General features: G+C 40.4%; 3 protein-coding genes across 11 annotated transcripts; all 3 read right to left on the reverse strand.

The window, feature by feature from the left end:
• Window positions 1-1,563: 1,563 nt before the first annotated feature.
• On the reverse strand, window positions 1,564-86,064 carry itpr1b (inositol 1,4,5-trisphosphate receptor, type 1b). Of its 9 annotated transcripts, none has more exons than XM_026168865.1 (64): window positions 85,874-86,064; window positions 84,726-84,839; window positions 78,591-78,661; window positions 71,082-71,197; window positions 70,871-70,957; window positions 70,237-70,395; window positions 67,954-68,052; window positions 67,755-67,838; window positions 67,341-67,487; window positions 67,069-67,173; window positions 66,807-66,851; window positions 66,663-66,692; window positions 66,014-66,168; window positions 63,854-63,953; window positions 63,616-63,776; window positions 63,329-63,470; window positions 63,083-63,241; window positions 62,822-62,994; window positions 61,727-61,846; window positions 61,453-61,644; window positions 61,118-61,369; window positions 60,881-61,022; window positions 60,634-60,787; window positions 60,236-60,429; window positions 60,018-60,156; window positions 59,865-59,919; window positions 59,589-59,754; window positions 59,295-59,462; window positions 59,147-59,209; window positions 58,918-59,055; window positions 58,662-58,787; window positions 58,352-58,552; window positions 58,007-58,258; window positions 57,732-57,857; window positions 57,453-57,581; window positions 57,262-57,279; window positions 56,743-56,769; window positions 56,289-56,409; window positions 56,019-56,203; window positions 54,215-54,363; window positions 53,452-53,563; window positions 51,651-51,686; window positions 45,963-45,998; window positions 44,999-45,046; window positions 44,102-44,231; window positions 35,985-36,169; window positions 29,997-30,180; window positions 29,391-29,653; window positions 28,089-28,289; window positions 26,535-26,645; window positions 26,079-26,174; window positions 25,874-26,008; window positions 25,400-25,507; window positions 24,293-24,485; window positions 20,786-20,908; window positions 14,086-14,261; window positions 13,637-13,801; window positions 13,344-13,533; window positions 12,947-13,039; window positions 11,994-12,142; window positions 10,844-11,009; window positions 8,979-9,139; window positions 4,501-4,662; window positions 1,564-3,138 (listed from the first exon to the last, which is right to left on the reverse strand). In XM_026168865.1, exons 2-64 carry the CDS (start codon window positions 84,815-84,817, stop codon window positions 3,052-3,054), a joined length of 8,352 nt encoding a protein of 2,783 aa, XP_026024650.1. In that variant the 5' UTR covers window positions 84,818-84,839; window positions 85,874-86,064; the 3' UTR covers window positions 1,564-3,051. The 9 variants fall into 9 exon arrangements, with proteins under 9 accessions (XP_026024650.1, XP_026024647.1, XP_026024648.1 ...); XM_026168862.1 differs by having other exon boundaries at window positions 24,254-24,485; XM_026168863.1 differs by lacking the exon at window positions 57,262-57,279 and having other exon boundaries at window positions 24,254-24,485.
• A 7,708-nt stretch (window positions 86,065-93,772) lies between these two features.
• setmar (SET domain and mariner transposase fusion gene) lies at window positions 93,773-99,185 on the reverse strand. Its single transcript, XM_026168873.1, has 2 exons — window positions 99,026-99,185; window positions 93,773-96,823 (listed from the first exon to the last, which is right to left on the reverse strand). Exons 1-2 carry the CDS (start codon window positions 99,182-99,184, stop codon window positions 96,032-96,034), a joined length of 951 nt encoding a protein of 316 aa, XP_026024658.1. The 5' UTR covers window position 99,185; the 3' UTR covers window positions 93,773-96,031.
• A 12,988-nt stretch (window positions 99,186-112,173) lies between these two features.
• On the reverse strand, window positions 112,174-126,735 carry lrrn1 (leucine rich repeat neuronal 1). The gene is made up of 2 exons (XM_026168874.1): window positions 126,260-126,735; window positions 112,174-115,316 (listed from the first exon to the last, which is right to left on the reverse strand). Exon 2 carries the CDS (start codon window positions 115,167-115,169, stop codon window positions 113,016-113,018), a length of 2,154 nt encoding a protein of 717 aa, XP_026024659.1. The 5' UTR covers window positions 115,170-115,316; window positions 126,260-126,735; the 3' UTR covers window positions 112,174-113,015.
• Between the last annotated feature and the right edge of the window lie 17,444 nt (window positions 126,736-144,179).

Raw genomic sequence — 144,179 nt, forward strand, 5'->3', positions numbered from 1 at the left:
GTGTGGAGCCGTTTTCCCCATGTTAACTGGCATAGTAAGCTTCATAGTAAGCTGCACTATAGAAACACTAGCATAAAATACTATAGCCTCGACGCTGAAATACAACTTTTTTATTTTTTATTATTGGGTATTAGCAAAAGGCCTACATTTTGAGATGAAACAAAAAGTGTGGTAAAATTAAGCGAAACTAGTTAACATGTAGAAATTATAACGCAGAAGAAGCTTTTATCATTAAGTTGCAACACTTGTTTACAAAAACTCTTCCAAGACTTTGCTCATTTTAGACGCTTTATTTTCTCACGCTAACATACTTACACTGGGCTCAATGCGGGCGAGACAAACAGTTGCGACACGATGAGTCACGCGATAATTATCTATGGGGTCTCAACGTTTCAGTGCGGCCAGCGGGCCACTCATTTTAACTCTCCGCATTTTCAGAGCCTGCCAAGTGTCACGCGCTCAATGTGGCGTGGACACCCGTGTAATTTCATTCTGTACGGGTCTGGTGTGCGGCACGTGCACGTGCACCTGCGGCAGGATGACAGAGTCCCTGTGGTGGAGCGTTTTCTTTCTACATACCCGCACCGTGCTGGTACTTATTAGACCTGCTTGTACCCAGCGCGCTGTCACGTTGAGCTCCTCATGGCCGGGAGAGAGCCGAAGAGCGGATCCCTGTCGGTGACGTAAGTCCAGCAGACGACCGAGAATGCCCGACTGGTCGGTCGGTTCCACCCGCCGACGTCCCGAAGCAGACAGACTAAATATAGAAACAGCTTCAAAACAACGGAGAGGAGGGAACGGGAAGGGGTTGCAGATAAGATTTTGCACTTAATTCCGATAAGGGGGGGAGGGGGTGCCAACTACTGTTTTCAACTCATCTTTCCGTTTTCACTGTTCTGTGGAGATGCAACTGTCTGCATTTCTTATCATTTCACACAATTAGGTGCCAAACTGTGTGGTTTTAAAATAATATTAACAGTATCTGATTACCCCGAACTGTGTGCATATAGCCTACTCCCATTAGTGTAGAAAATTTGCACTCGTTCTCCGTGCCCTAAAATATTAGTTGATATAAGTCAATATAAGTTGTTTAAGAATCATTGTAACCACGCTGCACCCTTAAAGTTTGCATTTACAGATGCATAAAGTCTGCACCTACTACCACCTTCTTTATGCAAGAATCGGCATTATGAAGCATGAGCTTCTCTGACCACAGTTTATCTGCTGAAAAACACTCAAGCAAGAATGCTGATTTTGCACCGAGGGACTCGTTTAAGGGTTTTGGAGGGATAATTTTGTAGAAAATTGTTTACATTTTTCTGGAAATGACTGACAAATGAATGGCTCTTGTATGCAGACATTTCATTAAAAAATGAATTAAAAAAAAATCTAAATATCAGGACACCAACTGATTGAACCTGGACAGTTACACATTAAGTAGAGCTTGGTGAACATATACTTGGCTGTCAGAGAATCAGGAAAGTCCCTGATCAATGAGGATATATTCTACTCAGATGTTCCTCGTTTCCAGTCAGCATATACAGATTCTCTGAAAGCCAGAAGAATAATTCGGGACGTGGCCCAGTTTAATTTTTAAACCAAACTTTCCGTGTGAACCCATATAGAACATTTTGCTTATTGCCAGTGAGCGGCATTTGTATTTCAGTATCCATTTGTGTGATCAGATGAAGACAAATTCATACATTTTTCTGCTTTATAAGTCTGCAGTTACTGAAATAAAGATACAAAGGCAGTATTAAAAGAAATGAGTCATGTGGTAATGTACGAATGTGTGCATTTGTAAACAAAAACACATTATAAATCCTGTAAAAGCACATCAATAACAAACACAGCAAAGGGAGTAAAGGATAATTACATCAATTTTAATAAATAATTCTACTCCAGTATACAAATTGATAGCGCCTAAATTTTTTAAAGTAATTATAATATTCATAAGTAACCGTTTTTTCCCCCCTCTTGTCATTTTTCTATACAAAAGCGAAGGTAAGCAACAAATTGTATATACACATAGGTAGTCCAAAAATGAGAGAAGTCTAACAGTAGCAACTAATGAGTTTTGGTGGAAATAAAAGTGACTCAGCACAAGCAGCAAACATGTCTCAGACTTAACTCGAGGACCAAAAACGGGCACAAATGGAAGAAGTCTGCTGCAAAAACTGGACAAATTTATTATTGTAAAAATGACACAACTCCTGAGCAAATATTAGCATGAGTGGCACTAAATGTCCTTTACGACCCAGTTAAATAAGAAAGCAAATATATCATAAAATTAGTTAGCGCTGAGATATGACACTGTTGGCTTTACACAGGTGAAAGTAAACTATCCGTATATATTGCTCTCAAACAATATGCTATCTATACTGAGTGCCGTTGCCCCTCAACAAGTACGCACATTTTCAAGAAATAAAAGAAGAAAGTAAAACTGAGAAGGCCAGCTTATTAAGTATTATCCCTATCTGTGTGTAAGTACAGGCAACCAACAGCTCTCTATTTTATCCAGAGACAAAACATCGGGCTGTGCTTTTAAATAAGACAAAAATGATGGAATTTCAACCCACACACCAATGAGGTTGCATATTTAAGTTAATATATTGCACAACATACAAAAATAAGACGTGTAATACTGCTCATTATTCTAGAAATATAAATAGAGAACAATAACATAAAAAAAAGAACAACAAATGGGACTATTCCCTCTTGTCCAGTCAGCTTTTTCCCCCCATTTCAAGTTCAACCAGTGAAGGCCTTGTGGTCAGAAATCCAAATGATTTCTACCTAGGAAACATTTGGCACCAGTTCTGACAGGCCTGAACAGAATGAGGTGGGTGAGTGTCACGTTCTAGAGTAACACATGCGTGGTGGGTAGAGCTACACATCGCCTTATGACTACCTATGTTACAGTGTTTCCCTACCGTTATAAGTTACACTCAGTGCAGTATACATTATGTGCAACCTCGGCGTGAGGAGTGCGCGCTCCACCTGGGCGCAAAGCCGACGCGGAGCTCCTTCAGGGCTGTGTGCCGGTCGACCTCACGCAGGCTGCTGAGGGTTGACGTTCATGTGCTGAGGGTGTCCCAAAAGGCCGATCCGCTGCTTCTGCTTCCTCTGCTCTGTCATCTGAGGGGAACAGAGAGGGCTCGTTTTGTTAAAAGAAGAAAAAAGAAAAAATTATTCCACCTTCTCTGCTCTGCAGTCTTAATCGATTCAGTCTTTCGTAGCACCTTATAGAAACTGACAAAATGCAGCAGCAAACTCTGCATGCAGCTCAACTGAAACACATTCTTCTGAAATCCTGCCAGCCTTGTCATCCACTTTGCTGTGTCTTCTGACGAAAGCAGCCGAATACAAACTACTAATCCTGAAACTCAGTCAAGAGAAATTTCAGAGATCAAGAGAAGCGCATGAGTCAAAACGCAGGTGCTAACCTTTATACGAGCAGGAACAAGAGAGGGTTTTCTGCTAAGAATTTACTTTAATTGACATAAAGTGGTGATTTGCACCTCGGCAGTGAAACACAACAATATTAAAAGTGAGAAGACAAAGTGGTCCTGTAATGAGTGTTCCAGCAGAAATAATTCTGCGCAGAGGGACGTGTTAGACAAAAATATCATTTAAAGTCAGACAGCAATAGCATGCTGTCCTTTTTGCGCTATAATTTGCTAATTATGGCAATCTTTTGAGTGACTCAACATGGAGAGCGCTCATGGCATAATTTTCACTCTCCGGTGAATAAACGTTGGTTTGTTCCTGAGAAAGTAAAGAGTTTAAATTCATCAAGCGAAGGAAAAGAAATCAAAGCAGGCTGTGCGAGCATTTGTGCGTTGCAGCGCGATGTGACAGATGTTCCTGTGCCCGTCATCGCTCTTGGAGGCACAATAATCATTTCCCCCACTGTCTGGGTCAAAATGTCTCTGAAACATTCACTTCCTCACAAATAGTTCTCATTTCGAGGGTAAAAGGCTTTTTACAATTCTGTTTACTAGAAACAGCAGATTGTGCAACAATCGTCTTGTTTTCCTGGATATGCAATACCAGCAGAACTGTATCCTTACACAACTTCTAGTGTGTCTGCTGAATGCAAAAAGTAAAATCTTTTACAGAATAACCAAACTGAACTGAAGTTTGGTTTAATAACGCACCGAAATAAGACAGATACAAAGAAAAAAGCTTAGCTAACGGGTCTATAATCCAGAGAAACAAAAATGTGCTTATAACTCAGTGATGAAAATAAAATCAGATTGAGAATCTCATGAGCGGTGCTGTGAACTATGACTCACCACCTTTTGCATTTAGAAAGCTTTGCATCTAAAGGGCAATGAGGAGCAAACAAACAAACAAAACTGAAAAAACGTCAGCTTTGCTCTTTACAAAAAGAAAAAGAAAAAACCCCTCTAATGCTTCATGTTTTCTCCCCCTGACAAAGTGTCAGACATCAAAATCAGATTCTCGGTCTTTTGATCAACTTTAGCTCAAACCGACCTGTTCCTTGAGCTCGGTCAGCTGGCCTGAGAGGTTGGACACCAGTTTCATTGTGGACTCCAGTTTCTCCTGCAGATTTCTGATCTCATTTTGCTCCCCATCTGCGTCACTGCTGACCAAAGACATGGCCCGCATTCGTGGAAACCAGTCCAAGTTGTGCTCCTGGTAAACAGAAATTTGATTTGTTAGGAGAGGTATGAAGACACAATGAAATGTATTTATCACATTCCCCGTGACTGCCTTCAGGGTGCTGGAACCTTTGCAATTTTCTAGGAAGTTTTTCACTTCTCATTCTAATTTTAACTCACCAGAACAAGCTTAAATGGCAAAAGGCCATATGAAATTTGTACTCCCCCCCATCTAATGCCCAGTTTTAGTGTCTGGCTTGTGTGCAGTGATTTAAAGCTGACTCTAAAAGTGGAATCAAACTAATTAGAATGGGACTTTCCATATTAGAATCACATGGGATACGCAGGCATTCTTGAAATCACTCACACGAGGCAGCTCACTTGTTTGATCTGTTTCTATCACGCCTAATCTTAAAGAACAGACGATCACACTGGCAGGCGTACAGAAATTTTCTCATATGACTCCACATTCTTTGCATCATATACACAGATAAACACCGAGATCTCGAATGTTCTCATCACTACTTCAAAATGCTCTCTGAGATATATATATAGGTATATATATAGATATATATATATATAGATATATAGATATATATATATATCTATATAGATATATAGATATATATATATAGATATATAGATAGATATATATATAGATATATAGATAGATATATATATAGATATATAGATATATAGATAGATAGCAATACTAATATATAAAAAAAATAAAATGTTAATAATGTTATTTAGATGAAGCAGCATACAGAAAGGCATGTCATGTTCCTTAAATCAGCACAACGATCTGCCCTAATGCTGCATGAATGAAATGCAAGTGTGCGGCACTGCAGGCACTGTCCAGAAATCGTGCAGTGCCAAAGAACTGGGCTGAAAAAGTCCCCGCGTTTCAGTGGTCGATTTGGAGACATCGACGCAAGTGAGGTGGCCGTGCATACCGCAAACCAGCCCTGGGTCAGACGGTAGCCCGAGGGGGAATCACACAACACTAAAATAATGAGCAGCAAACAGTCATTCTGAAAGGAGGAGAGGACGGCTGTGAGCAAGTTCCACTTCCTGAATGCAAAGAGACAGAGGCTGTGTTTACTAGTTTACCTGCCTCCTCCCACTCTAACACGCACTTCTATATCTGAGGACAGCTACTGCAATATTTGGTACGTGTAAGAAATTAAATTAAATAAAAAGATACAAATGTGCCATTTTGATTATTGGAACGCTCCAGTTTCTCTAAGAAAGATTGTCATCTCTCGCTGACTGTCACAGATATAATAATTTGAAAACACCTTCCTGTTCCCAGACTCGGCTCTGCTTAAAAAAAACAAAAGCAAAACAAAACAAAAAAATCACCTAAACACGACAGAGGTCATTTCCCCCATTTGGATGTAGCCCGCAGGTTGCAGCCACACGTGTGTTTGTTTGACGACTTTATCACTTAACGGCCTAGCCTTCTTTCCATCCCCAGTGTTTACATATGAAAGCACTTCCAGTAAACTGAGAAGTGCAGGCATGACTTAAGAGTCTACAACGTGCTGGTTCAATGGAAATGACGGAAGTACATTTTTCATTATTAAAACCGCACGGGCCATGACAGAGAAACAGGATGCTGTGTGGTTAAAATAGCAACACAAAACGTCACAGTCATGCCACAAGCCACCTGATGAGCTGACGACCCACTCACTTTACAAATATGCAAATAAAGGCCCCCCCTTCTCCCCCCTCCCAGAATTATCACAGTCTTGAACGTTTACGGCAGCGGATGATTGGAAATAGAGCAAATAGAGCATGGGTGTCATTTTTTTTTTAAGCGTCGGACATAATTAGAAGTAGGACAATGGGTGCAAACTGAGCATCGTCTTTTTTTACTGTTTTCTTTTTAACACCTTAGATATGACATTTCACCCAGAGCCCTCCACCATTGACGTCAGTCCCAGTCATTGTCAGAGTAGTCTGACTTCTACACCCCCTTATGTCCCGCTGCTTCTTCCACGTTAGTGCAGCATCAAAAAAATCGAAACACAGTGGGAGAGAGGCAGCTCAGATTGAAACACAAGAGCCTGAAAATATACCATCTGCTAATCAAATCACTGGTAAATACAGTGGAATATGTCTGTAATAAAAGAAAAGAAAAAACAAGAGCTAACAACTGAAAAAGCTATAACAAAATAATTCATTAATAACTCCTATTACTGTTGGCAGAAATTATATTCATTATTATTATTATTATTATTATCGTCATGCAACTTTTGTGCATTCAAATAAAGTTTAACACAGCAAGTATCCAAAAATTGGAGAAAAATCAGAAACCAGCACAGTTGAAATTAGCTGTTTGTTGTATAAAAAAATAGATGTATGTATGACTGTACGATAATTTATTGGCACTACTGCACTCTACATTATTATGGTTTAAAAAATATGAATATTATTGTGAAGTTTTATTTAATGTAGATAACATTACATGTTTACTTACATTTTTTCATGCAGGATTTTTTTAATATCTAAAAAATAAGTTAAATAAGTTGTATGGTTTTCCGTCTGCCACCCAACCAAAAAATAAAACCAAAAAACTCCAATAAACCTCATCCCATTTTAAAAGCTGATAAAACGATATCCTTGCACACAACGTGACTCAATTTAACCTCTGTGAATGATTTACTGAATGTGTTTTATGACAGACGCTCTATGAATGATATACTCTTTGTAACGAGACACAAGGACACTTGCTGAGAGTTGATGTTAAGGATGACTGGGCACGCCAGCATCTTTCAAACAATGTGCAACTTCTTCTGTTTGGCTAAGACCCTTAACCCAGTCGGAATGAACCCTTGACAAACGTATTTTGGCTCAGTGGGAGTACACCGCTAATGAGCGAGAGGACAGGGAGTTAATCCCAAATCAGGTGGTTCCTCACAAGACTAAGGGTAGCAGATCAAGACAAAAAGCAGGAAAGTGGGCTAAATGGCATCGAATGAGAAACTGGGTCAAAAACTGACAGCAGCACAAGTGCGTCAGGGGAGCAACCACTTCAGAAACAGGGGCTTTCCTGTGGCAGTTAAAATGCTTTCTAATTGCTCACAGACTACAGGTATGATGCAGCAATCAAAACAATCACTTTTCAGACCCTTTTATTTTTCTGAAAGGCACAATTCTACAGATATCCACTTGAATCACTTTCTCCGCTGGCTGTACATTTATCTGATTGGCATAAACACGAGCACTTGGCATTTGCTATCTTATAGTATTTTATGATAGCAAAGCCTTTGTTGGAACTAATAACAGTGATGACGTACTTTCTATACAACACATAGAAATATGCATTATGTCAGGATAGAAAAAAGTAAAATAAATAACCCAAGGTTTCAGTGTGTTTGCATGCCAAAGTGGCTGTCATGTGGTGATGTAAAGGGTGCATGCATGTGTGTTTAATGATTAAAACAATGCATGCCTCCTTCGGAGGATTAAAACCTTTTATGCCAATGGCAGACTGTGCCTGAATGTTAATTGTCCATTCATAAAATGGACTGATGTGATAATGCTTTGGAAGGATTCAAGGTCACAGAGGTAGGGATTACATAAAAGCAGAGCTGGTACACTAGAGCACACGAGGTGAAAAAAAATAAATATTACTGCCTGTCACAGTGCAGGAAGCGAAAAAGACTGCAGTAATCACTTCTGTCCGAACCCATATAAACCTTTACGCCTAGTCGAAGCGCCTACAGTGTTCTTCACGAGTGAAGGTTAACCTCAGTTAAGACCACAGCGGTAGCAGATACAGTGTTGCACCGTACGTTTTGCTAATGTAGGCTTTGAGGCACACCTGTAGCACTGAAGAAGATGAGCGAGAGCTCTATTTTGAGAGGAAGGCAGCTAGAAGAAAGTGAAAAACAAGTCGATTACAGAATTTCCGGAGTGTCTGTGAATTAGAAGGATATAAAAAAAAAAGAAAAAAAGATTGACGATCAGGTAGATGTATCAGTCTGTAATATAAGTACCTAGTAGCTCAGTTCTTAATTAGTATCAACCCCAACAAAGCAGAAAGCAAATAGATGGAAATATACACTGTTGAAAAACAAATTTAAGTAAATTCATATTATTAGGAACTGGGACTCGCATACTACCTTACTGAAGTAGCTTTAGCAATAATTTAATTAACGTCTAAAGCAAAGAAAGAAAATATCCACAACGTACCTAATTAAAATAAAGGTCTTTCAACATCTTCTTTGGGGTTTTTTTTAACGCAACTGAAATCAAGACTCGGAAGACTTGCAGCTACACTAGTATTTACTCCAATAAGACCCTCATTAAACTAGTGCATGTCAGTGACAACATCCTTACCCGGATCATTTCAGCCACATAGCTCTCTGGGCCAGTGTACTCTGTTGAGTCCTTGACCTTCACCAGGACAATGAAGAACAAGTAGTGCCACATGTTGTGCTCAACTTTGATGTGCTCTTCAAAGGTGACCGTCTTGTTGTCAAACTTATCTCTTTCCAAACCTAAAAATAAATAAATAAATAAATAAATAAATGACATAATTTCTCACACACACACACACACACACACACACACACACACACACGCACGCACACACGCACACACACACACACCAAATAATCTGTCCTCTTTACTTCTTAGGAAAAGTGAGGAAATAAATTTTCTTATGCAAGCCTGCATCATCATTTTTGTGACCTAAATAATGACAGATGATGATCTTTTTTTTTTTTTTTAAAGACAGGAAATGGGGGTATGAGGGAATGGGCAGACAAAACAAGCGAGCACAATTTCAACTTACTACTGATTATTTAGTTGAAATTACCCTCCTGACATAAAAAAAGAAGAAAAGAAGAAAAAAAAGTGGCGGTGCAGTGACAGATGAGGCCAGTGTCTGAGTATGTGTACTGTCTAACATGGTCAAGACCCATATGGTAACAGGAAGAAACACTCCTCCTCCACATCAGCACCTGCCATGACTAACCATTCATTCTGGGAAGAGGAGGCGTTTGGTTGTTTACCCAGAAGAAAAAAAAGAAGAAAGAAAAAAAGCCCCCATTTGAAAACAGACCTGATGTGAAGTTGCATCATAGCAGGAGCATGCTCATATGAGAGCTGAGAACAGGGCACTCGTTTGATTTCCCTTAATTTCATCATCATCATCCATTTGCATCGTTCACACCCGCAAAATTACCGAGTCTGTAGCGAAACGTGTTGCGTATTGACTGTAGCTTCGACTCGAATGGAACTAAAAAGGCATTTCCGCTTTTTCTTTTAAACTTGAAGAATGGAGTGCTACTAGTACATAGAAATGAGGGTTAAAAAGACAGGAAAAGAAGTGTCAAAGGTCATGAGTCATATTCCCATAATGCTGACATATTACAGCGTTTGCCGAGTAGGCAGAATGGCTCTAAAAGTAAAACTAGAATTACCACCTAGCTGTTGTAGGCCTCCTCCAACTAAACAAGTTTCCCTTCCCACCTTTGTTTGAATGTGTTTGAATTCTCACCAACTTCATCGACTCATTCCATTAGATATCAGTGTTTGTCATGGCAAGCCTCACCTTTGACACTAATTTCTAATTATTTCATTCAAAAGAGGTCCTAGATGTCAAGAAATTCAGTCCAAGCCTTCCTGATATACTAAATTGGGGATGCACATACATAAATTTCCTTGCCTTCATCATTTCAGCACTATTGGATGTGTAACTTTATTTATAAACTGAAGATAGCATGATGGACAAAGACAAAGACCCACAGTTTGGGCAGAACCTTCAGAATAAAAATATCACATCCAAAATAATGGCCCGTATTTATATAGCGCTTTACTAGTCCCTAAGGACCCCAAAGCGCCTTACATATCCAGTCACATCCACACACTGGATGAAAGAAAATGTTAAGCTGTGCGTTTAACTTTGTGTGAAAGAAGTGTGCTTTGAGTCCAGGTAACCATATGTTTGAAACTAACACAAGAGCAGGACTGATGTGAGGTCATGTAATGTTTCATAACCCAAATCTAATCAGTTCACACTGAAGTCTGTGAGAACACCAGCGAAACGTATAAATACCTCCCAAATTAAACAATTCTCACTTTCATGAGAATAGGACAGTAACCTTGAGCACAAATTAAAATGGGGCCATTGAAAGCATAAATAGCAGCACTTAAACAGTCTTAACTATTTTAAAAAGTTATTTTGCTTCTTTCCTCACCGCAAATAAAACATGTTGTCTTCAGAATTTCCTCTTTCTTCTGCTTCTCACTTCTCAGGTCAGCAAATGTGTCAATAATGACACCAAAGATGAGGTTAAGGACAATAATGATGACCATGAAGAAGAAGAGCAGGTCGTAGATAACCCTTGCTGCAAAAAGTGGTTCCTGTTGAAGCCAAAGAAATTGGGGAGGGGGGGGGGGGGATTGAGACAGGCAATGAAAGCTCGCACGTTATGTCAGCCAATGAGAGCATTTTTCAGTTTAGAAGGTCAGTGAGGAGCAGAGAGAAAAAACAAACAAACACATGTTACTAAATCATTACTCACAGATGAAGCTGAACAAGTTTTCAAAGCAGTCTTACAAGTACAAGCACTGACCTGTGATTCTGAAAACTTCTAAGAGAATGCATAAAAATATTATGTCCTTTGAGAGGAGTGTATATACATATATAAGAACTAAGTTAACATATTGGTATGACTCAGTGCCCTTTTGCATGGGTACAATCCAGCTGTAAGGTTGTGTTTGGCAGGCTTCTGAACAACTGAAAACAGTTGTGACATCAATGCAAATGAGCAATAAGTTATATGAAGTTAATAAAAGTGTGAATGATTCATAATTCTTTGTGCCATCTTGTGGGTTGAGTTGCAGGTCTAATGCGTGGTCGTTACAAACTTGTCTTCATCCTGTGTGTTTTTGCTATGTTTGGAGCTTTGAAAACATCCTCCTTGTAAAGGACAACTTTCAATCACAGACTTTCAGACATACTGGACTCCTGATAAATGGACTGGTTCTTATATAGCGCTTTTCTACTCTACTGGAGCACTCAAAGTGCTTCGTATCCTCTACTACACTTATTACCTCATCCAACACATATTAAATTGACAGCATGTCTACTTTTACTTATAATGTTTAATATTAAATTCCTTATTACAAGACTAAATACACCTTTAAATATCTGTTATCTTCTCAATTTAGCTGAACTCAAGTTAGACTTATTGTGCATGGTAGGGGGATGTGCCAGTACGTCTCATCTGTGTTGCTAGACTTTAAAGTAAAAACAGGAAAACCGATATTTGGTCATTTTATGACTCTTCTTCACACCCTCAAAGGTGTGATCTCTCCTCATTGTTGGGTTCCTGTTTTTTATACCTCTTTGGATGGTTTCCGTAGGACGTCCCCGACACCTCCCCCACTCCTGAGGCCGTGGCTCAGTACTGTGACAATGCACATGAGCAAGGAATCGCACGTCCGCTCCTTGTCCTCAATCACTACCGCTGACGGCTGGATGGCAAGGGAAGCTACAAAGACACAGCGAAGTGTTACTGTAGGATCCTTTAAAGTTTACTCTGCATTTCTATCATCCAGCAAAAATACCTTTATATATGGTTTCAATAAAATAAGTGGCTACCTTACTTAAAGATTCAATTATATTACCAAAATAAATTAGGAGGTTTTAATGTGACTGAGGACATTCTTCAACTTCCCACACAAAGGCTAGTCACCAGACTACCCTAATTAGCCCGCCTGGTGATGACGGATGGGAAGCTCAGACAAGGTCAAGCTCCAGCAGTTTGAGGATTCGACATGGTTGGCCGATCAATTTAAAGGTGCTACGTGTTCACCTTTGAACGATGGCTTTATCCCAACAAGGTCGGATGGTTTGCAAAAACTCATTGTTTGCAGTTAGAGAGTCCCCGCACCATCCCTGGGTGGACCCATCGACCTGCTCTAATCTCTGACCTTTCAGCTATGGGCCCCTACATCAAGTCTTAGGCTTGGTACTGTGAGACCACAAAGTCTAAAGAGTCTAAACCCCTGGTGTATGACCCAGCTCCCTGAAAGCCCCCAGTTGGCCCAGTCAGTTTTAATCCCATGACCACCCAGTCGCCTAGATTTGTAGCTCGGTGGGACGAATCTCTTCTGGGCAAGTCAGAAATGTGTGAGAACATAAAGCCCTTCACACAAACACGTGCACCCAGCCTCGTGGAAAAATTCAAGAGATTCACAAACAAACATGGATTTACACTTAAAAAGAAACCTTCGACCCAAGCCTCCACCCCATGTACACGCACTCACATTTACCTTTCACTTTGTCAACCTACCATCCATCGTGGCCTCTGCTGAGCAGTTTTCTCCATTTTCTTTCTGACAAACTCCACCAGAGAGGAACTCTCCCACCATGCTGGCTCCATGCTCTGTTCAGTTGGGAACGGAAGAAATTATGCAAGTATCTAAACTATACAAGGTTCACATTTGAGAGTCAAACACTCATTTTTATGCAATGCATTTTTGTGGCGACGAATAGTGATAGTGTAGCTGGATGCTAAGAGCAAGTGAATGTACAAAGATCCTCCACACTTAATATTTTTCATCTTTGGTTTTTTTAGTGATTCAGAATGAATGAGGAAAAACATTCCATGCGTTCTGGCATCTGGGTAAGGCATGACATGCATTTTGGTTCCAGCAAGGAAATGGCAAGAAGCCTGTATTTCAACTTACCGAGAGTTTTGTTGGGTATCCGGTCCACAGCCAAAATAAAGTCGTCCTTGAAGAAGATGTATCCCACAATAGAGAAGAGGTAGACGAGGATAAGCGCCAACACAGCTGTCAGAACAATTGAGCGGCCATTGCGGGTTACGCTCTTTATTACGTTCAGCAGGGTTTCTTCTCGGTAAACCAGGTCAAAGAGCTGGAAAGAACAAGGGTTTAGAGATGTGTGTGGAACATCTGGAACTGGGTTAAATCTCATATATGAAATGTGTATAGGATGAAGTATGTGTGAGCTCACATACTAGTAGACTGTAAAAGAAGACATGGACAAAGACCCCCAAGCTGCAGATAATCAAATAGAGCAGGTGGTACAAGAACTCGACATCCATAATCATGGCTGTGTATCCACGTGTAAAGGTTCCTCTGTTTCCAACGAAGCTCATCAGGAAGATGACCTTATTACATAACTGAAGAACAATGGAAAACACACAGCATGTATAATCAGTATGGTAAGGTTTGTTCAAAGGCAGTGCAAGAAGAATTTCAAACAGTCATTGTTCAGACTACTAAATATATAGTGCAAGTGCTGCATTGTCAGCGTAGTGTGGAATCTCCCTGACCTGATATACAAGATTTAAGATTTAATGAGTGACATTTGTATTAGCGGCTGTTTGAAGGCAAACTCTTGCTTGAACAGAGTCCGTGTTTCTGTACTGCATGAAAATTAAATGTCAGGTTCATGCCCACTTACATTAAAGCCTCCTAGTAGGAGCAATGTGGGCTCGAGGCCCACCGAGAAGATCAGGCGCAGGATGGTGGAGGCAATGAGTGCCCTGATACCGTGAGGCTGAGGCAGCACTATGACAATAGCCAGTGAAACCAGCATAGCCATCCACAGCAGGGCAGACAGATGGGGCTCCAGAGTGCCTGAGGATGAAGGAGACGTCATTAGGGCGAGATGAGAAAGCTTTCACTCAATCTTTTCCATCACAGCCAACTATTTTAAGTAGTTATTAATTCTTTTATCAAGTCAAATGATAATCCAGTCAGTCGGGAGTGAGGCAAGTCACACTCGCCAACATCGGTGCGCCATGACATAAATGCATCAGTTTATCTGTTTAAACATGAAAGCAGCTGTGTGATCGTTGCAGTGAAGCAAACACACAAGCCCTTTTCAACAAGGTCATCTTTCAGATGTATTCATTCATAAAAAAGCTTCAGGAAACAGAATAGTAAGCCTTTCATTTTTACAGAAGGAACAAGAGTTGTTTGTGCTAACTGTGGTATCAGAACAATTGCTACATTGAACAAAACATTTGTGCCACTACATCAAAAAGTAAATGACACAAAGTGGACATCAGGTGAAAAGTTGAAGCTCACTTATTTTTAGTTGTGAATGTTGATGCCTTACAGAAATCTAACTCACATTTATTATTTGTTCTATATCAGTTAATGTGGTTCAGGAAAGCAGTATTATGAGCTCATGGTGCACTGGCATCACCCCATAATCTGATTTCTTCATGAAAACAAAAAACGAAAAACAACTTTTGTGTCAGGTTTGCTTTTCTCTGAGCAAGGACGAAGAGCACTTTCGATGTCTCCCTCCATTCCCGTCTTTCTGAAGCCTCCTTCTCGTCTCTCCGTGTATACCAATCACATGACAGGTTGTTACATAACCTCCCACTGGCTAAAAATATACTTTGTTCCCGCCAAATGTATCAGCGATGCATCCCAGGTACTGCATCGTAACAGGCAGCCTGGGCGCTCAGACTTGGCAGCCATCCCAGACACAGCAGCTTTGACGTCACACACCTACTGTCTAAGGCCATTCATCTCTCTTACTTGCTTACTCTGCAGTTATAAGAAGAGAAGCGAGACTGACCTTCACATTGAACTACTTGCACTACACTTCACATATCCACATGGCTTGCATTGTTGACAGACAAAAACAATCCGTTTCTCCTCATATTATAGCAGCCACCTGTGACAGGGTGGAGGCTCTGGCAGTTTGACCAACTGACTCGGACCTCGTCATCGAGCTCCTCCACTTGTAGTTATTCCGGGTGTTTATTTTTAAGGCTTACACACTTCTGCTTGCTACTAGAAGTTCGCAACCACAGTTTCTCTCCAAACAAACCGCTTACAGCGAACCATCCACGGTCACTGTAAGTGAGGTTTTCAATAGTATTTAAGGGGATTCCATGTAGCTTAAGACAGTATGAAAGTGAGGCCTGCTATGTCTCAATGGCAAACTTGCAATAAACAACATTTCTGACCAATTTAGCTTCACTGGTAAAATTTGATATTTCTTTGCAAGAAGCTGGTTTTAATATTTAAATGAAGCATCTCAGCTGGTAAGAAAATAGGGCATGTTATGTTTTCATGCACGCATCTGTGTGGCGGTAAGCATTCACCATTTCACACTCATCCAGGCTGGAGAAACTGATCAGGAAGGCTAGCTCTGTGGTCGGCATGAAGCTGGACACTCTGGTGACAGTGGCAGAGAAAAGGACACTAAAAAAAACTGCTGGACATTATGAACAATGATGGGCATCCTCTGCACACGGCCATTAACAACCAGAAGAGTCTGTTCAGTGACAGGTTGCTTCTCCCCAAGACAAGAACTAACAGACTTAAAAACTCCTTTGTCCAACACGCCATCAGACTGTTTAACTCCTCTCTGCAGGGGAGAGGGAGGAGAAACAGGAGGACAAAGGAGGGGGGAACAACTAAGCTGTAGTGCCTCTTTACCTCACTGTACAATACCTTGTGCAATACTTTTTGTAAATAGTCAACGGTGCAATAGACTCAATACTTTAAATGTGCAATTCACTTGTATTTTTATTTCTATTTATTCTATTTATCCCCTTCGTATATTTTATCTGTATATGTCTGTGTGTGTGTGTGTGTGTGTGTGTGTATATGTATATATATATATATATATATATATATATTATTTTCTGTAACTCTGTAACTTCTGTCGGTGCTGTGCTTTTGGAGACCGAATTTCCCAGAGGAACCCACCCGAGGGATAAATAAAGTTTTATCTTATCTTATCTCTTAAATGCCTAAATCACCTAATTTTGCAGTGAGTGGTGTATCCTGGAATGAACCTCTAAGCTCTCAGAAGGCCTTTAACACTGAAAACCACATCAGGTTTCTGAAGCTAAGCTAACAACCTCTTTTTTTGTCTGCTCTACACCACTGCAAGGAAGTTCAAACAAAAGGGACCTCGCCGTTTGACCCCAGACAGAACAATTGAAAGTTTATGCGAAAAACAATGTGCGTCTTCTCTTTGCACTGGAACAATGGAGGCCTTAACGGCTGAGGCTTTTTGCGTCCCCACAAATATTGCCCTGAAGCAGAACTGAGAAAAAAAACGGAAGGGAATAAGAGACGGCAAATCAAAAAGAAAACTGAAACTTCACACAAAAACATGCTCAGGTCTGCTTATTCCTTTGGCTTGTGAAGAATCTCCTGTAATCACTCAGAATCTCTGTTTGAATGAATATTCAGTCTTTGAAGTTACAACTTGTGACCAAACACCAGACAGAGTTTTCCCTACCCCTAAATTTAGAAATGAAAGCCTCGTGACAGCCCAGAATGATCTGGGATTATAATCATTTGGGGAAGAAGGTCAAATCTGGAGATCTCAGGGATAATAACTTTTTATGTCCACATCCTTGTTGGTTAAAAGAAAAGGAGTGTATTTAATGTATTTTAAATGAAGATCAATATTCATTACGCTGGTTTGTTTTGGGGTTTTTTCCCACTTTTTTGTCCTTTTTACTCAATACATTCAATTGTTTGTAGGCATTAAACTGACATATATTCTTCAGGGTGATTACTTCATACTTTGTAGTGCCAAAATCTACACTTTAGGCACAAGAGACACGACAGCTTTAGAGCAAATCAATTAAATCAGCAGAGCACTGAATTTCTGTAGGTGCTTATATGCTTACATAATTTCCATAGTTGTGAACACGGGGTTAAGTAAATGCATGATGGATGATGGACTTTGGTTGACATAACAAAACCTAACCATAACCCATGTCAGAAACTGATAGGGCATGAATGGAGCATCACTCTGAAGACACTTTTTGCTAAAAACAAAAGAGAAGAAAAAAAAACTGTTTGGAAACACGTTTAAATCTAATCAGCGTCGGCAAACGGTGACTCTAAAAGAAGGATGGCACACAGAAAATACCGATGTTAAGGAATGAATAACACCATCTGTAGTTTCAGTATCGAAATGAATGGCCTCAGTTTTTAAATTCTGGCTAAGATTGGATCTCAGTTTGGTTTTGTAAAAACATAAATGCTTCTAGATGCCTTGTAGCATTTGTTGTGTAGTTCTGGTTTTGTGGGGTGGGGGTGTGTGTATCAATCACAAAGTCCGCTCTCGTCTTAACCCTCTCCAGGCAGACGTTGCAGATTTGCAACAGTTAAAACAACAACCTGATTACCCCACATACATATTTTATGAGGTTTTTTTACTCAGAAGTACCACTGCAGGACTTGGTTGTGCATTAGCAACAAAAAACTTAATTTGAGCCTGAGAGGGTTAAAGTTGTGACCACTGCTGTCTGGCTGTATCAAAATGCAGAGGTCCGTTTCAGAAAATGGGTTTAGTGAAACTGAGAGATGACGATCCACTGGGTTTTTTGTTTCAGACAGAGCTAAATAAAACTCTGGGTTACTCATCAGTTATTAATGGAGTCTGAATCCACCTGTTCCTTGGCAGGTTTTCTTCAACAAACACAGAGTTTCTTTGCGATGTCTTCCCTTTTCCTAGTCTGAAGCAGCTGTGTGAAACTTGATTGGTTTCCTCATTGATACAAAAACTTTAACACCAAGTGCATGTCTTTATAAACATCAAGCTGTTACCACAGAATTGCTTTAAAATGACAGCTTTTATGAAGAATCGGCCACCAATGTGATGACAAATGCTGCTGACCAATTTTTAGCTGTGAATACAACCTTTAAATCTTCCTTCTTTATAGCTCTGCAGATATCACTGAATCATACACCAGAGCTTACTTTACTGATAACCGTTTAGATAAAACATGTCTGTGAGAAGACAATGATCAGTCATCAGTGTCATTTGTCATGTGAGCACATGTGAAACAGCTTTATCACAGTTAGCAAGTCATGTTGTGTGTGAGTGAAGGACACCGTGGTGCAGTCTTCCACTTTAATAGGGAAACTTTATGATTTCTGTCATAATGTGTTCTGATAGCATTTCATGCTCAACTACGTTCACACTTATACATACAGTCATTTTGATCAATAAATAATAGCATAATAGCGCTTGGTGTTGAACTAAACACTAAATACTAAAATTCACTATGACTGGCATTGATGCAGTAGTTTGCACTTTCTCTGCGCAAGAAGCAGCAAGAAGGCTCCTGGGTGAAATCTCGTGTCATGTTTTCCCTGTGCTGCGTAGGACCTCTCTGGGTACTGCCTCCCACAGTCTACAGACATTCATGTTCAGTTCATTTGTGATTGTAAATTGACCTTAAAAAATGGTTTGTACTGTAAAGCATTATGAGTTCGCTTTTACATTTAAAACTTCATTTAAAACAGATCACTGCTTGGACAAATATTTATCAGTTGTAAAGCAAGACATCTGCCATTTGAAATCTTGCTGTATGTGTCCCTGACGTGATTCTGGCTTTTTAAGGTGGTCACAGTATTAATAGTCTGGGTGAATCTATCACATACCATAATTACCAGAAGTCACGCAAAGAGAGAAAAAAAAAAAGACCTCAGAGGAAAAGAAGTGCAAAATCAATATTTTATGACACCACTGCAGTTCAAGATCCAGCTCTTCAACCGGGATTGCATTCTCTTCACAGCTGTAGCGATGCTCACACCTCCCCAACTTTGGTTAGGGAGGTGTGAGGCTACACCCAAACCACAAGCACGGGAACATACAGCATTCTGTAAGGTCCTTTAAAGCTATGCACTCACAATTCCTTTAATCTGATCAAGTACTGGCTGCAACTGTGGAAATGAATATTAAAAAGGTCTAAACATAGAGCATTTCGTAAAGGATGTGAAAATTGGGACGCAAATCAACAAGCCAGACACCCCTCATACATCTCTGAACAGCAGCCAGATCTCAAATAGATTTTAGTTTTTTTGTTTTTACTTCAGATTAAAAGACAGAAAATAAGCAAATGTGACATTATGTAATTTTTTGAGACATTGGACAGCTAAAGGTATTTAATTGTTGCTGCAGATATCCACATTCCTTGGTAGATGCTAATATAACCAAGAGTTGCTAACATTAATCAGATTTCTGATAACACTAGTTTTTCCACTTCTAACATCTGTGACTCCAGCACACACAACACCTTTTTTAATTGCTCTGTGCCAGTAACAGAAACTTGGTGAAGGAAAAAATAAACTATTGCATTTCTCTGCATATATCAAAAAGATTCCTGCCATAACTTTACAGGCTAATCTACACTTTTTAGATCACAGTTTGCCTCGAGTGGTCGAGGACTACTTTCTGTGAGCTGGAAGGTCTAAATATGCTGAGGTGTTGCGATACACCTGATCATAAAATGAAGAAATTGAAGAGTAAACACTCAGTTTCTTTCCTGTTCTTTTTAACCAGGTCTCTGATAACACACATGTTGCACTCTCTGCATCCCGCCCCACCCCTGATCTCAGCAGTAATGCTTGTGTCACTCACTCCCATTTCCTGTGTTGTAGTAGTCACACTCATTGTGTTAACCACAGTGCACACACACACACACACACACACACACACACACACACACACACACACACACACACACACGCACGCACGCACGTACACACACACGCACACACATACACACACACACACGCACGTACACACACACACACACGCGGATAACAATCAGGGCATAAGCAATCTGTTATTCTCAAGTGTTAAAGTTGTAAGTTGTAAGACGAAGGGTCTGTCATGGTGTCCACATGTGTAATCTTCAGCTCAGGCACGAGAATATAAGCAGCCATGAACTGAGACATGCTAACAGGATGTTCACATAAAACAAAACTCTGTTTATCTGTCTACAAGCTGTAGATTTCTCATAATGCTGCTTCAAATTGACCTACACAGCAAAGCTTATCTCACATTTCACCTCGGACACTTCTGCTACAGCACACCACCTCTACTGCTGGGTGTTCGACCATAAGCAGCTCCGAGGATCGAGTCGATGAATCGTTTCTACTGTTAGTAGCCATACACTATGAACCAGATGGCAGTACCTACACAGAATATTTACAATATTTGTTCTGTGTTTAAGAATATTATAGCATGATCTCAGCTGCAGAATGACTTTTTGTTTGTGTGTTTTAAACTCTGATCCAAAAGAAAACTGACAGAAGTCATCTTAACAGGGCAATGGCAATGACTGGGTATCATACACAGAGAAAGACTGAGAGTGACTGACCTCCACGGATGCCTTCCAGAGGGTAGAAGAAGGCCACGAGGAGGTTCATGAGCACAGCCAGGTTGAAGGAGATGCTGCTCCAGAATGACATGTTCCTGGAGCACCAGTACAGGATGGGCTGGGCTAGAGGACAGCATAGTGAAGCACATTAACACAGATGGCTATGCTAAAGCACTCAGATGTAGTGCGTACATGTTTGTACTCCAAAAACTGTCCAGTGTTTCAGACCAACCAAGTTTCACTTTCAATACCTTTGAGTCAAAGCTGAAAAAAAAGATTTATACAGATAACCAACTTTGCACCAACCCTAAATTACATGAACTGCTTGAACTCTCTCTGTCGCTGTCGACAAACACTGAGCATGGCAACTATAAAACTGGTGCCATTAATAGTTTCTTTCGTAAAGCCAATTCCAGCTACTCCCTTGTCACAAGTGGCAACCACAGCGAGCAGCTCTGCTTCTTTGGTTTAGAAGAACCAAAACTCGCTGAGTGAATACTCTGGATATTTGATTTGGTTAGTAAATTTGGTGTGAAACACAGTCAAACAAGTCAGAATGCGAGTGTGTACATTTACTGCTAACATAACCACCTAAACAGAATAATCTGGGACACCTCAAATCCATTTAAGTACTCAAAAATCACACACATTTCACATTTGAAAAAGGAAAAAAATACCCTCAAAAAAGCCCAAACAAACTTGGGACTCTGTGGAAAATGTAAACAAAAGAATGCAACAATCTGCAAATCATTTAAACAATAAGCATCTGAATAGAATTTCAAATTATGATTCATCAGACCACAGGACATTTTTCACTTCTGCTCAGACCATCCCGAATTACCTAAGGCACACAGCAGATACTAGTGTTTTGCTCAGTTTATTTTATTTGATGTTGTTGCACGGTAGTATGAACATTTGGAATTTTTGGATGCTGAATGTTTTCTGAAGTATCGCCGAGGCTTTCAAGTGATTTACACCTGTAGGTTTTCACACTGTCCCTTGTTTTCAGGGATTTCTCTGGATTCTCAACATTTTTATGATTTATCATAGATGATGAAATCTGGAAATTCTCCTCAGTTTTCCAAATCATTATAACCTCTGTGCACTGCTGCATTTAGTGACCCAGTAATTTACTGACAATCTGCTCATCAACCAAACTACTTCCACACATAGACATACTATTTCAAAGTTGGTGAATCCTTTTAAATTTGCCGTATTTCTGCTTTATATGTCCTAAAGCCTCACTGAAGTTTAGGATCGGAGTTATTTTGAAGGTGAAATCAGAGTCACATGTTTCAGTCAGGTGTGGGTGGGGGCTCGGTTTTATTCAACGAATGGGGATTTATCAAAGTCTGACTTTCATACATTTAGGGAAGTGATTCACAGCACAAAAAGGAAAAGAAGTGTGTTTGCAAAACCTAACTTAAAAGTCTGAGCACCAGACTTTGTGTAAAAAGAAGAAAAGGTCATATGCAAGGTCACAACTGAACTGCAAGTAACATCCGAGCAATTAAAGGCGACGCATCGGCTTATGTTCATGTTAATGAATGCACCAAAAACAATAGTGTGAGTGTGTGTGAGTGAGTGTGAGTGTGAGTGTGTGTGTGTGTGTGTGTGTGTGTGTGTGTGTGAGCGTAAACAGATCAAGGGGAAAGCCACTGATCTTCAAAAACAACACTGCTACTGGTTTGACAAATAAGACCTTGCACAGAACCTTTGTTATAAACGAGAATCTTTGCATTTGGAAAAAGGACAGCACGACATCTCATATGTGAAGCATGGTGATGTCAGCGTCCTGTTTTGGGCCGGGTTTTGCTCAATCGAAGCACAGGTTAACAAATAGCTTCTTAGTCTTAACACTTAATATGCGGTTTGTGCTAAAGCGTTGAAGTTTAAATAATAATGCAAATTATTTTGCTGTTGATTCTTTTTGTTTATTTTCCATTTTAGACAGCGACAGAGTTTTTTTTGGAAACAGGGTTTCGCACTAAACGCTTTTCCTCTTTTGAGTAAAAACAACTTGCACGCACATATTTGCCCGCACACTCACACAGACACAGCATATTAGACCTTGGTCAGGAGATCAGTATCGTGGCTAATGCTATTTTGAGGTCGGCTATTCATTAGAAAAGAAGAACTGCGGGTGGGGACTTTTGGCAACAGAAGTCACTATATTGATGACAAGCGGTTAGCACCAGTGGAACAGCACAGTCTCCAGCTGTGCTGATTCATTCACATAGGAAAGAGGCTGGTCTCTTCATATTTTTTTTTCCACATTATAGGCTAACGCTGTCTCTTCTGGCCTGACCGTATGACGAACCACAACCTTTTCTTTAACCAGCAAAGACAAACAAAAGCAAAAACTGGCAGAGTCAGGTAGGCAGTCGTCAGGAACCGGACCTGACCTTAAAGGGAAAGTCAAAGTAGTGCTATTGAGTGCATAACTAAAATAACTTAAGATTAATGAACAACAAAAGATTAAAGTGAAAATGACATCAGGGCTGAGTTTTTAATGCTTTGCCTTTGTGTCCTGTTCCTGCTTTCTTTTAGCCCAGCTTTGATTGATGTCAATGTGAGAATAACCTTACAGCTGGTATGCAGGTAAAGTACATCAAACCATTAATCCCATTATGTTGGGAAGTTGAGGCTTTTAGTTCCCAGAAAAACAAAATACAGGAACCTGAACATTGTAATATCACAGCAGTATACTTTTGTTTTTATCGAGATTAGAAGATGTGATAATATCACAACATTGGGAGCTATATGCTGTATGCTTTGCTACTAATATTTATTATTAACAAACCAACTCAGTGATTACAGTGCAATTTAAATATAAGCAGCTTATAAAAGTTTACATGCTCTCTCGACTTTCATCTCTCCAGGGTTCAGCATTTTGGCAGCCTCTTTCAGACGTGGACCCTCATCACAACATGTCTCTATGGGTCAACTTTATTCTGCTACCAAGAAAGAACCGTTCTTGCAAAACTTTGAACCAAACTCATTTTTGAGTTTTTGTGTTTTCTTCGTGTTTGTGCGAAGTAGGTCCAATTTACTCTGATGCAACAGATCTTGTAATGCTGCTGCAGCTAATCTCTGACAGATCAGTGGTTAGCACAATTCAAAGTTGAAGCTATGAGTGAGACCTGTCTGAGGGTACAATATAGCTGTGAGGTTCTGTCTGCTGATAAAACATTTGAAAACCCCCATAAATGCTGTGGTAGTTGAGGCCTTTATATTCTTTATTGGGATATGCGTTTTTGTAATAATGTTATATGTGGAGGACACATTTGGAGTAATCCTACTAGAGTGAGAGGGAGGGAAACTTTGTGCTTATCCCTCATGCCAATATGTAAAACATAACCTGTATGCAGTGTATGTGTCAGAAAGGGGCTTGGGGCCTGGAGGGATGCAAGAAGAAAGAGCGTAAACCAGGCACTAGTTCATAAAGAGTTGAGGAGAAAGACGCACAGGGAACGGTGTTTGTGTTACCAGTAGCCTCTTGAGTACCTCGCAGCTTCTTCTGCCAATTCATCTCATTGAAGAGATCCTCAGAGCGCAGGAAGAAGTCATTGATCTTGCTACCTTGCTCATCTCGCTCTGTGGTGTAGTATACACGCAGCTTGGACTCTTGAGTGAGGAACTCGCAGATGTTGGGCACAGGGAAGACGATCTGCTCCATTGTGCGATCCAGCCGCACAATCTGGACACCAAACAGAGCAACAGTCACCGATCAAAACATCTGTGACTGCAGCAGGTAAATAATTCCTTATTCTTTTCTTATATGAAAACAGTTTGTATCCTTAAAGAAGTCAAGATTATTGTAGTTATAGTAAAAAGAAACTGAAAACTAAAACAATACTGTGGAAAAAAAAAAGATTTTATGAGCTAAACAAAATAAATAAAAAAACAGTTTTATTTATTAGTTTGGCAAAATCTATCATAACTTGACTGACGAGGCTTTGATGGATAAGTTTATTGAGACTAAAACCAAAAAAAAAAAAAACTAAAACACTGAAGCTAATAAAAATTAAAGTAAATCTAAACATTTTCAAACAATATGAACTAAACTGAAACAAGCAAACCCACTCTGGAAACTCGCTGAAGCTGAACTGAACTAAAAGCAAAAAGTAAAAATAGTGGTTATATTTTTTAAAATGAAAAATATAACCACCATGACACCTCTGATTCAAATGGACTGCCTGGCATAAACTGCTCTTTAGAGGAAAAAAACAAAAACAGGGTTGTTTTCTTTCCAAAAGCAGCTCATGAACTGAACCAACAACTTGAGCTTGGAATACTGCCAGCAATCTGCATTCCTCTTACTCATCAAGTGCACCAAACATGCCAAAGGTACTCGTCATTCTGTCACACGACACAAAGAAACACAAAAACAAGCCAAGAAAAAAAAGTATCACATGCTCCAAGTCAATAGTTAGGCCAAAACATGTCACAGTCCCCTTAAACCAACACTGGCATCTTGCAACAGAGATGTTAGATAGAGTTCATCCAGAAATAAAACTGTGGGAAAATGATGAATTGAAAATAAAATACAAGACAGACGGCAGCAGGTGAACATTAGCGGAGTTTATTTACGACATGGAGCCAGACACTGACCTCAATCTGAGCGGTGTGTTTAGCATAGAACTCCAGGGCCTCGTCGCCCTCGCCATATGTCCCTCCTGGCTTTAACATAGCTTGCAGCTCCTTGTTGTGGCGGGCTAACTGAAAACAGATGATTGACAGACACTCGTCACAAGTGTTACTTCCAGCATGTCAAAAAGGTTGGGCAACACTGCTTGTATTTAGGTTAACTCTACATGATACTTTTCCTTTTTTTGAATGTGTCAGCTTTCATTCCCCAGCAAGGTTGCAGGGTGGGGCTGTTTAGCCCCATGATTACCGTCATTCCACTAATTGATTGTATAAACAGGCCCTCTGTTACCGAGCAGCCCACAGCCTGAAAGCTTTCAAAGAGGAAATGATTATAAAATGAAAAGTATCATGTGTTTTCAGGAGTTACTGGAAATCCACTGGTCTTATTTGCTCATGGTGTGTTCCCCTTTCCACACCTATTTTATAGCGGCTTACTTGATGTGCCAAGATGTAGATGTTATGACCAACATTGCGTGGAGACGCGGAGTGCTCCTCCTCTCCATCCTCACCCTCCTGCGGCTCCTCAACCTCTATCTCTCCCTGCATGTAGGCCTTTTTGATCACCTCCACCTGCAGAAAAAGTTGACTGTCATAACAGCACCTGCTTGTTACTATGCAACTGTTTGCACTGCACACATACCAGCTCTTTAGGTCTCATGTTATACAGTATCCTCTCGGCATTCTCGCTGTCATGGCGACTCTCCATAATTGCAAGAAGCAGCTTGGAGGCATTATTCTGGGCAAAAGATGACAAGAGACAGATTGGCTTTTTTACCTGCTTGTCAGCATTCCAGACTTCCAGAGACAGTAAATCAAATGCAAGTGTTCTTTCACGCTTTACTTCTGCAATTTGTGATGGAGCACAGGAAAAACCCGTGCTGGCCAGCCCTGATTTTGGGTAGCTGATTCTACTTTCAGCTACTGTCAGTGAAACTGCAATTCCATGAATTTGAATGTTGTATCTAAAGCTTTTGACACTGTAATGACACAACTACCACATTACTTCTCCTACAGACATGTAACACCTGCATAATCAAATCAAATAACACCTTTTAGACGGATTACTAAAAGTATCACACCACTTCAGAACACTCACTTTGAGTTCCAACACCAGATCCATCCTCTTCTTGCCAAGGGGGTTGATGTCATTCAGGATGAGAGCAATGATGATGTCAATGCCATTGCACTCATGTGTGGCAATGCAGTTCTAAGGAGCAAAGAAAAAGAAATGGCAAAACACAAGCTTGACAGTAGTTCTGGGTTAAAAGAATGTTTAATCTCTGCTGTTGGTGTTTTTCATGATATAATCAGTAAAACCAGCAGGACAGCAGACCAATTGTTTTTTCTTTAGCAGTAATAAGATAAGAGTCTGATCCATTTTCCTGTAAGTCAAGCTCTTCTCTTTTTTCTGCATCTATTATTTGTACTTATGCACACTTACAAATAAAGATTTTAATAAGTGCGAGATGGACGAATTGGAGGGTTTTATGTCTGAAATGGCAAATTTGATAGTGCATCACAAATTCATGCAATGTGACAGCTGTCACAAACCTACAGCCAGTTATAAGGTGCCAACTTCAAAGACAACATTAACCGGGTCTCTCAACAGATTACGTATTCACTAAGAAAGTGGAATTACAAGAAGAGGAAACAACAGTAAGTTATCCAAGAAATCTGGAACCATCTATCAGGTGGTATCTAGAAAACAACCAGCACCATTCTGAAGGCGGGAGTGGCAACATTATTTACATCTCATATGTTCTTTGAAGGAATTCTCACTCTAATTTCAGGGACTGTAAATTTCACGCAGTGTTATAAAACACTCAATTAAGTTTCTTAATCTTTATTTAACCAGGAAGTGAAACTACTGAGATTAAGAATCACTTTTCTGAGAGCGTCATGGGCAGAGGGTACAATCAACATCCTGGAGAAAACAGGTGGGATGACAAAAAAAAGGGCATAAAAAACAAACAAACAAAAACAAAACAACTTTGTTCCAGATTTCATTTGAAGCCAGATTGCCCTCAGGTTTTTATTCCCGGCACGGTAAGGTAGTGACGAGGCAGGTCACATATCATAAATACTGGCCAAGTTTCGGAGGCTTCACACTCATAAATCACACGAGCTGTCAAACATGTACCACACCTCAGAACTGAACAATAAGTGTGGAAGCCAAATGGTTTGGAGTGACTTGATACAATTTTACAAACAGGACATGCAAAGCACAAATAAAAAGAATTCCAGCACTTGTTCCCGTTTATTCTCTCTTTGTGAACAAAACGCTGTATTTAGTCTGGCAATGCCCCTCTGGCACTGTGTAAAGGAACTGGAATCAATTCAAACAGAGACTGTATTTAGCCAGTTGCTTGTTTAGTCATGCCAGTTTCACACTTGTTATAAAAATGACCTCACAGCGGCAGGAACAGAGGATGCCGCCATCATGTGAGAAGACTACTAACCTATGCCAAAGAACAGAGGCGTCCTACCCGGAGTAGGCTGGTGTTAGCGTGCTTAGGAAAGACAAGAGCCTGACACATTCCTGACTACAGAGAACTCAAACAAAACTAGCATCACGATCACAGCCGGTCATCGATTTGATAGCTACAGAATATAAAAAGCTCATCTTGCACACAGGTGTACAGTGTGTTACCTGGTTCTCGTGGCAGGGGCCTTGGCAGTATTCAGTAAGGCTCTCCACAGTCTGGTTGATAAGTCCTACATTCTTCTCATTGATGTAAAGTCCCAGAAGCCCCAGTCCTCCTGTGGTGCTGCCACAGATGCAGTCCAAGAACTGAAGAGTCTCACACACCAGATTATAGTTGTTCTTGTTATTCTGGTTGCGTAGAAAATTCTACAGAAGGACAACATGAAAATAAACACTCAACATGGAATCTTTCTTTACTTGGACTCATCTCATCAAAAACTTTAAAAGCCCCTGTAGGGAAACATAAACACTTTGTTAACAGTTAGTCACAAAATTAAAATATATGTGATGTGGCATGAGGTAAAACCAAGAGATTTAATATGAGATGATTCACGAGAGTGTTGGAATCTGCAGAGATGGTTGGCAAAAGAGAAATTCCTCTACTTAGGTAATCTAAACCATTTTCTCTTTCTCGCTGACGTAAGAACTAAATATAAAAAGTCGTGATGGCTTTTCCAAACCTACTGTATACGGCAGCAAGACAATTACTGCAGTGACGTCTTTGGAAAGAACACAAACATCTCAGTGAACTGATCATCTGTGCAGCGAGGCTAGCGGTAAATCAATATCTGGCTCCTACACAGGTTCAGAATGGGAGAGACAGCACAGAGCCAACCAGCATTTAATGAAGGCCTGTCCCAGTTTGGAGTGCAAGAATCAGTGCAAGCAGGAAGTTTTCTGTCTGGGCTGCCGGAGCTAGCCACTACCAAACACGAGCACACTCATCATAGTGAAACCAGACCAGCACATACAAGACTGTGTCAGGAAGTTCTGCAACTGGTGCCTATTTTCAACAGTTTCATTTCTGTATAAGATGGTGTGATGACTGAAATTCAGAACACGGGACAGAAAAAGTTAACCCTGCTCCCATCAGCCCATGGCAGCCTATATATTATATGTATATATATTCAAGGATTCAAGGAGCTTTATTGTCATTCGCATCATGTTAAGATGAGGTGGAACAAAATTATGTACACACGGTCGAGCGAAAAGAACCAAAATAATGAAGAAACAGCTTTTTTTTTTAAAGTAATAAATATATATATATTTTTAAACAAACAGAATAGCAAGTAATAAAATAATATAATAAGTAGGAGTGAAACAACCTGAGTACCAGTATCGAGAATGGTATAAATACTTTAGCAGCAAAGGGCATGATGACCAGCACTGATAAAGTGACAGTGTCAGTAAGTGTCGTATATATAAATAAAGGACTTATAATCACAAGCTGGTCTGATGATGGCTGACCTGCAGCTCTCTGTTGTGGTTCTCACACAGCAGCTGCATGAGGCGCAAGATGGGCTGCATGATAGTGATGGTAACGCTCATCTCGCCCTCTTCCTGGCTCTTATCAGCAGTTGGAACAGGAGAGCCATCAGCTGCAGCTTGGTGCTCTTCGGCTTCGGCCTCACGACGATAAGTTGTGTAAGCCTTCTTGGTGACCGCAGAGGCCTCAACTAGCTGCTCCTTCACTTCCTCAGTCACCATCGCCACTACCGGCATATCTTTCACTAACCACAGGTAAAGAAGAGGCAGTCAAACACCACAGACCATTGGACAAGACAACGGTTACAATGACTGTTCACTTGACAAGTTAAGAATTTATGTACTGATCCTTGCTGTCATTTACACATACAGAGACATGTAGAAATGATACATGTGATAAATAATAATTTTGTACACGGCTATAATTAATAATGAAGAAACGGATCTACTGCCTCGTACGAAGAGTGCAGCAGAGGTTTGCTTTTCCAGTTTTTCATAGTGTCATATGTGACTTATTTGACAATGCAGTCAAACACTTCCTTCTCTAGCCTATTGTTATGTTGGTAACGCCAACACTTGTCCGCTGACCTTTCTTGCGTGCCGGTGTGTCTTTGTCTGGTGGTTCCTCGTCCTTTTTCTTGCTGCCCAGGTCACTGGTATTGACAGTCACAGTGGCTTTGATCTCCTGCTGGGCCAGCTTCATCCGCTCATAAAACACTTTAAAGAATTTCTCAGACTTGTTGTCTCCCGTTAAACGATGGAAAAATGACCTCTGGGGTGGAGACACAAAAGAAAGAAATTAAATAATACGAGTCGCTCAGACAATATCCTTATAGGTTTTTAATTACCTTATAGTGTTTACATAAAAATCGGCATTTACACCAATATTTTAAACGCATTTTAATCTCTTATTGGCATTTCTTATCATTGTCTCTGCTAATTGTTCTGCAGCGCTTTTAGCCAGAGGTTTAGTGAGAATTAGTTATATAATCCTGCTCTCACAGTGCCAGGAAAACATGCTCTAAAGGCTCACCTGATTTTACACTATCTGCTCTCTGCTCCTTATCAGAACTTGCTTCTGGCACCCAGAGTACTCAGATGGGTCTTAACATGCACAAGTACATGACCAAGGGCAGAAACGAAGACGAGCTCTGGGATTAGCATGCAGCCACATTTAAAAACATGCACACACCAAAAGAAGCAACTACACAACCTGTCGTGCAACCTGTACTTCACACGAGCGTACATGTAAGCAGGAAAATGCACACAGCTGTATAAACGTGTTCATAGAGTAGGGCTCACTCGTGCTGAGTGCATTTGTTTAACGGCAAAAAAGCAATTACTTTTTGCTTTTATAAGCATTCAAACATGAAACACGAGACGTTTTCCTCAAAAACTTCTTACTCATACTGGAGCAAAGGAAATATTCTGCAACCTACAGCTACGCAAAGGCCAATCTGGCTTGAAAGCCCTGTTACATGGAGCTGTTGTTTTTCTGCAACAGGCTCATATGTTATGTCCCATTTTCCTCTCAACAATCCCTCCTTACATAAGACCTGTAATCAGCTGAGTGGTTACAGTGAGGGCACAGAGCGCCAACACTGTTACATCAGCCGCAGAGGGCGAGCAGTGAGGGAGAAAGAAAATGGGAGCGGGAGAGGAAGAGAGGAAAACCCTGCCCTACTTTTCACTGCCAGAGCGGCACGAAGTGAGCGTGTGGTGTGAGAGGGAGGTGGAGAAAGGGTCCGAAAGTGGGAGGTGGGGTTGATGCAAGCAGGAGTTATCACGTACTGAGATTCTGGGGCAGCTTTCAAAGTCTGTTACATAAGACTCTCTCCAGGTTTAGCTAAACTCAGTTAAGTTTGAGGAAAAAGGAGCAAAGCATAGAAACAGTACAACATCAGCAGTGCATTACGCTGCATGAGATAAGCAACATATGCGCAGGAAATCAAGACAACTGTTGAGACATCTTTCTGCAAAAATCACCTGACTCAAATCCCAAGAGGAGCAGAGCACTCAGTGTATTAAGTTGTTTCCCTCCCTTCCTTTATGCAACAGTTTCTTTTTCAAGCCGTTAACATCGTGTTGTTGACGAGGGTCATTCACTGATAGTGATCTGATTAAAAGTCAGACTTATGCAAGCAGGCAGACTTCTCCCAACAACAGCTCCAGGACAGCAGCTTTACAAGATAACTATATTAAACAGAACTCATGACTGCGGCCATAAAAACTCAATTTCTCCACTAATGTGAAGAAAAGTATTTTGTCAACACTTGCTTGTTATTTTTACTGAACAGCAAGCAGCAGCTGTTTTCCTGTCTGCACACAGTCAGGGTTGGACACCTGTGACATGTTAAAAACATTAAAAACTGTCAAAAGACAGCACAAGTTGCTTACTCACACTCCTTTGTTAGATATTTCCAATTTTTTAGAAGTTAAAGGCTGTTTTGCTAATCAACTCTACAGCTCTGTAGCTGACAGGAAGATGTAAATCAGCATTGTTAGATGGCAATTCACTCAATAAGTGAGTCCAATTTCCTTCAATATGACAGGATCTCAAGCCTAACTCAGATAATCATTTATACACATGTTGCAGGCTAAATTAGTAACACTAATAAGGATACACCTAGACAATGAAATGGGTTTGTATAAAGACTTAAATCCTTTCTTGCACTTGTACTGCAACACTTTGGCATGGATCGCATCTTTATTGCTGGATTGTAGGACCTCATAAACAATAAGGCTTTAGATCTGGTTATCGGTGCTGAGTAGCTACAGCTTGTTGGAGGTGGAGCAAACAGTAAATTAGGTGGGTGTGAACTCAAGTTTTGTCTTATCTGTGTACTTGGGAAGCAGTCAGAGAGTAAGAGTACAGGTCCAACCACATGCTAACTGCCACATTGTGGCTTACTTCCTAGCAGAGAGAGAGCAGAGCTAGCTATCGTGTGCCACGATGAGATAGAATTGAAAGATTTTAACTTTAAAAAAAAGTCCCGGTTACAACTTTTATAACCCTTTGAAGATTGTGCCTAGCTGCAGCTTCTTTGCTGACTGCTGAGTCATTCTGTAGAGAAAACTGCCATCACCTAGTGAGTCTCTGTTTGCCATCTGAGGCAGTTTAAACGTCTCCCACTAAAGAGCCAATAAGCCTCCTGGAAGCAGTTTTGATTCTGCTGCTTTAGGTTGACTTGAAATCTTCCTCCTATCTTACAGAATCAATAGGACAGCACAGCAGGCCCTCCTGTCTGATTATTCTGCACTTCTACTTTTCCCTCCATTTCCCGTCAGCTGCTACCCCAGCTTCTGGCATCAACACGAGCCGGTTATGTAAGGCCTGTTTATACCACCAGCTCTCCCTTTCTTTTTATCCATCTCCCGCCTTTGCAGCCTGACACCTTGGTGAGTGACAAAGCCATCTCTGTGCTTATTGGAGGGCTTCAGTTGCGTACTCTGCCACCGCCCAGCTGGTATCCACAGAGATCTGCTCTTTGAAGCTATAACAAGACTTCCAGATAGCAGGTTTAAATCAAAGCAATCTACACGTGATTGCGTTTTCTCAGAAATCTGCACGGGCAACCATCCACACAGTCTAAAAATGTATGCAGTGACTTCAGCAAGTAATGATTGAAAGAAAAAGGTACACATGGCAGGACTGAAATAATTGGACCTCCATAAACTATAAACTGGGATCTAAACAGTAATTTCCTTGCCCACGCCGCAGTTAAACGAGAGCTGGTATGCTGAGGGCACCGATGCCTGGAAACTCACTTTGCAGAATCTTTTTAAAGCTTTCCAAGAGGTAGCTGTGAAGTGAAACTGAACCGAGAAGAGGCGGGAGGGGGTAAAATCACACTTGGAGGGGGCTGAGGGCAGCGGTGTGCCACAACAAGCCTATTGAGTAAGAGCAGTCGCACCTGTTCGTGCCTGTGACAGTTAGGGATCTGAGGTCCTGATGACAGCGATCACAAAATGGATGGGGGGCTCGGAGAAGCAGAGACTTTACACTTCGTCTCTTACATAACACATAGGCACACACTCCCACAAACTCTAAGGCTGTTTATCAAATAAGCTTTATAGTCTCTAAGTATAACCTGCAGTATGGCTGCGTACATGTGTTCATGAAGTGGGCATTTGAGTATGCACGAGTGAGGTTTTATGATCGCTCTAGTTTTGCTGTGTGCAAGCTGAAAATTACTCAGGGGCTGTCACAGTGTTTTACTGCTCATCTCTGAACCACCTGGAGGGCACGAGCATACGTGTCAGGCAACATGTTATCCTGTCCAGGGTGAGCTGTGCAGGTTTTGGTCATAATATGAGAGTTATGTAGGTCAAAAAGTAATGTTAGACCTACAGCATGTATGCTGCACAAGACAGGCAGTGCGTCATTTTATTGTCAGACAAAATTGACAGAAGTAAAGTTGGCAGATTTTGTTTACTTAAAATAAATGTTGTTACTTTATGTATTTGAAAGTGAAGATCTTATTCTCACTTAGACCAACATAGTGAGACGCCTGCTACGTGACTGCTGAACATGAGTATGAACACATGCGGGGTTGACTTACTTACTGGTGACAGCTCTGCCCTTTGGGTAGATATGTAGATAAGTAGATACAAAAAGGCTTAAAAATGTACTGACAATGCATCAAAAACATCTTTTGTTCGTCTACCAATAGTTGCGTGTTTGATGAGGTGCATCGGTGACATCAGTGAGTCCTAGGTGTTACTAAACAAAGTTGGCATATCTTGACAGGCCTAGATTGGATTCCCATGACTCGGTGAAAGCATGATGTTTCAGATCTCCAGTTTCTAAAGCTCTATTTTCATCAGACAGACACGCCTGGGTAGAAGAAAAGACAGGTAGGACTGTGCTATGACCCATTTCTTTCTGTCTTTACTAAGACATTGACTCCTTCTCTCAGGGCTGTGATATTAAGTCCAGCTAGCACAGAGCTCTGGGCCCTGTGTGAACCCTTTCTGAAGCAAAGGAAGCGTGCGCTCTCTCTGTGTCTCTCTCCCTCTTTCATTTATTTATTTTCTAGAAATTCCATTGGCTAGGCTACAAACCTGGATTACCTAGAAAACAAACAAGCAGCCTTCTTGGAGAAATCTGGGGCCATGTTGTTGTCCTGCTTTTCATTTAGACAACAAGAACCCTTCTGTCCTAAAAGAAGGGCAGGCAACCAATCGTTGTGTAAGACAGGAAAATGTGATGCATCTGCTGATATGCTGTAAATTAACTTTGGATCATACATGACTCCTCAACAAAGCTTACTTGTCCCAGCATCATTCCAAGGAAGCAGAAAAACACATTAACTCAAAACAGGACCTTACTTGATAAAAATGTTCTTATTTAAGATCATGAACTGCTTTGCTTATCAGGTTCACTTTGAGGTGCTTCTGTACCAGCAAGTGTAGGCCTCGTCACAGTAGGTGTCACAGGTAGAAATGTATACATTTACTAACGGCTCAAAACTGCTTCTACACTTGTAATGTGCACAAGAGACTCACTGAAAGCTGCAGTTAAAGCAACAAAAGTAAGCTACAGACTGCTTTCAGTAGTGGACATCAAGCTTTTTAATTATGCCCAGAATTTAAAAAGTTACAAAAGCAATCCTAAAGAAGGCTACAGGTCTTTCCAAAGGTAGCAGCAAAGACTGTATGAAATTTAACGGCTCTCTTTCAAGGCCTTTAAGGATCACACCTTTCATTGCCCTCTTAAAAGGAGCAAAACATGACCCAGATAGGAGTCTGTTAGAAGGACTGGGGCTCTGTGTATTATTCACCTAGACACAGAGAGAGGCAGCAGCTTTTGTAACAGGAGTCATGTGAGAGCCTTTGCATACAAAGTCAGGCCTTGTCAGGTAACGATACTATGCAAATAGGAGGCTATTATGCAACAGCCTTGTTTATGCAACACAAATACTAGAGCACACATGCATAAACCACAAAACCAGAATATTCTGATAGACAGCTTATGAGCAGCATGCACATACAAACACACACACACACATGCACAGACACACAGACATACAGACACACCGCAAGGCTGAAATAATGCAATAGTACACAGTGGTTTTCTCCACTCTCATCCTGCTTTCTGTGAGGTTTGCAAAGAGTTAGTGTTGCCGTAGCAACCCCTGCCTGACAGTAGAGAGGTGATGACGTGCTTGGCTGCACAGCTCGGACATCTCCCAGCAGGCTACTGTTCATCTTCCTTTCTGGTTCTTGGCCTGAGCTTTTTTTTTTTTTTTTTAAACATAGAAAATGTGACAACAACATGCTTTCTGTATTGTTGTGAAGTCGAGCTTTTAAAATACAGTCAGGCGGATACTCTGACAACAAATATGCGCCCTTTTCCTGAAGGCATCTTTAGCCTGTGTTGTTTTATGTTGACAGCAGCAGAGCAGCACCGACTTAAATTCTTGACATTGCGGGTGAACACATGAGATAGCATCTTATTGAGATTCTGCTCATGCCTCTGTGTAGGGAAAGGCTTCAGTGCATTTAATTGCTGGTTAGACTTGTAAGTGGTGAACTTTTACTTGTGAACCCTGTGACCCACTCCCCCCCACTTACCTGAATGACTGTGTTTCCACCCTCCAGGAGTGCAATGGCTAACAATATGCTCTCTTGGAAAATCCGATCGCTGGTGGCGTTCATGATGAGGTCAATGACCAGATCAGAAGCCCCTTCTTTGTCCAGGTGACACTGGACCTCCGCTAAGCTCAGCTCCCCTCGACCTCCGACCCCAGAGCTGACAACTAAGGGCAAAGAAGTCAGAAGCCCGATCATTCCCCTTCACTGTTTCCATCAAAGTACAAAGAGCAGCAGTTTTATCTAGACCAGGGGTGTCAAACTCAAATACACAGTGGGCCAAAATTCAAAACTGGAACAAAGTCGTGGGCGAACATTAATATTTATTGAAAAAAAAAATCTTCCTCCAGATATAAGAATGAATCTTTTCTTATGGACTCAAATAAGTTTTGCTGGAAAACTGAATATGGAACAAGCAAAGCTTAATACTAAACAATATATATATATATATTATCTGTATAATACCAGTAGGCCAGCTCTAATAGTAATTTGGTATGGCTTTGGTATGGCCAAATTTGGCCCGCAGCCTAATTACATTTGGCCCGCGGGCCAGAGTTTGACACCTATGATCTAGACACTGAGTGAAAGGGAACATTTAGTGCAGAATTTATTTAGGAACTCTGTAAACTAGCTCAACTAACAAAGAGAGTGGGATATCAAACATGAATACAGGTGGATTACTGTGACTGTTAGTATCAGGTATTTAGTGCATACGCAAAACAGTTTACTGCTGGCCTTCAGACCAACCTGAATAACCAGAGAGATACTATAAACACTGGGTTATACCCTTATTACCTCTACCAAGGACATTATGTTTTAGTGTGAACATCATTCTGACATTATGTCTGTAAACATGACAGCTTAAAAAGTTTTGACTGAAGTCTGCTAAAACTTTGTAGGGATGTAAAGTTTTTAGCCCCACCAAGGTATTCAAGGGCAACTGAATGACCGACAATGACCGGCAAAAACAAAAAAAGCCTTATAGCTTACTTCTTCTTGTGTATTGTCAATATATGTGTATGTGTATGTACACACACACACACACACACACACACACACACACACACACACACACAAATTAATTAATTATTCCCTTAAAAGTAAATACTGCAGAGACAGTGAGCTACTGTGGCGGAGGTTTGTGTTCTTTGAGTCCTTGTTTGGATATTTGTTGGTTGCACAGGTATTTGTTTTTTTAATTTCAGGATTTGTATCTTTTTGTGTGTTTTTAAAAGGTGGACACGGCGGACAGTGCTGTGCATTTAGCTTATAAATATAGCTAAAATCACAATGACATTTGGGAAATTCCTAATAATTATATTTTTAAAAATCTACATGTGGTTGATTCAATCACGAGCGATTGTTTCAGTTCGGTTTATTGTGTGGATGCTTTAAGCATCCACACTATTGAGTTCCTCTTGGGACTTCCGTACACTTTTTGGCACTTAACTACTTCCACAATTTTCAGCCGATTTTCACCGTTCAAATTTTAAAATATTCTGCTATTTCTGCTAATTCCTGCTATGTCTTTTGGTATTTTTCACTATTATACTTTTTAAAACATTAAGCTTAATTTGTCCCATTGAAATGAATGGGAAACTTCTGCAATTCTGCTAAAATTTGCTTGTTTCTGAAACTTAACTACTTCCTCATATTTTCACGTAGAACAACCATTCAAACTTTAAAATGTTCTCAAATTATTGGGCTATTCAGGTATGATTCAGCTTTTTCAAATCTTTTACCGTTTTACCTTTATGCCTCTTAAAGTTTTCAGTTGCAAAATTGTGATTTTTCACAAAATACATGCGTTGTTATGGTTGCTATGCACTTGGCTTCCAGTCTGCCACTGAAGGTTTTGCAGTCTTCTCTTCATGTCCGAACAACTTCTTGCTACTTGCTCAATCTTCACTCAACTTCCACAAATTATACATCAAAACGTAGGTATTTTTGCTGGGTTTCCGAAAATGTCACTATCATTGTTGTGGGGTTTATAGAATTTTGGCAAATCTCCTCAGACCAACACAAAGTCGCAAAACTCTCCATAGAAAGTCAATGGAGAGCTTGTTCAAAATCACCGCTTGATTTCTGTAATGAGAGGCATATTCGAATCGTCATATCTCCTTAACGAAGCAAAGTTAAGACATAAGGCTTGTCCCGATATATCTTCAGACACTCCTGATGCTCACAATTCAAGAATTATTTTCTCACCTATTACCGTTCTGAGATGAGTTAGACTTGTTTGAGGGAAGGAAATTTGTCCCTCGCTCAGATTTCATCAGATTTCAAACTCTGGAAATGAGGCACTTTTTTCTCTCATCATATCTTTTTGATGGATTTCCACAGAGCCCTGAAAATTTCCATGACTGTTCACCAAAGCCTGCTGTTTCTTACGGTGAAAGAATGATTTTGATGCTCCATATAGATTTAGAGTAACCAAAGGTTGTTTGAGAGCAAGTCAAGGCAGTTTTTGCTTCGCCTCTACTCAGTTACAATGTATTACAAGTCATATATCTTTAATAATTTATATTTTATCTCTGAATTATGAAGACCTGAAGATTCCCCCATCTCTTCTGAACAAAACGATGTCTGAATGACCGTTCTAGCCTCTACGGTTAGGAAATTATGGCCATTTGTTCGAGGGGAATCCTGAATGTCAGAAATACACTGAAGAAAACTCACACCTCTCTCTGTGTCTGTGTGTGTAAGGGCTGACTACAGCAGGTGCAGCTAATTTAACTGACCTACATATACCAAGCCCAGACTCTCCACAGCTCCTGTTCCCTTTACTGTCTATGTATGTGTGTCTGTGTATCAGTATTTCTCCTATGTTTAAGTATTACTCCTCAATCATAGTATTTCTGCTAAAGCAAAGTACTTCTACTACATCTTAGTACTTCTGCTAAATCATAGTATTTCTGCTAATTCATAGTATTTTTGCAAAAATCATGGTATTTGTGCAAAATTATGGTTTTGAGGCCAAATCATAATATTTCTGTTATTTTATAATATATGTGCTGAATATATTATATGTGCCAAATCATAGTATTTATCCCAAATTATAGTATTTATGCCAAATTACAGTATTTCTGCTAAAAAGCAGAAATAGTCCTTTTTAGCAGGAATTTCTGCCAAAAGATAGTATTTATGTTAAAACATAGTATTTCTGCTAAATCATAGTATTTGTACTGAAACATAGTACTTCTGCCCAATCATAGTATTTGTACTAAATGATAGTACTTGTGCCAAATCATAGTATTTGTGCCAAAGCATCGTATTTGTATGGAGTCATAGTATTTTTTCTAAATCATAGTATTTCAATCAAATCTCAGTAGTTGTTGTTAAAACGCAGTATTATTGCCAAATCATAGTATTTGTACCCAATCATAGTATTTCTGCTAAATCATAGCATTTGTGCCAAATCATGGTATTTGTGCAAAAACATAGTATGTCTGCAAAACCATAGTATATCTCTTATGTTATAGTATTACTACTAAGGCATAGTATTTCTGCCAAATCATAGTATTTGTACTAAATCATAGTACTTGTGCCAAATCATAGTATTTGTTGCACATCATAGTATTGGAACCAAAACATAGTATTTGTCCCAAAGCATCGTATTTGTATGGAGTAATAGTATTTCTTCTAAATCATAGTATTTCAATCAAATATCAGTAGTTGTGTTAAAATGCAGTATTATTGCCAAATCATAGTATTTGTACCCAATCATAGTATTTTTGCCAAATCGTGGTATTTGTGCCCAATTAATAATTCTGTTATGTTATAGTATTACTACTAAGTCGTAGAATATCTGTTATGTTATAGTGTATCTGCGGAATATAGTATGTGTGCCAAATCGTAGTATTTATACCAAATCACAGTATTTGTGCTAAAACATAGTGTTTCTGCCATATTGTGGTATTTGTGCAAGAACATTGAACTGTTATGTTATAGTATTACTACTAAGTCATAGTATTTCTGCGTTGTTATAGTATTTGTGCTATAACAACACAAAAACATGTTTGAGGGGTGGAAATATGTCCTCCTCTCATTTTTCAAACTCCAAAAATGAAGCCGTTTCTTCTCTCGTCATATCTCCGCGACGGATATACAAAGAGCTATGTAAATCGCAGTCAAAGTACACCAAAGTCCGCTGATTCACCCAGTGCAAGAATTATGCTTCTATCCCACCTAGTTTTTGAGTTACACAACGTTTTGTAACTCCAAAAAACGGCGTTTTTCGCATCTCACCGCGATCTAATTCTGACTCCTCATCACCCTTTTTTTCGAGGCGCCCTGCCCCCTTAGAGGCGCCGCGATTGGTAATGACACGGCTCTTCAGACCAAAGGTTATGGGTTCGATTCCACTTTGGCCCACATGTTTTTTTTTAACTACAAATTTATACACTATCACAGACCGGTAATTCATATTGATAATTTATTACAATTCTGCAAAGTTTAATAATTTTAGCAGCTTTTCTAATATGGACCTCAGATTCTTGTTAACAGTCTATGGCAGAAATACATACAAGTACACAGCCTGATGAAGCAGACAGAAGCAGTACCTCTGATTGGTTCAGCATTTTCACCTCTTATCAGCACAAATCTCTGCCTCTTCTGCTGTTTTCATTAGAATTTGAAGCTTTTCCACCTTTTTTCAGTTACGTGAGAACCAGTTTGGCTCAATGAGTAGCTGAAAAATATCAGCCTCTTGTGCTGTTTTAGCAGGATTTCAGAGTTCAGCTTTTTCACTTGTTTTAAGCACAGATTTCAGTTTCTTTACCTCATTTCACAACAAAGTTCTTCCTCTTCACCTCTTTTCTGCTAATTTGAGCTTCTGCTCCACAGTGCACATTTTCCGTCTCATCATATCTTTGCTTGTGACCAGAACTCGTTTGGCTCAGAGGGTAGGGCAGCTGCCGTGAGACCCGGTGGCAGAAGTTCGAATCCTACCTGTGACAGTTGCTACACATGTTCCCTGCTTGCATGCGCTCTGCTTTCTTGACACTCTCCAGTGTGTCATTACACATACAGCCATCTGCAGCAAGCACTTCTGCTTCTACACCTCTTTTCAGCTCATCTTTTTGCTTCTTTACCTCTTTTCAGCAGAAATTCTTCTGATTCACCTCTTTTCTGCAAAGTCTTCAGCCTTTCCACCTCTTATCAGCACAATTCTGAGCCTCTTCTGCTCATTTCAGCACAATTGTCAGTCTCTCCACCTCTTCTTTGTGAGAAAGAGTTTTTTGTTTTTTCAACTTTTTCAGCTTTTTTCAGCAGACATCTTCAGCGTTAAGGCATCCACACAGCATTTTCGCAGGAAATGCAAATTTTTCTAGTTTTATTTAAGATGCTATTGGGTAAGGAGGAAGTAAGGCGATTTTGAGTCATGTAATAAGCCACAGGTGTCTTTTCAGCCACCACACACTCAAAGAAAAGAAAAGAAAAAAAAAGCACGTTAGATGTGTCTCTAATCCACTGAGGTACTTTAACTCCTACTGCTGCCAACCATAGCCAGTAAGAGAAGAACTGGTGAGATAACAGCACCCATCAGAGCTGTCTCTGGCTGGGCGAGTCACTGAATCAACAACACATCCCATTCTAGATGGAGCTTGGCTCTTTGGTCGCCTGGCAACAACACGACCTGCGTTATGCGGGAGACAGAGCCAGTACGCTCAATAGCAGAGCCCCTCAGGTCCAAGGGCTTAAAGCAGTGCAAGGCCACAGCTGTGAATAAGATCTTTTTTTTTTTTTTTTTCATGCCTTCTAAAGCATTATAGACCAAATATGAGTCATCGCTGATGAGAGACACGGCGTGACTCACTGGAATAGGTAAATGTCACTTACTAATAATCTATAAAATTTATGAATGTCAATCTCATGTAAGCAAAAAGAGTGAGGGGGGATAAAAATACCACTTTAACCGTTTCCTGTACAAATTCCTGATTTGGTGAGACCCTTGGTAAATAACTAAGGACACATTTGCAAATCCTTTATACTTTACTGTATATTTCTTTGCAAATATTAAAATGGCAAAATATTAAATGTTGATAAAGGGACATTTTATTCAGTTTCATTGAGGCAAACTGAGGCATTTTCAAATCGGATGCCAGCAGTATATATTACAATAAATTATATGTACTTTTTTTTTTTTTTTTTTTTTTTAAATGGACCATAAAAAAAAATACAAAGGTTATTTACTTATTTATTTATTTATTGTTACGGTAAGTTAAAAAAAAATGTATACACATATGACAGTTCCGGAAGTACTGCTGCTTTTTCTCTGTCATTTAGGCCTAACTAAGGTGAAGTGAATAACTATATTTTTACTAATTAGGCCCACTGGTCAGAAGCTTAACCAGAAGCAGAAATTCAGACAGCCAAGAAGAGTTTTACTGCAACTTCCTTGGCCCAAATGTCGTTCACCACTTGCCTTACTCACCAGATTTGCCTCCCTGTAACTATGTCCATTTTCCAGAAATGAAATTCAAGTTTAAGGCTCACTATTTAGCCACAGTGGAGAAGAAACAGGCATGGCAGTGGTACAAGTGCAAGCAGACAGATGCAATGGGAAAATAAGCAAAGCTCAGAGTCCAGAGTGGCAGCAGAAGATGACCTTGATGGCTTTAATTTGACCTAATAAACAGGTTTTTTTTGTTATTTTTTTTTAAATATGCTAACATTCAGATGATGGCTTTTTCAGTTAAGCGCTTGCTTTTTTTGACAACACAACGCCAACCCACATTCTCAACCTCTAAAATGTATCCAAAGTTAAAGAGCCACAGTTCAGCCTACCCGTTTCCACTGCTTCACAAAAAATCCGAAGCAGTATGACAACGGAGGACCAAGACAGCCTGAGCACCTGAAATCACTTTCAGTACTACAGCAATGAGTCTCTTCAGTTCCTAAACACTGAAGACTTAAGACAGTGGTAAATGTCAATTTCAAAATTCATTACAGATTCAACATTTGCCGTGTTGTCCTTTACTATTTTCAAGCAAATGCACAGCGTCTATCAGGTAAATGACTGTGAATGTGGGCGCTGAGTTTAAAATACAACATTTACAAAGTATGTTCCAACACAATGCTCGGAGCACGCTCTGTTGACTGCTACCCACTGGAAACTGTCACTCACTCACTTTTCCTTGTAATCTGTGCAACTAACAGAAATATTTCCAGCATTATAAGGAATGTAAAATAATCAGTAAATACTTTGTTGCGAATTTGTAAATAATTTAGACTGTTGACAAAAACCAATTACTCTGTAAAGAGTTAAATGACACAAACTCTTTTATTATTGTCAAAGTTAAAAGTTTTCCTCCTTAAGAAGGTACATTTGATAACATTTCATTTATGTACATGAGCATCTGGTTGTAATAAGTAGCAATTAACCTATTTAAAAAAATACTGAATAATAAAAAAAAGGAGGGGGAGAGAGAAAGTCTTTCTGGGTAAAGTTATTTTGAATACTGACAAACAAAATGTGGTCAGATTAGTCTATGATCAATTTACTTATTTATTTTTAATTAGGTTAAAACTCTGTGTGAGCATTGTTACTGTATTTTCCCATGTAATTCATCAAAACAGTAATTTTTAAGCAGCTTGTTTAGTTTAAAAAAAATATCTGAATAAAAAATAAATAAAATTACTTTTACAGAAGCTTCTGCACACATGCTTTGACTTGGATATAAATAATTATTTCCTAATGAAACTGTAATGACTGCAGCTATCAAAACAAACGGTTTAATAGAACTAGATGGAGCTATGCAGCGATAGATGGAGATAAATAGCTGAAGCAGACTGCAATGGTTGAAAGATTTCATTACAGGAGCTGAAAACCTAATTATTTAATAGCTCTACCCAATTATTGAACTTTATTTTAAAACCACATTTCCATAATTGCACAACTGAAGCTGAAAATTTTCATGTGTTTCTAGCTAGCAGTCATATATTATAGCTGGCAGGCTAAAAACTATTAGGGATCTAATTTTTATGTTGGGTGTGCAGCGCTGTCCCACCTTCCCCAAGTAAATCATTTCATTTCATCTTATCTTTACAGCATAACCATGTAGACACACAGACACGTAGAGCATCGTTACACAAACCTGTAGGTGATTTCCCTTGCGCTCCAGGCGTGAGTGGGCCGTTACTGAAGGTTGTAAGGCTATCTCTCCTCTGGCCAGCTTTGATATTACCATAGTATCGATTGACCAAAATCTGCCGCAGAGCCTCTCCCTACCAGGAAAATGAATGTTAGGAGATGAAGATCTATTTCTGCTATAGAAATGGAAGTTGAACCCAGAGTTACCATGCTGACACAAGACTATCAAATTGATACAGAATTGCACTCATAGTAGTATGTCCTACATACACAAAGCCACAACATAAAGCCATAAAGGGTTACAAGATTCCACATAAACCAAAAATGAAACTTCATTTTGTAAAATGAATTTCTGAAATCTCCTCGCTTCACTTGAAAGGTTTCCTTTTGGTTTTTCATGTCATCTTGGTGTTTTATGGCATTTTATGGCCATACACGTGCCTTGAACTTTTGTGCAAGTAAAACAAAACTTAGAAAGAAAGAGAAAAAAAAATTAAATAAAGATAAATCTTATCAAGATGTCCACCTGGGAAAAAATAGAGCACACACACACACACACACACACATTTTTTATTTGATCCTTGCACTCTGACCTCAGTGATGTTCAGAGTTGACATTGTGCTCTTTCTCGGTCTCAACATATGCATTAACCCTCGGCCTTGTATGTAAATCACAGCAGTGTGTCACCTCTGTGTCAGTCTGTAGCAAACACAAAGCGCAGACTGAGAACCCATATTAGTGTTTCCTGGCTGATCTCTGTCACATGTTTTGTGTCACAACTGGGAGGGGAGTGAGTGAGTGCCATGCTGTAGCAGCAGTGCAACAGTGAGGGCATCACAATCAGTCAGTCAGTAAGATGCAGGCCTGTGCCAGACCACAGCAAACCAAACTCTTTACCTACCCTCCTTTGATCCTCCAGTTGCTTCAGCGGCTGGTTGGGATCAAGCTCCTTAAAGGTGAGGTGAGTTAGCAGAAAGCATTAAAATAAGAAAGAAACAAAAAGGTTGGAAAGGAAAGTTGGGGAAAACAAAAGTAGGGTGTCAATACAGTGCAAATTAGTTACTTTACAAGCATGCAGGAAACTGGGTGCAAAATTGATCATGCAGTTAAGAGGGAAGTGGTTGTGTCAGGGAAGATGTGAGGTCGAGTCAAAGGCGTGCAGGGCTTCATGCAGAGGAGGACTGACATGCTTTTTTTTTAACACCTTCAAGAAGTTTTTGAAGTAAAAATCGTACATTTTTAAAATCTAAAATTATAACCATTTGTCAGACTACCTCCCTCATTACTTTACGCTCACAGTGGAAAAAGTGCCTAAATTATTTACATAAAAGAATGATAGACTGCTGGAGGGAAAGAAACAAGCCATGAGCCATGAGAAAAGAAACACTTCAGGTTACATAACAGAGCAGTGAGCTACTGACACACACTGTAAGCACCAATCTGGCATGGAAAAACACCTCACCCATGACTCCAACCCCCACCCCACCCTTACAGCAACCCCAATGAAAGGAGGTCAGTGAATTGGACTTTCATCAAAGAGCTAGAAGGACAGATGAGCGGATGGGAGAAATGACGGAGGCAGAGAGGAAAGGATGAGTAGAGAAGCGGAAGACTGTATGCAAACAAGGGCACATATGTAGCAAGTTCCACAGAAGCAGCAGCGGCAGAGGGGTGATGCAGGAAGGGCGGGGGGTGGAGATAAAAGTGGAAATGCATAAGGAAAGGTTGTGACTTTTCTTTGTTTAAATAAGGATCTGGAAAACGCACAGCACAAATAATACAGGATGGTGGCCAATCATGAGTATGAGTGATGATCAGTACTGACGCATGTTAGTGGGCAATGGGCCAATATGAGTAAAACACACCTCGGCCGGGATTTCGGGCTCAGGTGGCGGTGCCAGCTGATTGGAAATAAAAGGACGCAGTTAGTTGGGGTTAGAAGTAGTCGGATTAGTTAGGTCACTCCATCTCCAAGAGCAGCTTCCAAAACCAAAACTTTCTATTACCAGTAACGTCAACGATTCATCATCAATGTGCAAAGAGCCAGGAGCAGAGAAAGCAGACACAAAATGATGTTTGTTTTTTGTTTTTTTTAAGTGTTTCTCAGGGTTTGCTTGATGACAGAGCATGAGTGATAAGCAGCATTACCACATCGCAGCAAAACAGCAAAAGCTCAGTTGCCCCCACCTCACCACAGACTGCTGGTTATTAAAGCAACACTGGTGTGTTTGGTATTCTGTGGTTCCCTCTTAATAAAATGATAATAACATTACAAACCAAAGATGGCAGAAGCAAATATGCACACTTTGATTCTTCTAAGGATAAAAAGAAATAACAAGAGATATTTATGACTGAGCGTGTTTTCAAACCATAGTCATGATATGCTTGGTTTGACTACAATCATATTGTTACAATCATATTGTTACAATTGGAAAATTGCCTAAAAATAAATTAATAAATTAAAAAAGTAATTAAAAAAGTAAAAAATTACAAAACCTTTCCCATGCTAGCTGTTTGAACAGTAAATGTATGTATTGCATGGTCAGAGATGCAAAAAGTACAACATATTTTCAATACATATCTTAAAGTAATGAAACCAACTCAAACCAACAGATACATAATAAATTCAGAGAGAGAGAAAGAGTAAAAAAGAATAAATAAAAAAAATAACAGAAATGCTAATAATTTCCTACCACATAGTAAAACAATGAATACTTTGATGGCATAATTGTACAGAGACGCTTTGTAGACATTTACCTTAAATGAGTTAAAACAAAATAAAGTGCTAATGCTAGCCTACCCAGTAGATGATTATTTTCTGTGAACGGCTATTTAAAAAAATAAAAGTCTACACACACACACACACACACACACACCTCACTGCAGATAATGCAAGAAAAAAAAAGACTAAATAACAAATACACAACCAAACATGGGTTGTTTCTGTCTCTCTCGGTCATGACTGGGTTACCAGTCATGCTGCTTTATGCTGATTAATTGTGCAACTGGACAGGAATTTCCCTGCATCAAGCCTCCTTTAATGTCAACACACTGACTTCCACAGAAGAACGGTGATGCATCACACATCATGCAACTTAAGTTATATTCAGCAGCTAGTTAGTAGCAAAACTAACTTCTCTTAATATACTTCAAAAACTAACACGTGCATCGAAATCTGACCGTGAGGACAGCCCGACCCTATAATTGCCAGCATTTTTAACGTTTCCAGAATGTGTGATTAAAATGACTACAGAGGCGAGGCCTGGCAAATAAACACAATGGCACTGTGAACACTTGCAGTAAATAGTGGCAGCAAGGGTCACATGGTCTCAGTGACCAGGAAAATCTGTTGCACTTTCTCTCGAGAGTCAGTTTTCAAACCATCTCTCTATTAAGAATATTAGAACTAAAAGCCTAAACCTACATAGGATTAGATGGAGCTATATTATCTATTTTTTCTATATTTTTATAAGTTTACCGGGAGTAGAAAGCTGGCCCTGTACCATGTGCTCATTACTACCCAAGTTAAGGCCTCAATTTTCTCATGGCAGTCCGTCTAACCTAACTTGAGCTCCAGCAATCCTACTGTCTCCTGGAAGACGTGTCTGAAGTGCTTTTATTTCCAATTACCACTGGAGATCACACATCAGTGGAGAGTTTGAAATTCCAGGAAAACAGAGAGGGGGAAAAAATGCTTTTGGCTCTTATGTAACTGCTGCTTGATAGCTGGCTTGAGCCCAAGAATCGTGCAACTTAAGTTAAGGAAACTGGGACAGCGCAGCCTGTTGCTGAGAAACGTCCGCAGCTCCCCCTGTTGAGAAGAAAAAGCAGAGCAGCTCGGAGTCTCCAGAATTCAGTCACTGTAGTGGGCAGAAGGATAAATGAGGACAGGAGCAGGCTATCTGAGGCAGCTTGGCAGAGAGAATGATGGGAGTGGCAACTGGTAAATACAGAGAAGGCTAAAAGAGGAAGTAGGTAAAGGCAAAGAGACAAAACAATGTTTGTGTGGGGATTGGAAACAATGTGGTGACAAAAAAAAATGCACAAGAAAAATAGAGGAAATAGTAAACTCAAAACCTCCCAAAAACAAACTCTGATTGGCTGAGATAATGAAGAGACTGTTATGGGTTGACGGTGGACAAAAAGAATTTGGCGAACTGGAAAAAGACATTTGCGCCCACACACAGAGACCGCAAAGAAATAGTTCCCTTATATAACCTTCGTGTCCGGTTACACGCTCGGCCTCAGCTAATCTCTCTGTATCACCTGAATTAGAAGGAGAAATGATCTCCATCTCGCCCCCTTATGCTCGTGCAGCCTCTCAAACGAAAGCCGTGCACACGAAGCGAGAACAAACGCGCAGCGATTGATGCGATAAGGCCTGACAATGAGTCCGCCTAGCTGGTCAGGTCTTGTTTTCTCCCGGCTTGCATTTGATCACGTTGCTATTTCTGGAAGAATGAGATAAGCTATTCCTAATGGGTGAAAAGTCATTCCACTTGATCCTGCTCCCTCATCAGCCTGACTGGATATGCAAAATCCAGTACAGCGTCTGGGCGTGCAGCAACAAGAAGCACGATGGAGTCTGTCAGACAGTAGTGAACTAACAGCTGCACTCATTCCTAGAGGTCTCTGGGTGGGTGATTCTGAAAGAGAGGGGGTGTGTTGTAAAAGGTCAGGGAGCAGCAGCAGGCTACACACTTGAGTTACGTAACTGCTATAATGGCAGTTTATCTTGCTGCTGATGAGGGGAAGTTGGGGTTTTGGCCCGTCTGCCTTCCTGCCACCAATCTGAGTACCCAGAGACGTGCTGCCAGCCATCAGCCACGCCGCTTCATGCTGTTGTTAACGCGAATGAGTGGCAGAGAACATGTGCCGAGTGTGTGGACATTCTTAGGATGCTGCACGTGGGAGGAGTTGATGAAACAAAGTGGTGCTCTGTGAGAACAGCCCTGTTTTTGTGGAAGCTGGGGATTTCCATCACTTGAGCAGTATATACGGGGAGAGAGGGAAGGAGGGAAAGCAAGACAGAGACATAACAGAGAAACTGAGAGCATGCTGCTTCCTGCAACTCTGGAAAGACCCTTTCCGACAATTTCTCCATTTCCTTACTTAACAGCTTTGTTCACTTCTCTTACACACAGACGCACGCCCTGCACCACACTCTGGATTAAGTGGCTATTGTGATGTTGGCGTGCTTTTAACTTCAGTGTTTCCTGCTGCCACAGAAACGCTTCCTCCCGTGCAATACTTTCAGTTTTAATCAATTTAGTGATTACAATACAAGCTCCCAACTAGGCTAAACATATAGATATATAAGCTTTCTATTATTCAGAACATTAAGGTTTCAGTACATTTTAAATCAAACCATGAATCACAAGGTCAAGAATTAACTTTGATGCTTTGATGAAAGCCAGCAGAAGTCCCGATAAAAACCCAGTGAAGCAGAGAAATGGGTTCAGGTCTTTTTATCCAATTAGAGCAGAATTGGAAAAAAATACAAAGTGCTTTACAATAAAACACTTTAAATCTGGTTCCAGTTCTTTTAAATATTTAAAGAAATTCCAATGCTAGGAGGCACATGTTGAAACGCTCAATAACCCTGGCCAGAAACCGAAGAAGACTGTACCAATTTAAAGCAACAATACAGTCATTAAAGCAATACTATAGCCCTAAAACTGAGTCTAGAACCCACAGTTCTATACTTAAAATGGCTAAACTATAGCAGCTAGCCTGAGAAAGCTGAAGGCTGGTGAACAGACATCTAGTATGAGTAAAGATCTGGCAATAGGTCAGTAGGAGAGAGAGCAAAGTGTGAATAACTCCTACAAAATGAGCTTAAAAGATTTGTAAGTTTAGCTGTAAACATCAAATAAAACGAAACTCCTCACAAAACATCTACATTCGTGTAAAATAGTAATCTTTTCGCAATACTGGTCTGAAGTAACATTTCAGATATGTTGTGGTTGTGGCGGCACCCATAATCTTCAGAGAGCAGAAACATGTTTCATCAGCTATTTTAAAAGGCCACACGGCCCGATGGCCTGTTTTACAAAGCTAATAGATGGAGTATCCCCAGCTAAATATACACTCACACCTGCTCTTGTAATTGTGGCAAAGGGCTTAGAGGAAAAAATATGCCATCTTATCACCATCCATCATCAGGTGGCTGTGCGACATTTAGAGTGACTCGTGCCACAAATAGAAACAGCTCTACGATGTAATGCAGTGTAACAAAATGGCCTTACAAATGTTACTGCTAAGCCGCCTGTGTGCTGACAGTGACGCACTGAATGAATACATTTATCGAGGAGCCTGTATTAGCTATCTTTAAAAAAATACGAGTACAGAGTTAAACAAAAAATTTAACCTGCACAAAAATATAATCGTTGTTTGATGGATGGATAACTTTTGTATACATGCTATATCCAAACATTAGTAACTATTGATTATAAAATGTCTCTCGAATTTCTCAACTACTTCAAGAAAGTTTGAACCAAGTTATGCTTTACATCCATGTCTCTGCAGACTTCTACTGGATATGCAGTTCTGACAGTCCACAAACTTGTAGCAATGACAGCAGACAGTGCTTTAAAAAGGGCACAATGCAACGAGGAAGACGATTCAAATTCTAGCAGGTGGATGCTTCACACCCAGCTTTAAACCACATGCACAAAAGATCTATTCAATAAGCACAGTCTCGTCTTGAGACCCCAAAATTAACACGACCAATCCAGGGTCTAACCAAAATATGTTAACTTATGTTATTTAAAAATAACAGTAACAGTAAAATCCTGTAGGATATATTCTACAAATGTAACACGTCTTTACCTAAACAGTTCACTCAAAAAAAATATAGAACAAAGTACAGCATGGCACAAAAGCACATACAGTATACTGACAAAAGCACTGGGCCACACCTCAGTCCCATTACCACAGCTGAATAAAATGCAGTCTGCCTTTACAAATATTTATATATATTACAAGCTTACTGAATTCACGTGTGGTACTGTAATAGGAAGCCACCATTGCAAAAAGCAGTTGCAACAAGTGAAATTTTTCCCCTGCTGTATATTCCAGCATTAACTGCACATGGTATCACTGCAAAGTGGAAGTGTTTAGGAACCACAAAAACTCAGCCATGAAGTTGCTGAGCTGCAGTACTTGGTAGCTGCACTCTGTAACTTCACCAAGTGCTGACGTGCATAAAAGATACATGACTCACTAACTTCAGAGATCAATGCACCTCTGGCATTAACATCAGCACAAAAACTGTGCACCGTGAGCTTCGTGGGTTTCCATGGCCCGGCAGCTGTGTTGGTGGCCCAGTACTATTGGCCATATAGAGTTTGTGAGGCAGACATTTTAGCATTATGCTACTTATTTCCATGAAATTCAGGAGCAACTCTTAACAGGCACACGGCGGGGAAATGGACTAAGCTGCTGACACAGATGGGGGATTGAAACGCTAGAAAGCCTACGTGAAACACAAGCACATCTATGCTGTTAGTGGGAGACAAATGAACATCGCAATAGTAAGTAAAGTGATCAACCTCAGCCACATCCATTTCATCATCAAAGGCAATCAGCTGCAAGAGAAGAAGTATAGGAGGCAGAGAGTTAGTAGAGCTAGATTAGTGAGTTAGAGCTCTGTAACAAGTGTGCAAATGTAAAGCCTCTGAAACCCACACACAGACACACACGCAGCATGTCAGGTTAGTGAAAAAGGGCGAAGAAAGGGCTGTCAAGGCTCAAAAACAGAACAAGTTAATTGCAGTAAAGACACCTTTTTTACATCATCATTGCATCAAATATTTTCATGTTAAGAGAACTGACTATAAAAGTGCAAGTCTTTGTTTTTAAACACAGTTTGGTTGAGAAGGTGAAATATTTAGTATCTTTCCCCCAACCAGTTGCTTTCTTTCCCTCCCCGTTTATCAACACAAAAATAATGTCTTCATTTTATCAGTTATGGTTGAGTTTTGTTAAACAATAAAACATGAAATAGTCCATCCAGCAGATTTTGAAGTTGAAATTGAAGATCTAATTAAAAAAGTTTAACCATTTTCAAACACCACAACCCCCCCCAAAAAAACTAACTAACAAAAAAAAAATAAAGCCCTTTCTGAAGGGCTTTCATCACAAAGAAAGCAAGCAGATTTCTTTCCAGAATGAGCTCAGTCTGTAATGGACCAAACAGGTTCAGTATGCAAACCAATAAAATGAGACTGTTGTGATTAAAGTACGCTCTCCTGTTAATCTTACTTGGCCTGATTAAAATGTTCTTGAAGCTTCATAGATTCTTACACCTAACTCAAAGGGACGTTAGCCATCATTCCCTGTTAAATATCAGATTTAACTATTTTTTTAATCTCTATTAATCTCTAAAAAAAGGCAAAGAGGAGCCCCGATTTGAAATAACCATATGTTGATGTTCAATTATCCATCTGTTGAGGAACCATTCCCATGCAACAATTAGGACCTGATCCCTTACAAGCTTCTTACTTTTTCTGCTTGCCACACACACACACACACACACACACACACACACACACACACACACACACACACACACACACACACACACACACACACACACACACACACACACACACACACACACACAATCCAGTCATTACTAAGCACTCAAAAAAACTAATTAAAAAAAGTGAATAAATCACAGGGTAACGTACAACAAATTCCCTGGCAGCAAATCTAGATAAAAATAGTTTTATTTTAGCAGTTAAAAACAGCAAAAAGATTTTTGAAAGTTGTTTTAATGTTTTCATCTGATATTAAAGCGCTTTTACTCCTTTTACTGGAAAACAAGTTGGCACAGTTGAGACAATTTATTTAGGATTAGTATAAGTGATCATTAGTAGCCAATGAATGGTGCGTAAAATGGTTGAGAGACAATGTTGGATCATGCACATTGTTAATAGAGTTAATAAAGCTGATACACATAACACTGTTTTTTTTGTTTGTTTTTTTAATTTAAGGAGAAAAGCAACATGGGAATCTTTTTATCATTACTTTTTGCAGACTCTTAAAAGCACTAAAACTAGAAAAGAAAAATCACAAACTGCCCTGGCTGCAGGAATATCAAATGAAAGACTTGATGACGTTCGCTGTGTATGAGTCATTTACTTTTTTGTGTTCTACAGAGGCTCCAGAGGTAAGCAGAGAACACTCAGTTTTGTTTTTTGCTCTGTGATGTCGTGTCTTACCCTAGGTTTTGACGCAGAACATCCTGACATGTCAGAAAAGTGTTGTAACATTTTAACTTGTGTGTGGGAGAATCTTGTGCAACACTAGAACCAGAGAATGAGAAACAGGAATGAAGGAGGAACATACCTTCTCCCCATAGCCCCGGTCTTTTGACATCATTTCCCTCAGTGTCTGCAGTACTTTGATGCACAGGCGCTCCTCGTTCTCTTCTAGCAACTGTTTGGTGTGTTTGATCAGTCTGATCAAAGAGAACAGGGGCGGGGGGGCAGAATCAGCACAAACAATAGAAATAGACTGATGAACTCATCACCTTCCTCCAAAACTCTATATACTTCAAGTCTCACAGTGACAGAAATCATTTCTATGACACAGTGATTATCCTCGTTCTAAACAAGAGACTTGGAAGTTATGGGTTTAAAGCATATTTAGGTGCCTTGGGCATAACTGAAAACGGTGATTTAAGAAAATGACTTCAGCTGACTACAGCAGATGCTTCATGTTCACAGAAAACTTAAAGACTAAGTGATTCCCCAAAGCCAGTGCAGGCTGATGCCAGCAGCCACAGTTGAGATAGTTTTCTCTGCTTTTTCACCTTCAGACGTTTCAGAATGTTACAGTAGAACTGATTATGAGGAACAAATTTACTGTGCAGAACCACATGAATATCTAGGAAATAAAACAACAACAAGCACGCTCCTGGCCCTTCTACAGACCCTCCTCTGCTGAAAAACTAGTCTCATCAGGTTGACAAAGATGCTTGTCTCCATTCACGTTTGAGGTACACGACAAAACTACAAATGCACACATGCGAGTGGTTACAAGGGGACTTCCAAAAGCGTTCCAAAAATAGCAACAGCACTGGAAGTGGTTCAGACAACTTTAGACTCACTTTGATATGAATCCTCCACTTTCACATTTCTTGCGAGCGTCCGTGTTTTCAGGGAAGAGCAGTTCCGGACGATGCAGGACATCCACCAGCACCGAGAGCTCAGCCTGGACCAGAGGTCTCAAACGGTCCTCTAGGGCAGACACGATGTCCTATTGAGCAGAACCAAAGGTTAGAAATAACCCAGAACTGTGTTTTATGGCAAACAGCTACACTGTTATAATTAAAACAGTCTTCCTATTCCTGCATTTCGTTCAAAGACATCCAGCTACAGTCAGCCTCACATTATTTTGCTTTAATATTAATTTAATATAGAAACAGGAAGGGACACATCCAGTGCATTACACATCAAATCACACTATAATAAACACCACCGTGCCACCTTTTGCAGTGCACTTCCTGTCACGCCTGGTGATGATTACTGTGAAAATGAGTGATTCCGTGTTGGGTGCTGATTAAAGAAGTTTGAGAACATCAAGAGGTGGGAAAAACCACTAAAGCTGTGAAACTCCAGCAGTCTTTGCAAAGACAACAGGAATTTGGGAAGTACACAGTTGTGGGAACCACATAAAACCCCGTCTAGAAATGGGTGGATTAGGAACGAAACATCTAAAACATCACTGAAAATGTATTTCCATAACAAAACAGCTTTGCTTTATCGTTGGAATTACAGGATAAAAAAGTCCTAAGGTTTCATAAGTAGTATCAGCAGAGTGCAGACTGATCCTTGGCTTGATTTTTCAGTCTTCCAGTGAATACTGAGTCATGTCTTACTAGAGAATAAGGTGGAGCAACATGGTCTGCTGCTAAAACCACATATTTTTCTAGGATGTAATTGGACACATCTTTTATGGTTTTTGATTGCCACACAGTTACCAAAAACATTATATCACCCTGTGCATACTGGCAACAATTAACAGCAATGGTGAGGGGGCTTAATTAACCCATTGTACTTTCACATTGGAGTTTTCAGTTATGATAAAAAGGCAGACCGAGCTGTCTTCATATAGTGTTAACTTTCTTCCACAAAAAACCCCAAAGAGGAAGTGGAGATTCACTGCACTCATTCTACTACCTGATAGGTAGAAACCTGTGGTAAATATCAGACAGTCATGTTGCTTTAAGAGACTTTTATAGATTTTAATCACTTCTTCTTCAGAGAAATACCAAATACCCTAAAAGATAAGACATCAATATTAGAGCAAAACTTTCATTTTTGAAAATTTGAATTTTACTGCAAAACACAAATACTATAAACAATGAATCAGTACAGATCCATTTATGTAATCAGTCTGGAGAGAAAAGCAAAAAAGCTGCATGTTTATGCTGTGCATTTGGAAATGTAGGACATCTACACCCTGTTTAGAGAGCTCCTGTGTGCCAGACTGACAATGGCACAAATGGTCATATTACCACAACTAACAGAACTGGATGTCCCGTACCACCATGCCATCTGATGTGTCGATAATGGGCTTCATAAAAGCACTTACTGCTTTCTGTGCCCCCTGATATATTGGCCTTCTTTATGAACACACAGGTACACAATCTAAAAATAACGTTTTCAAAAGATTGGTTTAAAAAAAAAAAAAAAAGGCAATGCATTTACTTTAGCAATGTTTAATGCAGTCAGTGTTTTTTTCTGTCTATGTTTGCATTATTTTTTTATAGCTTTTATTGCTTTCATTGATGTTTATGTTTCATTTTACAGGATTTTTGGCTTACGATTAAATAAAGCAGACAAAAAATTTAAATGGATGAAAATGGATTAAGTTTATTACACTGAAACAGCAACAGACCGTCTACTGACCTGTAGCCTCTCAATGATGTTTCTGTAGTCTTTTGAGGTGGTCAGGCCGGAGTCTCGCCTGGATGTGTTCTTAGCAGACAGTCTCCAGTTGAGGATGCTCTTCTGCACGACATTGTTGGACTTGACAAACAAGTTGTTCACCTGACTGTCCAGGTCCACTGGGATAGCAATGGCTCTGCTCTTAGCTAGGCAGAAGCAGAAAGTACATATAATATGCGCCACTTTTTAACACTGAGAGGTTCATAGTCTGTGTTAGTCTTAATATCTTACCCACGTCTGACAGTACTTTAATGCAAGCCTCAACTGAGGCCTTCTGGACAGGGTTAAGCCAGTTACAGTGGTAAACCCTAAACACTCCTTGAAGAAGCTGAACAAAAACGGGCTGACGGGTCTGTAAGACAGGGGGAAAACTAATTACATCTTGCCTTTCAACAAAAGAAGGAAGGAGGAATCGTGGTGTAAAGGAGGGAAACTGTTAACAAATATTTAATAACACACAGAGTGACTATTGTGCTCTCTGAATAGCTTGAATTCATAACCCAGTTTGTGGTAGATGTGACAACGTGTGCATATAAGGGCATCAAAGGCAGACGGGTTAACAGCTTAAGATCCATTGGGCAAGCTTCCTAATCACATGCATTCCCCTTAAAACAAACCAAACCGGTGTTTAACAGAGAGTACAACAGATTTCTACCTGGCCACAGCCCTAAAGTACAATAAGTACCTCAGTCATCTTTCCAACAATGGCTGCCTGTTGCAAGAGAAAAAGGAAAAGGGTTGCGGAATTATCACGTAATGGTACACTTTAGCGAGCGTAGTTCCCAGGAAGTGCAGTTGCATAAAGGATAATCGCCATTTTCTAGTGGAACCAAATAGCAACAAAAAAGCTCCATACACAGATAACAGGAAACAAGTGTCTAACACAAAAAACCTCAAAGTTACTGTACCAAGGATTTGGAAATTGAAGGAGGTTATTGGTCATGACTTATTGGAAAGTCGTGGGGGAGAAGAAACAGGGCTAGAACAAGGTCTAAGAAACACAGTAACCACATTGCATCAGTACATCATCTGCACCAGCAAAGTCCCAGCAAAACCTTGTGCAACACACCCACAGATCTGGGAAGAACAGAGTCTGTGTGCTGACTAAACTATGACCATATAAAAACCCACACACTGAATACTTCTTCACATTCACAGCCAAAAGTTGGGAAATCAAATTTGGGGAAGTGCTAGCATTACTTACATATATATGACGAGCCAGCTATGTAAAGGGAAAAACGTTACATTTCATGGTATGTACGGTACATGCATGAGTACAGTTCCTTTTTTTCCCCCCAAACAGTGCTGAGAAAGTGTCTGATTTCTAGTCTGCACAAAGGACTCGCAGTAGCAAAACTGCTTGGAAAATACATTAAAAAGACATGCCCATTTTACCTGAAGGCTTGTGCTCTGGTCAGAAAAAGGAGAGCTGAAGAAACATGTGACAATGCTCATGACTGTTTCGGTTACATAACGCTCCAGCATGGTGTCCGCGTGCTTCCTGTCACTGGTGTTGTTGCACACCTAAGCAAGGATAGAAGAGACGTTAGCATGACACACGGCCACTGGATCGGACTTCCTGCATGTGGCCGACGGGTAACTTGCTGTGTGTTCACTTCACGATGTGCTGACTGGATTCTCTGTCTATTTATTGTCAAATATTTTGTGGCTTACCCTACAAATGTCCACCAGGAAGTTCTCAAACAGCTTCCACATGTGGTTGGATGTATAAATCTCCTTCATCTCCACCTCTGTATCCACATAGCAGTGGTTCAGGAAGTTGATATAGGCAATCTTCACCTGTTGGATTGTTGGAAACTAAATGAGTGCACTGGTAATCAAGGTAGTTTTTAAAAACATGTATTCCCAATGCTCTTCTCGATCAGAATAAACTAGAATAAAGTGTATTCACTCAACTTTAAAGTGAGTGAAGAAAAAGTCTTCCATACCTCAGGAATGCAATCTTCATGGGTGACAACCCGCACAATATCATCCAGGGGCAGCAGAGAGTTGCACTTGATCTCGGTGTAGACGTTCTTGCCCTCAGTGCAAACAGCCAGCAGTTCGACCAGGTGTATGTGGTACATCAGGGGACTGTTTTCATCCATGCGATCCCGCTCTGAACGCATCATCTGGACAAGGGTCTGAAATGAGGCACGGTCGTTGTAGAACACCAGGACATCTTCGCCGGAGTTTACCAGCTGAGTGGGAGAGAGTCACAGTCAAGTGTACAGTGTTATTCCCAAACTGTCGCCCCTGTATTAGACACCACAAGCATTACTCAAACAACAGACCTCTGCCATGACAATGTCCTGACACTTCTTGATGAATTTGTTCTCGGCCTTGACAATGGTTTGCAGAAACTTGAGATACTGGACATGCCGACCATGCGACTCAGTACAGTGGACAAAGTGCTGAACCACACGCTCGTTAATCTCGCTGCAGAGCTGGAAGTTATTCATGAAGATGTGCTGCATGGTGACAGCCTCCAGGATCTGGGAATGAAACAGAAGAGAACATACATTTTCCCAATATGTGGTATTTTGGGATATTTAAGTCTTCGACTCGCTCAAGGAGTAGCTGTGAGATGCTTGTGATGCTTACCCCCGGGTTGAGAAATAAGTTTATATGCTTGTGGAGAAGAGCCTGGTTCTGCTGATTTCCTGCACAGAAATTCTGCAGGAACTCGTGGGCCAATTTCATGATTTCCTGCATCCGTACATCCTCACCCTGGTGCAGATAATACAGAGCTTCTTTTCAGTTATGTAACATTAATGGACAATTGCAAGCAAAGGAAAGCAATGAGGATCTTTAAAGCTTTTTAACGATTCTGCATTTGTATTCTGTTTCAGTGTCTGACCTTCTCATAGGGGATCTGTAGGAGTTCTAGCACCACACTGTGAGCTCCCATGTTCCTCAGCAGCCTCTGCTGCTGTTTCCTGCTCTTTTTCCCTGAGCTTCCCTCCTGGACACACAGCTTACTGAGGCGCAGCAGGATCTAAAAAACACAGACACACACAGAAGCAACATTTTAATAATCAGCAGTAAATCTAAAATGAAAATATAACTTAAAAGGCAAACAATTATACCTCTTTTACAACTCTGTAGTTGTAACTGCTGGTACTTTCAGTCTTCTTCTTGTCTGAATCTCCCTGTAAATCAAGAATCAATTATGAGTCCTTTCAATAATAACTCTACATTCAGGAAAACCTTTCCACATTCAAATTTTCAGCGTACCTTCTTTTTGTTGTCAGATTCTGAGGGGCCATCTCCGTCCATCCCATCTTCTCCTTGCCTTTTGTAAACCCACAGTTCAGACTTCTCCACAATAGAACGCAGCTGGTCCAGATCTGACTTGATCTGCTTGTAGTTCTCAACATCCTGACTGGTCACCAGGAGCTGGACCTTTTAAGGTTTAACAAAAAAATTTTTTTTTAATGTTTTCATCAAATTTAACTTCATCTGTAAAAAGTCAAGTTATTAGAATTATTTCAGAGGACTTGCTATTAAAATCAGGTGTGGATGACTTACTTGTTTGAAGGCCATGAGGACCTCTTGTCTCTGGCTGAAGTGTCTGAAGAGCAGGTGAAGCGCTCCAGACACGAGGGGCGGGTAGTCATGCATGGTCAGGTGCAGAAGGACCCGCAGGAAAGTGCGACCACCATGGTCATCCAGGTCTAGTGGGGTGTTTTCTTCACTAAACAAAAAAAATGACAAACACTACCTCAATTTTACTTTATTAAAAAAAAACTTACTACAGGCAATTAAAGCCCATTAAAAAACTTAAGAATCCAATTTAAGAATCACCTTCCTCCAAAGATCCCTTCTGCTTGTTCCTCAATGTTTTCAAAGTCAAAATTTCCTTAAAAAAAAGAAAAGAAAAAATACTTCAAATAAGTTCTTTATAATTATATACATATATGTTAAATAATGTAATTAACAAGGTTAAGAGTTTCACACCTGGCATCGGACCTGTGACATTATTGGATCCATTCTGAATAGCAGTGTTGTCTCCTTGTGGGTTGTTCTCATCAAATTCTCGTTTGAAAATACAGAGCAGGCAGGAGATCCTGTAGTCTAGCCGAACGTTCAAAATGAACTGAATAAAACAGATAAAAGTTACAATATAGTCGAAGGATTTTTAAAAAATAATAATGATAATGATCCTGATGTCGTGCCTGCAGAATCTCAATGATCTTGAGCTTTGTGTCCATGACCATGATATCTTCTCTCTCCGGTTCAGTCTGAGTTTTAACCACATCGCCCTCAGGCTGATGAGTTGGTGTGGTGGGCAGCAAACCGCCTCCTCGCAGCACCACCTGGGTCATCAGCTCCCCAACTCCGTGAATGGACTTCATCACATTACTGCCACCTATAATACAGACAGAGCAAGAAAACATTCAAATCTGCATGAAGGAAAAAAAATAGTGAAATGAAACTCTATTTAATTTTAGGTCAGATGTTATTTGTTGATACTATTTCTCCTTAAAACTCTACACACCTGGAAAAGTGAGAGCTTGATAAAATCGTTGCTGCAAGAAAGTATTCAGGCTAAGGGAAAACATTCACTCTTTACCTTTGTTTTCTTCTTCCTTCTCTATCTTGTTAATGGGGTAGATGGTGTTGACATGTACACAGTCTAAAATGTTCAGTAAGATCTTTGTCAGTCGAAGCAGGTCACTGAAGTTGTAAAAACCAAAGTATATGAGGTTCCTTGCCAGGTTCACGACCTACAAGCAGGAAAAGAACCAACAAATGATTTACAACTTTAATAAACGGATGTCACTTCTCATCTGTTCATACCACAAACAAAGAAGCGTTACCTCGAAAGTAAGCTTGTTTTTCTCCTTGTCAGAGAAGGGAATATTCTGCGACACCACCTCTCTCAGGTAGTTCTCCACAAAATCCATGGTGAGGCTGAAGCGCTCTTTGATCTCATCCCGTGTGGTCCCATCGTTGTCATAGCTGGATAATTAGAGGAGAATCGCTTTTAAAAGACACTGCGTCGTTTCTGAAATGGCGATACACGCCCCTTTAAAGGGTTTATGATATGAACTCACTCATCAATAGCGATTTTAGATGGAATCTCAGACCACAGACGAGCATATTTGACAGGCGTGACCTGCTCCTGAGGGTCACGGTCGACATGCATGTGCAGCATCAGACGGCAGAAAGATGCTCTCAAGTCGTACGGCAGGTCTTCATCGGACATACAGCGCAGGATCAAATCCACGTCCAGCTGACCGGAGATCTTGTTGATGGCGAGATATTGACGGTCCAGACACATCCGGGCAAAAAGGTTCAGCTGGCACCTGGGAAGAAAATGGATTCTTAGTCCTTTCTAAATCTGAGCTGTAATCTTTTTATTAAAATTATCATCATAAAGACACGACACCTGTAGTAGCTGACCACCTCCTGATCCTCCTTCTGGCCTTCCTTTGCATCCTGGGCCAACTCCCGGATGCTCTTACTCCGGATCTCCTTAGAGTTATCTTTCCAGAAGAGCCACACCTCCTCTTCATCTTCCGCCTCCACTGGATTGTCCTCGTTTGTCGCCACCTCAATCTCAAACCTCGACAGAACCAATCTGGTACACAACACCAACATTTTTTGTAAGCTCTCATTTCAGTTTACCACATTAAAGCACCTGATGAAAATGAGCATCTCACTTGGTTTCAATGAGGATGTCAGCATTGCTAGAGTCCAGCACAGCATTGCAGATGAGCTCCTGTGTCACAGGGATGGATTTGTTCATGGACACACAGAGATCTGACAGGTAGTCCAGAAACCTGGTGACAGATGACAATATATTAAATTAAAAAATAAAGAAACAAATTTCAGACTACAGTGGAACCCCGACTTACGAAATTAATTCGTTCCAGAGGGTCTTTCGTAAGTCAAAGGTTTCGTAAGTCGAAGCACCTTTTGAGTGAGGCGATGCGGCTGAAGACGAAGGTCTTGGTGGAGGCTGAAGAAAGCATATGTATGCATGCATGCATACGTACGTGCATATGTACATAACATTAGGGAATTTAATTCTAAACATCAAAACTAAAACTTACATTTACGTTAATTAATGTACGTACGTACACTGTGCAATGACATTTTTTTTACATTTTTTTAAACTCGCTCATATTTATGCCTTATGCCGGCCCCATTATGAATGAACGATAGGCTAATTGCAAACGAAAAGCACACAAAATAGCGCACTGCAAACAACAATACGTCTTTCACGTGGAACAGCGAAACGCATTTCGCAAACTGATTTCGTTACACGGGCATTTTGTCGTACCACGGGCAAAAATATTGCCGTTAAGTGCCTTCGTAACTTGAATTTTTCGTTAAATGGGGTCTTCGTAAGCCGGGGTGCCACTGTACATACTATCCTATGTGAGGAAGAATAAATAAACTACTGTATATTAAAATGTTCTTGGCCGTTCCCCCTGCCTCAGTACTCTAACATTTCAAACAGTCCTCTCTGTTTGAACCACTGGATCCACCTCATTCACACATCATTAACAGCAATTTACATGACATAAACAAAATACATTTACGCACTAGCTGTCAGCATATTCCCTCTAGTACCGAGGTCCTGCACAAGCAATTCCACTCATATTCGTACTTCACTCATTTGAATACGTTTACATAGATTTGCATTCCTTCAGAGCTGCTAAATAAGCAAATCTGACCCAGTCTAGCCACAGGGGCTCCTTGTGTTACAGTTTGAAGAGAGCAGCCAGGGCGTGTCTTTCTGTAAGCCTTACCTTGGTTCCCGGTTCTTCCTCACTAGTGTGACGAATGTGTCTATCTCAGCAGCAGTTATGTGTTTTTCCAGCAGCTTCCGGTTGTTGTGAAGTAAAGCAGTTATTGTGTCTTCTGCCAACACATCATATCCTATCTGTTTCTGCATGAAGCGAAACTGTTTGGCTATATATTCCTGCAAATCAGACAAAGGAGGGGGTAATCAATGCAGAGAAAATGCCACACTACCCAAGCTCTGAGTGAAGCTGTGGTGTTGAACCTACTTGGTTCTTCCTGTAATCTTGCTGGGAATGGCGGAGCACTCTGTAGCAAAGCCTGCAAATATGTCTAAACGGTGCGTGGCGCTGGTCTCCCAGCTCTTCCAGTCGCAGCATGGGACCATCACCACTGTCAGTGAAAGGGGCTTGAAGAAGTTTGAAAATCTGTAAAAGGCAACAGGGATTTGTTTTAGTGCCTAAAGTGAACATTTTAAACCAGTACATAAACTGTCTCATAGGTTTAAGGCCTACCTGTTTAAGAATATTCTGCTCTCTCATGAGTTTCTGTCTTTCCCTGTTAGGTTTGTTGACCATGATCTCCAAGACATCCTGCCCACTGTTGGGGATGTCTACCACGAAAAAAACTAAATCTTCCAGGAGCTTTGTCACAAACCTGGAGAGGGTACAAGTTCCAACTCAACAGTTTAGTCTTAATTTCAGTGAAAAATGTCCTTCTATACTTATACTATCCAAATAAACAACTTACAAATAAAATATAAAGCCCAATAAGAAAGTTAGCAGTCTGGTGTCATACATACCTCCTTTCATTTTGTGTAATGGTACCCTTTTCCAGCTTTCCAGCAATGGACGCCAACACTTTACTTGCATCGTTAGCAAAGTCTAAATCACGCACTTCTGCTGGTGGCACTGGGACAATGGCAAACGCTTCTTTGTCTTCCTTTACTGCTGATGTTCCAATCTGGAAAAAACATCAAATCAATCACTGTAACTGTTAATAAAGACTCATTCGCATGTTGATCCACAGCAACTACTCACCCGTAGCATAACAGGCTTCTCCTCCTCTTTGTCAATGGGGAGGTTGGTGCTATGAACCCATGTGTTGGTGCACAGATGTCGTAGCCTCACATAGGAGCTCCTGTAAATAAGAGAGGAAGCTGATGTGATGAAATAAAACAAAAGACAAACAGAAGCTGCGAAGTGGAGTGGATGGGGACAAGTTAGCATAGCGCTTCAATAATCAGACTAATCATGGAGTAAAATCATTGTTAGCCCATGTATAAGCCTTTGGTGCTATCAACAGCTACAAACGCAACCTTGTTTTAATGTTGTGGGCATTCTGTGATCAAGAATAGATACGAAGGCACATTATATTTTCTTTCTTTAATAACTTTCTAAATCTTCTGTTTTAAATCCCGTTGTGTTTTATGAATATTAGACAGATTTAAGGAGGCTTTGAGCGTTCAATAAGACAGACAGCTCCATTCAACAAGCTTTTATTCCACTCTCAGGCCAAGACCTCCATTTTCAGCTCACAACATGGCTCACAATTAAGACCTACAAAAGACCATAAATCAACTCCTGTCTGAAAAAACACAGAAGACCATAAGCACTCTGATTAGATTTATTATTGGACGCTGTTATGTGACAAACGTGCAGCTGATAATTGTAAACAAGCTTCCTGGTTCTGGAAAAGGCTGCTTACAGTGGCTTCCTCAGGAAAGTGTGTTGTTTGTACAGATTAGCCAGCAGTGACCTGTACAGTATTATCTCTCTTACATTAAGCACTCAACCTTTACACATAGTAAAGTTTGAGCCAACTACGTCCTTCATTCTCAAAGCATCCAGCCAGCTCCACGTGTGTGAGTGAGTAAGCGTGTGTGTGTGTGTGTGTGTGTGTGTGTGTGTGTGTGAGAGAGAGAGGTCTTCAGCACAGACAGCAGCCATATTCTTGGCAGGCATTACATAACCGCCTACTGAGGCTAACAGGCTTACCTTTGTGTACTGGTTCTGCCAGGCATTAGTTAGTCCCCTGGCTGAAGTTTGAGGGACAAGGTTATTTTAGGTTGGAGTGGGAGGCGTAGTAGTAGCCTGCATCATGCAGACACACACCTGACTATGCCACACAATAGAGGCTTTGATAGAAGGTGGGGAGAATCTAAGCTCACCTTATGTGCAGTGACAATGACGATTACACAATTGTAATGTTAGAACGACACATTCTCTCTTTAACACAGTGATGTCAGCTGGAATTGAGAAACCAAACTGAGGCTCATTACGAATAAGCCAGAGGCTTATCACCAACCTTAGGACAGAAACTACATGATATATTGCATCGTGCGACTGCTTTTGTATCATCAAATTTTAATCTAAGAAAATAAATCCAAAAAACATTTCTGCCAGATGTTTTTGTTTTTTTTTTAAAGTGTGTTTTTAAGTGATAGTGCATGTCATCTTAGAAAACTGAAAGTTTTTCCCTTATTGTGAACACTATCCAAACCTCAGCGGTTTCCTGTTTCATGCCATACTGGGACTTTCCTAACTCTCCTTGGTAAGTGTCACACAATCTCAAGCTTACCAGTGTGACACACACACACGCACACACACGCACACACACAGGCTCCATGATTTCTGAAAGTAAATAAAACAAAAAAAACAACAACAAAAATTTACCCAAACAACACAACTACGTCTTTGTCTCTGGTTTGAAAGATGTGTCAGACCACTCATAACAAAACTGGCCCTTGTCCAGCCTTGCAAAACGCAGTCATCACCTCAGAAACTCCCTTTCCACTGCCGTTCCAAATTCCCCCTCACAATGCACATGAGTCAAAAGTTTACTATTGTCACTGTTTGAACTGCTGAAGTCTTGACATCATTGCGGTCTTTTTGATTAGCCAAGGTGTTGTTGAGATATTTGTCATCTGCATATTTCCCCCATATTTTACAACATTCCTGATGCTTTTTCCCCCCACTGAAATAACAAACAAAAAAAACTCTACTGAGGCATCTATGAAACCACTTATTGGTCTGATTGGACGTGTCTGAACACTAATCTTAACATCTTTTATGATTGTACACTAGGAACATTTTACTTTTGATTTCTGCATACTGTGAACTTGCATAAATTCAGTGGCTTCAGAAGCAGTATTTGTGGCATGCTTATGTGAATAAAAAAGTTTGTGTTAAATGCCAAACCTGGGCACCATGGAGTCCCCGCCTCTCAGAGTGGTAGGGTCCAGCTCAAAGATGGAGGAAATATCCATACCATCAGGAACAGGCACCAAAGTGTACATGATTTTCTCCTGTGGACCCCGCAGGCGACCACGTAAAGCTTCATTATCTCCATCCAGCTAAAGGAAGAAAGCATGCAGTGAGGAGGAGCAAACCACTAAAACACAAAATGATTGCAGCTTACGGAAAAAATATGGCTACACTATTCAACTATACTGAGGCAAAGGCATATCCAGGTTGTCTTCTTACGTCAACCCACTAATCACCAGCTAATCTGATTTTACAAATTAGATTTAATATCTGATGGAAGTTGAAAAAAAAACAAACAATTGATCATACAGCTGGACTTTGCTGGACCAACAGCATGATCAAACCATAGATAACAACACTGACACCTAATGGCAATTTCACTTAAGACATGCATCAGGTAGGATGCTAGAATGGTGACACCATGTGGTTATCAAGTGCAACTAAACACACACAAAAAAAATGAACAGGGTGCCACAAAAACTGCAGCGAACAAAAAGGCAACAAGCATGCATGATCAACATTGAGACAACAAGAAATGTTTGAAATACGTTGCTGCAACTATGTAAAGACTGTGTGACAGTACCTGGAAATTAAAGGGTGTAAAGTCCACCACCTAGAGCAGGAAGCACAGACCCAGCAGAGATTTTAACAAGCAAGATTAATAACGGTGAGGCAACCAGCAGGGCATTGCAGAGCACTCAGGGGGGAAGCGATCAGGCTTACTTACAGAGGGCCGCTGCTCGGCATTCTCCTCCTCAAAGTCGGGATTAACCTGGCAAACATACATTAAAACAGCCTCCTCAGCATTATTACTTTTCATATTGCTGTCCCTTTGCTGTGCTTTCAACATCCCAGCATGTGTATATACAGTAACAAAGCTTTGAACCAAACATTTCACAGTATTGTTCTGGAAGCTCATGACAAAGTAGCATGGGTACAAAGTGATAACTGCAAATCAAAAATACGAAAGTAAACATGGTGACACACACCTCACCCATCTCAGCAGCCAAATAGCACCCTGTGGCCAAATGTTTAAACCTGAAAAGGCTGTTCCAGTAGCCTGCACCTCCCCTGCATGGGTCATGGTGAACCACCTGGCAATGGCAAAACACGCAAACACAAATTACAATAAACCCGCATTATTTATTTGAGCAACATCACTTTTACTGTGCTCAAAGATAGTGGTGAACATTAAGTTTTAAGTACTCAATTATCAGAAAACTGAGCTTCAAAGGCATTGTGCATTTACATAATTACTGACCTCAACTTCCCACAGTGCTTTGCTGCTTGTGGCAGAAGTCGCAGACTGCCGGCCGGTTGTCCTAAGAAAAACATATTGCTTCTTCCTATAGTCGTCACAAGTGAGAAACTTCTCCTGCTCCGCATGGAACAACCGGACTACATCGCCCTGCAGTTACATTGATAAACACACGTGGACAGTTACCATGGTTTTTATTCTCTTTTGACTGTTTTATTTTCAAACCTAAATGGTGTTTTTAGGTTATTGTTGTTCCTATTAAACTGCGTTTCATGTGTTCTAATACGCCTGCTTTGTAGCCAGTAAGGATGTTATATGTACATTTGGGGAAAAAATGCTTAATGTAAAAAAAAAACAAAACAAAAAAAAACAACCCCACAAAAAAACAACCACATGCAGAAATCTGAGCTCACTGACCCCCTTGAGTATCGTTTCCTTGTTGTCGCTCCATTTCATGAAGAGAACAACTTTCCAACTTGTGTTGCAATTCACAGAATTAACCTGAAAGATAGGAGTATTTTATTTTACTTCATATATATATAAAATAAAGTGTATGTGCATTCACCCAGAATTGGATGGACAGAAATGAAGTTTAACAAAACTGTGTGTTTTGTACCTCATTGCACCCTGGGTTGTCAACTAGCTGGTGGCTGCTTGCATGCAGAGGTTGTCCAGCATTGACGGGGTTAAGGACTACTTTATCTCCAATCACCACCTGCAGGAGCAACAAGAGAAACAAAGAAAATGGTGCATTAAATGGAGGATGGTTGGGATAACTACTGTATATTATTTTGCAATACTGAAACAAGCTTCCAGTCAACCACTAGGTGGTGCTGTAGACCATACTGTGTGGGAAAGAGCCTGAGGAAAATAATGAAATTGTAGCCCTTGTCTCTAACATTACATATTCACCACATATGACATATGAGAGCAGGTATTAGAAAATAATAAAAAGAAACTTCAGTCTAACAAACATCTTTTGATCAACAGCTGATTCGTTTTTGCTGCACACAATCTGAACATTAAAAGAAATTTGAATTAGGTGAAGTAATTTAAAAAACAGTCTCACAACAAGTTTGAAATCTCTGCCTTTCAGGCAAGGAACCAGATCAACTTTAATAGACAAACTTCTACTTTCTGCAACCAGTCCAGCTGACAAGTATGAGACATTTGTCCCTCAAAGAAAAACCTTCATATTCAAACAGAATAGTTAAAGCCTTTAGCCTCTCCTGTCATTTCCACTGGTGGCGCTGGTGGAATGTATAAGTTCTGCACTGGAGCAGCCCCTGTTCCTGTGTAGGGAGGATGAATCATGCAGAAGAAAAACTGGTCCAAGAGGATTAATAAAATGCAACTTAATTAGCTGATCAGTCGTCTTAACTCTATTAGCTTCCATCCACCAGGAGTAGAAAAAGGAGCCGGAGGATTAGAGGTTATGTCAGTGTAGTGTGTGCTCTTTCCATATCACCGCATCTTACTTTCCAGGTCAAAACCTGGCACCAACAATATCCACAACATAACTACACTACTAATAGTTAAAGTGTGTTAAACCAGTAGCCTCCAATGTAGCTGCTAGAGGCAAGTGTACCACAGGTAAGGCCAGGTAAGGTAAATCCACTTCTATTTAACTGCACACACCTAAACCTGCAGACTTCTTAAGAGGTTGAGTGCAGTTACATGAATATTTTTTATTTTAATATTTCAGATTTCTTGCACCTAAAACTCCCAAACACAAATACAAAAACAATAAAATCTATAGTTTTCCATTAAATCCACTTAAAGAAGGACATTAACTGATATGCACTCACTGGTCACTTTATTAGGTATACCACTTTAACTGTAATACTAATCACTAATACAATGCTAACCAGCCAATCAAATGTTAGCAACTCAAGTCAATGGACATAGACAGCACAGCCTGCTGATGTTCAAACCATTCAACTTCGAGCTGACAGGAAGACAACAGGACATCGCTGAATACGCAGCACGCAGATGGGCTACAGCAGTAAAAGACCAAATTCTAGTCAGCCTAGAACAGGAAACTGACGCTACATTTAACGAGCGCTCATCAGGATTGGACTGCAGAATATTGGAAAAATGTTGCTTGATCTGAGTCTTAATATCTGCTGCAACATTTGCACAGTGGGGTCAGAATTTGGCATAAACATTGTCACATCTAACCTGAGTATTGCTGCTGACCATGAGCTTTAGGAGCACAGTGCACCAATCTTGGCTTAAATCATTAAAGCACCTTTAAGATGTGGCGGAAGGAGACAAATCTTCAGCAACTTTGTGATGCCATCATGTCAATAAGGACCAAAATCTCTAAGAAATGTCCCTCACCAGGCTGAATATCTGCCACAATTAATTACGGTAGGTCAAAGGGAAACAGGGTTCAGCCTGATACCTAATAAAATGTCCAGTGAGTGGATATAATAATTTATTACTATGTAGTTATATATTTAATAAGAACTGGCTTTTAAGTATTTAACATTATCATTGTAAACTAGTAAAACTGAAGCAAATGTTTACAGTACTGACATAATTTGGGGCTATACATTAAAAATAAATAAATAAATAAGTAAATAAATAAACCTGAGCCGTCTAAAGCAGGTTGCTGAATGTTTGTTTGTTTGTTTGTTTTTTTGGATACTGCAAAAACAACTGCAAGAACCCAGAAACAAACTGGGAGGACTTGAAAAAGTTTATCAGTAGTTTAGTAGTCAGCAGGTGAGTGTACAATTGCTAAATGTAAACCTATTCTGGCGTTCCAATTTTCTGCGCTACACATCAGTCTACGTAACTCCTGTTTTCAAACCTCTTTAAAAGTCTAAAAATATATCCTTGATTTCTCTTGCTGAGCATAATTAACTTGACTCCCACACCCTGCTCTACCCACACTGTCTCCCAGGGATCTGAGCTTGTAGAAAGGCTGGATGTAGAACCAGGATCCCTCGTTTCCTGCAGAGTCCAGCGTCACTCTCATGGCATTCTTCTCCAACAGTGCAGGTAAGCGCTTGTTCACTGTCAGGTATTTATTGCTTTTCAAGTGCAGCAACTGTTGGCAACAAGAAAAAACAGAATCACACGGTCACAACCCCCACAGCTACTATCATAATGAGACAGTGGAAAGAATTACAGAGCATGGATCATATAAGCTGACTGATACAAAAGCCTTTTATTTATTAATATTTTTAAAATGATCTCCCCTGAAACCAGTTAACCAACAAGTCACTGATATACTAACATATACACTGTATAGCTATTTATCCATGACCTACTGTATATACTGTAGTCCTTGTGGGTGTCATAGACTACATTTCTAGTTGCCGATGACCTCATACTCGAGTGCAAAACATTCCTTTGTAATGTGTAAAGATAATAGAGCCTGCAACAGATAACTTTACAGCACATCTTTGTGCTGTAGCAGTTATTTAAAATGCCTCTTTCATTAAATAGAGTTATCTTCAATCTTAAATACTGCAGCTTTTCTGTTAAGCAAAGAACCTTATCTCACTGGGCCTTAAACGCACCTGAATGACATTTCCATACTGGATAACTGTCCCCAGCAGCTTTCGGTTTTCAGACTCATTCTGCTTCTTCTCAAGATCAGCAGCATGCTAATGCACAGAACAGAGGTACAGAGATGGAAACATGCAGCATTTTTGTCTGTGCACATTTTCTACACAACAGCACAAAGTTACACAGCACTGCAAGATGTTGGAATGGTGATGTCAGACTTACATGAAGTTTAGTGAGGAGGACTGTGTCAGTAGTGCTGTTGCCTCCAGGTTTTGCTGCCTTCCAGAACTGTTTCTGTGCCGAGTATCTGTTCATAGGACACAGTTTGAAAAGGCAATCTAGGGGGGAAATAAGAAGAGGAAGGTGAAAAGTTACACTTCATCTTTTCATATCAGCAGTGGTCTGCTTGACCTCAGCAAACAGAGGAATGTGTCAGTAGAACAAAGCAAGGTTTTGGCACACTGTGGAACTGAAAATGATGACCTGTGTGCAATTTAGTTTGATAGTTTTAAATGTTGAAAGACTAGAAGTCTTACAGAGTCGCACCAAACACTGTACGCTCCTGAGTTTAATTTTGAAAAAAAAAAAAATATATATATATACACAAGTTATCTTGTCAACACAAATGGCACAGGACACTCCTCTCCAGAGTTTGTGCAAGATGTTCAATACAATATAGTACTTTACCCTGCATTCGTTTTACAAGATATAACCTTAATACAATATCATACTAGAAAAAGTTGCATTTCCTGCTAAAATGCCGTGTAGCAGAAATCATGTCCCGAAAACAGCTGAAGAAGCTGAACTGCCTGCTGAAGATGGCTTTATTTGAAAGGGTACACTGAAGAGTGTCAAGAAAGCAGAGGGAGCAAGAGCGGGGAAAACATGCAGGTAGGACTCGAACCTGCACCGCCCGCTCTCTGGTTGCCTGCTTGTCCCAATGAGGCAAACCCGCACTCATCCCAGAGAGAAATATGACGAAAGAAAAAACTGCTTCAAATCCAGAGTTTGAAATCTGAGAGAAGGACAGGTTTCCTATCCTGAAACAAACGTAATTCATGGAAAAACGGTAAACGGTATCAAAAAAGTTCTTTCAGTGTCAGTAGTGTCTGAAGCTATACTGGCACATGGCTCATGTCTCTGGAGTTTAAGAGATATGACGAGTTGAAATGTTATAAAGCTTAATATTTTAAAAACTATAAAAGTTATGAGCAACAAAAGATGTACCTGGCATTAGCAGAAATAACAGAACAGTTTAAAATTTGAATGGTTAAAAGGGAGCAAAGAATAAAGAAACAGGAACTCAATAGGTTGATGTAAGATACGAGTATGAACATAAATTTCCCCCACTGTCACAATGAATGCTGGTCAGCTGATTGGCCCGATTGCCAAAACAGTTTGGCTCCATAACAGAGTTAATCCCTACAGACGTACACACTAAAGTGCCCTCAAAGTTTACAACATTAAACATGTTTAAAGCTTTAGGTATAAAAAGCTTTGAATTTTATGGACACCTACTTCCTAAAGAATGTGAGAGTTAGGAATATGGGCAGATTCAGCTGGCATAAACAAATATTTTTAGAGTGTTACATAGCAATAATAATCAGCTATGTGTGACTGTGCGGTACATGGACAGGCTGCTAGTATTGGCTGATGACTTATCCAACATTTCATCCAAACATGGTAAATTGTGGCTCCAAGTAACACAGTGATGGACAAAATGCTAACACAGAAGCTTGCAAATTGCTAAATCTAAGAACCAGTGGTTGATTTCACTGTGACACCGACGACCTGAGCATCTTCACATTTAGCTGTTCATGTCAAGATTAAGGATAACTTGCCAGTCTCTCAAAAACAACACCTCAAAACAGTGAACTACTAAATCCACAAATAGTAATGATTATAACAGTAGAACAAAATAAAATTTACTTGTGTTGCAGGTATTTATAGATAATGTTTGCAACATGAAGTAAATTAATCGTCTTTTATCTGGTCAGACTGAATTACCCACTAGAAGCAAACATGCTCAATTCTTTATAGTATACTGTAGACACTGTACTGTATATGCTAAGTGGAACAGGAGACCCAGTGAGCTATAAATGTGGTACAGTTTTTTTAAAGCCCGAGTGGATGCTGCTGTTGGAAATGCAGCCACTGCAGGAGCGTCCCAGAGTTATCTATCATGTGGCATGGGTAGAAGAGGGAGGACAGGATGACAGGAGGCCAAGGACCAACAGAGAAAAGTGGGCTGTGGCAAAAACATCTGTCTGATGGGGTAGGCAGCCAGGAAAAGACAAAAATAGACTGGGAAGAACCTAAATATTACGGGCAGAGAAGTATTTGCTTGAAGGAACGATAATAACATGAGAAAATAGTGTAATTTACCTAAAAGACTACATTTTTTACAGCATTTACCACAATTAGGCTCAACCAAAAGCGAAAGAAAAACAAAAAGAGATGGAAGTAAGAAACTAACACATTACAATCGCTAACGAGCAACGAAATTGAGTCCTTTCTTTTAGAGCAGTTAAAAATTTGAATTTTTAACTGCTCCAAATCCAATCTTTGAACAATAAAACTCTAAAGCACACCTTTTGCACACTTAACCAATTATTATGCAAAGAGTAATAAGTATGTAGGTTTTTAAGGGAAAATCACTGAAATAACAAAATAAAGACATTTATATACACTTTCCTGTCATCATTGGCATTTTAGAGAGCATCACGAGTTGTCATAGCAGAAAACTACAAGTGGATCCATTTTACTGAATGGTAGCGTCATTCTACTCTGTAACATCAGTGAATAATGAAAGAAAAAAAATAGGTAAAGCAGTATTTCCTGTTTTAGAAATACTGCTTTGTAGAAAATGAATTTCACATTTGGCCTCTGATTTAAAGCTCGCAATTTGCTCCAACAGAGTGAAGTGAGGCAACCCTGATCCCTGATTCATAGTAATAACTGTGAATTTTATCTGGGTTTAGGAAGTAAGACGAAGCTACAGAGACTTCTACAGAGAATCATATTTTCAAAAAATGAAGGCCTTACACAGTGCATCCAGTACAATACCCATGCATTACCCTTTTACGCTAACATGAGGGCAAGTGAGTAATTTTTCCACTCATAAAGACCACTGCTTCTTTCTCTTTTATTGGTCCCTGTCTCTCTGCCTTAGCTCTGTTAAGCCTACCAGTGTAGTTCCCCCAGGCATCCTAATGTAACAGAGCAAAACAAAACCCTCAGAGTAGGTGTTTTCCCAACTGATTACTTAACATTTCCTGTTTCTTTAACAAGCTAATCATGACAAACTTCAAAAGGAGATGTCAGTGCCTGAGTGATGGTTCTTAAACATCTCTAATTCAATCTCTTGCTTGATTTCATGACTTTGGTTTCCTAATTCCCAACTGAAAGCTGTCATAAATAACAACCTTTTTCATTCATTTAAATGGTTTAAATTCACATTTTTCATTCCTCATGCGCACTCAAGCCCTACTGAAAATACTTGTGAAGAAATAATATGTTTACTCTGAGCCTGGAAAAAAAGAACAAGATTGGTATACATACATTCTTGAAAAAAATTAAAGGGAAAATTTTCAAAACATCTCAATAGGGGGAAAAAACTCCCTTATCCTGATAGGGACTGAGTAATGTGTTAGGAATTAAAAGATACCACATTTTTTGATAGAAATGTAGCAGCGACACCGACCCTAGCCAAATGCAAACTAGCAAAAACAGTCAAAGATGATGAGGAGGAAACATGTCAGCTCTAAATCATTTTGGGTGTTGTTTCAGTGTTGCCCCTCTAGTGCACCTGTTAATTTCATTAACACCAAAGCAGCTGAAACTGATTAAAACCCCCTCTCCTACTTAACTGTACCGTTAAATAGCTCAAAAGTTAACTGACTTGATGGTAAATTAATTAAAAAAAAAAAAAAAAAAGCAGTAAAGTGAAAGAAGTCAGGGTAATAAATGAAATTCTAAAAGGCCAAAAGCTCTTTGTGGGTTTTCTTACACATTAGTTAATATTTGGCTGTATTTAAAACAGCAGGTAGAACAGAAATGGGGACATTTATTTCAAATATTTTACTTGCACATTTGGTGCATGACGTACATTTTGGGCACCAAAACAGCTCTGATCCACTGCATTGTAGACTTCTCAACGAGCTCTGAAGGTGTCCGGTGGTTAAGAAGAAGATGAGGCCTCCAGGGATTTGACTTGCTTGTCCAGCACATGCCACAGACAGCTGATGCTACATCACATCAATTCCCAAAGCAGTCATGAACAGTTTCTTACAGTGTGGCAGGGCAGGTAAATTTACATTTTTAAAACATCCCATGCAGTATGCGGTCTGAAGCATAGAATTCACATAAATGCCAAAACCAAACGTTTCCCCTGCTAACCATGGCTTTTTGCTCTTGCCTTTTTTCCTCTTAGAGCATCTTGCTACCTGTTCTTTCTCAGGTAAATAACAAATGAGTCCAACAACACATTCCAGTTTTTACTAATTATATGCAAAGTGCAGCTTGGATGGCATCTCAAATTATATAATATTTATCAGTTTTCTGGATTTTGTGTTTCTAACAACAAAAACAGTCATAATATTGTGCACGAGAGGACGACTGAGCAGAGCTGAGCGCCAAGCTTTCCTGTACCCACAAAGTTTTATATGCACAGGTAAAATGACATGCAATCATGGAGTTAACCTGTATGTGAACATAGACTGACATACACGTAGATTTAAAATAAAACTGGTTCCCTACATACATCCTTGAGATAAAGACTTTTTAAACAGCTTACAGGTTCTATTATTACCAAACCAAGACGTCAGGATTTAGCTCTGGTTTCACTCTGTTTCTATTGAACACTCGCCTTAATAGAAGAGGTGATACTACTGTCTGTGGCTGGATTATGTATTACTTCACAATACCACCCCCCCCCCCCCCCCCCCCCTCCAAAAAAAAAATCTCTTTATTGCTTCCTTGACTCATAAAAATGATCTGTAATCTAAATATACCATTTTATTTAGGATAATATATGTAAGTTTATGTCATAAAAGGAACCCTAGCATGATACCAGAAGTACATTTATACAGTTCCCCTGTGCAGTTACTGCAGTGTATTCATTAACCACATCTCTGAATATGATTTGAATAGGTCAGTCAGACATGAACACATTTCTTTGCATCCTCAGCTGGAAAAGCAGGCCTTGTTTAAACTCATAAAAGACTGCTGCCTATCTGCTATTCATCCAAATTTTCCCTGGTACAGAAAAGCAGCATATAAGGCTTTAAATGTGCAAGACTCATAAGGGTAGTGTGTCTGAACTGTGTGCTGACGACAAAAGTAATTCAGACTGTGAGAAGAAGACAGCGTCTCTGGATATTTTTTTCTGTGTACTAGTTTTAACTTCCAACTTCACAGAAACAAAATGTGTTCCCGAACCTAAGCTGTCATTTCCACCACAGAACTGTGGCCACTTTTACTGCAGTAGCCTGAGGGCAATGTTGTCGTAAAGAAATCAAAAGATCTGCATGATTCCTGAAGTGTTAAAAACATGAATAGGACCCGCTAAGGACAATTTACTTTATATTGTGGCTGGAGCAGTTCCTGGTTGACTGCTCCCACTAAGTGGTTATGAAAATTACACCATTTTATTAAACCTAAAATGCTCCACTCCCCCAATAGTGACTCAATCAGATCCCCATGTCATCACACACAGCTGCAAATGTTCTACTTTGAATCTGATGCTTCAGTAAATCAGGTCAGTCTATGGTTAGCATGCTATGTGGAAAGCAATTATAGCTAAACTATGAATATAACTGAACAAAGAAATGGTTCACGCATGTGGTGTGTGGTGTTTTCCTACACAGTGCCAAACAGACAATACAGCTACACTGATGAAAAGCATAATGCATTTTCAAAAGAATACCATGATTTAAAGAACTAAATTAGTTTGAATCAGGTATTCACAGGTTTTAGAAGGAAGAACAGGACGAGTTCTAAGCACTAAAGTGAAAATATTCTGTGCTTTTTAAAAAAATCTTAGTTATGCATTAAGACTAATTTCAGGAAACACAGAAATAAAGTCAGCGATTAAAGAATGTGTATGAAAACTGAAAGAGAAGCTAGAAGAAGCTAAACTCAGTGATTCAGAGCATGTGACACAAATTATCTACATCCGAGAGGTACACTGAACACCATCTGCATAAAAAAAAAGAAATATGATAAGACTGAAAGTCTTTTGTTGTACCTAACAATAGGTTGGCCCATGAATGCCCATCATAAAGGCTTTGGTTATATTTTGTAAACACTGTTGGAGCTCACGCAGCTCTTAACAAAGCCAGTCTGATCTCAATGAATGAGGAAGGTGATGTATAAATCCTCTTTGATAGCGTTGGCATACAATCAAAAGCAGAACTATACTTGGTGTTCAAAAGCAAAACACAGTCTTATTGTATTTTTAGACACATGCCTCCTAGTTAATCTGTGCATGTGTTCACGCTGTCAGTTTAGACCCTGCTATTTAGCAGGGACGACAAGTTCCTGTGACAAGCTTTTTGTTTACAGCTGCCTGGCATTCTGCCTGAAAGAAACTACATATAAGAACAATAACACAACCACACGTGATAGAGACAAAGCTATTATGTCCACACAACAACACTTGCTAGACTAGAAGACTTGAATCTGAAACCATCAGCGTACTAGTCGGGAAACTGCTTACCCTAGGCCAGTAGATATAAAGGATCAGCCATTTCTGGCTGCCTGGTACTGACACTATATGAAGATAACCATCAAAATGACACTTCTTTTTATTCATTCTTGATTTTTCTTTTGGTCAAATAATGTGCAGGTTTATCTTTGGCTTTTTGGCTCTGGGCACAGACTATTCTCCTCCTGGATATCATCACTCAGGGATGACCTGACATAAGAGATCATCAATTGAGACATGACAGGGACACTTGAAGTCCTGCTAGGCTTCTCATGTCTAATGAGACCAATTTAATCTGTTTGGAAGGAGCACTGCTACAAGTCAGTGGATGTGTCCTTGGCAGCTGTGCCATTTCACTTGCAAAACAACTCAAAATAGGGTCAGAATTTGTAATATGAACAGCAAAATTCATGAATCCATCACAGCTAAAAAGGGTTTGCTGTACAATGATATGTCAAATGTATTCTTACTCCCTTTGCTGCCAAGAGAGTATATCTGAACAGTACTCAACTGCTTCAGGTAATTATGGCAACGCAGTCCTTCTAGGTTTTCCCTACTCGACATCCTAGTATAACCATTGCCCTTTCCATCTCGAAATTATTTCACAAGCACAAAAAAAGTTGTGCACACAACTTCCAAGTTAGTCACCTTTAATTGTGAGGGTTAATATCCAAAAAAAAGAGTAAAGACTATTTCAAACCATTTAAAATATATTGTTAGTTGTTCTGAAAACAAACAGGGCTTATATAACTTATTGGGGTTGTATTATACTCTGCATTTTCTAAATAGTTAAATAAAAGATCCAAGCAGAAAATGTATGCATATAATCCATCCTGAGCATGGGCACAAATGACCACAAAACAATTTGCTCATGAGTAACAGGTGAGACTGATGCGTTCTCCTGCATGTTTCTACGGCATCTTTCAGTTTGAATGTAAGGCAGCAGTGAGCATAAAATGGCAGCAACACAGACTCATTTCATGAAATGTTCATCAAGAGAGAAGCGAGTGATTTTTAGACCTTACCTCTGAATTTCTTAGGGGGGTTGTTGAGGTCACCTGTATCTGGTTGTACCACACAGCGATCATCCACAAGCCTGCACAGACAGCCATCATTATGAGTGAGTCAATAAGGACATATGCAAATGAAATTTGCTTTAATCCTCAGAAGGGTTTAATAACTTTTTGAATAACAGCATTCCTAATGATATTACGATATTATGAGAGAGTCATATTAAATTAGGGCGATAATTCAGGTAAAACCCATCACTATCTGGATTATTCTAATTCATGCAGCTCATGTACCCAAAATATGACTGAATACAAAAACAAACAAAAAAAAACTTTTCTTAAATAAGCAAAGTATTGTGTTTCCAACACTTTTTACTGTAGCATATTCTATGGAGCCCTGTAGAGACAAAAATGGTTATTGTGTGGCCTTGAACTAGTAACATATAGCTACCAACTCAATAACGTCTGGCCACAAGTTGGCGTTTCATGGGAATGAGGTATGCAAATCTTGTGGCTGTATCTTAACTGTTTATAGTCAAAATTAGGGATGCTGCTTGGGACAGGCATTTTGAACAGCCACATTCTCTGCAGAGCCCAAAACATTATCAAAGACCGTCTCACCCAGGTCACCATCTGTTTGAACTGCTGCCTTCTGTAGGCGTTACTGATCCATGAAATCCAGAGGTACCAGATTCACTCACAGCTTCCAAATCCAGTAATCGCTCCCAACAAATAAAGATAGCTCCATAACGGTTTTATACTGTGCCCTTAAACACATGTCATTTTATGTATTTTAAATATATTTTATGTATGTGTTTATTTTAAAGCACCACATTAGAGCAGAACACCTAAATTCACTGTAATGCCAAGTACAATGACAATTAAAGGCTTTCTGATGTCTTAACAATTCAAAAATCGTTTAAACAAGCCAAAAATGGAGAAGAAGTCTAACAGCAAAACACTCAAAATACCGAAAAGCATAATCTACCGGAAAAGGTTAAATACTGACCATGCAAACAGTGCATGAGTATTCAAGAGACATACTTTAATAATCAAATTTAATGCTTTAAATGTATGGAATATAGGCCACACATGTTTCTGTTTATGCCATCACAGAATTATGCAGGCACGCACACACACAAACACACACACAGGAACAAACACCCCAAGTGTGCAAATGTAAGGAATGCTAGCAGCAGTATCCCGCTTTTCTTGCATGCTAGCATCAACATAGCTGTATCAAAGGTGGTTACGAATTGCTTTAGTTGACTGGTCATATTGCTGCTTTACCCTGACACAGCCTATATAGATGCTCTCATTTTCTTCATTTAAAGTACTGCAGAGCTGTGCTGGTTTACACAAGTGTCATGCACTTACTCTTCACCTAGCTTGTTTAAAGCCTTCACACAAAGAGTAGGGGGCATAGCCTTCAGTCAGGGCTGCAACCCCTTATAGAGACAGTGGCATCATAAAATCTTAAAACCAATGCTCTAATGCTTTTATGCATTTATAGAATAATTTGTTTATATTTGTAGTATTTCTGGTGCCAACTCCCAAAGGTAGCAACTTTTAAACATGGACTTAACTACTAGTGTACATCCCTCGACCAAATATCCAGAATCTATGAGTGCTGTGAATGTTGACTCACTGGCCTGGATTTGTGGGATACTTAAGCATGTGCTGACCAACTTTAATCACCTCAGTGCGAATGCGCAGAACATCAAAAAGAAAAAAAAGAAAAAAGAAAAATAGACACACAAACAAAACCCTGAAATTGACTTAACTTAGGGGTACTGCACTGACCGGTCAAAGTTCACCGTACACTGTTTTAGACTCCACTGTACCCTTAATGATGAGTTTTAACACTTTTGTATTTATCAATAAAGATTGTTTGATGACCATTAGAATAGATTCCAGATGATAGCTCCAGTAATCTACACTATATTGCCAAAAATATTCGCTCATCTGCCTTCACAGCCATATGAACTTGAGTGACATCCCATTCTTAATCCATAGGGCTTAATATGTTGTCAGTCCGACCTTTGCAGCTATATCAGCCTTAGCTGTTCCACAAGGTTCAGGAGTGGGTTGCTGGGAATTTTTGACCACTCTTCCAGAAATACATTTGTGAGGTTAGACACTGATGTTGGACAAGAAGGCCTGAGTCCGCTCTAATTCATCCCAAATGTGTTCTAAGGTTGAGGTCAGGACTCTGTGCAGGCCAGTGAAGTCTTTTACACCAATCTCACCCATCCATGTCTTCATGGACCTTGCTTTGTGCACTAGTGAATAGTGTTGTGGTAAAAAGAAGGGGCCATCCCCAAACTGATCCCACAAAGTTGGGAGAATGAAATTGTACAAAATGTCTCTAAATGACAAAGGATTAAGAGTTTCTTTTACAGAAGGGGCTGAGGCTAACTCCTGAAAAACACACCCTCCACCAAACTTTATACTTGGCACAATGCAGTCTGAAATTATTCTTATACCAATCCTCGTACCAGCAAACCCAGACTCGGCCATCAGATTGCCAGTTGAAGAATTGTGATTCATTACTGCAGAGAACATCTCTCCACTGCTCTAGAGTCCAGCGGCAACATGCTTTACACCACTGCATTCAACACTTTGCATTGCAATGGTGATGTAAGGCTTGGATGCAGCTGCTCAGCCATGGAAACCAATTCCATAAAGTTCTCTACACACTGTTCTTGAAGTAATCTGAAGGCCACATGAAGTTTGCAGGTCTATAGCAACTCACTCTGCAGAAAATTGGTGACCTCTACACATGATGTTCCTCAACATCTTCTGATCCTAGTCTGTGATTTTACGTGGTCTACAAGTTAGTGGCTGGGTTGTTGTTGTTCCCAATCACTCCCACTACCACTAACAGCTGACTGTAGAATATTTAGTAGCAAGGAAATGTCATGAATGGACATGTTGCGCAGGTGACGTCCTATCACGGTACCACGCTGGAATTCACTGAGCTGATGCCTAGGTACTAGGTTGATGTAATGCACCTGTGACCATGGATGTGATTGGAACACCTGAATTCAATGATTTGGATGGGTGGGAGAATAATTTTGGCAATAATGTGTATATAGGCAGAGGCTGCTCTCACTATGACTTTTGATGCACACCCAATCATTCTGTTCTGAAAGCAGACCTGAAATGTGAAAGCAACTGCTCAGTTCAGAATAGAGAAGCAAGGTTAACTCTAGTAGACGTCCAAGGTGTAAACACTTAATGTCTTGCCAGCTCAAATATAACAGAGGAGCCCCATCCCAGCATTAGTAGCTTGTAATAATACAAATTTTTTAACTTATTCAAGGTATTGTTTTTTGGTGTGTCAAGTGTACAGCACTTTGTTTTCAGCTGGGAGTTGTCTGAAAGTGCTATATAAATAAATTGGTTGCTTGAAACTAATTACTAACTGCTACTTTCCTCCGTATTTTACATGCTTCTACAATCATAGATGAATTAATCTGACACAACAGTATATGCAATATTAATTCTGCTCTGTCACAGCTCTGTCAGTCAGAAGAAATACAAGTTTCATTGTCATGACAAATCTTTTTTATGATGTCCCCAAAATGTTCCCAAGCAAGCAAAGACACACAATCTCTCCAGCATGTCTTGGGTCTGCCCCAGAGTCTCCTTCCAGTGGGACTCACTTTAATGACCTCATCTAGATGATGTCCCTGGAGGCATCCTAGCTACCTCAAATTTCTTCTGATGCAGAGGAGAAGCAAATCTATTCTTACCCACTCACAAATAACTAAGCTCCTCAACCTAAGGCTGAGCCCAGGTAATCTTTGCAGATATTTTTGCTGCTTTGTATCTATTTATCGTATCATTTGGGGTACCATCCACAATTTATCACCATAGGTGAAGGTGGGAACACAGACTGACCAGTACATTGACAGTTTCAGCCTTACTGTCAGCACTCCCTTTGCTGCAAAAGAGAAATCTGTCCAAGTTCAGATGTGACACCTGAGTTCAAAGAACTGGACAGATATTAGGTGTCTGAAAGCCTTTTTTTAGAATCCAAACAGTGTAAACCACCACATTTCAAAGGGGTTTGAGAAGTTGCTGAAATCATTCCTGTAGCTTAAAATTATAAGCTGTAAGCAATTCTCCTGTCTTTCAGGGCCTCTATTTTGGGAACATTATTCCTCTTTGAATCATAGTTTTCTAAATCATCAACCTCCAGTGAAAGCACAAATTTAAAGTCAGTAGTACGATAATTACAATTCAGGGGAAGCCCCTGGGATAACTATAAGACAGTATATCGGCACAAAGAGGACACTTGTGTAGGATGCACGAGCAGGTTGATTCAGGTGCATCTTTTTATAGGTCATTCTGTACACACTTGCACACTGCAGGAGCCCTGTGACGATGCAGAAGTCACATGTCGTGAGAAACTTCGCTGCAGAAATGAAAAGCTGATCACCTCGATCACACTGATGCACCGATGGGCCGAGCTCCAAAAGAAACATGAAACTCAGGAGTCAGTGAAATCCAAGGGCAGAAAGTGGCCTTCAGGGCTACACTATCATTGATTGTCAGCCTTCCCGCACCAGTCGTGATCCAGGTAAATGCACCTGTCTCTCAGGAGTGCAACACTTAATACAATAAATCTATTTATAGGTACGTCCTCTAAGCTATTCCCTTTAACAGAGAGCGCTCACAGAAGCGGATGGGCTGGGAGGGGGGATTACTTGGCATAACAACACAAGATAGGAAAATTGACAAGCTCCGTCATGGTGGTAGCCTTCAAAGCTGTGCTCACATTTGTTGCTATGGTAGGTGACGCATAACACTAAAATTGTTTAAGAGCATAGCGTCTGAAGGCAAGGAGAAGGGCTCGACTCATCCTCTGGTAAACGGCAAACTGAAATAGTGACAAGGCAAGAGCAGAAAAACTGCAGCTCTTAAAAGGGAGAGGGAGGACAGGACAATACAGATGCTGTGCCCATTTTCACCTCAGGAGAAGAAAAACAAACTCCCCAGGACAGCAAACAGAAAGAAGCAGGAGGGAGAGAAACAGGCTAATTCTGGGTGCTGAAGCCTAAGATGCCAGACGCTGGACAGGAACATTCACATCAATGATCGCCCGCTGTTCCTCTTTTAGCCTTCTGTTTTTCCTCTGTGTGCCAGTTGTGTGTCAAGACTTTCTCAATTTCCACATAATGAGATGCACTTTTAACTCACTGCCTACAATTAGGAAGGAGTGGAGATGTCAACTAGTTGAAAACATGGTACTCAGCATGTACCGGGAGAGTAATTTCAGGCACAGAACAGCAAGCAAACACAAAATAAATAAATAAAGCTACAACTACAGGACCTAGCACTTCTCAGAGAGAACACTGGACTGACACAGTTATCCAGAGTGACATGGTATGTTGCTGTGTATTCATAGATAAGAAAAGCTACACATTTGACTGAAATAAGTTGCAACACATCAGGTACACACAGCATAGATGGCCTTAAATTTGAAGATTACAAGCACGGTGTATCAGCGTCTTCTGTAAAAGCTGCTAGAGCTGGTAGATACTGTGTTCTATTTTAAATAATTTACTAAGAGACAGCATTTACCAGCCACTGCTGGTAAAACCAAGCAACAAAACTGCAGCATAACGAACAAGTTCTACCCATTACTGTACTAATATTTGAGCTAAAATATTGATGCCTGGCCATCTGCAAGACAGGCTAAACAGTGTGCAAAATAAAGCCTCCAAAGGACCAAACCCTGTTACGTTTTCCTGCCTAGTCCAAATATTTTTCTATCCCAGTCTCTGCAATACATCAACTGAACTGGAAACACCTGAAAAAACCTCATCTTTCTTTTTCATTAATTTTGGTTAAATCAGTTATTCACTATCACCTTTTTTATGTTGACTAAAGACTGGCCAATCTGATATTTGTTAGAGGCCAATATATACATTGGTATCGCCATTCATGTTGTACATTATAAGTGAAGCTTATGAAAGAAAATTGGGTGAGATACTTAAAGAAAAACAACACTTGGGTCTTTTGGCCTTGGCTCGAAACAACTCATTCATTACATGGGTTAGTTTGTTCGTTTTGCAGTGTGTTGGAATAGGGAGATGGTGGAGGAGTCATGAAAATTAAGATAAACACAGGAAGGCTTACCCTAAAGTGCTGATAAATCCACTGGTGGAGCCTTCTGCATACAGGGAACAGATGTCCCCGATATGGAGGAAACTGGACATTTTGTCTGACATGGTTTCTCTGTGGTGATAACACCTGCAAAAAGTTGACAACATGAGAATTTAAAGAATCATGACAGACAGCAAATACAAGCAAGCCATACTTATTTAAGACATTTAAATCATTTCATGCAGTAATACAATTCAGGTGTACCTATACTGTAAGCTGCAGTGGTTATGATCACCTATTTAAACTATTATTACCTTTATGATTTTGCTACCCATTGTTTGTCTACTTGATTTTTTAGGCCATTCTCAGAGCACCACCTACTGCAAAATCACCAATGGCTATAACAAAAACTACTATTATAAACATTAACCACAAATAACTGAACTACAAAGCCGTCCATTCCCCTTGCATGGCTTTATTTTGTTGCCAGTTCTGCCTAACAGTACAGCTTGTACATATTTATGCAATATTCGTTCATAGATTTGTTAGAAATGAAACAGTAAAAAGCTTCATGTGTATTGTGCTGTTATAGCTGGGTGAAAGCAATAGGTCTGGTATTTAGGTGACCTGTTTGTTTTCAGGCTACGAGACCTCAGCTCGAATGAAAGACCACCAGCTATACCTTCTGTGGTCTATATAATCTGTGATTTTTGCAGTTACTAAGAACCACCCAAAAGCTATGTCACCATCATTTCAGACTGAGAAGCTCATTGTCTGTAACACTGTAGCATCAAACATCACTAAGGGGCAAACATATTTATAGTCCTGGATGTGATTGTGAAGGAACAGAGACATTTAACAAAAATAATAAAAGATTAAAATTTTAAAAAATGAAATCAGAAGTCTCAATCCACGCTAGACATGTAAACTTTCTATTCCCTTCTCTACTGCCCTGTGTCAAAGCACGTAAACTAATTTAAACGTCTCGTGGCACATTTGAACCGAGTTGCACGAGCATTCTAGCTACATTACATGTCAGGTCGCACGAGCTGCAGCAAGACAACAGAAACAAACGAGCGCGTGGGCTACTTCCTTGACAGGGATGCTTGCATCTCAGTGACAAAATGAACAAAGCCCGAGCCTGGAAAAAAAAAACTAGCGCGCACAGGCAAGGACTTTACCTGACAGAACTAAAATGAAGGCGTCAAAGGATAGAGGCAGAGAGAACCGCGGGAAGAAGTGGGTCAGCACGGGATAATTTCCACAGTCCTATCCTCGGTTAAGTCCATGGCAGTGAAACTCCAGGTAAGAGCAGCCTGAGCGACGTTATCTCTGACAGCTGAATGCGTCCTCGGCAACAATCCTCTTCTTACCTCCTCCACATGTCACCGCAGGAACGCCCCTTTCGTTACTATTTATAATACGGCAGTGCTTCTTGGGTAATGTAGTTCTTTAGGCATTTAACTCAAAAACAGAAACAATTTTCAACCTGGAGCGGAAATACGTGACCTTAATTATTGTAAATAAATACAATGTATTCATGCCCAGTGGCATAATAATAAAAAAGTAAAATATGTATATATTTTAAAAATGTATAATTAGCCATAAGAATGAAGAAACTATGGTGTCTTCTAAATACTCTGTAGATAAATGGTACTCTATCCGAGCACTCAAAGTACATTATGTAACTTGCCTAACACAAACACTCTTTCTATCTAACATTGATATTCCAAGAGATGCATCAGAGAGCAACTCAGGGTTAGCATCCTGCCCATTTGGCATGTAGACTGGAGCAGTCAGGATATCGAACTTACAACCTTCCGATAAGCAAACGACCTGCTCTACCGCCTGAGCTACAGCCACCCCATAACTAACACTGATAAAACGTCTGTAATATCACATGCCGTAAGCCTTTTGAATACAAATAAAACCCATAGACACGTGTTCTGGACTAGTAAACATATCTCTGGGGGGGGGTCACATCCATGTGACTTGTTTTTTTGTTTGTTTGATTTTTTAGTGTCTACATTATTTTACGTATATGATGTCAAAAACAGAGGCAACCACACTGCCTTGTAAAGAGGGGGTCATGCTGTGCATGCCAAAGTGAAAGGACACGAGATAAAGACATCCATTGTGTGGGCAGCCTCCTGTCAGGAACACTGATTCAGTCGCAAGCAGTCAGATTCCTGGGTTTGTAATGTATTTATTTGCTTTGCTTCCATTAAATTAAATGGTCTATGCATCCTAGAAACAGAGATGGACCTGCCTACTTGCCAACAAGTTTTTAAATTTGTAAGGTAAGCTTTGGCAACCTCACAACCTCAGTCTCTCTCAGTCAATTTTGAGTGATCTATTTTTTTTATTTTTTTTTTGCAGCGACCCAGTAAAACCACAGTGTGTCATTTTAGGCTACTGAACTGGAACAGACTCTTCTGTGCACTGAAATAGTTGTAAGCACTGCCAGATGCCAAATTTACAAAGATTAATAAAAAAAATAGGAAGGAGAAAGTCCTTAAAGTGATCCTAGCAATTCTTCCAAAACACGAATATCTGAAAATCCTTAAAAGCTTGATTAATTCATAATGAGTCATAATTGCAATTTCAATGAGGAAGCAAGAGATGTACGAGGAGAAAGAGCACTTTCATCCCAAAAATGGGCCCAGTGGTATTAACCAAGCCCATCAATTAGCTCTTGATTTGGTTTCTTAGCTACCGGATGTGGAGAGATTGTAAGAGGACTAAATGGGGTTGGATAAGTGTCCATTACCATAAAAGTGCTTCTTTTCACTTTCTACATTCCACATTTGCTTTTTACACACACATTGGGGTCTTTCAGATGTAAATGGCTGCATGTTGTTATGTAGTAGAGCTATCTAAGGCCAAAACCCCTCTGATATTCATGCTCTTATGCTCTGTATTCTTTGTGTTGACCACATCTCGCAGTCTACTTGTACAAAACCACTTATTATTACTGCGTGTGTTACGTCACTTTCTGTACAGTGAATTGCTCTTCCAGCTTAACGGCTGTCCAATCCATCATCGTTACCCAACTATGAAACAATCTCGATCAAAAGAGCATTAAAAACCACAATGTAAAAACAGACGGCCCGAATCATTGGGGGACAGATGGGAGGTGGGTGACTTGTCTCTCAGCATCACTGTCAGGACTTCACGACATCAGACACTAACCTTTCTTTACTCTAAAATATTTAGAAGCTTTGGTTGAATTTGACATTAAGTGAAGTTGAACACAAATCACTGAGTACTCAGTTGTCATGGATACACTGTACAGACGACTGGCTAGGGAGGAAGTTTATAAATATAAAACTGGACACAACTGCTGCTGTGTTTTGTGAATTGCAGAAAACGATGTCAGAAATGGCTTGATTTGTAGCTTGGTTAACACAGTGCCCTCTTTATTCTCTGGGTTCCTTTGGTCAGCGTTTTAATTCTAGTAGCCTCCTTTAACGTGAAGAAGTCACGTGCTCCAGGAAGACACACACACACTCACACATAGGATGCATGAACACAACAGACTCCGCGGTATAGATAGATATGAGGCAGGATAGGTGTGGAGACAGCTTGATCTCTCGTGTAATTTAAGGGTCGTGGACAAGAACCCAAGATTGGTTGGAAGGACGGGTGATTCATCTCGTAGCTGACGGAGATGCACTAAATTTACAAATGACTATCAAATTAGCAAATACAACATCTGCATGCTGGGAGTGCAAAGGAGACAGTGGGATGACAAAATGCAGCGACCATCTGTGTGGGAGCAGAGATTGTGAGACTCATCATTGTGCATGTGTTACAGCGAGTATTCTCATGCAGATTCCAGGCCTTCCCTTTGCAGCAATGTGTAGGCACAATGGCTGGTAGTATTCTCTTCTGAGCCTCTGATAGGCCCTGTGTGGGCCACGCTTGCGAAACCAAGCCCCGCATTCATCAGAAATGATGGTATACAAGCAAAATAGGGGAAATTGAGGAAAAGATATATTAAAAGGCAACAGCTCAGTTTAGATCATTTCTTGGTGACAGAGTGTTCACTGTTATAACGTTAAGTTCCCAAGTCCACATCAGCTCTACAGTGTTGAAAAAAGGAGGAAAGGAGGGCTCTGTAACCCTATCACTCTCTTATTGGTGTTGTGGATCTGGGACAGGAAACCACTCAAGGCATGAAGCCACTGGGAGCAAGAACCACAGATAATGACTTATTAGCAATTTCAAGCTAAATGTAGAATACTGGTAGAACTTCACTGTCATGGTTCCTGTTATACTTCTTTGTTTGGTTTTGTTTCGAGATTCTCTTGCAGTGGTATTTTCTAACACTAAGAAGTGAAGTTAGTTATTTCCTGTTTTTACTTTGACGGCATGTTTTATTATGTGTCCTGTTGTGATACTATTTCTTCCTTTCCATCCTCCATGACTGCCTGTCCCACTGTCTTAGCTTCACGTATTTATTTCCCACCTATGCCTAATCACCAGTCACCCAGTGTGTATGTGTGTGCATGTACTAGTCCCTTCTTTACCCTGTTTTGTGTAGCCTCTCCAGTGTTCCTGTACCAGGTTCTTGCTTTGTGTTTCTCAGTTTGTTGCATCAGCTTATAAAGGCTCATTTCTGTTTTAGGTTGGCTGACTCCTGGTGCTTTTTTAATACTACTTCTGAATCCCAACGGAAATTATTTTTATTGGACTTCCTAAACCAATAGCTTAGTCAATATCAGCATGCAACATGCACAACTGTGCGGCAGATGGCGTAAACAAATGTGCCGTAAACAAATGTGGTGTAAAAACACACTAACTGAGCACAGGATCTTCTTGCAAAGTCTGAAAAGAGACAACAATCTGCTTTCCTCTCCTGGTCTCCCAGCCTTTTTCAGTACGTGACGTATGCAGGCTGTGAATGACATCACACCCCCGTGGAGTCGAGTCCACACATGGTACTTCAGTTTTAGTCAGATTGCACACACAGAACCACATGCAGACAAGTGGTAAGCAGGGTAGTTGGCAGCCCCAACGATGCATGAAAGCAAGCTGCTCGGAGGAAGCTTCCTGTACGTGCTTAGTGGTTGACCAATGACAGCAAAAGAAGTGAAATAGGAGAACATAATTAACCAGAAGGAGATAAGATAAGAGATTTTTTTTCATCTCAAAGCTGTAAAGAAATACAGATCCTAGCTATTTTATAGCCTGTAAGACAACAGGTATTAGTAAGACACTGGGGCATAAAGTAGAGATCTACCTCCCTAAAAATACCAGATAATTATGCTGGTATAATGGCCTGCATATCCCCAATGGAAATAGTCTGATTAGACCAGCTGCAGAGATTTTCTAATTAGGCCTTGTGATTTTTTTTTCATATAAGAAAAATCATTTTGTGCTGGATCTATATTCAATTTATAGCAAATGTAACCCACTCACTCTAAAAAAAAAATGTAACAGTGAGTCTGATAGCATCTAGATAGAAGTGTGCTTTGGATATTTCATGGCCGATGAGTCTCCTCTTCAAAAGCAATGTGCCCAGACCAGAGGATCACTTCACCACGTCACCTTGGTTACGGCATAATCAATATGACACTCCGTATCCATATGTCTCCCAGGCGTCTGATGTGCACAGGTGGACGTTAGCAGAGTTTCCTGTGTGACCCAGTCCCACTGAGGGAAACAATATCTGGAGGAGGAGACAGTGGTCTGAAGTCACTTATTTAACCTGGAGAACATGTTCCATAAGCTGTTTTAAAGACGGGTAATCATTAGGATCAGGAGGATGGGAGGACTCCAGCTTCACTTTCACTGCATGCTATAAAGTAGCAGCTTACTAAACTTAGTCTCTGTTATATGGTGGAAAGATATGACAAGACCAATAATGGAACTGGGGCTTATATTTTTCAGTGAACTGCTGCACATGATTTAAATATCCTTAAGTGTAATAGCCTGCAGATGAGTCGTCTTATGCCGACACGCACTCTTGCTCAACCAAGCGTTTAAACCTGTGAAACAGCGGGTCATTAAGCAAAGCTTGTGATTGCAGTGGAAAATAATGACAGTGATTATATCAGTGGAAATCCTTGGCATAAGTGAGGTTGTGATTAAACCGGTTATTTTCAGGTTCTCTAAAACTGATATCCATCCTTTCAAGAGTCGCCCTTCAATTTAAGTCACACTAATAATGGTGTGACGTTTCGCTGAAGCATTTCCTAAAGTAATAATACACTCCAAAGAACAGGTCTGGTTAACAACTTGTTGTATGTAAGAGTAGAAAAAATGCACATATGTGGTGTTCTGATCAGTACTGAGTGCAGCTGTGGAGGCGGGTGCTTCTTGGGCTCCAGAACTTCCTGCTGAGCTTGCTGCAGGTGCCCTGGGCCAAATTTAACTTCACATCTGTGAAGGGAGGAGCCACGTTGAAAACCCTCTTTAACGCTACCTTCCTTTAACACTGAAGTGAAACTGCAAATTGCAATTTACTCCGCTAGATCAGAGCACGACAGGGGGAGGGAAGGAAAAAAACTACTGTGACTCCTTAGAAGAGCAGCCAGCAGTCCTATTGAACGTTGAGATACTTTGCTCTGATGGCTTCAATGAGAACAAAAAACAACTTATTTCACACATTCGACAATTATGTCAGCACAAAGGCCAATGTTTTATGTGTTCTGCTACAACCTGAGAGAGCACAGCTAGTCAGGTGTTGTCAAGTTCTTTAAAACACATTAGAATTAATGACGTGTTGTTGAAAGAGACTGCAGATTAAAATATGTCTTCTCTTAACACTGAAACAACAAAGTCAAGAGTTTTAAAATGTGTCCCAAACTGGAATTTGAAATGCCTTTGACATATGAGGCCCCGCAGATATCTGTCATTTTTTCTTTTCCCCTTGATTTGGCTGCGGGATTCAAGACAAGGACATCTGCTCCCTCATCAGAGAGGTGCCCCACTTCTGAACAAATGGACTGCCAGTTGTAATTTCTCCACTGTTCATTCACCCTTAAATAGTGTCTCGCTCCTTTATCAATGTGATGCATTGCTCACATAAGGATCAAGGTGTACCTTATCTTTTGTCCTTTCGAGCTACACCAGGCAAGACATTTAGGTAAAGCCTATCAGGCCAAATCAAAGTGGGGGCAGTGAAGCAGAGGTGTCATGATGAAAACAGACATATTATATAGAAGAATGAAGAATTGTTCTTAAAGGAAGACTGAGTGCTCTGACAGCACTGTACTCTTCTATTCATCTCTGAGTTCAATTCTAGTCTATTTATATAGCGCCAAATCGCAGCATGAGTCACCTCAAGCTGCTTTATTCTGTAAGGTGGAGACCCTACAATAACAGAGAGAAAACCCCAACTTATGGGCAAGCACTTGGCAGCAGTGGGAAGGAAAAACTCACTTTTAACAGGAAGAAACCTCCAGCAGAACCAGGCTCAGGGAGGGGCATCAGCTGGGAATGGTTGGGGGTGAGGGGAGAGAGACAGGACAAAAGACTCGTGGAAGAAGGGAGCGAAGAATTAAACATAACTAATGATTCTCCCTTCTCCCTGTACACCAACTGCTGCACCTCCACCCACCAGTCTGTCAAGCTAATCAAGTTTGCAGATGACACCACCGTTATTGGACTCATCTCGGACGGGGATGAGTCTGCCTACAGGAGGGAGGTTGAATGTCTGGTGTCCGGGTGCAGCCACAACAACCTGGTGCTGAATGCCCAGAAGACAGTGGAGATTATTGTGGACTTCAGGAAGCACACAGCCCCACTCCCCCCCATCATCCTGACTGACACCCTCATCACCTCTGTGGACTCATTCCGCTTCCTGGATACCACCATCACCCAGGACCTGAAGTGTGAGCCCACCATCACCTCCGTGATTAAGAAAGCCCAGCAGAGGATGTACTTCCTGAGGCAGCTGAAGAAATTCAACCTGCCAACACGGACGATGATGCAATTCTACACTGCAATCATCGAGTCCATCCTCACCTCCTCCATCACCGTGTGGTACGCTGGAGCCACTATCAGGGACAAACAGAGACTGCAGCGTGTTGTGCGCTCTGCTGAGAAGGTGATTGGCTGCAGACTCCCATCTCTGCAGGACCTGTACACCTCCAGGACACTGGGGCGTGCAGCTCGGATCTCAGCTGACCCTTCTCACCCTGGACACAGTCTGTTTGACCTGCTCCCCTCAGGCAGGAGGCTCCGGTCCATTCGCACCAGAACCTCTCGCCATAAGAACAGTTTCTTCCCCTCTGCTGTTGGACTCATGAACAATAACCGTATGACTGTTCCCACCCCTAACACATGACCCTACACTGTGTTCACTGCATCATTCCATGTTTGGCACTGATCATCACCTGCACTCATGTATATATATCTATCTAGTTAGCACTTTTAATTCTTATTTTTATGTTTATTTAAGCGTTATATGACAGTATGTTTGCACTAAGTACCGCAGCAATTTCCTAATGTTGTAAACCTGCTCAACATTTGGCAATAAAACCCTTTCTGATTCTGAGCAGAGTTTTGTATAAACACAGAGTGACAAAGAGATGAGTGAAGAAGAAATAGTGCATTGCGGGAAGCCATTTTCTGTCCTAATGCTAAGTATGGTGACTAACTGCTTGTTTACCCTTTGCAAAAGAGACAGTGTTAAAATTGTCACTGAACTTTCTACAGAAAAGACATGAAACTTATTTCTATGATGAATTAACCGTTACTAAATCCATCATCATGAGGCACTCTGAGATAACAAAGATCATAAACAGGAAGGTACAAACATGCCATCTACCCAGCTACAGTGTTTGCTTTTTGTTTTACTTCAGCGATAACCCATGACATGTTTATCTGCGCCATTCTAACGCAGCAATAAATTCTTGGAGTCGGTTAACTAATTTCAGTTACACAGCAATAACTTGAATGCTGTATTTTGACATGTTCTTAAATTTCCCAATTTAGGATTCTGACACCACATAGAAACCCAATATAGAGCTGTAGTGCATGTTTTTAGTATTCAGAGCTATTTAATTTATGAATGACCCGCTACAAAAAAGAATGTGTACTGTCAAAGGTTGCACAGTCTCACTTTGAAGTTATGTTAGCAGAAGTTCTTTATGCAGATATCCAAGTAACATTTCATAAAATAAATACCAAAAATTCTCGAAAAGATCCAAAAGAGTACATTTTAGTCACACTGGTATGAAACAGCACGTCATCCTATTGTGGAATTTTTTGGACATTCCAGTTTCTTGATTTGTCCTGAACACTGATTCAAGCCGCTACCACACACATGCAGAAACAATGACTGCAGTCTACGGTCAAAATCCAGTCCCACAGTGACATGGCACTGTAAAGCATGTTTGGCTTATTTTTTTCCCCCGACTGGTGGAGGGAGCTGGGAGGGTGTCTGGTAGGGAAGTTCACCTCATGTGATTAACTGCTGGTTGCTAGGTGACAACCCTGGAAAGGAGCCATACATGTAGCAGCCAGGATTTGAGCTCATCCATCGTGCACCTCCGAACCAACCGCTGCTGTCCAAACCACCGCCTGTACACACAGCCGGTTGCCATGGGGATTCCAGGGACATTGACTCAAAATAAAATGACATGAGTCATGATTTTGAAGACCGATTGTTTTTCTTCTTACACTCTGTTCTTTTTTTTGTTTTTTGTCTTTTTTTGTTTGCACTGACAGTGGAATCTAATTTTTCACAAAGGCAAAACAAAGAAAAGACCAGAAGAATTCTAAGGACTTGACCTTAAACTAAAGACATAGCAGATGCTGCACACACGAGTTATACAAATGATATATAATATGATGTATAACTTTGTACACTCTTCTCTTTTATGTTACATATGCACAATTACTCCTGTTCTGCATTTCTCTGTTAATGTTGAGTCCAAGGCCACAGGCTCAGCAGCATCCAGACACTTTGCCTGGCTATTTCTGACTACATGCTACATGTTAGCATCTGCTGTATAACACTGGACATTTGTACTGTGTTACTGGAGTCAGACAGGGGAGGTGTCAGACATGTTGTGTATTTTTTTTTATAATACCCAAAGTTTAATTTAGCACATTTTAAAAATGCTTTAAAGCTGGGGTGTTTTTCAAATGTCCAGACTGATGCAAGGGATCTTCTCATCCAACTCTTTGGAAGAAAAATATTAGAAATCCAAATGACTCCTTTAAGTTTGAACGTGGATCAGATTAGGCTCAACGAACAGAAAGAATTCCAGGTAACCCTAAGAGAGGAAGGAATATAGGTTGATACGGCACTTTGCTTCTCCACTGGGTGACACGAAAACCAATCAACTTGACAGCGGTCTCCAATTAACAGAAGACTGCCACTCCTTCCACCACCACCACCACTGCCGCTAGTCTTTCTCAGCCCCACTGTGGCTGGAGTACTGGTCCCATTTCTGGATGAAACATGGTCTCCATCCTAATTAACCCAGATGTGGATATTAATAAGATGAAAGCAGGTCTAGACTAGAAATGGGGCAGATTGAGAGAAGGTTCTGATTTCAGAATGGTCACACTTAAGTGGGACACCTTGCCCCCCCCTCCGACAGGGGAATAAGGTCTGTTTCTATATAAACTATACCCCGCGGCTCTTTTTAATTGGTCCCACTTCTCTTGAGGTTTGAGTGCGATGAGAAGCTGAGGATATCTATGAAAGGTGGCTGTGTAGCACAACGACAACAGAGACATGTCAAGCAGATGGAGACAAATGACAATTATCACCTTTTATGTGAGTTTTCCTTTTTGGAATAAAACATCTCACGTCTTTACTTGCACTGAGCTCTACCAGAGGTTCCAATCTCGATCCTATGTGACTATAAAAGGAAACCTATTAAACATCATTCTTTCACACCTGCCAGTGCAAATGACTTCACTACTTCTTCCAGAATCATGTATGGTGTGAGAAATGGGCCAGGACAGGACAATAACTATAAGACTGTAAATCACCTGGGAACAAGCCTGTCCTAATACATGAAATAGATTATACAAGTGAAAGAACAGATAAGAATGTCAGCAAGAATCTAATTGTTCTTGTTTTCATTGCATCATCTCGCAGTTAGTGGGAGACGGCATTAAGACAGTGGCAGGTCAGCAGACACTCAGGGGACCAAACAGGAAGGAAGCAGAGATGGGCACAGACATGACTCATCCAGATCATTGTGTTCATGGAGCCACCAACATGCTGCGTTGTCTTGTGCTAACAAGCAGCTGAATTAATGAAGATTTTAAGAACACAAAGACATGAATTAATAAGCATCAGAACAAAAGAAAAGAAAAGCTGAAGGTCTCTGTTTTACAGTAATCTTTCCCCAATGTTCATGATAATTTCAGCTGAGAATGGATAAATCCAGAGGAAGGAATTGTGTGCAGTTGTTGGAACCACAGCGACACACTTTCTTCTGGAGTCCATCTGTCCTCCTGGCCTGTGCATCGCTTTGCATGGGCAGCAGCTCTGCAGGACGCTGGTTACTGTATCCTCCTGAGTAGTCGAATGTCAGCTCCTCCTGAGCTTCAATGTCCCGTCCAGCAAACAGCGCCAATCTGGGAATTACAGAGTGCACACGCACTGGCACCATGACCAGATTGGGCATGCAGGAGTGGTTGAGAAAGCGACCCACGTTTCCCACCTGGGCGGGGTCCACAAACGTCTCAGTGACGGAGCCCGTGCCCGCGTGCTCCCTTACAGCGATAATGTAATTATCTTCTTCAGACCTCTGGGCAAGCTGTCGGCGCCTGGCCTCCTCAAAACTGATCACCTCCCCTGCATACTCACATACAAATGCCCCGTGTGAGATTTTCTCTAGTGTCCGGGCTCCCCAGCCCCTGTCCCGGGTTTTGTACACTTGCAACCTAAACCGCAGCCCTCTCTGCACCACCCGGTTAGAGCAATCGTCACTGCAGGTGCAAAGGGCATTACACTCAAATACAGGTGAGCAGAAACCCAAGTCTGTTCTGTTGAGGTTGAGCAGCGTGCCTGTGCCGTCATACGTCTGGCCATGGGTCTGCAGGCAGGAACAGCTGTCAATGCAGCACGAGTGGGAAAGGCAGGAGCATCCAGGAAGGGTAACTTCACTGGGGTCTTCAGTGGATCCTGGCCCCTGAACGTTATCTGGAGAGTACTGAAAGACAACATAAAGATACAATGAGCGTTGCAATTTAAAAAACAAAACAAAAAAAACAACAACTTGTGGAAATTGTGTAAAACAATACAGATGAAGAAGACAATCCACAGATAGTAATCAAATTCTTTTGTTTTTTTTGGACAGTTTGTTTAAGCATACAAGACTTTTAAGTATCTGAAAACTGTCAACCTCCATTAACAACCACATCCACACACACAATCATAATATGTCCTCTGGAGCATCACCAGTAAGGAGTTGAAGTTTAGGAGGCAGTTATTTCTTGTACTGCGTGTTGGTAATGTGGCTGTGATGCTTTGCTGCCATCTGTTGGTAAAACAATGTGTTGCATTTAAAAGTGCTAAAAACCACCAGGATTTTAGGAGGTTTTTGACACTGAGGGTTTTCTAGATCACTCGGTTACTTTTATACTCATCTTTTAAATGGCATAAATGAATTACAGCATTGTTTCTGTTTGTTTGGCTGATCCGTTTACACAGTATTAGTCTTTTTTGAAACTCTAAAATAACATAACATTGGTATCAACACTCAAAATCATATAAATGAGAGTTACACTGGTGACCTGGAGCAGCACCACCATACATCTCTTTGGCATGCATCTACTTTATGTCCATGTTTGCACAGGGCATGAACAGAAGGTAGAGAGAGGAGCTGTGATTCAAAGTCCACTCTCACTGCACGTCAGTTTTAATTTGTGATCTCAGTTTGAGCTGTCATCGAGGCCACGGCCACAAAGTCAATATTAGGGGAGGGGAATTGTAGAAGTAATTCCAGTGTAATACAAATGTATTCAAATTCCATCTAATAAGCATGTACACTATATAAATGTGTAATGTAACAACCTACACATACGGTGATTGGCACTTCACTCGGACATCTTGTGAGCTTTCTGATGATTAGAACATAATAAAAACACTCATGTTGGCTGAATACAACTGTTCGTATGATGCGTGGTGAATATGAAGCTTGAACTCAACTTTGAAAGCTAATGTTAACGATGGCTTAATCATTACATTTTGACCAAAACACTTTCCTTCCACTCCTGGTAATTACTGGCCCTTTATTTATTATTAAAAAATATGTAGTTCCAGCAGTTTCGGTTTAAACAAGACACACAGACAGTAACATTAGTTTTTCATTTGTGTCAAGACTGAAATGAAGTGTTATAATTGCAAGGTGTTAAAATATTAACCACCCAGTAAACAGCTGATGGCAGCATTAGCGATTAGAATTGCTAATGACTACTTTTGGATAATGGTGTGTGGCTACCTGTTACAGCAAACTAAAAACACTATTTTATGCGTTCATGTTGTACCTGTGCCTTTATGACAGCTGGCACAGGCTCGAGCATTGACGTAAAACTAAAAGGACGAGTTTCTGAGAAATGGAGGGAATATTAGTGCTCACATTTTGATTATATTTGCATATTTTTGTGTGTGTCTCATCCAAAATACGTTATACGGACCAAAGTATTGGACACTACCTCTTAATATCTGAATCTCATGACCACAGGTGTATAAAAATCATGCTTCTAGCCATGCTGTCTGCTGTTAAAAACATTTGTGAATGAATGGGTCTTTGTAAAGACCTCAATAAATTCCGGTGTGGTATTGCAACAGGATACCATCATTGCAACACGTCAGTTCTTGAAATTTCTTCTTTTAAAGATATTCCATGATCAACTGTAAGTAGTGTTGATGCTGCAAAGTGCAAGGGTTTAGGAACTTACTAACGCCATTAAGTGACAGGCCACGTCACTAAGTGCTGAGGATCATAGTGTATAAAAGTTGCCCAGGCGGTTTTGTCCATATATTGTACAGCTACGTACTACTTATTTATAGTTACATATCCACAGGACAGTTAATCTGAGATGTTTTAAAAAGCTTTTTATGTTATGTTTTTTGTGTTCCCACCAAGTTTAATTAAAAATTCCGATGTCCCATGATTAATCTAAACACCACTAGGAAAAATAGTAATTGGCCTGTATCGTTGCTGTTTGTCTTAACTTACAACACGTTTAATTAAAGTTTTAGTGTCACCACATTAATAGGCAAGAACTACTTCTATTTTAACCACCCTTACACTAAGCTAGCTAAACATAGCGGCTAAAATATCGGTGCAGTGTTTTGAAATGCTCAAACGTGTTCAAATAGAGAGAAAAGCGAGTTAAAGTATCGTTACCTGAAAAGTATGAAATGCCAGTCCTTCAAATAAAACGGGAACCTCCTCCAGACCTCGACTCAGATCACCGCCGTGCGCGTCAGTCACATTCATTCCTGTAGCTGCCTGAAACAGCGAATCTGCTACAGATGTCAACAAACCAACTTCCGGTGGCTTCATTAGCAACTTTCGCCCTCTAGTGGTGGCATTACACCACAGCAATTAAAGCCTGATGGCCATTATTGACCAGCTGGACAAGGACACTTATTTTTCCACGTGAAAATGAAGAGTTCAAACACAAAATCAATCAGTTTTATGACATTATTTTTTTTTCTTATTACTGAGAAAAAAAAAACTTCTTTCCGTCTTTGGTCTTCAGTTGTTCTTGCATCCTTTGCACTTCATCCTACAGTTGCTTCCAGTATTGCCTGCAGATGGCAGTATTTCACCAGGAAAGCACTAGTATGACTCTTTTGAGTCCTCATCTCCAACACATTTGCAAGAGAGGAAAGCACTTGTTTTAACAGAAGCCAAACATTTTAAAGTGCATTTAAAGTGCTGAACAACCTTATGTGCTTAATGTGCTATACCTTCTGTTTTCTGCGATGGGACTTTTCATCTGCATCCTCATCTTCCATCTCTTCAACCATGCAGAGATTCCATGTTTAACCTTTCTGTGGTGTTACACTGGCATGTGTAATTGATATGCAGTGCTTTATTCTGTGGTGGTTATCAGAAGCAGATGGAGGGAGGTCACATTGTCAGCTGGCATTTCCATGGTGCACACAAGTGACCGAGGATTTTCCTTTGAGAACCAGCCTTCATCTTTGTCCTTGGGCGAAATTAGTGCTGTCAGTAAGCCTGCATCAAGAGTTGGGACTGCATATTCAATCAACTGAAGTGAAATGCAAGCTTTTGACAATAAACTAATTAACAAATTGACTAAGTGGACAACATGAGGGACTGACAAATATAAAAGCTTTTGAAACATGTACCACGAGATCTCCTTTATCTGTTTATTTGTGCAAATTGTAAAATCTGTCAATTTGATCAGTTCTATTGAACAGATTTAGAATTCCCCTTAATTATCCAAAATATATGAGTTTTCATCCATTTGATCTCTATGAGGTCATGCAATGGCAAGTGCTATTTTGGTCCAGTGTGCAGAATTTAGAAGAATATATTGGCAGAAAATTAATTTAATATTCAGTTAAATTTTTATTAGTTTGTAATCACCTGAGAATGAGAATCACTGTGTTACTCTTACCTCTGAATGAGTCCTTTCTTTCTAAGGAGGGAACAGGTTCTCTTCTTTTAGTCGACTGTGTTGCACTGCCGTGTTTCTCAAGTACCCAAGAACAGACAAACCAAACCAAAGAGGCCCTTTTGCTTTTTCAGTGGTGGGCAAGCATACATTGTGGAGTATAAATGAATGGTTGTGGTTAAAAAAACCTCACTGATAGATGCTGTAATATAACACTTATTTTGGTATGATGTACCAAATGCGGTCCAAGGAAAGCCAAGCCTGTGGAAAGGTTGTAAAAACAGAGCAGAGTATTTGGGACTGCAGACAAATACTAGTCAAGTGTCCACACTGACTGTATTTCAAGAATAAGGCTCAGTGCAATATTCTGCTGGGAGATTTTTGTATATTACCTTGATACCTACTGTCTACATGACCATGAATACTGTCTTATGGAAGGGGTGTCTTGCTGCAGGATAATCTGCTAGGCTGCACTGCAGATGCTTTTCTGGGATAGTCTGAAGAACATGACTAAGAGCTCTAAGAGTGTTTATTATCCTCCATATTCCCCACTGTTTGGATACGCTGGAAAAGCAAGTTTGATCCACAAAGACCCCACTTCGCAACTTACAGGACTTATAGGATTTGCTACAAACACCTTTGTGTTTGACACTAAAAGAGATGCTGAAAAGGCCACAGTGCAGTGGATCAGAGCAGTGCTCTTACAATTAATTTTAAGTGGCACAATTGTTAGCTTGTTGCTGTTTAAATAATGCAAAGGCCAAGAAAAAACGTTTGACTAAATGGTGAAAATCAGGGAATTACAAACTCATAATTCATCCTCTGAGGAACTTTTTGACTGTATTCCACCACTTTTTCATTTGGCTGCTGTCAGCATCAATGATGGTCGAATTATGTGATCACTTTTTTTTTTTTTCACTTTGTAGGCTGATAGTTTTCAACTCTGCTTACACACTGTGGCATTCATTCATTCCTAAAGCACTACCCAGTCCTAACCAGTACAGATATCAGCATGATTTTTTTTTCTTTTGTTCTCAAAATGTCCCTTTTAATTTTTTTTTGAGCAGTGTATATAGGGCGCATAGTCTGATGCCCTAATTAAACAACAAGCTGTATATCTCCAAGCTTACATTTGAAAAATGTTGCTTTTAAATAATTAAATATGAATGTGGTATTTTTTTTCTCTCTCACATCCAGAGGAGGACATAATATGACTTGGCATTGTGGTTGTACTTGTGCTGGTTTATAAAGGAGTGAAACAGCTTCACTTGTTCCAGATGAGGCAGGTTGATGGGGGTCCGTGGTAGGCGCCATTGTTCGGGATCCTTTGATTTTAATGAGAACACACACGCGTCCCAACACAAAGGAGCCGAGGCTGGACCGCAACTGGTTCGAGAGTTAATGAACCAAAGGCTTGAAAAGAGCATGTTCTCCGGGGAGATTATCAACCACGGTGAGGCACTCCCTCTGATACTGTGCTGATTGACTTGGCCTCAAATTGGCTGCGATCCTTCTTCCAGATTGCGAGGAAAGCTGTGCCGTGGCCTGGCCTGCTGGATGCCCTGTTGTCGACTCTGACAATGGAGAACAAAGAAATTTTCAAAGGTTTTCCTCATCTGTCTGTGTCAGCGCGAGAAGGCGTGATTATGACAAGCTGACCCGAGAGGTTTCAAAGGGGCTTCTTCCAACTGCTCCTCCAAGTTACTCAGAGGCCATCAAAGGCGGTGAAGCAAACAGGGAAAGCGGCGTGTTTGGATCAGTCGCAGAGGCAGTTGGGAGAGTCGTGTTTGTGTTTTTTCGGATTTGGGTGGTTGAAAACAGGTAACTTCGGGTCGCATTCACGCACCCTTTAGCTGTAATCCCACGAGACTTCGATGTGCCTTCCTCTGCTGCCAGGCAACAGCAGTTACAATGTGTTTCACTCAAATGGCAAGATTTTGCAAAACCAATTAAACAAGGAGTCAGAGGAGTTCATCAGCCTCCTGAGGCAAGCTTCATATTTAGCTCTTCACTCTGAGTTTGAAGAATGAATAAAGTTAGTGAGAAGTTTACAAGAAGACAATAAGTTAGACAGAGCTCCAGGTTTTGATTGAAACTTTTTTGTTTTTGCAGGCATCTGAAAGACGCACAAACAAGATGCTCCTGTCACCCTAAATTACAGTCAAGACCTGCTATATTAAGAATGTCGCAGGCCAAAATGATTAAAACTAGTTAATAAATAAATAAAATTGGCCTTTACTAAAACCCTCAATACTGTCAGCATTAAATAAGAGAAAATCTTGGTCTAAGTTAAATACTGAATACTTTCTCTGTTTACAGAATACTGGACCTGTTAATGAGGCAGTGGTGTCAAACTTGTTTTAGTTCATTCACATAAAAGTCAAAGTGATCCCAGATGTGTCGGCCTAGTAAAGTAATGAAAAAGTGAAAAAGTAATGTCCTAAAATCTCATGCCAACCCTCATTTCTTTATATTTTGTTAGAACGATTAGAAATCGATGCCGTGAATTATTGAAACGTGCAAACATACCTGGAAATAAAATATATAGGGTAAAACAGAGTTTTTAAGAGTGAATATTTGGTATGACCGCCTTTATTCATCATCACAGCCCGGACTTTCTTGTTGTTTCTATAGGTAGTCTTCAAGAATAGTTCCCCAGGTTTCATGAAGAGCATTTGAGATTTCAAGATGATCCTACTCTTCTTGAATAAGTTTGAGTGAGGTGTCTTTTTTTTATAATTGAATGATTGATAGGTCAGTGTTAGATGACTTTGGCTCAGGTACAAAGATTGGACTAAAATGAGTGAAAAAGCAGCCAAAGAATAGCTTTAAGACTTTCAGATAGGGAACTATAAAGAAACTAGGGTTGACTCAAGACTTTTGCACCAGTCTGTATCAGTATATTGACATAAAAGTTTTATTTTATTTTAATTCTTTATGATTCTTCTTCATTTTCTAATCCTGTGCAATGTTGGTTTGAGCAGACTAGCAAAAGTATCACGTAAGATATGATTACAAAGGTAACAGGAGGCAATAATAACAATAATTACACCAGAAAAAGAAATGGAAAAATAATACATTGCTAAGATGGTAAAAGAGTGAAATCTGACTTTTAAGTATGATTATAACGAACTCAGATCTGTATTGTAGTCACATTTAGTTACTATAATTAAATTCCTGTCACTCTCAAGAATAACACGCAGTAGCAAAAGTGTTTCGGTGTTTTACAGAGTAAAAATGGGAATAAGAGCACTGCAATCAATGCACAGCTTTCACAAATGAACTCAGCCAAGCAGGATCCCTGTAAAGATGCTGAATCTCTCAAGAGGTTCCATTCTTCTAAATCAAATCGATACCCTTTGTCAATTTCCACTTAGCCTGCTACGGGGTCAGTCCCTGTGTTTTAAATGGGTGTAATAACCAGTGGACACTTTCTCAGCAGGACCTCTTCCACTCTGGAGAGAAAAGAAAGAATTTCTCACTGAAGACGATTTGTTTGCATTCAGCCTTCTTTGACAGACAGGTCAAAAGTTTAGGTAGGTACCTACATTAATAAGGGTCTAAAAGCATGTTCCCTTAAACGTAGCCGTTCACTTCACATCCATGGAATTAGAACGTGTCAGTGTTAAGTTCAAAGAAATCATTAGAACAATACCATGGCGCAGATTTCACATTAGCTCGTGTCTATGCACATGTTGCGTTTCTTCAGCTTCTGCCTTGTAAATTGTAACTGTCAGAGTATAAAACAGTGGGTGTGCTCACTGTTCACTGCTGATGTTCAGTCCTTGATCAGTAACTATCATGCAGCCAAACGGGCTCCATATTTCTGAAAGCCATATGCATGCTGTCTTTGCATGCACACGGGCATGAAATGGGCTGTCTGTGAGATGTCAGCTTGCAGAGAATGAATCCAATACTCAGCAGTGAATATTTTTTAATGGTGTGTTATTATCACAGCAAGTGAAAAAAACAGTTGCAAACTAGCCTTGTTTCCTTGAATAAAAAAGAAGCTAGGTTATATGATTCTCGGCAAATATTTGCTGGTAAAATTGAATTTGATGTTAAAACTTAAAGTGCCGAATGACTGCACGCCTCTCTCGAGCCATGCGAGTCTGCAAAGCTGTTCTTAAGTGGAATGATGATGTAAGCTAAATGCTAACTGTGAGCGTTGGCCACTACGAAAAGGCTCTCTTTTTATGTGTTCAGCACCAAAGTAATCCATATGGAAAAGAAACAGTAAAAACTTATATGATTTACTCATGAAAGTGGCCACTTTCTCATTACTTTCATATATTGTTTTAGTAAGTATCCAAAACATACAAGTTTCATTATATCATTTTTCAAGGGATCTTATATCTGTTTTCACTCTTGTATGCTTTTCATACAAGTTTCACACAAGACAGATACAAACTTTATAAGATTTATATATATCTTTTCCATATACTGCAGATATTACCTGATCTTAAGCAGGCTATGCTCAGAGTTTAAATCAGCTGGAAGTGACAGGTTTATTAATATAGAGCAATGTAGATTCTCTGTTGAAGAAATGTATTGTAGGTGCAACCTGTTGAGGTTAAAAACTACAAAACTAAAAACTACTACTGCAAAACTACTACAGCATAAACTGTGTTTCACTTTGTCACTGGAATTTGCATTTATTCACATTCAGATTGTGATGCAGAAAATGTATTTTTTTTTAAATAAAAAATGTACATTTTTTTGGTTCAAATCTGCTGCCAACACTTTTCTTGTTACACTGCTGGAATTTCAGCTATTAGAACCCAGATTACTAAACTGATAAATTACATTTGTAGGCCAATAAGAATACCTATTCAATCAATAAAATTCATTCAACTTTGAGCTGGCTACAGACTAAAGTGATTTTCGTGTCTCCTTTAGAGACAGCGGGGTGGTATCAGAGCTGAACACACAGACTAACCTTTACCTTTCAACTATATGCCTTTTTCACAGCTTTAATGTGCAGCTTTCATCTTAGAAATAAAAAGCAGCACTAAAAGCACAGTGAGCACTACTATAAAGATATCAATATATTTATTTTACCTCTGTGCACACTTTTGATGGTCAAATCGCCAATGAAGCTGAGTTTCTGCAATATTAGGTCTGCGCTCCTGTTTTATTTATAGTGTTGTATTTGACAGTTGCATTTTTTATAGATCTCTATCAGCTGTTCCTCTGGTAATGTCTCTGACTGGAGTAAGGAGTGCTCAATCAATCCATTTTGTACAGCAGAACTGTCAAATGACACGTCAAGTGCCCCCTTTTATGTGAGAGTGCACATAACCTGGAGCAGAAAGCGTGTGTCCGAAATGAAAGCTGGCAAACACCATCGTGATAACTGTTAATCCAAAGCTCAAGTTTTAAGCTTGTCTATGTCAAACATGCTTCATTGTATATCTCCCAGGTGTATTATTTACTGTGTATATAAACATGCTGGTATGAGAGCATTTCCAACTGATTCTCGACCTGGAGGAAAGTTCTTAATTTTAATTTGAGTGAAAACCATGGCTGCCAACCTCTTATATACAATGAAAATAAATAAATAAGAAATCAGTGAATCATGAGGCCATCATGCTGTGTCACTTGGAAACTGTGACTATACAAAGATTTTTGATATATTCATAATAGTCAGACACTTTCACCTGCTGATGGCCATTGCTAAAAAAAAAAGGTTAATCTTTTTTATAACAGCAGTACATTATTTAATTACTTACTCTGAGAAAGTCATTTATCACACTGATTGTTACAATAATTTTTCGTTATTCACTGAAACGATCCAAAATGCACTACAACAGGATATAAAAGCGACAGTTATTGTGATTTGGCACTATATGGCAAGTAAAATTGAGTTGAACTGAACTGTCCTATAATTTCTGGTTAGCAACATAAATCGTAGGCTACAGTCCTGGATGCAGTTTGGATTTCACCACCCTGCTCTTGTTGGTTTAAAGTAATGTTCATATTGCCACTGTAGGCCACTCTGTTATTTACCTCCTGCGCACAAACTGAAATCTGTTCATTGTGCTCAGTTTTTCTCTTTTAACCCGCTCACGGTGCAGATAACTGAAGCCCCCCTGCTTTTAAGCAAGCAGCAATATAATTGTCAGTGTCACGTAATTACTGAATTTAGATGTTAGATTACTTCATATGTGATGTTAATCCTGCTGCACCACCAGTGCTAATGGCTCCACAGATTATAATATAAACCAAGACGGCCCATCTATTTCTTTTTTCTTACCAAGCTTAGCTTAGCATTTTTGGCTGCTGCCATATTTTTTAATCCAAACGTGCCCATATTTGGATGAAGGATTGAAGTTTTAACACTGGCCAGCTTTGTTGGCAAACTATCCCACAAACACAGGTACCCCTGCCTACCAAAACTGTGGCACAGGTAACAGAGGATACAGCTGCCTGTGTCAGATCACATGATGAGTTATTTAAAAAAGAGGCATTATTCACAGGTGGTGTTATAAAGTGTTACCAAAAAGATTACTAAATTCCTTTTTGATACCAGATGATACATTTGCTAATTTTATTGCAAAATTGGGCATTTTAACATTTTGGGATGAGCTTCAAATGGCTACTAGAGGAACTGCTGTTTGTTTCGCACTTTTCATTCCTGAGGGACTAGTCAGGTAGGCATCAACATAATCAGGCCTGACCGATGTGTTCATAAATCTTTGCACAGAAATGCCTATCAATAAAAAGTAAACCTCTAGTCATTGTACAGGAGAACTTGAAACTGCCGCCCTGATAAAGTAACAAACCCCCACCTCCTTTACCCTTTACCATTCAGGATTTGAAGTAAAGGAGGAGCTTCATAAAGGTGAGACCCATTTGGGTTTGTGTTAGTCAACAGATGGCTGACCTTTTCCAACCTGCTTTCTAATGTCAGAGTTGTGCTGGAGGAAAAGTCGGAAGCAGCGTAAGGTCAGATGTAAACCAAGGTGGAAATCCACTGCTTTTTGTTTTAGTTTAACTTTAATACACAGATAAAAATGGCCACTCCCACACACCAGTTAATATGAGTATGAGTACATTTCACATTGTTTTAACAAAGCAATCAGTACATTGATGACATACACATTGTTTCACCTTCATGACCCTCAAAGTTTCATCTGTCTCTGCTTTCGTTATTTGCTTATTTTGGGCTATTTTTCACATGGATGCTGACTTTCATTGCCGAGCCTGTTTGAATTAAGACACAACTGTAATAGTAGGAGCTACATCTAAGAAGATGGAAATGAGCTTGAATCCTCTGTGTGAGCCCCGAGACTTAACACACATTCATGCTCACAGTAGGCTGCAGGCAAAAAGCGTAGCGCTTTAATTGGGCCCTCAGAGAAAACAGCGGAACAATCCATCCAACAATTCATTATGCATTTAACAGATGATTAACATTACTGAAATACATTATGGTTCCACGCTGTTATTGTGTTTTTGTGTGCCATCATTCAGACACTACAGAAGTAATAATCTCATCACAGTCGAGTCCAACAAGTACACGACAAGAACAAGTGAAGCAAATCACTTTCTTTCTTGTTGATTGTATTCCGCATTATGAATTTCAGTTTGTTTAACATCACACGGTGACATCAGTGTACGGGCTGCGAAGCGATGTTCTCACCACTATTCAACGAGCAAATTGATATTGTGTTGGCACTGGTGGAGCTCATTGCCTCATTGCCCCAATACTTCAGAGACAGCATTTGTTTACCATAATTTCAGTTTTTCATTTCTGCTGTTCGGCGACCGTTCGTGGCCATTTGAAAAACTAATAGAAGCTGCATTGAAAACATAGATCTGGATGTTCTTTGGAGTTTACCTAACAAGGAAAGGCTTTGTGTGACTCAATGTAGAAGAAAGAAATGGAAATTTAGAGTATGTTGATTTAATGGTGTGCACCAATGATGAAACTGAGCATGTATGCTATGAATTTGCAAGGACATTGTGAACATGCTGAAGTTCATCAGCTATGTTTACCACTATACAGTTAGCATGCTAATGTTAGCACCAAGAGAAACAAGGACAAAGAAAAGCTGATGTGGTCTATAAAGCCAGTTAAAAGGACAAATATATTTTTTGGCCTTTTAACTGGCTTTATTGGATAGATACAGTAAAGATCGCCAGGAAAGTCATGCAGCAAAAGGCCACAGGTTGGACTCGAACTCTGGCCATGTGGCATATGGTTGCCTGCGCATCTGTCTGAGCTAAACCAGCACCCTAAAACCTGTAAGGTTTAATTGGGAGTGTGTTATAAAGCCCTTCAACATAAAGGGCTTTATAACACACTCTCATATCAGTGAGGGGTTCATAACTACAGTGTGGTGTGTTGTGTTACAAAGTAATTTGCTACACTACGTTTTTCTGTTCTTCTGTTATCTCCGTGGCAGGTGGAAAGAAAGAAAAAAACAATCAAACAAGTTTCTTTTTTCTTGTGTATTTGCGCTACAATCAGCAGATTTCAGTTTATGTGCAGGAGGAGGAAAATGGGGGAGCGGAGGACTGGAGGAATAACACAGTAAACATCCAGATGGAATGAATGACTAATTAAGTCCATGGCAAGAAACCCCTTACTGTCACACAGTAGATTAATTTCAAAGAACAATTATTGAACACAAGATAAATTAACTATTTTTAACCATTGCAGTTAGCTGTGTTCAGTCATCCTTGAGGGGTAAGGTGTGATTTTCTTTTCTATCATAGGCTTCTATAAAGGTTCTGAGAGCTTAAGGTTCTGTTTGTGTCTTTACCGTAGTTTAGTGCATTCATTTTAATATTAAAAACTCCCAGGCTAATTAGCTGTGGCTCAGGTGGTAGAGTGGGCCATCAGTCCCCAGCTTCTCCTGTGCATGTCTCAAATTATCCTTGGGCAATATACTGAACCCCAAGTTGCCCCAATACTGAATGTGAGATACAAGGTGTATGTAATCAGCATCTAGTATATGAAAGAAATCGCAGCTTAACTATCAAGCTACATGCATTTTAAATGTCTGCATCCCCACTGTTACAAATCCTGCCTCAGCTCACCTAAATTCACTGCCATTAGCGTCTCTCCAGTGTTCTGTCGTAATAAGGGATAAAAGATGTGTTTTTGTTAATTTGCTTAGCTTCATTCTATCAGCTGGATAGCATTGTTCGCCATATGCAATCTAGATAAAGAGCACTTTACTGGTAGTGAAAATTTCATGTCTGAGAGTTTGGGGATAGCAGTAAAAAACCCTCACAGGTGCTGTCTCTGCAGGAGAGCCACTCACTTTCCAGAGGAGGTGTGAAGTCACACCCAAAATCTCCCCAGAACGTCCAACATGGAGCCATGGTGGTTATGTATGCCTGTGAGCTCATCACTTTGTTCAAATACAGGCAGAGAGAAGCCTGGGTTGTGAGAACTCTTACTGCACTTATCTTAAGGGCTCTCAATATATGCTAGTACTTTGCTTTCAACAGTGGCCTTCGTTGGGGTTAAACTTGGTCATTACTGGATGATGCTAACATATCTAATTTGCCAGGTGAGCAGGAGTCATGTAGAGTGGAGATTTCTATTTAGCATAATAGAAATGCTAAATAGAAATAGAAATAGAAATAGAAATTTCACATAAGAAAAACATATGTCTTCAGTTGTAAGTATATGTATCCCCAATGCCATCATTTCTCACAGCTAGTATATGCTGTGAAATATGTTCAACATTTTCCAAACACATTGGTTAGTAGACATCAAAAATGGTGTTTCTTCTCATCTTGAATGTGAAATCACAGTGTCTGTAAATAAAAAGGGCAGGGATAGCTCAGTAGGTAGAGTGGTGGCCCCATGATCGGAAGGTCGGGGGTTCGACTCCACTGAACGGATACCCTGAGGTACCCCTGAGCAAGGTACCGTCCCTACACACTGCTCCCCGGGTGCTGCACTGGTGGCTGCCCACTGCTTCACTGGGTAAATGGGTTAAATGCAGAGGAACTATTTTCCCTATGGGGACTAACACGCACACTTTACTTTACTTGTCTAACAAAAGCTAAGCTCACTTCTGTGCATTGCTTTAAGATAGACCCATTTACAATACTTGACGTAATATGGAAAATAAATTAGACAAAACCTCTTCAAGCAAAGAAACAGAGATCATCCAATGGCCCCCAAAAGAATTAGAACCTGCACAAATATTTGCACACTGACATTGTGGTTCTCATACAGTATTCATCCACTTCAGCTGGAGTTTTACATCGTTCACCTCGAGTGTAACAAAAGAAAAAGGAAGCCATAGACTCCCCCATGTCATTTTGCTTCACCTTCAGCGCAAAGACTGAGCTTCTCTCGCTCCGCACCTTTGAAAGCGTACATGATGTTTTAGTGGTTTCCCACCTGCAGGGTGTTGACCTTGTCAGTGGTATTTCAGGCTCCGGGGACTTCTCTCACTTGGCTGCCACAGCCTGCAGGTGGATGAAGGGAGGAGTTGTCATGGAAACCGGCCACTGGGATGGGACACGGTGCAGGCTCCGCCGCACGCTTTGAAAAGCTTTCATTGATAGCTGTCCCAATGAGCTGATTTCCGGTCTGTTACTAGGCTACCCGCTGAGTCTGTATAAAGGCTCGCCCATTTCCTGCAGATTAAAGGACTGCAGCGGATGTTTCAAAGTAGCACTTTCAATGCTCAGGTTTTACAAATGCCCGACCACTCATGAGGTGTCTTCTTCTTGCAGCATGAACAACATTCCTGATATTTCCTTGCACAATCTATAATGATTGTGTAAGTGTCCTGTGATGATATCTGTTCATTGAAAACTATAATTGATGACAGAGAAACAGCTGCTACACATAAAGTAATGAATGGCTGATGAACTGTCCATTGTTTTTCCCCCTGCAGCGTAGGAGATTTGTCTCCATTGCAGCAATAATTGAGGCGAAAAGGGGCGGAGAGAGCATGCAGGAGAATGAACATGTTGTCAGGGGAGACTAAACGGAGATCGTCTGATTGCACCACAAGGCCCAGAGCTGTCAGTCAACATCAGAAACAAACAGAGCTTCAGGACTCCCACCGGAAAGACACTTTTTCTAGACACAGAGCCATCCCATTTTGGATTTGCATTGCGATGTAGTTCTGGACCTCGCTAGGACAGTGCTGGGCTGCACATTACTCAACATGAATTTCTCTGTTTTGTTTTGTTTTTTGCAGAAAGGGCACTGCATAATTTTACTGACGGAGAAGCACAGATGATGCTAATAATATTCCAGCGAATGAAAATCCAACATGGCACACTGATTAATAATTTTCAGCCTGAGAAATGATGTATAATTTATGAAGCACAACATGCAAAATGAGAATATGAGACAGTTGGGTAATTATTAGAACGGTTGCCTGGTGGAAAACAGTGCTGCAGCCTTTACTGTAATTGTTGATTATCCACAGTCCCCATTTCCTTTGGTTTGTCTCGATTATGTTATACTTCCTGGGGTGTTTTCTTTCTATTATGGACTTGGGAATGCTATGGCAACAAAAACATCCACTGTCTTGGGTTTGATTGACTAAATTCTTGGTTTTTCAAGTTACTGTACCTACTCTAAGGCATATTGTGCAGTAATTATAGTCTTCTGAGAGAAGAATTTAAATTGTTCTATGATAACTGCATCTTCAATTTTCTTCCCATCAACACAGCCCAAGTCTAAGTGTTGACAGACTTGGGTTACAGCCTAACACCTACAGCTATTCTCATCATACTGATATTAATAAAACCCAACATAGGATATTAATAGATGATGAGTTTTCCCCTTTAAGAATAATTTCGGCTGTTAAACCTTTGCTTCGGTCTGTCATTCATCAATTAATCGATGGCTGCATGCACCACACAATGGTAAATGAATGGTATTGCAATAAAAAAAAAAGGCTTGGTGTTGAAATCATGGTTTAGAAAATGTGAGGAAAAAAGATTTTATTTAACTTGTTCCTCAACGAACAACATGTTGGTGTGTGTAAACCACAACAAAACCAGTGATTGTAGACATATTATAGCAAAATAAGAAACAAAGTATTTAAGAAAGTTAAAAAGCCTTACATCTAGTTACCTAGTTTATAACATTCATATTTCTATTGCTGGCTTACAGCAGTGGCTCTGCAAACTTAAACTCTAAATTAAACATATGGTTATTTTAACGGACAAAAAGAAACTTAAATCATAGCTGATACAACGTTACGGAAGAATTTCTAACATTATTCAATAGACAGTATATCAAGTCTAAACATACTTTGTCAGCTTATATTTGAGTTGATAGACAAATTAGTATATATATATATATATATTTCAGTGCACAACAGTCAACGGTGAAACTGTTTTACAAGAGAAAGAAAGATTACAGTCTCTAACAGTTTTGCCAGAGAAACGAATCAAAAACATCTTGGATTTCAGTTTTTTTTCCTTTGCTCACGCGTACCGAATCCGTGACGATGCTCATGCTGTGTTCATCGAAACGAGTACTAAAAGTAAAGCACAGTGACTACTAAGTCCAGGAAGCTAAACAAAGCTGCCGTGTTGTGTGTCAAACTGGGTAAAAAGGCAGTATGCTAAACTAGAGATTTGAAAATGGCGGTTCATCGCCCACTTCAGTCTGAGAGAACAAAAAATAAATAAATCAAGAAACAAGAAAAGGAAAAGGAAAAAAAAAATGCTCAGTTCACTTTTACACAAAGAAGCAAATATGTATATTTGTGCTCCTAAAACAGTGTCCCACTTGCAAAGCTGCTCTCACCACATGTAATAACTGCGTGTGGTGTCCACCTGGCTGGGTTTGGTCTCAGAAGAACCCTCTTTGTCCTTCTCACTGTCTGCCTCCCAAAGATTGATAAGGGGGGGGTACAGCTCATTTAGTGGTATTGATGAGGTTTTCTGCATATACTTTTTCAGGGAATGGTGATAATTTTTCCTCTTCCACCTCTTGGCAATGTAGACACCCAGGGAGGCCAGGCTGATGACTGCAAACACTGATCCCATGACTGCTGCAAGAGCAGTGTTGGTCCCTTGGTCTGACATTTCAACGGCGAAGGTAGCCTGCTTTGTCGTCACATTAACGCATGACTTTTGCGTTTGCTGGTGGATGTTTGAGACAGTGAGGCACACCTCATACTCCGTTGCTGGCTGTAAATGTGTCAGGTTGTATTCATGAACATCCACGGGTACTCTGGCAGTGTAAGTAATATGTGGGTTGTCTATTTTCATGGTTGCAGATGACCACTTGAGGTTAGAGGTCATTACATTGGAGTTTATTTTCCAGGCAACGAGAATTGAGTGAGATTCGGTCTGTTTGACATTGATCTTCATAAGCTGCGTGCTGTCTAACAGGGTGCCGTTCACCCTTATGGCAGTCACTCTAGTGTCAGCTCCCTCTGAGTTTTCGGCCACACAGGTATATCTGCCAGAGTCTTCTACTTGGATATGAGAAATTCTCAGTGTACCTTCACTACTGAGGCTGTACTTGTCAGATATGGTGTCGATGGATATCTTGTTTCCCATGGGCGTCACCCAGTAGATTTCAGGCTCTGGCTGGGACATGGCTCTGCAGTCCAAGTCCACAGTCACTCCAATGTCCAAATTTTGGTGGCTGGGGAAGGTATCGTGAGAAATCATGGGCAAGCACTGGTTTGCTAAGTTATTCTGCAAAACTTCACGCACATGCATACCCCTGAACTCTGTTGGCATGGCACAAAACATGGAAAGAGGTTCCATAAAGCGGACTGTTGTTTTGTTGGAGCTCATCCACTGGATGACACAGTCACAGCGCAGAGGGTTGCTATGGATGCTGATCTCTCGTAAGTTGGGCAGTGAGTCCACTGTGGACTGATAGAGGGCATTCAGAGCGTTATTGTTCAGCATAAGGCTCTCCAAAGCTGGAACATCACGAAAGGCCTGGCGGTGGATGTAAGAGAATTTAGGGTTGTTTGTAGCCTCCAATTTAGTGAGTTCAGGAAGATTATCCAAAGCATAACGGTCAATTGAAACTAGCTCTCCCATGTTGTTTATACCAAGCTCCTTCAGTCTCAGGATGTTCTTGAAATCTCCTTCTTGGATCTTGTGCACTGGGTTTTTGTTCAAATCCAAGAACTTAAGGTTAGGTAGTTTCTGAAGTGCTCTCTGAGGAACTCGGACAAGCTTGTTATCATAGAACGAGAGACTCTCAAGATTGTCAAGTCCTACTAAAGAATTTCCAGGAATGTCTGTCAAATCCATTCCAGCCAATACAAGGCTTCTCAGATTGCCCAGTGGTTTGAAATTAAAGTCCATTATTCCAACAACAGGATTCTCCCCAATCATTAGGATCTCTAGATTGGGTGTAGATTCAAACCACTGGCTGTTGATGGTCTTGAGTTTGTTGGAGTTGAGGTGAAGCCTGAGCAGATTATGGAGCCCAGAGAAGGCATTGGCAGAAATCGTGTTGATCTGATTATGGTTGATGTAGAGTTCCTGCAGGTTGCTGAGATCCTGCAGACAGTAATCGGGCATTTCAGTGATCTGGTTCTCCTCCAGGTGAAGTGTGGTGAGCTGGGACATATTGGTAAGACCAACATCTCGAATGCTACTGAAATTGTTCTGGGATAGGTCCAACTCAGTTAGGTTAAACAGCTGCTCTAGCTCCTCACTGGTCCTGGCAATATAGTTGCTCTGTAAGAGGAGAACCTGAGTGTCACTGGAAAGATTTCCTGGAATGCGTGTCAGACGAAGATCATTGCAGTCTACAGTGATGGCTTCTCTGTACGTGGACTGGGGGGTAAACCAGGGTCGGATCTCACACACGCACAGCTGGGGGCACTCATTGCTCTGGACAAAAGATAACCCTGCTGATACCAGGATCAGGCCAATAAACACCTGGCCCAGAAAAAGGCAGTCTAACCTCCATCTAGCCATGATGGAGAGGGACAGCAGGTGGGTCCAATGACTTGGGAAAACGGTGTGTTACAGTCATCAACCAGACTTTCCACAGATTATGTCCTTAAGTCCATGAAATCAAATGCTCAGGAAATTCACAGCAGGATCTTTGAGTTTCAGGATAACCTGAAAAGAAGAAGAAAACATGTATGTCATTATACTGAAAATAATCTCCATCTCATTTTTAGAATATAAAGGGTTGATACTTTTTAGCTAGCTTGTTATCTTGGCCCTAAGATTTGAAAAGACAACACCAGTACCGGTTTGTTGTCCAGACTGGAATAGCAACTATTTCCATATCCAGACACTGGTGCTAATTCAAGCTTTACAAATATCTTTGTTGCCCCGAAAATGGATCTTAGGGTGTATCCCCACTATGGGTACTGTGTCCGAGCACCTCTGATCTTTGTACTGCACTCCAGAGTTCTTGAAGATGTTGGCCCAGATGATGTTCAGTTGGACTTGAGCATAGTATACACGTAGTGTGATTACTGAGCAACCAAACACAGAACCCAAATCCTTCCTCAATGACAGCTGCCCTTGTAAAAATGAAGTAATTAACAAATCTATAAGGCATGTGAGAGGACAGTGTGTCACTGCTTCCAAATATGGACTCAATTAAGCCACAAAATGTTAAAAGAAAATCAGAAACTTCCTTAAGCTCTGCAAGAGCACTTCTCAAAAGCGTGAATGTGCGTGGGAGAGAATGGGTTGAAATGCTGAGACAACGTGAAGTGTGCTCAGGCCAGAATCATTAGGTGCAGTGTGAGCACTTACCAGTGGGGGGATGGGAGGAGGGGATAGCAATTGTGCTTGGGCAAGGTACAGGTGCAACTGAGACCAGCCTAGTATATCCTTAATGACTTTTGTGCCTCTCTGACTGTTCTTTTTGCATATCTCACTCACTGTTGGATGAAACATGATACAGAAATTTATGTTAAAACTTAAGTGAGCCTATATTATAACATGGTACATGGTAAAGATTATACCCGCTAAAGATCAGTATTGTTGCTGCCGTGGGCGTGTTAGTATGCTGATATTAGCATTTAGGTCAAAGCGCTACTGTGTCACAGTACACCTCACAGTTACCCCGACATGGATGTATCCTCTGCTTAATCTTGTTATCTGTAGGAATTAATGAAATATCAAAGATCGTTAATGTCTCTCATAAATGCAGCAATTACACAAGACAGAAGATTAAGTAAGAACAACTGCCTCTCCACTATCCTTGTGAGACTTGTCATTATTTGCAGCATCAACAGTTTTGAGAAAATGCAATTTCAGCTCATTACAATGCATGCACAAAACACTGCTCTGAACTACTTGGAAACAGCTCATATTCCATCGAGGGCTTTCATCTCTCCAACAGGCCCATAAGGACTCGATCATTAGCTTCTCCGAACATCATTACACCCTGTGAGATATTGGTACATGCCAAGCCTCAAAGAAAACAAAAAAAAGATGCACTGCTTAATTTTTAATGCAGTGTCTTCAGCATTCAGAATTTGGGGCAAACATGAAAAAAAATGATTTCAGCGGGCCTAGGATTTTTTTTTTTTTTCACAAATAGCTGAATATAGAAAGAAGAATGTCAAAAGTTTATTTGTTCAGCTCTAACAAGGCTTAAGACTACAAATTCAAGGAGTGGGTTGTTAGTTGTGAGAAGAAGAGAAACCTTGATCTGGCCATGCAGTCGCTTTGTTTAAGGAGTAGGAGCTTTAAGTGGTGTGATGGGCATCTGCTAGCCCATATGGCAGTAACACCTACTTCACGGAGTTGGAAGATAGAGCATTAAATCTGGCAGCTTTTACTTGAAAGCACTGCCACGTTTTAGACCCCTCATTGTGTATGACAGCAAGTGAAATACAGTCATTACATTTTTATCTAGGACTGATAATGCTGACTTTGGTGTGGACGTCAATATTGCAGCTACCCTACAGAAACTTTACTCTGACTCCTTGACTTTTCCACTGGATGAATTCAGATTATGTTGGTGATGCTCCAGGCAGTTCTTTTAGTGCACCCACGGTTGCTGTTTTGAGTGAATTGTCTCAATAATCATTGGATGCACTGCCAATAAAATATATCTAACTTGCCCTTTTGCCTCTGGAGATGAAATGTAAGATTTTTTTGTGCAGCCACAACTTTTTAAAATCCAACGCTGTTTTTTATTCATTTATTTGTTGAGTATTTTCTCTCAAAATCAGACACAAAGGTAAAGAAATTCCCATCAGCTTCAGCTGTGCTTACTGCCTGTTAGCAAATGCTAACATACTTAAAAGCCAAACTAAGATATGGGAAGGCTTACCAATATGATAGCTATGATAATACTACATTATCATTGTCTCTGTTATTAATGTAAGCACATCAACTTTAGCACTTGGCTTAAAGCGATGCTGCGCAGCTTTACATTCAACATCCTTTCTTCTATTTTCGATTTGTTTACATCTTTACAGCACAAATGCATTTCTCCCACTTAATAACTATTGTCACTGCTGTATCTTTACTAATGCTAATTAGTAATATTAGGTTGTCCTCAGTGGTTTTTCAGTAAACCACAGAGACACTTAAGCTACCCCCTAAGTTAATTAGGTCTATTTAGGCCTCCACCCACCCAGTGTAGAGCCACACAGCAGCCTTCACAATGGTTCCACCTTCTTTGTGGTCAACACCAGCTTAAGAAGATACCGCTTAAGAGGCTTTCGAGCAAGAAAGCTGAGTAATACATCTGAATGCAAACTGCCTGGCAACAGCACCAAGGAGACAGCAACGCGACTCTGTTCCGCCTATACCAGGGATTCCCCTTGGACAGGGCGGAGCATTGGTGAGACAGATCTTGTTTTTAAGCTAAAGGCTGGTATTTTGTGACGATTGCTGCGTACGCAGTCGGGGTTTGGCAGATGGAGATGATGAAGTGCAGATTAGCTGGGTGTAGTGTACTGGAATCAGACCCAGAGGAGAGAAACAGGTCACTTGGCACTTTAATTAATAGCAGCACATCAGTGGAATCTAAGACTAGAGAGCGCGAGAGCAGCGTTAATGCACGGATAATCTCGTTACAGAAAGAATTGTTTAAGTGCTTGTTTGTCACTTGGTCAATGACTAAATGTTCTGTTGTTATACAGTATTTAAAATGATTTAGCTGAGTTCATGGGAATATCTTCAGAAACATGGATAAAGATGATGACAGTATATGTAACCTTTTTAAACTTGTTCTGTAAATATTGAAATTGTTTTGCATAAAAGAGCACAATTAATGATAAAGGTCCATTCTGACACTGTTAGATCAGTGTCATCCTAATGAAATGACGTGTTTCAAAGCAGTGTTTAAATCCATATCCACGACATACGACTGCAAAACATGTTTAAAATATGCCACACATCAACATTATAAGGCAGATGTAGGAATATATTATTGTCTGCCCTCCTGTATTTAACACTGTCAATGGAAAATTGTATTTAGTAGTCAGTATAATCTTTTAGTGATATAAGTTTGCTTATGGTAGGATGCTGTTTGTAGTTATTTGTATTAGGAAATGTTTAACCATGTATACTTAGAGGCATATAATCAATTGTGTAGTGACAAGATGTGTGATCTCTAGCAGGCTGCAGGCTTGGTTCACCCCCCACATCCTGGGAGCATGGGAGAGGTCGCACCTTGTTTTATTGTTTTAACGTAGCTATGTCTGTTTTAGTCTAAGTGCTTTAACTGCTGGACTTCCTCACCGTGCCATCTAGGGTGGGGGAGACTACCCTCTTTATGACCAAGGATGTACCTTTTGTGTTTGTATGTTATATGACCCTTTTGATCAGCAGTGACACACACACACACACACACACACACACACACACACACACACACACACACACACACACACACACACACACACACACACACACACACACACATACGCTCAAGAGTATAAATAAAGACCAGGGCAGTTCTCTCACTGGAGTCTCTTAGTGTGGAGACTGCCCTTGCTAGCAAGAACTTCTGTGTGTTTCTCTTCTCTGAGTCTTTACTGAAGAAGTGTTTTAGAACATTTTCCCTAACAAACACAAATGGGGATAATCTTAAATTCTCCCCGCCTGCTGAATGCTGACAACTTTGTCAGCTTTGTCCTCTTTATACAATGTAAGATTAAGAAGTTTCTTATCCCTTTTGGTACTGTACATAAAACACAACTAATACTTTAAATGCTGTTTTGATATATCTACAACCATGTAAAAGGTGAAAATTACATAAATATCAGAATCCTGATTTTTTTTCCAAACACAGGGTGAAAGATGTCTGGGGCCAAAACTGATAAAGGTTGCACAAGTCAATTGTGAGCACAAATACACAGGGAAGCTTAAAGAACCCAGGAGGTGGAGGAAAAATCAACAACACAACAGCAAAGGCAGGAAAGAGGAAAAACCAGGTTTTAACCACAGGTACCTCTGAACCTGTGAATGGGACACTTGAACCAAACGCCACAGCTTGAGATTTCAGCTCTGTCACCTCAGACATTAATAGCAGTTTGTTATGAAGTGTTTTGTGTCACCTTCTCATCACACCGATGGGTAGGTGTTTTAACATCACAGCTCACAGAAATGCATCGGTAACCTGAACTGCAAAACTTCTCAACTCTTCGACAGACACACATTTATTTTTCATTAGTCTGCTTGACTCTTTTTCATTTCAGCTCTCATGACTACTTTTGCTGTATAATTACACATTTTACCCACACAGGCACACTTCAGATAGGTTTCAATGCAATGACTGCAAAAAAGAAAAAAAAAGATCAGTTTCACAATTCCTTCCACAGGAAACTGAATGATTTTCTCTGCCACCTTCATCATTAGTGGGTTAAGTCTATTAATACAATATCTACGCAGTTAGGAAAATGATCTTATGGTAATCACAGCAGCCCTTAGAGTGAAGCCAGATGCACCTATTAACGCTAATGGGGGATTGTGGCTTGCTTTCTAAATTTCAGATCTTGGCAGTGTCCTTTAATGATTCATTTCCTGGGATTTGACAAAATGCATTAAGCTCATCTCGTGGTAGGGCAGAACTTTTTCATAGTGCCAAAAGAAATTAACTTAATTACCCCGGGTGGGCACAAACGGACACCTGTGAAAACAGCTGCACATTATCTATGGAAGACTTGATTTCTGCTGTGCAATGCTCTGGTGAGACACATCACAAAGACAAGACATTATTAAGATGAAATTTAGGCATTTGTTGGTTATTTAAGCTGTGTCTAATGCAAAGCACATCCATCTTTTGCATCACAGTATCTCACGGTTACTCAGCTTCCTCCTTTCAAAAAAAGTGAGCTGACCCCGCCGTTTAGTTAGCCCTCAATCCACTGATACCTCAGTGGATACTCAAGCATCACAACAGGGCGCATAGCTCACATGTAGATTACATAGAATGTGAAAAGGAGGCTTTTATAACATTTGTTCAAATTGTTACATGCATAATTAAATTAATAAGTACACGCAGGTGCCAAATCATGTTTTTTTGTAACTCTGTTTCCTCACCTTCCTGTCTTCTTTCCTGTCTTGTCACTTTTTAATAAAGGCAAAAGACAAAAATAAATCTGAAAAAAGAAAGAAAAAAAAAAAACAATTACAGCTCGTTTTCACCAGCTGCACATGTGTGCTTCAATAAAAGCTCTCAAAGATTAAAAAACATACAAAAGAAAAGCTGAAACCAACAGGCAATTTATTAATTTGTTTCATATGCTCTAAATCAAAAACATTTTAACAAATAATTTCCCCATTGTTATTATGATGGGTCCCATTTATTTGGCTAACTTCGAAGCTCATCCACTTAGCATGGATAGCGGCAGGTACAGAGTCTGTCAGTACAACAGAGTCTGTCATGCTGTAAAAGCCGACCCCGGTCAGTTTAGAAACTTTTGATGCAATACTTAAAATTTCACACTCTAATGGGAACCGGGACACATGGCATTTACATCTGACCTCACACATCCCTAAAAATATCACATTTGTCTGCAGGAACTGGTGAGCCACAGGTCATGACCTGGCTAATATGCTAAGACTGTGTTTGATAATGCATCCAGTTTCCCTGCATCAATATCTGTAGAACATGTCTGTGATGAGCACTTAATCGTGGTTCCTGTGTGTGCAGTGGAATATGTCATAAAGCAGCGGTCCACAACCTTTTTTGCGCCATGGACCGGTTTATGCCTGACATTATTTTCACGGACCGGCCTTTAAGGTGTCGCGGATAAATGCAACAAAATAAAACCAGTACCGGTACCGAAAAAAAGAAGATTTATTCATAACACACGAGAAAAGACCCAGGAAAACCGAGTTAACGATAAAAACGATAACAAAATAAAGCTGAAAACCGATAAAAACCCTGAAAACCATACATTTCACACCTGAGCCTCAACTCTCGCGGCCCGGTACCAAATGACTCATGGACCAGTACTGGTCCGAGGCCCGGGGGTTGGGGACCGCTGTCATAAAGTACAAAAGGTCTCTCTCTGAAAACGTTCAAGCTACTAAATTATGATGTCTGTCTGATTGCATTTTTCCCCTTAAATGTAACATCAACTGAGCGTAACATGCAAAATATGAAAAGGAGATTTAATAAATGGATAACAAGAGTTTTGCATTAGGGCTCTCTCGGGAGCCTGAAATAGAACTCTCCCTTCTGGTCCAGGTTCACCTTTTAAGTTTTACTTTATTAGTGTGCACGGATTAAAAAGACAAAACAAAACAAAAAAACAGATAAAACAGAAATGAGGGAAAACAAATTACAGGCGGAGCAGGTGAGATAAACAACCCCAGGGTGGCTATAAACACATCATGACACAAAGGGAACCAAAGTGAGGTGACAAAAACACTCCTGAATTAGATGAGAGAACCTGAGTGACGGGAAGCGATATGTTCTACAAATAACACAACAAGAGGTCGAAGTGAAAAATATAATCTACCTAAAATGTCAGTTAACAAAATAATGATAATTATATATTATAATAATATTGTATAATGTAATAATAATAATAATGGTTAAACCTTCCTCGGCGGCTCTTGCAATGTAAACTTTTTATTATTATTATTATTATTATTATTATTATTATTATTATTAGGATGATGAGGTCATCCGCACTTTTCACTTGCCTTCCTTGCAGGGTCTCAAATAGCCGGTGTTACGTACACGTTCATGTATTTTTGGAGAGCACTGTGACAAATTAGTCACCATGCTGGATTTCTGCCATATATTAACATATGAGCAAGTGTGAAGGCTCAAGTGATTTCATAGCAGATGACTCACTTTAGGGTTTCCCTGGCTGGAAATGACAGGGCTACTTCATCACCAGGAATGTACGCATTATTTATTTTACAACAGCTTCATTTCTACACTTCTTAAAATTGTTTCACCTTCAGCCAGAGAGCCCACGATTTCCAGTGTGTAGAAATCTGCATTTAGTGCATTTGATGCATACTGAAAGTCTGAATTACACAACAGAGTCTCGGAGGAACAACAGTGAGTGAGATCTTATAGTAAGCGGGACATGCAGACGTTGAAATGGCACAAAACAGGCGGTTTGAACTTGCTACTGATCCCAAAAAACCCCCCCAGTACAGGATAAATTACCCAGACAAAAGCTGAAACGACTAAACAGTCAAATGAATAGTCAATCAATAGAAAATTAACCAGAAACTGTCTCCAAAGTGATGATTTAAATCTTAGCTAACTGAATATATTTGGGTTTTGGAGTGTCTTCTGAAAATGGGATTATCAGCAATGTCACCTCTGAGGATGGAAAACGATAATTGCCACTTTTTAAACCAGCTTTTCCCCTGACTTTTAAAACAGCCGATGAGAAAAATAATAGGGAAGAAATTTTTTAAAATAAAACGTCTCCATGGACCGAATTAAACTTGAGCCTGTTTATGGGCTTTTTAATAGCAAAGAGAATGACAGATATCAACTTTGAAGCAGTAAAGAGTGACAGTAAAGCTGCAAGGACATTAGTGCTGATAATTATTTTTAATGATGATCTTTGTTCAGTTACTGATGTCACTTTTGTCTACTTTTTTCTCACCTCTACATATGTATCTATTTATGGGAAGACTAAAAGCAATTCACCAATGACTGATGACCTGTTATAACTGGATGATGTTCCTATAAGCTACTGCTGCAGCAGCAATGTGTTTGTTAAAGATCTCAAAGTGCTGACTGAAAAAAGTCAAAAAGGACTGTGCTTTTCATTTAATTTCCACAAAAGTCACAGTGACACACCTTCCTACAAATGTTCTAAATATCACCCGACAGGTGTATGAGAGAACACAGTGTCCAGTGCTGTTGGATCAGCTTTTAATCAGCCAAGTCCCTGGTACGAAGACTGTGTGATGTTGGATTGCTGCCTTCTGCACGCTCTAGCCTGGCAACTCCTGTCAACTTTGCCAAAACTACACACGTCTGTTGCGGGCTGCTTACTGCTGTGTTCTACGTTTTATAAAGGAAATCAGTGGATAACATCAAAGCCTGACTGTCCTGAAAAATTCCAGGGTTTTTTGGGGGGAGAAGAACTTTTTCTCTCTTTTTTTTTTTTTTTACCTTTTTCATACTTTGTTTTGTCAAAGCTTTTTTTTTTTCAGGTCTTCCTCTATGATCCTAAAGACTTCTTCTTCAACTGTGATCACACCAGATGCACAAATGTTTTATTAAACTCTTACATGTGTGAATACATGCCATTTATCTGGTCAAAGAGGAAGTGATAAGAGCATAAATGATCAAAGCGTGCAAATATAAAATATGTTTTATAGTTACAAAGCTGATTAAAGGTGCGCACCATAAATTTTACACATGGATTTCAGTTTATGGACACAAAAAGCTTTACTTAGCTGGGGAAATGTGGCAAACAATATATTTTGTAACTCTGAAACATGCTTTTGAACACTTACATACACAAAAAAATCCCTGATATCAAGCTACATTCTGGGAAAAGCAGGATGCTGTGGTTTAAGCGCTGATTCACATGAAACTGAGACTGAAGGTCAACAGAAGAGTCATTTTCTGCCATCATTTTTTTACACCAATTCCCTTAACTGCACTGGGTGCAAGGCAGATATTCTAGTAAATACAACCTTTTATGCTTTTGTTAATTTTACAGAAGCTCTCCAGCAAAGCTATTTTAGAATTTGGAAAGCAATCCCAGAGCTTCCTGCTATGACGATCCTACTTTCACCAAGCTGGTAAATCTGCCTAGTTAAAAGCTTAAACTGCACCTGTGACACCTAACCTGCAGCACTTGGAGTTAAATTATTTCAAAAGATGATGTTAGTTGAATGACAGTTAAGTGTGTTATGTAAGCAAATAGACTCTTTCCTGTCAAGCCCCTGACGGGTCGGAGAGGAGTGCTGGAAGAAAAGGAACAACAACAGGACAAAATAAGTTTAAAAAAAGAAAGAGAGACACTGAAGACCAAAAACAGCTGTCGCAGATTTTCACTATGATTAGCACTCAGTTTCCATTCACTCCAACCAACTTCTGTTATCACTCGTCTGTTCTCCACACTGGGACTTTAATAACACACTACCACCTATCACTTAAGCCCTCCCACCATACCATGCACGCAGCCTGTATACTAATGTCTTTACCAAAGTGTCTGTGGAAGACAAAGCTTCAACGCCTCAGCCCTTCTTACAGGAATAATAGTGAGTATTTATAGACTCGGGACCTAACTGTCGGTGGTGGGGGTGGGGGCTTTAACCTCCCTCCCATGAGTTTCGATGTCTCCTAAAAACCCTACACAGAGATAGATGTAGAGAAAGACACCTGCAACATATGCACAGTAGGAGACTCTGTGTGTGTGTGTGTGTGTGTGTGTGTGTGTGTGTGTGTGTGTGTGTGTGTGTGTGTGTGTGTGTGTGTGTGTGTGTGTGAAAAAGAGAGCCTGGTGGTGTGTGCGCACTTTGTCCATGTGAGACCAGATGCTCCCTTGGCATGAAAAAGAAAATCAATCAGGTGATCCTGCCTCATCCAGCTCACTCGGTTGTGATGAACGATTTGACCTTCTGTTTGCTTTGCAAATCTGAGTGAAAGAATCAACTGAAGAAGGCCAAGCGAATGTCCAACCTTTAAACACTATTAACTCTACTAAAAAAACTGCACAGAGAAGCCTCTAATGTTAAATTGCTGAGGCGGCACTTTAATTTGACCCACAGCTCTCTGCGAGGAAACACGACTCTGGGCGCTTTGGGTTCGGGAAGAGGCCATAGACAGCAGAAATATAAATAATAATAAAAATAAAGAAAAAGTGAGGCGATTACGCAAGACTCCACGCATTAAAACACTCAAAAACAAACCTGAACTCTCTACAGCGAACCCCACGTCTGCCTGAAGTTTAGTTGAGTGATGCAAGGAAGCGGCAGCAGTCTCCCGTCACAAAAGCGCAACAGCTGCAGCGACACAAGCAGCGTTTGTGAGCCACAATGGACCCCCCGCTAATGCAACCCCATTCTCAGCACAGCATCTTTCGCAGTGGGCCCCCTCCCCTCCCTCATAAGGAGACTCTGGCGACTATTTTTTTTCTCGCTTAAACCGGAGGGATCGAGACATCTGCCGACACACTTTAACATTAATATGCAAATCACATCCACGCGCATCGCCGAGCACGCCGCACTTAGCCCCCGCTGGCACGGCAAGTGCCGCAACGAGATCAAAGTTTGTTTTCGGTGGAATAAGATTCGAGGCGTAATAAGAGTCGAAACGTGTCGTGCACTGTAAGGTTAAACGCTCTCACGTGTGTTCAGAGAAGACTGCAAACCTGAACTGATGGGCTGAAACCAGACTGCATGCATAAAAAAATGCCCTTGAGTGCGTCTGCATCCTAAATATACCCAAACTCGTTGCGTGTCTCTTGCAGGGGGAGACGGATATCCACACTCTGTGAATCACTACACACATCAAACATCACTAATCTCTTTCTTGCATCTTCGTTTTCATTTCTTTCTTATAGAAATTGCAGTTCATGAGAGGAAACTAACGCGATAAAGCAGAGGGAACCTCTCCTTCCCCTCCTCCTGTCGGGTCTCACCTTGTTGGCATTCCAGTCTGATGTTCCCGAGCGCACGGGGTCCTTTATCCAGACAAACGCGTCAGCACACAACAATAAACGCCACCGGTGCCAAGTGAACGGGGCTCATCAAACAGCGTCCTAACACATATTCCGGTATCCCGGTGGGTTCAGCTGGCGGCTGTTTACAGCGATTTGTCGCTCCGAGTATCCGATCAGTCCCAGGGCGCCTCGGAGAGAGGCATGGTGTGGTCTGCACAGAGATCTTGAACCTGCTGCAACCCGCCACCGACTGCGTTGTCGCTCCGATATTCCTCCGCTCTGCCACAACCACAATCACCACCGCCACAGCCTGCACCTCCTCCTCCTACGGATGGGAGAAGAAAAATTATAAAAACACCTGGCGCTGTCCAGACCGCTCAGCTGATTACCCAGCAGGCTATTGGCTGAGAGCGCCTGTCTGTCACCGCCGGCCAAAGCAAAGCAGAGCACCATCTGCTCCGGGCTTGTGATGAGAACAAAGGCAGGAGAGGGCGGCGGGGTGGCGGAGCATGGGGCGTGGGGCATGGGGGGAGGATGTGTGTGGGTTGGGGGTTTGGGGGTGAAGTGGTGGACCTACAACTTCCCCTTTTAGCCTCCTTTAGATGCAAACCTCGAAGACAATATAATGTGTTACTGGACACGGGAGAATTCTTTGGATTATTATTATTATTATTATTATTATTATTATTATTATTATTATTATGTTCTAAATCCGAACATCGACTCCTGAGTTGAATGTTCGATTCTAAAAAGGATTCTAAAGTTCCTAAAATAAGTTATGATACACATATTAATGAAAACTCAGGAATATTTCAATTTTAGTGGATGGAAGAAATTAAGATGGGAGCCTCGTCATCATGAAAAATGTCGTCGTGGCTTGCAAAACATACTGTAAAGCATACTGTGATATAGACAAACAGTGCTGATAAAACAATTTTTGTTCATTCTGAGATAGTAAGATGGCAATGAAAGAGTTCCACGAAGAATAAGCAAATTGGGCAATCCAGGATACCATAAAAAAAACCTAAACAACTAAACAATGAAGCACACATGATGCCAACTGGTTTTCTTTAACCTCACTATAATCTGCACTACTCTCTTGGCACAAGTGGACGTCATACAGGCTTGGTTATAGGGAGGTAGTAACCCAAATGCAATGGATGTTTCCATTGTAACTGTCACAGGCTGGGTCTCCGATCCAGCACTCTGAGTTTTCTTTGTATTTTTTGATATGTTATTAGTTTGTGTTATTTCCTATTTTGCCTTTAGTTTAGGCAGTTATTGGTTATTGTTCCTGGGTTTTCTATGTTTTGGGGTTTGGTATTTATTCATCACGTGTTGGGTCTGTTGTGTTGTCATGTTTAGTTGTTAGTATTTCCTGTTTTATTTTGACAATGTCATGTGTTCTTTGTTCATTGTATTTAGCTTTCTCTCCTGGTCCTGTCATTAGGTTTATGTCTGTCAGCTGTTTCCCCCATGTGTCCCCACTTCCCCTGATCACCTCATGTCTGTATTTAAGCTTTTTGTTTTCTTCATGCCATTGTCGGGTCGTTCTGTCACGGCGGGGTGCGCCGATGTGTGTGGAAACAGGACCCAAAAGCAGATGATGACGAGGAATTGTAATGATTAACAGAAAGGTGAACCTTTAATGCGATGACGGCAGGGAAATGAACCAAGAGACCAAAAACAAACAGGCAAAACACTAAGAAACAAAATACTAAATGGTACTGAGACCAAAACCTAAACTATGACTGTGGTGGAAAAATAATAAACAAAGACCATGACTAAGACTAATAATACATAACAGATGAAAACTAGAACTATGACTGAGGTGAGGTAAACAGGCTAAGACCATGACTAAAACTGTGACCCTGGTGAGATAAACAGACGACCCGACAATGGCATGATGAAAACAAAAAGCTTAAATACAGACATGAGGTGATCCGGGGAAGTGGGGACACATGGGGGAAACAGCTGACAGACATAAACCTAATGACAGGACCAGGAGAGAAAGCTAAATACAATGAACAAAGAACACATGACATTGTCAAAATAAAACAGGAAATACTAACAACTAAACATGACAACACAACAGACCCAACACGTGATGAATAAATACCAAACCCCAAAACATAGAAAACCCAGGAACAATAACCAATAACTGCCTAAACTAAAGGCAAAATAGGAAATAACACAAACTAATAACATATCAAAAAATACAAAGAAAACTCAGAGTGCTGGGTCGGAGACCCAGCCTGTGACAGTTACAATCATGTATCAATTATATATAACCCCCTATCCCTTCATTAAAACAAAAAAACAAAACAAAACAAGTTTTTGTGGATGAAATGCATGATCGTAAGAAAAAGGAATGGTCCAATAGTCTCAGTCAGGAGCACATACCAGCACTGAAAGTCACTCATGGTCTTTTCCTGGCTTTAGAGATGAACCTGTCTTTGTAATTGTCCTGTCATTGGTGCATTTGCACAGCTGATAATAGCATCTTATTACAGCCACCGGACCCTGTAGTATTCTTAGCATTAAAGGTTTTGGTCATAGTTATCAGGTAGATAACTTGTTCAGAAGCAGATGGGTCTGCTTCTCTTGCTTGCTTTGACAGTACTTTGCCAGTTTTCCCTTTCAGACTCTTAATAATGTTGACACTTGCTCTTCTTCCAAGCTTTCCACACCTCCATTAACAGAATTCTATAAGACAAATCAGTTCCAGCCAGTGCTCTAAAAGTACAAGATAAGAGAAAACTGAAAACAAAATCACCAAATATCACCACACTGGCACCATGCTCTTCTTTAACAATTACCGGTCACTGGGGCCTAATTGATGCAATATTCCAAACCGACCCTACATCACCCATGTGAAATAATGACATCGAGAACACACAGGAAGAATGTGCAAAGGGCAGGAGTAATCTCATGCTGCGACCTTTAAATATAAATTTAGCTGGATGCAGAATCATTAAACTGGCTTGCAGGCTGGAAAGCACATTGGCTCCATTAGCATCTGTGCGACCGCGTATGATGAAGCATTAGCATTTCCAGAATCCATTTGCTCACGGTTGCAGCAAGACAAGGAGATTATGGAGCCAGCGTTACGCGCAGCAGCTCAGCGTGCTGCTCCCGCTCCCTCTCAGGCCTGTTGTCACATCTCAGAGTGCATGGCAACTGCATCAAAGAAAAGAAAAAAACCGAGAGAGATGTAAAGGGGTTGAAGAGGAGACCCTAAATGAAAAATGGTTACTTTCCACAAGGCTTCGCGCAGAGAGTGGTAACACCTCAAGTTTCCCTTAAATCCACCGCAACAGTGTCGCAATCTGCGATTAAATATGCCCTAAACATGTGCGGTCAAAGCACATTCCTAGCGATTGCTCGCTTTCACTAGTTGGAAAAGTCTTTGTTGGAAGGCTTCGAGCACTGTACTCTAAAATCAATTTGCTCCACGAGTGTCCTTCACTTTGAAGCGCCAACATCTTAATGCAGGGCTTCACACGAGAGAGCCGGGTGCCTGGGAGGCAAGTGCAAGCACTCATGCTAGGCACTAATTTTTACACTTATTCTAGCTGTGACTTATGTGGCGATAACGGCAAGAAAACGTGAGATCTGTTCATACATTACACGACAAATTAGCCAAATGCTAATTTCCAACAAGGTAGAAATCACATGAGCGCAAAGCACATAAGGAGCTGCACAAGCACCTTGTTAGTTTGATTTTCAAAGCAGCTGTAGATGTCTACCAGGATTCATACTGTGCTGCAGGCTGAGCAGGAGCGTCTATCATCAAAGCCACCTTTGGTGACATGAAGAGAAAATTAGGAGGTAGATAGGCAGGCAGGAAGAAGAGGGCTTATCTGCAGGTCTATATGTCTTTTCTGGTCCTCATAGACAGATGGAGACAGATGGGTTGTGTTGCTGGACCTACACACTCCAAGTCGCTTAATGAAGGTGGAGGGAAATACAAGGATGTCTGCATATTGGATGCGCACAAGAAAAAGTGGGTTTTTGATACTTTCTACTCTAAGGCGTCAGATCATCTGATTTAAGTTATCTTCATGAGTCAGGTCATTGCAGCCAAAGAAAACCTCTGCACTTCTGAAAGGCTCAATGTACCACTCTACCATTTAAAATAAATATATAACTAAATAAATAAGTAGTTGTTTAAACGTGTGTTAGGTCCTAAATGAAACCAGGACCTCCAAGTATCTACAGATCAAAGTTTCTTTATTGAGCAGCAGTGACTTCAGTGCCACAGAGAGCTCACAGACAGTGGCTCTCCAACAGTAGACTCACAATGAAATCCCTCACCTTTTTTTAAAATCATGGCTAATCCGATGAGTGCGTAGCCTTTGTTTATGTCTCTCTGTAAAGCTTCGGTTTGCATATGTAAAACAATGTGTTGAAAAATGTGACCACTGCAGCCTGGATTCCTCCCACATTGTGGCTTTTGGAAGCAAAAGTGCATTGTTTCCAAAAGCTATTAAAAACGCATTAATGAGAAATACTGTTGCACAGTGTGACACGTTCCTCCTCTGGCACAAACACAGTCATTCTAGTTTATTTTGAGTCAGTCCCGCATGCACCATCCTGCTCAATAGCTCTCCAAAGTTAAATATAGATGCCTCATTTCTCCCGCTTGATAAAAACGACACATCTAGCTTTAAAAAATCAAAACAAAAACAGGACCGGCTTGTAAAGAATTTGATTTCCCTCTTATGGGCCAAGAGCCAAAGATGAGACAGATATACAGAAAGCACTGGCATGCTTAAAGTGACATGTTTGTTTGGATTTACCGTGACCAGAGAATAATTCACTCATTGGAAAATATTTCACTCTGCTTTCTTAAATTCATGCTAATCAGCTCTATCACATGCTGTTTCGTAGAATATTTGCATCCAGGCTACAGTACACAGACTCCAAGGCCTGCATCCTGGAAGTCCACCAAACACTGCTTCATCTTTTCTCACTCCTCCTCATGTTTGATCTGCTCCTCAAGTGCTCATATTGCAACTCCAGAGTGCCAAAAAGTCCTCCTGCACTGGCCCAAGTTTTTAAGAAGCCTTGATACTGCACTTGTACCTAATGCACTCGACTCCATTAAGCCCCCAAAAGGTTGTACTGGAATCCACACTTATATCATGACAGAGGTGTGAAGGGTTCCAAGTGCAGCAGCAAAAAAACACATTCTGTCTGTGCCACATCTGTCTGCGCTTATTTTTGTCTGTGGCCAGACACGTGTGAAAACAACAGCTGGGACACTGTGTAAAGTGCACTTCAAAATAATAGAATGGTTATTATATTCAAAATAGAAAGTACATGATAGAAATAGTATAAAAACATATACATTTCGCTATGATCCACAATCAAATCTCCACTTTGGCATTGGCAGTTGTTTTTTTGTTTTGTTTTTGGATACCTCATGTTTTATGCCCTGGGAACTCTCTGCTTTTCCACATTAGCAATGTGATAGAGCGGTGAACTATCCTTCATTCTCACCAAATATATTGCATATAAAACTATGGAAGGGTAAGTGTGAGTAAATATCTCCCCAGAGCCTGCAGGTGGGCTGAGGGTCCTGGGCAGCAGCTGTGCTGGCATGTTAGAGGAAGAGATGAGAGGTTTTGTTGCTTAAATAGATGTGACTGAGGCATGTCACCTCTGTGTGATACAATTTACCTTGGGTTGATGGCCTGAACTAGTTGATGCTTCTGTTCATGCTTTTTTCCTTATTGTGTGTTTTTTTTTTTACCACATCATGTCCTGCCTTCATGTCCTTGTCCCTCTTTTTGTATCATTTGTGCTCCTGGTCTGATTCCAGTAGTAACCTATTAAGATCATAGCACTTGATGGAGAAAAAAAGTTTAATGAAAAGCCTTTGTTTTCGTTCTTTTTTTCTTGTTTATCATAATAATGTATTCTATAAAGACCTCCGTTTCTTCTCATTACCCCAGGTGATGATATACTCTTACTTCAGCCGTTCTGTATTCAAGGTATCGAGTGCTGCTATTGATTGGCTCTGTTAACTTGTGCAGTAAACACTGCAGTTTATCAGGGCTTGTCATCTCATCACAGAATGAAACACTGCGTCTGCTGAGCTCTAGATAACATAACCAGCTTCAAAACAGGCTGCGAGGTAAAGCAACAAACCCAAACTTTAATGTCTCAGCTGCTGGACGGAACAAAAAAAACTTTTGCTCTGAAGACTGCCAGGTGCACAGAGAATTAGAGACAAGTAAGCATCACTGAAATTAGCTCTTGTCATAGGAATGTGCAGCTGTAGGAGTGCTTTAGATTTATAGAACAAATACTTATGATCTCCCGGTGGAGGCAGTGTGTGTAATGATAACATTTTATTCTTTCTACTCTCTGTACACTGCAGAAACAGAGATAAACAATCAAATAGCTCTCATTTCCAGGTATTGTCAATAGCAGGGGTTGGGGGAGTGTGTGTGTGAAAATGATTGCGGGCCGGAGCCGAGCCTGGTGTGATGTGGCATTTGGCTGTGTGAGCCTCCGGGAGGTCAGGCTGTCAGGACAACTGACAGTCAGCTGAGCACGAGCCAAGTGATGCTGCGGGGAGCAGGCCGAGGCGCTGGCTGGCCAGAGCCACTGCGAACCAAACTCCCAACTCTCGTTAAAGTGCGAGTCGCCTGCTATGATGAAGAAAACAGATTCGTAAGCCCACTTTGCACCCAGCTGATAAAGCAAAAAGGTGAGGTTTTTAATCCAAGGTGTGTTTTTTCCAGCACCGTTCAACCGCTGCATCAAACCTTTTGCCAAATCGTGCTCCCAGAACTGAATTCTTTTTATAAACCATCTGCCTCGAGAGGACGGGTTCTCCATCTTTTGCCCCACCTTTCACGCAGTCTGCCCTGCCCTTCCTCCTTCCCTACTTTTGTTTATTTCCTGTTAGTCTCAGATCTCACGTCCCTCTTTCCTCCCACAAAGCGAACTATCCATTTGTTTGAATGAGGGAGCATTGTCCAGCACAAGAAGGCTGAGCCACTAAAGGATGCAGGGACCAATCTGTCTTCTAACATGTCACCTGAGGACTGTGGTGCTGCTGCAAATCAGTTTTACTTTCATCTCCCGTTGATAACACAGAGGAAACTTTAATAAAGCTTCATTTTTGGCTATTAGACACGGGTGTAGCCCAAGTTAGTGGCCAAAAAACAAGAAACAGATTATAGAAAACTAATCTGCAGAGTAGCTAAATATGGGGAAATTTTTGTTTAAGAGCAGAAGACAAAACAATCCATGGCTGCGTAATTAGCCAAAAAGGCTACTTTTCATCAATGGAGTTTTTCATTACAGGTGGAATATTATTCCAGATCTGAAATTATAAGGAAAATATATATTCCCTTTTTGTTTTCCCTGTCCTGTCAGGCAGTGTAGCAATGTACAGTCTGATGCTGTAGTGTAGTTTTCTCTCTTACTACAGTGACAGTAATTACTCATCATTCAGTGCTCCTTTGACGCTCTCTTCTTTCTGACAGCCTGTTATGACAGTGTGCGTGTATATTTACATAGAGATATACATATATTTGTGTGTGTGTGTGTGTGTGTGTGTGTGTGTGTGTGTGTGTGTGTGTGTGTGTGTGTGTGTGTGTGTGAGAGACATGACAGTCTACAGTCAGCTCCTGGAGCTAATGCAGCAGCTCAGCTTTTACCAGCAACACTGACATTACAGGTTGAAAAGGTCAAATGGAGCAACAAAGCTCTTAGTCAGTCAGCTGGTGGTTGCTAAACTAAAAGTGGTTGCTGGGCAGATTTGGCAGCATTTTCTTGCTCACACACCCTGATCACTTTCTCACATGTTCTTTTTCTTTTTTCCACCTCCTTCTCTCCCCGTCTAGCTGCCTTCTTCCAATGTAACAGATTTGAGAGGTGTTTCATTACGCTCGCTCCTCCTTCACCGTCTTCAGTCATGCATCCCAACAATAGGACACATGCCTATCAGCCTTTTTTAAGTCTACCTGTATGCACTAAATTCAGACTTCTAGCACACATACAACAGCTGAGAAACATTCCTGCCACAGGCTGCAGAGTGTCTTTGTGTATGTGCTCAAAGGTTTTTGGCTTCAGGATATGAATAAGCAAACACAGAGTAAGTGGGTTCCTCTGTATTCTGTCAGCTGTGTGTGACAATTTCAGCGGAGCAATCTCACATCCCGAGGAGTCTCCCTATTTTATCCCAAGAGAGCGTGTAGCTTTTGCACCACTAAAGAAATGAATTTACACCACAACATGCACAAGAACACAGTCTTTAAATATTAATGATATCTGCCTAGTAACCAAGCATGAGCTCTCCGTGGAATCCTCTGCAGCTTTTGCCCAAGTTTGAGAGAGAGGTCAGCCGTTCAGTCAAATGGAAGGATTTATGGCGGGAACACTGAGAGGTGGAGAGTTTGGGGATGTGGGTAGGGCGACATCAAAGACGGATCAAGAATCTGCTCTCGCCTTCTCTGCCATTTCTTGGTAAGTACAGTGGTGGATAACCTCCTGTGGCCACTGAGCACCTGCAGGGTAAAGCTGGGAGTGAAACTGATTTGCGAATGGATGGATTCATTTCCTGGGACACTCTGCCGGGAATCACTGTGAAGATTCATAATCAGGTTCCAGCAGCCCGAGAGCTCGGAGGTGATTTCAGTTGCTGGTTTAGAGACAAAAAAAATAAAAAATCCATGAGGAACTCTTCCCAGCTTGAAAAGTGTTCCCACTCAAAACAGCTTGCCTGTGTAACCTTCATGCTAGACATGACAGCCATCTTTCTTTCTGACTCTCAAACTTCTCACATTTTATTCTCTTGGGGTTCTCTCTGGGAGGAAAAAAAAACCCTAGATGGATTCTCAGGCAAAAATAGTCTTCAGTGTTTATACATGCTTCAGTCATAGTGTTTGCATACAAATGTCCCACCAGCATGCCCTTAATCCATATAATCTCATCAGCTTCTCTCGAGACTCCAGTTGTAAGTGTTGCTTTGTTTGATGTTAGTGCATGTTATAACTTCTGGCAGAGTCATGTGCTGTTATTGTGTGCACATACTGTATTATTCATCTGCCTGTGGCTGTTTTAAAAGAAAAAACAGGGTAGTTAATGAAAATATGATTCAGCAAAGTAAAAGCTTAAAGGTGAATTCAAGTCTAATCTATTTCAGCTTTAGTGCTCAATAATATGTATTGAATCTCCTGTACTCATGTAAATTAATCGATCAAGAGTGAAGTATCTGCTATAATCATCCCTCCTCCATCCCTCTCTCCGTCCGTCCGTCCGTCCGTCAATCTTCTTTGTTGCTTATCACTTAAAGGTCATGGGTATTCTGGAGTCTATCCCACTGTCATAAGGTGCGCCTGGATTGGTTGTCAGAGCTAAAACAGACAGAGAGAAACATTTGATGCATAATCCACAGATGTGTATGTTGAACCTCTAATGGCAGAAATTGTTATCTTCTGTACTCAGATTGTGGGGGTATATGCCTCACTCAAAAGATATTAGGTTTAGATATTAGACTATTGACCCTGGAAAAATTGGATTCTACACAGCAACTTTAACACAGGACATTCACCGAACGTGGCCAACAACAGGAAATAGTCCTCTGCAGACACATTTTCACTGGTGGACATACTAAGTGCGAGGTAGGCGAGATAAATAGATCAATGTACTCACATTTTTTTCTTTGGTTGTCTTTATTGTCAAAGAGCTTTAAACTACAAGTTACATTTTAACCACACCCTCATGCAGTATTTTATTCTATACACTTCAAACACTTGACCTACCTCACATCCATGATCAGTTTAGATTCACAAATGTGCATCTTGTACTGTTTGAGGTTGTCGGATTACCTGGTGAGGGTCCACACAAGCACAGGGAAAGCATGCAAACGCTCCACAGCAAGATTCAAGCCCACCCAGGAACCTCCCCTCAGACTTCTTTATGATATAAATTAGTGTATGATACTAAAAAGGCCTTAGTATTGCATGGAGCCTCCACAGTAAAGGACTGAGGGATAAAACAGAGTGTTAGCCACACTGTAGCACACATAGTCTGCATCATGAAATTAACTGTAAGAGAAAATGACCAACTTTGTCTCAGCAGGCTAAAGTTACAAAGTGATATTGAGATGTTCTCAAGATCATGCATATTCACATATTCAATAACACTTACTAAACCAAAGGGAAAAGGACGTTTTATCTTCTCATCTGCCTTTATCTACCCTCACTCCAGGGATTTTTGTCCTTCGCAGGGCCTGGATCTCACTGTCCTGAGCCTATTATTATCACCTGACTGCAGATGACTTTCATTTAGAGTCAACATGTCATCTTTATTGTCATTTTCCCCTCCAGTGAACATTTTGCTTGTACACTCAGCCATCGCAGAACATCAGCTTGGATGAGAGGGTTTCTGGAAAAGACAAGATGGGATTGTTTATAAAATCCCTGCCCGTGACTCCTCCCCGTCAACAGCCAGCAGAACAAGAAAACAAAAACCAGAAGACGCATTTACTTGCTCGAACTTTTATGAAGACACGCAGACAGGGAGGCATTCATGAAAGTCTCAGTTTGGATGTTGTATTAGATTAATAGCAAAGCTCTGCTGAAAATGCTTCACAAAAGCCTACACCAGCTGTCCTTTGGTAGGAATGAGACAATGCAGTCCTCTTAAACACATCAGGGTGACAACTGCAAAAGAGGATTGAGTCGATGCTCACCAGCCAATCCTCAGCATGCCCCCTCCCTATCCACCCAGTAAGAAGGAGCTTAAAGACAAACCACATGGGGATCAAGAATCCGTGGACCAAGTGGCAGCTTGGCTAACACCATGAAATCTCACCACTGAAGCCCATCTTGGTTATTGACGTATTGCATTTTAAAGACACACGCCCCACTTCTTGTGACGTTTTTGTCCATGAGCGCTCGTGTGGCACGAGGGCAGCCTGAACAAAGGCCTCAACACGCAGTGACCTCTAGATATCACCTTTGAACCGCTGCCCGGTGCCCACAGTCCGCAATGAGCTTTGCATAGAAATAATCACAGTATTGACCCCTTGAAGGCAATCGGTCAAATGGTGCACCAATCAGCTGCTTTAGTGACAAAGCCACAGAACACTGTGCCCACAAACCTCAGCTCTGAGCATGCTCATTCCCATCTGGAGCTCAAAAGTGCTGGTATGGATTGTTTTAGAAATAACCTGACTGCACAAAACATGATGCTGCTTTTTCTGCATTTTATTTCTTTATGTTCTTCAGCAGATACTTGTTCAGAGTTCCCCGTGAGCAGCCACAGTCCCATCAGAGAGGAAGCCACTTAACCTCTAACTAGTCCAGTTTAGGTATGAGGTAGAAACCAGAGAAAAGTACTTTTGACCTTGGGAGTTTCTAAATGTGAAAGTGTAAACAGCAGAGTATTCCTGACAAAGGGTGCTTGTTCTAATTCTTCATCTCATTCTTTAAAACACAAAGAAGAACAGATCTAGCGCACCAGGGTCAAACGCTGTGATTAATGTTTCTTGCTAGAATATGTCAAGGCAAAGAGAAACATTATTCTTTCTAATATGTCTGATTCATGCCCAGACTACCAATCAATATCAGATGACTGTTACTGAACAACAGTCTTTTCTTTTTCCCCAGAATAAGTGCAGCAATAGAATAAAACAACCTAGATTTAATTTTCTGAAGCGACAATACACACTGTCGGGAAGAAATGAATAAGAGTTGCCTGCGAAGGAGCTATAGTGGGAGGGTTGGAGGACTTGGTGTGGGGCGATGACTTGCATTTCTATTACAGTTTTGCATAAATCGTCACTCTGCGACCAACAAGTGGAACTGATGCCATGTAAGGTCTGGCAGGGTTGCCCTTTGAGGCAGAAAAAGAGAGCAGAGAAAGAGGCTTGCAAATTTGCATTCTCCAGCAGAGCAGATGGAGCATCTGCCATCCATATGCATGAGGCATACGGCTGCCAGCCTATCACCTTGACCCCTTGCTATGGGATTGTGACCTTGAGACTCAATGGAAGAGAATGGGACCAGTCTGAGCTGCGATGGCAAGGCTTTATTCCTTGGGTGGGAAAAGTGACTCCAGTATTCCAGGCTGGGCCTGAGCCTATGAAGGAATGCCTATCCTCTCCCCAACACCTGCCTTGGTGCATGCAATGTTAGTAAATGATGTATGGGAGGAGGAGACATGCGAAAATGTCACAAAGACACTTCTGTATCTCAGGCAGATGCCTTGGAAAAGAGAACGGCTTTCAGAGAGGGGTGAACGCTGGGGAAAAAACAAAAAAAAACAACAACACTTTTTTTTGGCTTTTCTCAAAAGGATGTCCCTAGAAGTCCCCAATAATTGTTAAACAGACAAGTTCGTCCAAATGTAACTGCAAATATTTTAATAGGTGGAAAAATGTGATGTAGGTTCATATCTCTTTCATCATCATTTATTTGAAATCGAACACCGATGCAGTGCTTTCCCATTTGGTATACTGACAATAGCAATGGCAGTAACAGCTATTTAATTATACAATTAACCTTTACTCTGTACCAGGGAAACTCAAAACAATTATGTTGAAAAATGCTACAGGAATGACTGCAATCCATAATTTAAATGAACTTTTCACAGGGCCGTCTTGGCCCTGTTTGGTCCCTTGTGCGAAAACTGATTTCTCTCTCTCAGTGATGGGAATTTAATTCTGCCTCAGAATGCCAATGTAGGTGACCTTTGCATAAAAAAACAGATGGAAACACAATGACATGCCATTTTGTAACGACACGCCAGAGAAATTAATGATATCTATCGAAATGTGTCAGCTGATGACAAAACATTAACATCCCGGAGACATGGAACTGACGCACCTGGTGTCGCGACATGAATTGTGTTCATCTTTCTTCCAACTCAGCGTCAAGTTATTCACTAAATGAAGCCACTGTAATGTCATAACTGTCTCGATTAGAGATGGCACGATACCACTTTTTTATGTCCGATACCGATACCGATATCATAAATTTGGATATCTGCCGATACCGATATGAATCCGATATAGTGTTTTTTAATCAACAAAACTGTTTTTTAAATATCTTGCTGCATTTTGTATAAGTTCATACTCAAGTTTAAAACAACAACTACACTAAAGCTATTCTGTTATACCTGTATGCAAAAAAAAAAAAATTTCATAGTTCAGCAATACTGATCAATCTAATAAACTTAAACCTACACCATCCTCCCTATTGTGGTATTTTAAAGAGTACTTAGCATAAATATTAAGCAACCTAACTAATAGGGTTCCAACTCCCAGCAACAACAAAAATAAATAAATAAAAAATAGGGAACCACCCCTCACGCGCCACCTCATGATGCTTAATCGACGTAATCAACCTTAATTTGATGCAGTGTGAAAAAAAAATGCACAGAAATCAATTATTTTTCAAGAAATATTAAATAGATTCAACATCTTTCTTCAACAAAATTGCAGACTGCACAGATGGTACCTTCCCAAAGGAAAAAGTACTATAGCTTACTAGGGTATATATATTAGACTTAATAGTCACTATATACAGTAATGGACTTCTATTCATTTTGCATCAAATTAAAACTTTGGGTGTCAGATAATTATTTATTAAAAGCTCGACATTTTAAATGAGAATAAGAAAGAAAAGTATGTCTTTGTGCCCCCTTTTCCCTGTTAATGCCCTATCGGCCCCCCTGGCTAAACTTTGCTAGATCCGCCCCTGCACAGTTACCAGCGTCAGCTAGTAGAAAAAGATCCTCGAGTAGAAAGTAATATTAAATACATTCTAACAACAGCTTATCAAGCTTAAACGTGCTGCTGTTGTTCAGCCGCTGGTTTCCTCTTTCTGGTGCAAAGTGGGCCAAAAGCAAACTAGAGACACGGACTCGCGACAGAAAAGCCGATCAGCTGATCGTTAAGCAGTTTCATGATCGAAGTAGCAGCAGGAGAGGCAGTCGCTTGTTAAGCTTAACGCAGGAATGCTTTACAAACATTCAGAGATGGACTTACAAACTTGCTTTACTTCTCTCGGGATACCTTTGTTGGAGATGAAATGCCGGGTTGCTAGCGAAGCTCCAAATGCTATCCAGACCACCGACAGGTGCATGCCACAGCTGCTCTATCACGTGATGCATACGTTCTGAGGTGAGTTACGGCGTGTTGCAAGTTTTGTGAGGTGCTTTCGTGATATTTAATGGATCGGATTACATTTTTTATTTTTCTCCGATATCCGATCCAGTAATTTAGGTCAGTATCGGACCGATACGTAATATCGGATCGGTCCATCTCTAGTCTCGATGCCATCTTTGTGCTGAAACTGGATTTTATGAAGGGAGGGGGGGCGTCTCTGTGAAAGCACTCGCTCATAGAGGCGACAGATTTGTGATTGGCAAGTCATTAGCCCTACGAGCATGAGCTTTCTTTGTTACTATTACAATTCACAAAATGTACTCAATGGTCTATTATTAACGTGAAAGAAAGCTTGTCATTAAAAGGAAGGCAGACACTTCCACAGGGTGGTTTTTGTTTTGTTTTTTCATTTTGTTTGAATTTCCATTTAATTTTGCCTTTTTGTTTTGAATTCAGAATAGAAAATATGCTAGCTACCCAACAGTTACAGGATTATTAAAGACAGCTGCTGGTCGCTGCAGTCCCTGTGTGACTGCATCCGGCTAAATTTCATGTTGTGTAAATTTGCAGCTGGGTAAAGTTTTAAATTATGAAGAGAAACCAGGATTTACTACCTAGACCAATCCAGACCTGTATCTCTCAGCAAAAGGTAAATAAGCACACAATGAACCTGCTTATCCATCAGGATTATACATATTCCTTATATCACTACAGAGCTCTGTGGTGATTAATGAAGACCTATAACTTACCTCAGAGTGATGCAACATAAAGCATAGAAGCTCCCCGTCTGATTCATACACTTAACTTTATTTAACCGCTGCAGTATATCACTATTTTGAGCACACCTATTTGTCAGTATTCCCAGCTCAGACACTGACAACACATTTGTCACTGTAACAGAGGGATTCCCATGTGGAGGAAGAGAGTATTTCTGCTCGGAAATCCTCCTGCAGAGGAGAGCTGGTTGGGAAAACGAGGGCATGCACGCCAAAATGAGACTGTTTGCATGGCAGCGAGTATAGGGGAGAAGTTCTCCGGAGAGAGAGAGAGAGAGAGAGAGAGAGAGAACCAGAGTGTGTCTCCTTGAAAATGTTGCTGAAGTAAGCAGAATAAAGAGACAGCAAATAGAAGCTGGGTTATGATGCTGTGTGAGGCGTCAAAGAGTTCAGCCAACAAATGTGCAGCACCTGCTGCGCAGCACGTAGTTTCGTGGTACAATTTAATGTTGCACATGTTTTCATTACATATCTCCAAACGCTAATTGCTAATTGTGTGGTGACTCAGACTAGCAGAGCTGTACATGTGCAGCCTTACACACATGAGGCGAGAGCAGGGGGACATGGGGAATGAATTTACACTTCCAACATGAAGAGACAGTAACATGTTGGTATATTAGAAGGAGTACACTGAACCACAGACAGAATGACTTTAAGAAGAACTTAATTAGTGAGTGTAACTTATCAGGTATGTCTGTGAAGGTTCTCAGTCATCCAGGTCATCGTAGTCTAAGGAGCTTGGAAAGAAAAGCGTCGGAACTTCTCTGAGTTGCTTGAAGACGTTTCACCTCTCATGTCACTACATCAGACCAAGAAACATTTATGTATCACTGACGTTATTATAGTTAACTAAAACTAAACTAAAACAAAAAATAAAATAAAAACTAATAAGAGATAAAACCTCCCTTGCTCTTGTGCCTCTGAGAGCCTTAACCTGGTTATATACCTGGTAAGTTGTCTAAGGAGCTTGGAAAGAAAAGTGTCTGGACTTCTTTTTTAAAGACGTTTCACTTCTCATCTGAGAAGCTTCTTCAATGTTAAGGTCAAATGGTGGAGAGTCCCAGATTTAAGTCCTGGAGGTCTAAACCAGACCTCCATATTGGAGAGACCAAACAACCACTTCATAAACGTGAGGCACAGCATAGAACAGCTACCTTGACAGGACAAGACTCGGCAGCCCATCTGCATTTAAGGACATAGGTCATTCCTTTGGATGAGGATGCCAATGTTCACATTTTGGACAGAGAAGACAGACGGTTTGAAAGAGGAGTGAAAGAAGCCATCGATGTCCACTGTGAACGACCATCTTTGAACAGAGGCGGTGGTTTACGACACCAACTGTCTGCCATCTATAATCCAGTTTTGAGATCCCAGACGTCTTAACGGCCACTCACATCCTGGGCCATTTGACCTCAGGATATCACATGATAGGGTGGGGCTAGGTTTCACAGCAGGTTCACCCGGAACCTTGGCTGATTGTGACCTACACCTGTGATTAGGTAGAGGACAAACATGGGGTTCATGACCCTCTTGGGGGACACTCCCCCTAGGACTTAAATCTGGGACTCTCCACCATTTGACCTTAACATTGAAGAAGCTTCTCAGATGAGAAGTGAAACGTCTTTAAAAAAGAAGTCCAGACACTTTTCTTTCCAAGCTCCTTAGACAACTTACCAGGTATATAACCAGGTTAAGGCTCTCAGAGGCACAAGAGCAAGGGAGGTTTTATCTCTTATTAGTTTTTATTTTATTTTTTGTTTTAGTTTAGTTTTAGTTAACTATAATAACGTCAGTGATACATAAATGTTTCTTGGTCTGATGTAGTGACATTAGAATAATAAGAAAAGAGACCAAGGGCCTTATCTTACATGAAGCCAGCTGAAATCAGATTAATGTAAAGATCTGTAAGATAAACTGTGCTGACGTGTCATATTAGTGCATCCGGGCTTGTGCCAAATCTATGACGACAATGACCAGCCCATCACGAGCTGCATATATGTAACAACTTTATCTTTGTTGTGAGTCTTTGTAAGCTGCGGTCATGTGTTTAGGGTTTCAGTCAGATCGCAGACATCTTAACTAGGTGCTAGTGAAGGGTTCAGTGTGAACTGGTTGAACTGTTTGTCAAGTCAGAGTCTCTGAGTACTGTGTGGCTTTTTCCTGCATAGCTGGCGATCTCCTTGCATCCCAGATTACGATTCCATTCCTTGAATTACCGCCACATTATTTACCGTAATCACCTAATTCAATTTTCCAGCAGCGCAAGCCTTATTAATTAAAGCCTCCACACAGTTCTGTGACAAATAGGATTTTCACTGTCTGCATGCACCAGGAGGTCTGAATATCCGTACATGTGCGCTCCCCTCTCTCTGCAGTTGCTGTGGCTCAGTCTCATCAAGCTGCTGTCGCCACCACAACCCGCATGACTCTGCTTTCTTTAGTTAAAATGCGTCTCCAGTATCTCAGGTGTCTTGCCATAATGAACAAATTATAATCTAATAAGAAAATTAAAAGCTGTGCTACTGGTATTTTTGGCTTGCATAAATACATCATCTAAAGGCTTTACCTGTCACAGTTTAATACCAGCACCACAGTAATCTTGAAATGGCATCACAGCAGTCATAAATAGTAAGACCCAGACTGTGCAGGTTAAGTGTGGAAGAGGGTATTTTCCAGAGCAACAGCAGTTAAAGCTCCAAGCTATTCCATCTATTAAATGTATGCTGTGTGAAGTCACAGGGAGGTGAGCCATCCCAGCATAAAGGCAAGCTAAGACTTAGACAGACAGCTAGTTTATCATAGGACTAATGACTAAATTGTTGTCTATTTAAGGTTATGTACTATAAAAAAAAGCCCTTTTTTAAAATCAAACACACCACCATTTTAAATGACTTGAGCATTTCCTCAAATTCAAGGCTCAAAGAATGAAACTTTAACTTGTTAAACCAGAAAAGCTCTTACTAATGGCAAATTTGAACTCAGTTAT

This window comes from Astatotilapia calliptera, chromosome 5 (assembly GCF_900246225.1).
Source record: "Astatotilapia calliptera chromosome 5, fAstCal1.2, whole genome shotgun sequence".
In the NCBI taxonomy this organism is placed as follows: Eukaryota; Metazoa; Chordata; class Actinopteri; order Cichliformes; family Cichlidae; genus Astatotilapia; species Astatotilapia calliptera.

Bases quoted from the DNA above. Each gene is read 5' to 3' on its own strand.
- itpr1b (XM_026168862.1), bottom strand. From the start codon at position 84,817: ATGTCAGACAAAATGTCCAGTTTCCTCCATATCGGGGACATCTGTTCC. The intron at 59,463-59,588 runs GTAAGTCATCCA...AAACCTTAAAAG, and splicing joins TCCTCATGGCCTTCAAACAA to GTCCAGCTCCTGGTGACCAG. The intron at 45,047-45,962 runs GTGTGTTTTACT...CTCACCTTTAAG, and splicing joins AGCCCGAAATCCCGGCCGAG to GAGCTTGATCCCAACCAGCC.
- lrrn1 (XM_026168874.1), bottom strand. From the start codon at position 115,169: ATGGCTAGATGGAGGTTAGACTGCCTTTTTCTGGGCCAGGTGTTTATT.
- setmar (XM_026168873.1), bottom strand. From the start codon at position 99,184: ATGAAGCCACCGGAAGTTGGTTTGTTGACATCTGTAGCAGATTCGCTG. The intron at 96,824-99,025 runs GTAACGATACTT...GTTGTCTTTCAG, and splicing joins TGGCATTTCATACTTTTCAG to TACTCTCCAGATAACGTTCA.